This window comes from Apteryx rowi, unplaced genomic scaffold, assembly GCF_003343035.1.
Source record: "Apteryx rowi isolate R43461 unplaced genomic scaffold, aptRow1 scaffold_34, whole genome shotgun sequence".
NCBI lineage: Eukaryota > Metazoa > Chordata > Aves > Apterygiformes > Apterygidae > Apteryx > Apteryx rowi.
Genome location: NW_020449863.1, coordinates 1194047 through 1338225, shown reverse-complemented (window position 1 = coordinate 1338225; position 144179 = coordinate 1194047). Strand labels below are relative to the sequence as shown.

Sequence of the window (144179 nt, the reverse complement as noted above, 5' to 3'; positions counted from 1 at the left end):
GGGCTTTATTCAGGAAGATAAGTACTGCCAAGTTCCACTGATGTCAGGAGAGTACAATCTATCCTGCAAAGTGGGATTCGTTGTGCCTTTTATTAGTGTTTGTCTGTGCCACAGTAATTACATAACATCTCAAAAAGGGTATGGAATTACTTCCATAATGTGATATGGCAAGCCAATACAACTTGGAAAATTTGCTACAGCCTGACTGGAGCTGTTTGAAAGTTCCTAATGGAACAGGGCTTTTTTTCTATTAGCAGATTTTTTTGTCAAATATGAAATGTTTCATAAGCCTCAACCTGATCAGGCTTTGCTGTCTTATAGTTCAAGCCAAAGAGGCTGGATTCTGTAGAAACTGATGGTACTCTGTACTTTAGAGACAGTCCCAGTGCCTGGCAGCGTTAGAGCTCTTAATTCTGCATCTGTGGCAAATCTAGTCTTCTGTCCATGATGCAGAGTTTGTCAAGTTGAGCTAATGACTCTAATGTGCACTGAAATTGATGGAARTTAGGAGAACTGAGATAGGATTGCTTGTTTAACATGCACATTTTGTAGAAATTTKCAGGACAAAATATGCTTTGTTTGTCTTTCCTACTACAGGTACACAATAAAAGGCATTAGGAACCTCATTTTCTATGAGTTACCAACCTATTCCCACTTCTACAGTGAGATTTGCAATATGATGAAGGCCACAGCCAGTGGAATGGATGCCACTTGGACCTGTACTGTCCTCTACTCCAAGTATGATGCTCAGAAATTGGCTGCTGTTGTTGGCATAGATCGCACAGCTCAAATGCTACAGTCCAAGAAAAATGTGCACCTCTTCATTACAGGAGAAAATGAATAAGCAATATTGCAAATTAGGGCATTGGATGAACCTGGATTTTGCTCCTTTGCTCCTGGATATTGCACTTTTTGATGTTGCTTTTTAACTAAGTGTTAAACTTTTTACTCCTTTTACTAAATACCTTGTCGGAATGATTTTTCTATAGTATTAAATTTTATACTTCGGTTCTCCTTTCAGTCCAACAAGGAAAGGGAAGATGCCATTCAAAAAAGCAGGAGGTGGCTGGTTTCTTCTGTGTATAAACAAAATCAATCCAAAATTACTCTTCACTGGCTAGCACTAGCCCTGACTCTTCACTCTTCATTGTACGTTGAAAAAACTCACTGTTCGGTAAAGATCTGTGGTGTTAAAATACCTTTTGATTTGATTGTTCCACTTCATTTTCAGGTATAGCAAACTCATCTCCTTTCATCAAAGGCAACTTTTTCTTTTAATCTAGAGAAAAATATGCCCACTTACATAATAACAACTGCCTCAGTAAGGGAGGTGTAGGTAAAGCCTCAGCAACCCACACCTATTGTTGAATGAGCGGTTTAATTTGCCTCAACTTGACTGATGAATGTGCTGGGGTGCGAACTGTGGTTTTGCATTTTCCCGGAGTGGCTTAAATATATCTGCCTGCTATTTACAATACTCATTTCAGTCCCACTGACTGGTCAGTTTTAGTGGTGATAGCTTCTCCCCCCCGCCCCCCCCAAGGGGCTGGAAAATGAGTTAAGCTCGACAGGCAGAAGAGCCTAGGCTTACCTAGCCTCAAGATTATCAAAGCAGTGCTGTGCAGTGCAAAACTGTGATGTAGTTGCAAATACCTGTTATCTCCCCAGATACCTGCGTGGTTTGTGTGGGGATTTTTTTGTTGTTGTTTTCCTCTGCTGCCCTTAATAGTTGCTTGTGGAAAGCATAAAAGTGTCATTGTGCTGCCTCTTCTTTCTTTTTTATCCTCCTAAGAAGCTAAGTATCATTTAAAAGGAGCTAGAAGTAGTTTCTGTAAGCATGTGCTAGAACTGCTGGAAGACGGTTCTGCAGAGGGGGCTGGTGAGGCCTGTGAGAGCCCAAAGGCAAGAAGGAAATATCCATGCTGGGATAAGCTTTCAGGAAACTCTCATCTGGGAGGGGGCTTGAGAAAATATACCAAAGGGAAGTAAACTCCTCAAGTAAATGCACAAGCACATAACTTTAGCCAGTTTTTTAAATCCTATTCATGATTCCTGTATTTCTCAGAGGACGTGAACTCATATGGTAATTGCATGCCTCAAATCATTTAGTAGATGTGCAAATTCTTGTAGTTCCTTGCTTTCTCTTTTAATTAAATGATGATGTCTGTTCGTTTTAAGCACCTCTGTTATACACACAAGATTTAAAAGCCAGCCAAGGCAAAGTTCTCTTTTTGAACATCTGACATACAGCAGAGGCAGCAGGAGCAGCAAACAAGGATTTTCATGTATGCAAAGGCTTGATGTGGGAGAACTGTGGATGTGCATATAAAAGCAGGCACACAAAATAGGATTAAGATTTGTCTTCCCACACCGGATGCACTTATCACAGATGAATAGTGGCTGACCTCTGAAAAAGCTAAAGTGGGATAGCTACTTAGGGAGATAAAATGATGCAGTGCAGCTACTGTTTAAAGAGGTAGCAAGAGCATTGTGCCAGAATCTTAASTGTGCAAGCTGTTGGCCCACTTGATAGTGGGACTGGGCTATAAACTGGGTGTAGGATTTGGTCTTGTTTAAAATTTCTTTGTCCCCTTTTAATTTCTTTTTTTCTTTTTAAATCCCCGCTGGAGTTCACAGTGAGACCCTGCAAAGATGCATGTTGTCAGTAAGGACTGCAACGTTGGTGTGGGAATGGGTGGCCGAGGACACGGGGATGGGGTGGGAGGTCTGTAGGTTGGTATTGCTAACACTGCTCTGCATCTTTAAACTACAGCCTACACCAACATGGCTCTCTGGCAGCTTGTATCATCCACAAAGAAGAGTGAGCTCCACTGTAGGAAACCAATTGGCTATATTGCCTCACGTCAGGACTGCTTGAGGGGAGAGATACGGTCTGGTCTCTGCTCTGCAGTTACTCTGATTTCAACACTATCAAAGCAATGATCTATGAACTGAGTTGGCAGCAATTTATTTAGCAGTAGATCCAAAGACAGTGAGTTACCATTGGATGGCTAGAGCTGAGATCAGAAATTGGCCCATCTTGGATGCTGGTTTGCTGATGCCAATGCTTCATGTGCTCGGGGAACTGCTCACTCTAAATGAGTTACTTAAGGGCCCATATTATGAAGTGTTTTCCTGGCAGTAATGCAGCTTTCAGAGAGGTGGCTTCTGAAAGCCAGTAGAACTGGTGTTAGTGAGCCAACCCATCTGCACTCCATTCCTTCTTGTGTAAACTTGTAACCAGTGTTAAATTGGAATACGTACATCTAGGTTATCTTTTTTTTTAATTGTTCAACACTTTTTGAAAATGATTTCAAAGTTCTGATGYAAATGGAGTAAGAAAACAAGATAGTGAGTACAATATTTTACTTTCCTTTGCTTGTAATCTTAGCATGGCAAGTTTTTTACAGGTTGGGTAAATGCACTGATGTTGAGTAGTTACTCTTGTCTTGAGGAGTCAAAAACTTAAAGCAAAATCCTGTTCACTTTGACTTCACTACCATCCTTTTAAGGAGATGATGATGTTTTTTAAGATCCATTTTTATCTCAGTACTTCAAGAGGCTCTCTGATTATTAAAAATAGAATTCTGTATTCTTTTTATTTGTGAAAAGCATTATATCACAGTGTGAGAGAGTTAACTTTCTGGCATCAGGCAAAAGGATTTCCTGACACCAGCTGCTAATGCAGCAGTGCTGAAGATTTGCATTAGTAGCTAGCTTTTGGAAATCCCGACTCAAGGGTAAAACTAAACTGGGATTAAGATGTGAAACAAGAATTCCTTCTCAGCATCTCCTGTCTCTCAGGAAACTATAATATTGATGACCAAAATAAAGACATGTTTAAATACCTGTCTCTATAGGAATATTGTTCATTCAGTTGAAGAGTTATGTTGTAATAGATTCTTTTTTCACTAGTAAAACCTAATCAGGGCAATACGTTTGTTATGCTTTATTGATCCTTTCAAGGATGTCAAAAAGACAGCATATTTTCTTGTGCAAATGTTGTAGGATAGGAACCAGCCTTCCTCTGACTGAATTAATAGGGAGGAGGGAGCGAAAGGTGACTTCGGGATGGGCTGTCCACAGAGCTGGGAAAATGCCTCCTGTGAGGAGGAAGATTATTAGAGTTTTGTAGCAGTCATTTGGAGACAGAGGACAAATCATGTGAGATAAAATGGGAGCGTTCTTGTTAACAGCAGTGGAATTAACAATTGTTTTACAGTCTCTCTCACACCTACTGCCAGAATTTTCAAGCTTTGCATTAGTCATGCTCTTGTGGCCTCAAACCCAGGAGTTCATTCCTAGGGTTTTTCTTATTTGGACTCGGTAGCCAACCATGTCTGATGGAGTGGTTTGCTTTCAGCAGGATTTTCAGAAAGCCCATCCACAAAAGCCTGTGTGGTGGATGTAAGAGGAGGCTGGGCAAAGAGGGAGACGTCTGACAGGAAGCACAGGAYGGCAGCTGCTCTCTTGGCAGAGTGGCGGGGTGGCAGTTGAACTGTGTAAGTGGGGCAGCCCCTCGCCGCTGCCCCAGCATCTTGGTGCTGGCCTGAAGACTTGCAACAGGCCTGCAGAGGGGGCTTGGCCACCAAGAGAAGGACGACTCYTTCATGGTTTGTTCAAATTGCTCCCTGAAGTATGCAGTAAGAGGAAGCAGACACCCTGGGAAAGGTAACTGGGGGAGGTTTCATCTCTTCCACCCCCCTGGAGATCCCAGGCAGCAGTTTTTCCCATAGAGAAGGTGAGATGCTGGTACGCTGGCAGACCTGTGCCGTACAACAGCCTAGGGATTAACGGGACTAGGAGGGCACAAAGCTGGAAGAAACTTCTGCCAGATGCTACATACTGTCCCTCAATTTTTTGTATTATTGTGGCCTAATACTCATCCTGGTCAACAAGATACTTTTGCCCCCATTAGGTCCAAGAATATTCAGTCCCTGTGGCTTTAAACCTTTGCCCTCTGTGCTGAGCTTGACAATAAAAGGTCATTGGCACAGGGYGGTTACCCATGAGCTTCGTTTGTGGGGTGATGGTGTTTATTGTGGCTGTGCTCTGGGACTTGGGCTGAAACCACCAACTCTTAAAAGGATAAACACCTAACAGATTTGAGCAGCTACTGTGAACCAGCTACCTGAAATGGAGAGATTAAAATGGTCATAGCACTGAGTGGTAGTCAAGAAATAAATATTTAATTATGTAAAAGAGATTCAGAAATCTTCRATAAAGGACATGACAAGAGATCAAGGTAAGATACAGGGAAATAACAACAAAATAAGTGACCTTGGAGTTAACAGCATAATTACATCACTGCAACTGAAAGCAGAAATTTGGTGTTAGTCTACCAGATAAAACAGCAAAACCACACAGAAGTCTTACATTCTCCACATGCCATTACAGTTCCTGGGTCAAACCCTTGCCGTTGATACTGGCATGAATCTAGAGAGATGTTGCTGAAATTGCTAAAACTGAATATTATCAAAATGTTGTAAGGTTTATTATTAGTGCCTCTGCACTCTTATAAAAGGAGAATTTGGTAGCAGGGGCCCTAATTGGAAACTGTTGCCAGTACCTTATTATTACTAGGTATTAAGCAGTAATCTCCATGTTATTTCCTTGTCTTGGGTGTCAGGTTTCAAGACTTCCTTGCCATTTAATTAATAGGTTAGAARAGAATGAATATTTAGCTCTAATTGTGCATTTTTTTTTTAATCAAAGCAGGAAAAGCTGAATCAGTTTTGTATCAAGTCATGAGCACAGGCTTAAAATGGATAAAGAAGAACCAGTTAATACAACTTATTTGCACTGTTACAAGGCCTTTGAGCAGCTCCTTCTTCAAAGACTTCTGAAGAAACTAAGCATTGGGTGAGGCTGGAAGTATCATAGCAAAGCATCACAGCAAAGGGCTAAGAGTAGGTTATTTCAGTGCTAACTCCTCTACTGACCATCTCTGTATCATGAACTGTAATTTAAATTTCCCTCTCCAATATTACTCTAGTCCTGGGCACTCCCCTTATTCATTAGCACTGTTACAGCCTGGGAAGGAATTCGAAGGGAGCAGAGCACACCTGAATGAAGGCCCTGCCACTGACTGGGGCTCTGGTCAACAGGTAGATGTATCTCTGGAAAGATCATTTGGAGTCTCAAGAAATGAGTGGCAAAAGGGCCAGGAGGAAGAAGAGATGTATTCTACACTGGGCTTTTAAAAGAGGTCTTGTGCCCCCCTCTGGAGCAGCCAGTGTTGACAGAAAATTTGAGTAAATGGGGAGTAATCTGGATTTTCTGGCAGTTCCATTTGTGTTTCTCAGACATCAGTGAACACAGCGCTATGACTTAAAAGTTAAAATCATGTGCTCCTAAACATGGTCTCACTCCTTCCTTGTAATAACTAGCATGTCTAGTTTTATGAAAAAGTAGTAAGACATTTAAAGTACATAATTAAATTAACTGAAATACAATGGTTGAGGTTGCAGGTATGTAGCTTAATTTATTGCTGCTCTGCTGTTTTTGTCCTCCCCTAGAGTAGGGGAACATTCAATGCTACTGAACATAATCTGTTGTTTCATTTCTTTCAGCTTGCCTTGTAGTTTAGTTCTGGCTTCTCGTCTCCAGTGTTGGTATTGTGAGCAGAGCAGAGTGGTGAAATACAGCTAAAAAAGGAAGCAGCCCCAAAGGAATAAATTAGTGTCTGAATTAATTCCTCTTACAAGCTGAAAGCTTTCCAATAACTTCAGAGGCTGTTTGCTGGAACGCAAAGGAAGGAGGGATCATTCAAAGCTGTTCGTTGTGGTGCAGTAGCAGTTGGAGCACTTGCAAGCTGGGGAAGGCGCTTGCTGCTATGTGCGCATTTGGTGGGATTTGCCCATGGGAAATGGGGAACTTGTTAGGCCTGAGCTAGGCCACATTGTCTGTTGTCATGTTCAAGAGGAGCTGAGGCAGATGTCAGAGCACATCAAGAGCTTGTTTCCAAAGAGGTATGTCTGAATGATAGAGCTCAAAATCTGAGTGCCTAAATGCACCGCACAAATTACTTCCAAGTGGGAAAATATACTAGGGAAAGTCTCTATTATAGTTACTGAAAGAGGTCTATGAGTAATGGTAGTGCTGCATGCACCAGGGAATGTGGTGTTTCTAACAGTGCAGAAACAGTCATTAGTGTAGGTATAAAGTGAGCGAGACAGTTTGACCTAAGCTGCAAGGTACAAATTGCCAACGTCAGTTTTCCCAATGTGAAAAAACTTGACCCTTGGAATTTTGCTGTACCTTCTTTTAGAGGTACAGAATAGGTAGAGAATGGAGTGAAGTTAGATCCCCCCCCCTTCCCCCCCCCCCGCCCCAAAGCTTTGCATGAGGCAAAGTGAGCAATTCCCTTTTTTCAGTCAGATGCAGCTGGGCATGCTTTCCTTCAGTTGAAATGTGCTTAAGAGAGGAAAATGGTGAAGGCTCTCTCTCCTCTGGAAAGGTGTAGGATCAGAGCTTGGCACTGAAGGAGCTATTGAAGGAAGGTGCAGACAGAGCCTCCGCCAAGCTGGGGTGGAGTCAAAAACCCACCCCTCAGCAGTTACCCAGTCACAACCATCACTTCCACTGCCAGTCTGTGATTTGGAGAGGGAATCAGCACAGCTGATGGGTCTGTTTTGCATAGGTATTGCTTTTCTTTTAATTTCCCCCTAGTCTTTCCACTCGTCTTCCTGCAGGAGGGGGGTCAAGCAGAATTTTGCAGTGTGCAAAGAGATGTGGTACAGAAATTTTGCCCCAAATGGCAAACCCACAATGATTTTGCTTACTGTATGGTGGCAGAGAGGAAAGAGCAGCAAGACTTGCTCATAAATTTTGCAACAGGAATCTCAACAGCCTGTTCTTACAGACTAAGGTTAGTATTTTCACAGTCTAATATTTTACTGAAGTTCTTAAAATAAAGAAARTATATCCAATAGGTTACAAAGAAGCATCAGTGATCAAGCTAAGTAGAAAGCTGTCTCCTTAAACTTCTGGTCTTACGTGGTAATTTGCCAACTCTTTCTCCTTAGTCAAAAGAAACATTATAATTGAGACCAAATGTACTCAGTGGGCAGAATGCTAGCACCTTCAATGTGCAAGTGATGGGCAAAGCRTCAGGACTTCTCAACAAGATATGGAGCATCTAGTAACTCATTTTATTAGGCAAGGTTTAGAGCRCTCGGACCCAAAGGAGAGCTCTTAGCCTGGACTCACCTTCTATGTGAACATTGCAGGTTCTCACACGCACCTGTACTAGTAAATTAATCATATAAAAAGACTCCCAATGTGTAGAAACCAAAAAAAGTTAGATACTTGAGATAACTGGGTATTGCAAACTGTTTGGCTGCATCAGTTTTTTTCAGTTCCTGTAGAAGAAGAGTCAAAGAGGCAGGCAGCAATGCCTTGCCGGAGCAAGCCTCCCTAATTGTGGCTCTTTGGATGCAGAGGCTTGTTGAAGGCTGGTGCTGGTGGTCTGTAGTCACATTTTCCCTCCCCAGGTGCTCTGCCTGGGAGGCGCTGAGGCAGCCACCCTCCCTTGGGTGGCCTGTGGGCAGCTCAAATGGGGGTGTCTCTGGGGGTGGCCTCTGCCACAGGAAGGTGCCAAGCAAGGTGCAGGCTACAGATATGCTACAAAGTGCCTCCAGTGCACTTAAGATGTTTCTGATCTCATTGCGGACACAGACAAGAAGGGCAATAATCATGTCTTGTTGCTCCTACCCCTGTAATTCGTCAGTAGGTATATTACTGCATGCATTTTTGTGTTAAGAAATTCTAGTTCAGAAAGTGGTACTGTGCTTAGGAAACCATTTTAATGGTTAAAAAGTTGAAGGTCAAATCGGCTCTTTGGGATCTTTTGTTACCGGCAGAGTGCTCTGTTCAGTTTTCTTGTGATGTGCTCCCTCTGCTCCCACTCCTCCCAGTATGCAGATAAGTTCCCGACTGACCTGTCAAATTAGAATAATGATAAGAAGTCGCAGTGATTCACAGCTAGGACGTGCAGAGTGTTCAGTTCTTTGCTCACACTGTGAGGCAATTAATGCAATTTGTGCTGTTTGGCTGAGTGAACAGTTTGAAATGAACCATTGAGCCATCTGTTCCTCCAGCTGACATCAGGCATGTCAAGAGCAGCAGTTAGCTTTTGCTGGGGAAGAAAAGAAACATCTCACTGTCATTAAGGAAAGTTCAAGGAAGGTTTTTTTCTTCTCCTTTCTATCTTTAGAACAAACTCTTTCGTATTTGCTTCTGGCTCAGGCTACATGCCCTGGAGACTTTTCCAGCCTCTCTTGGTGACTTGGGAGAACTGAAATGGAAACTATGGCTACACTGAACACTTTCTTCTCTCATTTCTTGCATGATTTTGGTGGGAGAGGGAGGTATTCATTAAGGTCTGTTTTTTTTTTTTTTTTTTTTACACAATTATTTTGATCTTTCATTGCTCTAATCTTGTCTGCATGCTTATTTCCCAAAGCCCTCAGCTCAAGAAAAAGTCTCCCTTGAAACCAGCTCTTGTGAGGGTTTTCAAAAGGCCTCTTGGAGGTCATATTTTACCCCCTGCAATTAGTAAAAGATACCTGCTACAACAAAAAGGCATCATCTCATTAATAACAGGAAGACCAGGGAAAAGGTTTGACCCACTTCTCAGTGGAGAGGAAGAGCTATCTACAGATGATGCTGAGGAGCTGGAGATCTGGAGCTGGATATTGGATGTCTGATGCCTATTTTGCGTCTGTCTTTACTACAGAAAAAGTTACTGGAAACAGATGGCTAGTGCAACTAATATTACTGGCAAAGGGAACCTAAAATAAGGAAAGAATAACTTAGAGAAGACTTAACCAGGCCTGATGAACTGCCTCCCTAAATAGAGAATTGTCTAAAGAAACCTCAGAAGCTTTGGTCAGAATTTCTGAAAACTTGTGGTGGACAGGTAAGATACCAGCAAAATGGGAAAAGGTTAAGACAGTGCCTGTCATTAAAATGCCCATGTGTAGGGGGGAGAGCAAAGTTAGGGAATTATAATGCAGTTTGCATCAGCTCAAAACTTTTAGGACAAGTGCCCAAAACAATTTGAAAGCACCAAGAATAAAAGAACAATGAGAAGTGACTGATGAAAAAAGAAACTACATCACATCAAGCTAATTTCCTTCTAGCAAACACCAGCTAGAGAAGAAGCCATGGATGCCCTCTATCTTGATTTGCAAAGATATTACAGTGTGGTACAACATTCCCAATAAGAAAGCTAGGAAAACACAGAGTCAAAGGCATGATTAGGTTTGACGCCAAGCTTGGGTGGGTAGCATACCTAGAGGGCAGTTGTCATAACACATATTATATCAGAAGTTTTCCCTTAAAGTCTTTTCTGGGCCAAGTCTTTTTCAATGGGTTTGTGAATAACCAGAGTGTTAGACAGAAGAGCATGCTTATTACATTAGCAAATGATCAGAAAGCTTGAAGGACTTCAGAGGACAGGATTTGAATTCAAGATGTTCTCAACAAATAGGAAAAATGGCCTGAAAAGAAAAAAAAAAAAAAAAAAGAAAGAAAAAAGAAATTCAACTGGGACAAGGTCAAGATAATGTTCTTAGGCTGGAATAATCAAATGCACAAATACAGGCTACCAAAATACACTGTTTAACAAAAATTCTGCAAAAATGCATTGAGGTGGTATTGTAGACTGCAGAGTAAACATGAGTCTGCAATATGATGATCCTGAGAAAAAGGTAAGCATCACTCTGAGATGTATATACAGGAGTATCACCTTTAGGACCTTTGAAGTAATCCWGACCCTCTACTTAGGAATATCAGATCGGACTCATCTGGCCTGGAGTATCTATTTAATTTGGGGTGCTGCATTCAGAGCAGGCATGGACCAATTAGTCCAGGGGCAAAGTCTGGAAAGCGTAAGAGGAGACTGAATGGAGGGAAGCTTATGTCTTCAAATGCATAAAATTCTATTACAGGGAACAAGAGCGTCTAGTCTTTATGGTGGATAGGGTAGAGAAAAGGAAGAATTAGGGTTGAGAAACAGGGAAAACATTTTAATAGAGCTGACTCTAAGGCCTGGGAACTGATGGCTCAGGGAGGGCTTCTTTTGGCAAGAGGTGGCATTTGTGTGAGCATCTCCTTCTTTGCACAAATGGAAGCAGAAACGCTGCTGGCCCCGGGGCTGCGAGGAGCCCCGAGGGGAGGGATGGAGCTGGAACCGAGGTCCCAGAGTCCTCTGGGACAGTTTAGCCTCTCAGAGAGGTGGGTTCATCCTGTTGCTCATAAAAAGGCTCCTGAAGACCTGGGGTTTTGCCTTTGAGCAAAGGCAAATGGATGAAGTGTTTTAAAACATCCCAGGGAAGGCTACTCTTTGAAGCGCTCATTTATCCCCGTCACTTGGGAATTTCCTCAGCAACATTTCCAGAGAGAACAGCATGTTACATTATCACAGTTCTCAGTGTATTCTTCTAGGGAAGAATAGACATTTCTAACAAAAAAGCTATTTGTTTACCCAATGAACCAGGTTTCTTCCTTGACTTTGGAAAGCATTTATGCTAAATGGACAATAAATTAACAAACTTTATGGTCCATTATCCCATACAGCAAAAGGAAGAGAACTATCATCTCAAGCAAATAGATGCTATACAATGAAATAATTTATATGTAATGCAGTATTTATGTTCCCCAAGCCCTGTGGTTTTTCTTGTACTGTTATATTGTTCAGATACCAAGAACTGCAGCCAGCCAAGTTAAGCGGCTCATCTCTGTTTTGTGATCATTTCATTTGTTCATAATTAATATATCCTACATCCTGTAAACCCAAGCAATAGCATCTGAGAGGTTTTTTCCTTTCTCAGTAGTCAGTAAACAGGCAYCTGGCTGAGCTATGCTTGGCATTGTTTAACCAATAGACAGTTGTGTTTTATGGGCTTGTGGCACACTGGGCCAAATTCCAGTCCCCCTGGAAATCCCTGGTCCCACTCCAAGGAAGTCAGTATAAGGACAACAGCGATATCTGGGCCCAGTGTCTTTATTCTGGTAGGTGGATCCAGCCGTGCCTTGCTAATGGCTCTTTACTGGTATACAGAATATTGCTCTAAAGCTGTTGCCTGTTCCGTTAGATAAGACATGGATTTATTTATGTGCTCTACGCCAGACAGCGTGACAGAGAGTGTGAGGGAGTGACCAGGAAAATCTCCTAACTAATCTGTTAACTAAAGATGCTATTTCAACAGATTGTTTTTAAATAGCACTTGAAGACATTTTGACTGCCTCTGCGCTTGGTATTTGTTATGGGACAAGCAACACTTGTACCTGCTTATTTGGAGAGCTGGGCAGGATTCCTTAGCAGGCAGGGTGTTGGGAAGGTGAGGAGGAGTCACCTGGGCTGCATTTTCAACTCAGGCAAATTAGGACCAAGTTTCAAAACTGTTTGTCTGTTTTAGTTTAAAAAAATTAAAATGTAAATAATTAATTTTAATACTATCCCCCCCCCTTTGGCATGTGTTTTCTGTTATTCCTTGTGCTTAGCAAGATTTTCTATCATGCTTTGTATCATGTTCTATCATGTTTTATTTAATCAAGGTGAACATCCCCTTACAATCTACTTACTAAACAACCTTTCCCCAATCCTTTCTTTGGAGTATTTTACCACTATTTTACCAGTCGTGCAGCGAGTTGTTCTCCTCTTTGAAAAAAGGATTCTCCCTTTACCTTATAAACCACCCACAAAGGCAGGACTTTATGCCCAGTAGCGGATGGGCCTGCCGTAAGAGGCGGTGCGTTTCGCCGAAGTATCCGTGCTGGTGACGAGGGGGACRGCACTAAACGGCACCCGGAGGCCGGCTGGGACTGGGGGAGCCGCCGGGATGCAGCCGGGGCGACGAGGGGCAGCCGCGGCCTCGCTCCGCCGCGCCGCCGCTCTCCCGCGCTCCTCCGAGCCACAGCCGTTTTCACTACCAGGCTCCAAAGCTGCGCTTTGCGCTTGCATTCAAAGACATTAACGAAGCTATTTTGTTATTTGAAACTCAGCTTTAAAAAAAAGGTTCCTTCTCCAGAGGAAGGAGGCCGAGAGAGAGGCGGTGGTGCTCCTCAGGCTTTCCCAGGTCCGTGCCTGGTGATGGTTACTTGCCAGCTAAATATTCTGTACGTTGTAGGAACATTCCTCTGTGAGGGCAGATGGTGTTCAATTGATAGATAGAATAATACATGAACAGCAGAAAAGATGTGGGTTGATTAAATAATTAGCATACTGTGACATTCTGCTGCTTAAGTGCAGTTTCGAGTTAGGTCAAAACGTTGGTCTATATTGCACCTCCCACCCCCCTTCGTTTTCTGGCTGCTATTGTGTTCGCTCCAAAGGAAAGTTTTAACACCGGGAGTGAAACCCCTCCTTGGTTGCAAAATGTAGGCATTTGCTACTCGGCACTGCATGCTATGGAATAGAAATAATCTTATAAAAGAAATTACATTTTGCTAAATGAATTTAAGTTGCCAGGCAACCAATCATACACCGTTCGAGTGTTATTACAAATAAAAAGCTGAATATGTAGAACAGATCAGTGTTTAGGCCAAAATGGATGATCTCTGGAAGCCAGGTCTGTGAGGACTAGAGGGAGGGTTTGAGGCTAGTTTTCAGTCATCATCTGCATCTGAAGAGCGACTGCCTCCAGAATTTGTTTGCATGTCCACCAGAAGTGTAATCAGTTAATCTTATCAACTCTACCCCTCCCCGTCCCCCTGCTCTGCAATTGTACAACAATAATAATTACAGGCAGTTTTCTGTCAACTGAGGAATAAACATAGAAAACATGCTTCTCTCAACAAGGATATCATTATTCACTAACTAAACACAACCCACTGAATTACTCATTCTCCTCTCCAAATCCTGTCATCTATTCTTGGTTTCGTGGAGTTTTTCTGGGAATAAAAAGGAAAGAAGTTGTTCCACTAATAAATCACTATCCTGTAAAATGCTAGCGTTGCATAGAAAGACAGCCGTAGCTTTGGCTGTCATGTACTCACTGGCCATGGGGTGTGGGAGAAGCTGCTGTGGTACCTTGCACATTCACCTGTCTGAAATTTTGGATGATAGTCTACCTCTGCTGTGAATAAAAATGAAAGAAGTTGTCCCACTAATAAATCACTATCTTGTAAAGTGTTAGCGCAGTCTCCAGAGCAGTCTTCTGGATGTCCCCAGCACTGCAGCTCTAGTGTCTTGTAATGTCCAGGAAGAGTCCCACACAGCAGGCAAATCTCATTTTCTTGTTTCGGTATGAAATTAATGTCTTCCTTACTGATGTCAGTGCTGGAGATAATGTTTTAAATTTCATGTTTGGCAATAATCACTGGTAACCTTGACCAGAGGAGGTAGCTCAGGACCTCTGCTACGGTGAGTTGGCACTAAGAAGGAAAAGGGTAACAGTGCTCCTGGAGACATCTGCAAGGAGAAAAGCTCTCGCTCCAATATGTGTCTGAGGGAAAAAGCTTAACATTTCTGTGTCAAAGTGGTGTAAACCAGCCATAACTGACAGAAAAAAACAAAATATATGAGAAATGCTTAAGTCATTGGGACCACCTCTGGAAATCAAATTTATTGAGGTTCTTTGTGCTACTTTAGAGAACAAATGTTCAAAAATGATATTAAAATAATCCAGTCAAGTTCTCTGAAAGATACTTGAAAACAAAGTCTATCGTTACGTGTATTCATTTCTAGGAATAAGCATGAAGGGGGCTCCTGGGAGGCTGGTTGGGGCCCTGTGGGCCCTGACAGAGTAATGTAAAAGGAAATTGTGTGCTTTGAGATGGGTATTGCAAAAGAGGAAATGTTTTTGTTTAATGGAAAAGGATTGACAAAATATTCTGCTGCACAACTGGCAGCTCAGTCCTGGGCTGATTTGCCTCCTGCTAGAGTCTGCAGGGAGTTGTGCTGCTCAGGTGAGGGTGTAGAGGCCAGGGTCTGCTCCTGAAGGTGCAGGCTGCCTTTCTGAGTTCTGGGTGCGCCGCTATGCGGAAATTTCAGTCTTCACTTCCTGCCCTAACCTGTTAGTATAATTCTTGCCTTTTGAGCTAAACAGTTGCTTTACTCTTCTCTGTAAGCGATTAAATTCCATTGCTGGGATAAATTTTTCCAACATACTCTTGTTTTTCTTACAAAGCATTATATAGCTTAGTAAATGAATAATTTTAGCAACTTCAGTCAACTATTGATATTATTATTTAAAATAACTTATTAATAGCACTTTTGGCTGGGAAATTAGAATCGTTGCCAATTTATGCCATCCTGTGACTTGACCTAAAGGAATGACACTGTGAAGAAATTCTTTCCTATTTGAGTACAGAGACCCACAGCTGCATTTCAAAATGTAAGTTAGATTGACTTAGATGACACATCTTAGATTAATTTAATCGTTTAATTTATAAAATGCACCTTGAAAAAACATTCTTGCTTAATGTAAAAGGAGGTTCAATGACAAATAAAGACGATTGGACTGGAAGAGAACAAGCAATTCAAAACTGGCGTCCCTTTAGCTCAGTCACGAGCTGCACATTAACAGCATTCCTGAAGTTCATGTCCACCAGCTGAGTTATAGTATTAATTTTCTCCCTCACTTAATGGAAGGAAGAAATCCGGTTACATTTGGGATCCTCAGCAGGAACAGGTATAACTTTTCAGCTAGTTATTAACATTTACAACTGTCCTCAGAAGGACGGTCTGAAAATGCAGCAAATCCTTCTTCCTTCTTGACCTCTGGAGGACTAGGATAAAGCTTTCTCTAGCAATAAAGCATGAACAGAAATGGTTAGTTTTATAACAGGGGGTTTTGATGCAGACAGTGAAGAAGACAAGCTATGAGTGTAAAGCAGATGATTCTGAGTAAGAAGAAACTTGGAAAAGTATGTTTATGGCTTTCAGCTCTGATTCCGAGGGACTGCAAGAGATTTGGATCCTCAAATCCAGTTGAAAGTCTGTGGGAGTGATGCATGATTAGCAAGCACACTATAACTCAGTCGGTGACACTCATCTCATAATTTTGTCAAAAAAGCCCCCAAACAAACAAAGTGAGCATACAAAATTACCTCATACAGAATTCTTATAAAGCTCCTGGTGTGACTGACTGTGGCCTCACTCTCATAATTTTGCTTTGTCACCTAAAATATGTCCTTGTAGTGCGTGTGAGAGGACCTCATATTAGTGGGGTGTGGAGCAACTCAGGACTGACTATCATGGCTTGGTCTGAGGGACCCCTGAGACATGCAGTGATGTGGTCTAGTCCACAGAGGTCAGATGGCAGGCAACAGGCCTTAAAAACCACAAAAGCTTGCTGGCTGATTGCTAGAGAGGTAAAGGACCTCAATCATACACCATCTGAAATTCAGTCATTTTAGCCATAAAAAGTGTTTGCTAGATGGTTGTTATAGAAGTAAAGGGGCTTGATCATGTACCATACAGAATTTAGTAAACTTTGTCAGTTGTTCTCCTTCAATCTGAAAAAGTATGTATTTTCAAAGGATGAGTAACAAGCTCACAAGGATATCAATTACAGTGCACATCCATTACCAGTCCTGGCCAGCCTCCATTTTCTTCCAGCTTCTCAACAAACATGTTTTAAGTAAATCTATTTTATTGGATACCTGATCTTGAGATTATTTCCTGGGGGGGAAAAAAAGCAAAAAAAACCTCCTCAAAAACCTCCCATTGTCCTTTAAACAAAAGCATAACTTTGTAGCTCCTGTGGGACTGGGACCCTCTCTTGCATACTGCATACAAATTATAGTTAAAAAGAGTTTGTTCCACTGTATTGTAATTGCATATATATATTTTTTGTCATTAGTTTAGAATATTATTGTTTAGTTACTGCAAGTGTTCTATACTCGGTAATCTCTTTCTTATTTCCACTTAATCATTTGTCTGAATCATAAAGCGAACTCACCCTCTCCTACTACAAAATGTGCTTGACCAGCGGTATCAATAAACGTTGCATGCAGGATTTTAGCATCCGTCTGATTTACTGTGAAGGCAAAAGATGTATATGAAGCATATGGATGATATACTGTTTTGAAAGATGCTGTGACTAGAAGTGCTGAATCACAAGATGCTGACTCAAAGGTGAATTTATATGTACAATTATATATTTTAGGGTTAGTTCCAAATAATGGTGGAATTAATTTAAATAGCTGCTCCTTCTAGATAAAAGAATAAAAACATTCAAAAATGTCTTCAACCTATTGCCTTTCTTTGGCATTGGCAARTACTAATTTTTTTCCAGTTAGAAGGAGAAAACTTCCCAGGTCTTTAATTTATGCAATAAAAAGCTATTTCTGAAGCTCTCGTTACACAGAAAAGAATCCCACTTCCTCTCGGAATCTGCCACCGGCTTCGACTCGAAGAGGAGCTTGATGGTCCCGACGATGCATGGTGCAGCCACCAAAAGCCTGCACAGGTAAACTTCATGCTCCCAGTCATTTATCAGCTGTGTGCAGGTCTAGAGTCCCTGAATAATTTAGAGATGTTTTAAGTTACTCTCATTGCAAATGGCCTTGACGAGCAAAAGAGCTGTGTCCCTGGATGCATCCACATTCATTCCTCCTCTGCTAGCAGGAGGAAGGATAGCCCAGGACTTCCTTTGCCAGTTTATGCTCAGTTTTGGGTGCGGTAGCAGTAGCAGAGACTTATCATGGTATATTAGAATAGATACACTGATGTCCAGAGGAAGGATACACTTCTTTGAGGCTGTAGTGCATTTATTGTAGTTACCCTATTTTCTTTGGGGAAACTTGCTTGAATAAAGATGGTAGATCAGGCCCCCACATCATGGGTTGCTTTGTGTTTCCCTGCTCTGTAATATTTTAGCCTTTCCATTTTCCGTTCTATGCATTTAATTATTCATGTCATATTAATCCATTTTGTGACATCTAAGTTGAATTAAAAATGTTAAAACCTAGACATTACAGTTTTTGTGGTTATGGGGAATAAAGTGAGAGGTATTTAATCATGATAAATAATACCAAAATTGATACACTACATTTACTTTTCCAAGCTGTACTTATGTTTTTATTACCAATATCATAAATGCAGTCTTAATCAATAGTATAAATTTAGCATCTGCAAATACAAAACCATTTCCATAAAGGATTTTAGAGATTTTATTTTAGATCTGTGCATGTGAGCTTGAGTCAAGTGCTGTGCTGGAGCCAAACTGATGTTTGAACTTGTAGAGTGTCATTGAAGGAGATAGATAAAAGCTTGAGGGATTGGCATTATTGAAAATGAAATTTTAATTCAGTCATATATTGCGCTTATAACATTTCATGTTAGTAGCCTCAAAATTCAGTATATAGCAATAAAATCCATTAATAAATCAGTCAAAAAAGTTGGCTATGGTTTATTTCTCATCATGATAAGGAGTTTTTTAAATGATTAACGGCCTAAATTGTTGATTTTCAAAAAGCCAGGACTGCAAACACAAGAATTGCATGAATGAATTACCTAGACAGTACCTGCAAATTTCTGTGCTCCGAATGTTTGAAAAATAGGCTTTCAATGCCAAGGTTAATTGATTTCCAAAACACGGATTTCAACATCAGTTAGTATCTAAATGTGACTCAATAAAACTGCACATATATAGGGACTGGAGCAATAGAAGGCTCTGGAAATTAATATACATTTGCAGGATGCTTGAGATATCGAAAACTGATAAAATTTTGAGAGCTCAGTCCCCCCAAAAATCTCTACTTAAAGAATATTTTAAGATGTGTTTATTTCTTCCTTTCCATAAAGTGTTTACCAGAGACCTTTTTAGCTTGGGACAGCTCTCCCGTTGATGTTACCATCACTGATATACTGGCACGCAGTACTGAAACTAGCAGGGTGAAAGGCAGAACAGCACAGCCAGCTCTTAATGAACCCACGTAAATCAGTAACCCTRTGAAATGCCTGGGTGTATTTATTACCAAGGGGAGGGAAGCTCAGGCGCAAGTGCCGGTGTAAAGAAAGAGGAGCTGAACAACCTGACTTTCTTACAAATTCTTTCATAGGGTAAAGCAACGGGTCCCTGGAGACAGCATCTCCTGAACATCTTACCTGCACTGCTTCGCTAACGGATTAGTTGCCTCTGTGTTATAATGACGTAACTTAGATCAGAAACTACAGGATTAGGTTGAAAGGAAAAAAGTTACCAGGAAAGAGAGAAATTCACTTCAGAGTGGCATAGTGAAAATCTTTTGTTTGTGAAACCTTGTCTAACGCATAAATATGATACGATGTAGTTCTGCAGGAACACGTTCTGTTTTTCTGTTCTTTGTTTTAGACTTCATGAACTGTATTGTGTTTGTAGACAATACATAATTCATAGGATGTAATAAAGACTTGATACATTTCTGGCACACTGTGCATACAGTTGGTAACTGAGATAAATTGTTTAACGAAGAGCTGGAAGGTGACAAGAGAATTGGTGCCTGCACCAGTTGTCTGAAGCCCCACAGAAGACGGGAATTGCATTTTCAAGTATCATTGCTACTTGTCTGGGGAAGATTCACTCAGAGCAGCATACGAAAGGGAGTGCATTCAGAAGAGACCCACATCTGAATACATAAACCAATACCATCTGCTCAAGTGAAAGTTTGATTTCTAATCCAATACAAAGCTTTTATCTTAAATAAATATTTTAATTGCAATCATCCCAGTACCCGCGAATGGTAAGAAGCCTGTAGGGATCATATTGAGCAATGTTGCCTGTATTACAAAATGGCTTAAATCTGGGACAGTGTTTGCAACAAGTAATTTAAAAGAAAGCTTTTTATAACAAAGTAAGTGAAAGGAAGGTCAGATTCAGGTATGAATAACTATATTATCCTAGGGGAACTGTAATGATTCTTTCAATTATTTGGTGCCATTTAATTACAAGAAGGGCTATACAGAATAACATAACAGAGCACAACTATTTTTTTTTTTTAAGAGTGAACTTAGGAGGATTTCTGTAGGCACCATGTGAGTATGCTCTTCACAATAGACTTATACTCAGGCTGGGAAGGCAGTGTGTCTCCTGGGACACAGAAGAAAGCACTGGTATTTTTGGAGATTCTCATTTTATATGCAAAAACAGTTGTGGTCTTGTGGCGATTTAGCAGCGACATCACATTAAAAACACTATTACCTCTTGCTGTAGAGTTGTTTATCAGAAGCTCGTTATGCAAGTCATTTTACAAATGCTACATGTCTTCTTAGGGCTGTAGCCCTTGAGCAGTCTAGTGTTCTATGGAAAGTTTTCCACTAGGAAAATATTTACAATCTTAATTCTAATATAATCAAGTGCTTTGCCTGGGAATTTTCGTGGTCACTAATTAGGTTAATACTGATCATTAGAACACAAACATAATTAATGTCCCATAGTATTAAAATTAATCACACATTTAAAGCTAAATTGGATTAGTCGACAGTGAGAATGAACAATGCCTACATTTCTGATTACGCTGTGTCAGAGTTTCCCAAAGAAAAGCTTCACCTAAATAATACAGATGGATTGTGCATGTGTTTCGATAACTATCAATTAGTAAAGGACCAATTAGAGGGTAAAGAAGATCCAGGGCTGACGTTCTGCAAGATGTTAGGAAATCACTTCATCTATTTTGAGGTGCAGAGGGAATTTGTTTTCACTTGTATGCTTTTGTTTCTTCTTTGCTGAACTGAAAGAAATAAGGGGATCTGAAGAGCGAGTCCCCCTTCGTTCTGCTCAGCAGAAGAGGTCTTCTGTGTCTGTTGGTGTCCTTCAGGAGTGGGGAGACAACGCTTCTAGARAGCGTCTCACGCACCTGGGGTGTGCTGCTGCCTGGGCAGCCCTGCCTGCAGGGTCACACTGGAGTTTCCATAAAAAGACAATGGTGAGAAACAAAATTGGTGTCCTCTCCTGCAGGCTCACAACGTGCCCTGCACCCAGACTTTGCTGCAGAGTTTGGGTCCTGGGTTATTTTTACTGGTGGTGTCAGATGGATATGTCCAGTCGTGCAGCTGGGCAAAGAGGACCAGCAAACCCAATATTGTTGAACCGCCCTGATCTTTCTGATCCCTTAGCTTCATAGGACTGGGACAAGAGGCAAGAACTCAAAATCCACAGCTTCCTCAGGACTGCCCCAGTAGGATCTGGTATGAGAAAAGCTTTAGAGGACCTTCTTTGCACGTAAGCCTCATCATGTTGTTCTTTTCATTGGAGGTGGTGAATTCGCTCTGTGCACTTAATGGGAAGTGTAATTAGGATGAACCTGAACTCAAATAATCTTTAAACTATTAAATAGCTATTAGCATGTGCCATCTTTTCCTATTGGAGAAATGCAAATATATATCGTCACATCAATTCATGAGAACACATATTGGAAGCTGATCATTGTTACTTCAATTCTCTGCTTAAAAAAATCTCATAAAAACTCTTTCTATTGATTTCCATGACAGGAGCCCCAGAGCCCCAGGAGGTGTTTTTTTTTTCCTTACATTATAAACCACAGCCTTTGTGATAACCTCTGTTAACAACAGTAGACTCAAGTGAGTGTTGGCAGAAATATAAAGACATATTCATCCTACATTTGCAAAATAGATTTACCTTCAATGATGTAAAATAGAATATATCCAGAATTAAAACTATATACATTTTTTCATATGATAATGATCCCATCATGCTCCCTTTCATGATTCAAAATTATAAGGAGCTTTGGATGAACAAGATATTTTGGCCTAGATTCTAAAAGTGCCCCACTGTCTGAAAAATGCACAATATTGGAAGTAACTGAAGTGAAATGTAGCATTATGTAATCCTTTTGCAAATGGACTCCCCTTTCTAAGTGCTTGGAAGTTGTATGTTTGTTAACTTTGTCTTCTCAAGCCATAAAAGGGTCCCATAATAGCAGTTTCTTTCTGCTTGCCAGGCCTTGAAATTTACTCTATAAAGCTACATCACAGATGATTCAAAGGAAAGCAGTATGTAAAGACATTATAGTGTTTCGTGTATATACATTAATTACCTCTAAACAGGTAAATATAACCCATAATCTTTTTTCTTTTGGAGTTAAAAACACACCAGTTTAGAAATTCTATAAAATATTGATGCAAGGATAAAATCCAGGAGATGATAGGTCTAATCCATTACAATTTTGACACGAAGCAGTCCTTGATTTTGAGAGCACTGTCACAATGTATTGAGAGTGTGGTTTGATTTGTCTTTTTAAAAATCACATTTCTTTGGACGTAGATGAAATTTCTTTTCTCAGTATTTATTCTTGTGCCACCAGTTTCTAAACAGAAACTGCAAGCCTTGTGATAAAAGAATCGAAGTGACATTTAATTTCCCTGAAGCTTCTGCAATTGCATTGTGTCCTTTGTCAAACCGCGATTGTGCAACTCCTCGCAGCCGGACTCCGCACTGAGCAGAAGTGGGTACTTCTGTGCCCACTATGGCAACGGTACCGAAAAGGGCAGCAGAAAAGCTCTGACATCTCAAAGCTGTCCTGTCACATACACTGGTTATTTCTCTTCGTTCATATCAATCGACTGTGTTCCTGGAGTTCAATCCCGTCCACTGCCCCAAGCAAAGAGGAGTGTGTTTAGCAGAGGAATACTCTGCTGGTGATAAAGGCCCCATGACCTTTCCCAGGCTGCGGAAAATTAGCGTAAGCCCCCCACGGATGCAACGGCAGCCTTTAACGTGCAATAGCTTCTGCAGCAGCTTCGCTTCCCCGAGAGGGGTTTTGCCGGGGGAATGACACCGGCACAGCTTCCTCAGGCAGCTGCCTATGCCTGCCTCCTATGCGCCCTTTTGAGCTCTAGCCACAGCTCAGTGCAGGAGCACAGCGGCATGGGCCAGGGCCGGGGCAGGCGCTGCCGTGGCGGCTTCCCCAGAGCTGCTCTCCGGCTGTCCCCGGGCAGCAGAAGCTGAAGAACGTAAGCCTGCGGGGATCATGCTTTTGAGAGCTTGAAAATCAGATCCTTTGAATTTTTTGCTTTATGATCTTAATTCATGCAAATATGAAAGTGGTTTTTTCCCCCCTTTTTCTCCTTGTCTCTTTCCTATGCAAAGCATCCAAGAAGTCAATCTTGCCCTATAATTTTTTAGAATTGTTTTTGAAAAACTGTTCCAACAAACTGTTTTGAAACAAGCAGTGAGCTTTATTTTTTCTTTCCCCTGTCAGATGTATATCTGTCTAAAGAAAGTTGATTCGTCTAGCATAACCTGAGTAGTGTGTGGTAGAGCTGACAATAAAACACTAAGTCCAGTTCTTTAACAAGAAAGACATTTCTTCTCTCCCTACAGCACCTTGTTTCTTACGCAGTACATCTAACAGTTTCTAAAATAAAGGATATGAGTTTTACAGTGAAAAGTTAATAAAATAACACTGATTCTGCTTACAGAGCTCTGTCCAGTCTGTGCTCTGAATCAGGGAAGGTTCCAGTGAAAGCAAATATACCCCAGGGAAACAAGGATTCATTTCCCGTGTGTTTTGGTGTCTTTGGTGCTTCAGGGTAATCTGGGCACACGTGATGAAATGTGCTGACACTTCAGGAGCAAACTTCAAGATTCTGCAGCATCTGTGCAAATGGTAATTTTCTGTGGCTTCCACAGGGGACAGCGAAAGATGTGTTTGATTTAGTTTTGTCCTTTGACTTGTTACAAATCCCTGTACTGATCCAGGAAAGTGGTAGAGCCTCGCATCAGGGGAAAGAAAAGCGTTAATAGGTTAACGTTATCGAAACAATCTTTTCCCCTAAGCACACTCTCACAGATAGCAAAAAAAGTTTGTCTAAACTTTCCAAAATGTTAGTCTTAAAGCTGAGAGGAGAGGTGGAAAATGTTGGGCAGACATTTTAAACTTGGCAACTCTACAAGCCATTGAAAACAAGACATAACGGGAAAAGTTGGGCAGCTATAGTAATAAGTGCTAAAAGGATCACCCCATTAGAGTCATTACAAAAAAAGATATATAGTCATCCTCAGACAGTGATGAAAAATATTTACTTATTTCCTTTCCAGAAGCAGAAACTTTTAAAAAAGTTTGGTGTTTAACTTGGATGTTATGGCTCTGTGCATTTTTTATGCATTGATACATTTATCACTGGAGTCACTCAAGACTATTCTCTGCCTACTGAATGTCAGCACGATTTCATTTACTTTCTGTTCAATCACATATTGCTGGCTCATTTAGGACACAGTATACTATATTATCTTTAAAAGCAAATGTCTGATCATTAGCTCTGAAGATAAATGACATTCACTTAGCTGATCGGACTGGACTGATATGGCTATAATATGCTGGCATGAAGCAAAGATAGACTTTTAGAACAGTATATTTTGGGGCAAAACTTTTGAGTGAGACTTGTACAGTGTGGATCTTATTTTGCATAAGTATGGATTATCTCTACCTCCTTTGACCTTAATTATATCATGCAGACACATAATTCTGCTAAAATTCCCCAGCATATATAATACCTGCAAACAAGGTACAGGAGTAGCATAATAAATACTACTTCACTTCAAGAGGTTCAACTGTTGTAATTGTAAATCTCTCCCTCTCAAAATAAATGAAAATATTTTTCTGGATAAACAGGACACTTTATCCATAGATCACACTTGAAGCATAGGTCTCTAAGCTGTGTCCAAAGGTAGCTAATTATCAATTCAAAATAACTGAATCAGAGGGGTCCAATGATTTGCTCACAGACATACAGCAAGTTAGCAGCAGCAGTGGGAATACCAAGACTCCAATCTTGTGCTCAGATCACAATTGTCTTGTTTATATGGCTGCATTTTCTGAAAGATTTTTTTTTTTTAATCTGATGCTTGTAAATTAAGTTGCTGGATGTAATCACAAATGTATTTCTCTCTGACTCTGGCTCACAACCAAGCACATTTTTATTTTTGCAACAGGACAGCCTGTTCCTCTCATTCCAAGGAGAAGTTAATTGTGAGTGGCAGGAGGGTATGTCGTGATTTCGTTATACCAGGTTGTCCTCTATTGTATTAGTATCACAAAAGGCAATTAGTTATAGTAATCCTTGTTTTGGTGCAACTCCATTGACTTTGGTGTGCTGTAATTTTAGTATGCTGGTAAAACTAAGCAGGCTAATTCTACAAAGCTGGTCACCAGTGGGAATAGATAATCCCAGTGGGCATGGTTTAAACTGAAGAAGGATAAAGGGGGAAAAAAAACACTGTTTATGCTTCAATAGAGATGTGGGATTTGGGAAAACAGTGCATTTGTTATGTTTAGTTTCTTTGTCAAAAAACTCTTTGTGGTCTGTCGTTGTTAAGGTTTTAATCATTGCATTAACTGGATACTACAGAAAGTGTATAAACCAAGAAATACATTGCCTGTTTCCTGAGTACCTTACCAGTAACTGCAGCTGAATCTATTTAGGCAGAATATTAAACAGGCGATAGATTCTGATCACTAATCTAGCCGTAGATCAGTGATTAAGACAGGAAAAGTATACACTGGTTAACAGCATGCTCTTTATTGATTGAAAGCATGTGTAAATGAGTGGTCTGTGAATCATCTGAAGTGTTTTTATCATGCAGCCTAGCTACAAACTACTTTTTTATCAAATGACAGTATTTTGTAGTCAATCATCCATCATGTTGTCAGAATGTAAGCTCGAGACTGTTTGTTGTGCTCTAATGGTAACAAAAAGGTTCCACTTTAATGCTGCCTGTCTAGACTTAGGCAGATTTGCCTTAACGGCAAGAATTATATTCTGTCTATACCAAGGAAAAGAGCTAGCAGTAGTACTTGTTTGGGTGGACATAACGAATGCACTGGTCTGCCAAGTGCAATATGCTGGGTTTCTGTTTGTTTCTGATAGCAGTGCTAACATACAGCTGAGTGACAGAGTGTTTCCTTGCAACATCAAGCCCCACATGTTATCTGCTCTTAGAGTTTGTCTATTAATTTGTTTAACATAAGTTCATGAATTCATGTAAAAGTTCATTAATTCAGCTTGCATATTAATTCACAGTTCATGAATCGTGACTCTTTTCAACTGATTTTTAATAGCTATATGAATAGGTACCTGTTTCCATTTCAAATCATTTTTAGGGTAAAGATGTGTAATGGTAATACCAATGCACTTTTCATAAAAAAACATTAACCCAGTGGAACTCAGCCCCCAGAGAAACCCTGCCTAAGATGAGATCTATTTGAAAATAAATTCCCCAGTCAAAGCGACATTTCCATAGAGAGAATGGACAAAGCCAAATTGTTTTATGACAATGTCTTCTTCCAGGTCACGAATTGCCTGGTATCAGTGTCATTGTGTTAACCACATCCTGGGTGACACAGACAAATCTGTCCTGGGTCCCTGTACCCCACATAGTTCTGCAACGCCTTCCCGGCAGGCTTGTCCCCCTTAACTACCTCGCTGTACCCAAAGGCAAGCAGGTTTGTTGCCCAATGGCAAACAACACATACCAATAAATGCCATGAATATACACTCTGAAAGACTGTGCATAGCTCTTACATTACTTCAGACATTTTGAATTGAGAAGAAATCATGTATACAAGAAAAATCATATTTTAGGGCCATAAAGGCACTGCAAGAAGCCAAAAAGAAACACGGGGCCATGTACTATGCAGTGTGGAGACATCCAGGCTGTGCCAGCTGACCTCAGAGCCACAGGATGGTCCCTGATCTTGTTTTATTCAGCAGTGTAGTTATAGCTTATATGTCACTGTTATTTATCTGTAAAATAAAATAAGTTATATTTCTCTACCTTGCAATAGTATTGTGAGGATAGATACACTGAAGATAGTAAACTATAGCATACTGCAGATGTAATGTAAAATTAGTGCAAATTATGCTACATTTCCTCATGGAACTACTACCGATGTCTAAGGTTCGATGTATATCTGAGATATACCCATTCACATATTTTCCCATCTGATTTAATCTCTTAATGACATTTTTAATCTGGACAACATGATTCAACATTTCTCAAATAATTTGCCACATAATTCTTTCCTAGTGGGTTTTTTATTTATTTAACAAAGTTAAGCCTTCCCAGACACAAAACCCCAGATAGTCAAAGGGTTTTTTTTAGGATGGCTATCATTTCTACTTCTTTTTTTAACTAATGAAAAATGTAAGGAAATGCTGATGAAAATAACTCCTCCTGCTTATAGTTTAGGATATACACAATGGAATTTATGTAGATGGGCTAATCATTTATCATTTTAATGACAGTAAATGCTGATATGAGATTAAAAAAAACAATTATACAGTACTAAGAAATTATTTAAACTTAACAGTAATCAAAAAGCTTCATAGTATGTCTGCAGTTATTGTAAGTTGAAGCAGCTCTTAATGAAATTTCAACCAAAGGAACATGATTTCTCTTGGACTAAAATATTCTATTATGCTACAAATGATTAATCAGGTAAGTATCTCATTAAATAATTTAAAGAGGAAGGGCCAGATCCTACCCTAAATTATAGTGATACAGTTTCAGTGGAGTACTTTTCTCTTTTGGAGAGTCAGACAATCTGCAGTTGGAAGACTATCAAAGCTGAGGCTTGGGAAAGGGTTCAAATGAAATGCAAAGCCAAAGAATGACCTTCCAAGGACAGCAAACGCAGGCAGAGCAGAGGGAGTGAAACACAAAGATGATAACCAGGACCAAGGACCAATGACTTTGGGAGGGCTGGCAAAGGAAATGGCGGTGGGGAACAAAACTTTCACCTGGACCACCTCTCGGACTGAAAACAATTTTGGGAGCCAACAAGGGCTGCCAAGGCAGAGCACTCGTGCAGATTGAGATCAGTAGCGGAGAGATTCCAGTGAGGGGTAACACATGGCTGGGAAGAACGAAAAAGATTTTTAATGCTGGCAAGGGACAAAGAAGGTGGAAAGTTAGAAAGCACCATTCTAGACAGCTCTTGCCTCATAGTTTTATCAAATATTGTAACAAAATATCAGCACAGTAACTAGTTTTTAGGATTGTTTTTTAGGTTTTGTGGTGGAGCTTTGAATATTTTTCCCATTTCCCTTGAATTTTCCATTACATTTTTCCCAAAAGCACTTATTTGCCTCTCTTAGAAAAGATGTGAACACTTAATAAATCTGAAAATTAAACATCTTTTTCTTTCAGTACGTCTATTTTAGGCTTTTTAAAAAGCAGAGAAGTTAAAATGCAGCTTTTTGTGAAAGCCATTTAGATTGCTAATGTAAATTTAGGCCAGACTCAAACTCATATCAAGCAGAAATACAGATTTTAAAGCTATAAAGCTAATGAGTGACAGAAGTCCTTGTCAAATGTTTCCATGCACTACAACACACCTCATCCATTCTCCTCCCAAATCAATCCCACTTTAGTACCATCACTGTACAGCCCTGGAAGTTCTGCTTCATGCTGGCATCCCTGGAGGGGGATCATGTTTACTTGTCTGCTGTTCTAAGATTGGAGTTATTTCCCTATAGGCATCCTCTCCAGTCAAACATACATTTGCAATATTAGACTTCTCTGTTATTATAATGGGGTATCAGTAGGATCACAGGATAATTCAGTCTGGAAGGGACCTCAGGAGGTCTCTAGTTAAACCATTTGCGCAAACCGGGCTCAGCTGTGAGGCCAGACCAGGTTGTTCAGGGTTTTATCCAGGCGGGTCTTGAAAACCTCCAAGGATGGAGACTGTGCAGCTGCTCTGGGCAACCTGCTCCACTGCATGACTGCCCTCCTGGGGAAAAAGTCTTCCCTTATATCCAGTTGCAAGCCATAGCCCAATAGCACTGTGGTCCTAAGCATCGATATCCTGAGACTAGAATATATAGTGCTTTGTTTCTTCTAATGGAAAAAGCCGGGAAAGGTGGAGAGAACAGGTTGGCTGATTGGCTTTTTCACAGCAGGTTTTACATACCTCACTTGCAAACTAGCCTGAAGATCAGTTTGTTACTGAGTTTTTTTAAAAAACACAACTATCATTATTGTCTCTGTGAAGTTCCCTACTGATGAGTGTTCACATTTCAGAAAGCAGTATTGCAGTTTCTGCCAAATAGAAAAACTGGTAGTTGTGGCAATTTTCAAAATCATGTGTTTAAACTAGTAAATATAAAATGATTTTAATGAGCTATTTCAGTAACTTTTTATTAATTACCTTAAAAGATGTAGGTAAGGCCTGAGTACTTCATACAAATAATATTTAAATTTCATGATCTACAGCCCTTCTGCATAATTCTTAATTTTACTGTAATTCCATAAAGAAATAATATTTAAAAATACTTCCAGTTTGCTCATTATTTCATGGAAGGAACTCTTTTAATCAGCTGTGAAAATGTTAATCGAAATGTACTTAAATTGGATCCCATATTTAACAGTGATTTTTAACAACTCTGCAGGTTGCATACATTTTTAGCAAAAAATGTTTCTTTAAATTCAATAATGTCATTAATGCATCAATAGAGTATTTGTGGTGCCATCAGAATGAATGACATATTCTGGTAGCTATTTTAAAAGTTAGAACAGAGCATATGTTCAGAAAYAGTATTAAGAACAGCTTTGCTAAGTCCAGAAATCAAAGTAGATCTTATTTTGCTGCATGCCTTTGAAATAGTCTAAACAATTCAAAGGCAAACTAAAGCTTTTGTCAATAAAAGAATCCAATTTAGATGGATGTAGCTTTTTGACCTCCTATTATTTTTGAAATAATTTTTGCAATACTGCTCCTAAGGGCTAAGTCCAACGGAAGTGAAAAGTGCCAACTACTCCACAGGTTTGAGCTCCTAGCTGTGCAGAAGCGTACACAAAACAAGCCATTGCAACGCGAAAGTAATTAAAGGTAGGTGAGGTGCTCTGCGCAAGCATCCCTACAGGAATGGTTAAGACTACTGGTACATTCGAGAGGGACCGTAAGAGGGCTGGCTGCTGCTATGGCATTTATCTGGTTGCTAAGGGGACGGTGTGTGTTAAGCACTTTCTTGTGCTAATAGATAGATAGATATTGTCAGGCTTGTCTGCAGGGACCAGCTTCTCCTCCTCTGCATGCAGAGCAGCTGCGCAGAAGTAGTCGGTGCGACGCAGAGCAGGCGGCTTGGAGCCGCGCGGGTTACAGGTGGGAGGGGGGAAAGGCAAGGCAGCAGTGGAGAAGGCCGAAAGGCAGCCAGGGAGCCACGAGAGGCGAGTGCGAAGGGAGCTGAGTCATGGCAATGGCAGCGACGGAGCCAAGGTTGGCCAAGAGCAGTAACTGTGGGCAGGTCTGTCCAAGACTTGTCACTAACGCAGGGCTTGCACACTTGCTGTAAATAACTAACCCTAAAAGTGCTTTGAGAGTGTGTTAGCATTTCCCCGTCCTTGGGAGGACAGTTAACTCTGCACTGCCACGACAGGCTTCTAACAGACCGCTTGTGCAAGCCACCTGGGCCATTGGGGGGGAAATCTCCGCCACTCGCATATTCCCACCACCATTTGGTTAGCTGTCACCTTCAGGAGCACCCTCATAGAAACACCTTTGTACCATTGAAAGCACTTTGAGATGAGAAATTTTTAACTCTGTCTCTGCGCGTGCTATAGTTTTAGGCTTTGATACAGCTCAGCCTCCATTCAAACCATCTGTAGCCTTTCCTTTCATCTCAGGTCATAAGAACAAGGTTATTTTGTGCTGGCGTGAACTAGAGTGGTAGGCTCTGAGAATATCCAAAGTCTTGTTCTGTCTAAAAATAGCCATCCATGAGAGCTGGATTATATCTTCACATCCCCTTTTAATGTTGTAAATATGAATAATGGAAATTGAATTTGTATTTGTTCCATGGTGTTACCTTTGATGGCTTTTTGATTAAGAAAATTTATTCTATAAAAGAATAGATAAGATGTCGTGAATGGTTGAGTGTTCATACTGTCTATCTGTCTATCATTACTGTATGCTACAGTTTGTCTAACTGGAAGTCCATAGAATTATCCTGTTATGTAGGAAAGTACTGTGATTTCAATCCACTTGCATGGTGAGAGATTCATATGTGATACCTGTCTTTGAAAAAGCAAGAATTTTTATTTGTTTTTCATGCAACATTTTTATTAATTTGTATGTATTATTTTGAAAGTATGCCTGAATGTCTCATTTTTCGCATTTTATTGGCATTGTGTAGGTTGTTTGTTGGTCTTTGAGATTTTTAGCCTGATTTCCCAAGCAAATGAGGCTTATGTGAACATGCTCTATTTGTCAAATGCTTCCCCCCTCCCCTCAGCTTCCAAGCGGTTGATCATCATCAAGATCCCAGAGATACCTAGGCTCCTGCTAGTTTCATGGACACTGACTGCTGTGTAGAGAAGAGAGAATGAAATTAGTGTCCCCATTTAAGAAAAGGCTGGGAGAATTCACTAACTATGAAAATTCATCGTTTATACTTTTTGCTGGGCAGCATCTGACTGGCCAATCCTCACGCATATTTTGACTGTCCAAGCAGCATATCAATAGCTCTGGAATAATTGCAACATGTGCTATTAGCTGTGGGGATATAACAGGGGGCGTGATGGGGGCAAGCTATGGTTAGCTATGGTTACCCCAGTGAGGAAGGTGGGAGATAGGTGGTGAAGAACTGCGTCTGCACGAAACCTACTGCCTTAGCTCTGCTCCTCATGGAACAACTGGTGTGGCCACATGGATTTTGGATTAATTTGGCACTGAACTTGCTGGCACAGTTTTAGTTTATAATTTCCAAAGTTTGTAGGAGAGCATGTGTTCACTGATAGGGACTTTTTCTTTGGAATTGCATTTAACAATCCCAACTATAACTTAATGATGATTTTGTTTTGGAACACTGCAAGGTAACACAGTGGAATAATGTTTACTTTGGTAACCTGAGCAGGYTGAGTTTTATGAGTGTACCAGTAAGTGTCATTATCTAATTCATCCAGCACTGAAGTTTGCGTATGACTCGTGACTAATTGAACATCAGCTAAAATATTAGGCACCAAAAATTCATGTTTTTATTTATGTTTTTAGTTCATATTTCTGTAGCAGATGAAATACGCATAGATTAACCAATGTGAAACTGAACACAAATCTTTGCTCTCTGCCTTAGCTCATCGGAAATTGTTAACCATGCCCTAGTTGGAAATCTGACCTTGTGGAGTACAGAACTTGGCAGAAGGAAGGTGCTGCTGGAGATATTCTTTTCCACTTTCTCAATCATTATTCATGAATGTGATGTTATACACTGAGTGGTATTCGGCCAAATCGTTTGCTTCAAGAGTCAGGTTAAGATTCCTATCCAGCAATTGCAGGATAGAAGGTATCTGGTAGTTCCCTCTCACCAGATGCAGCTATGCAGTTTGTGTCAGAGGGCCCAGGCTGTCTCTCCTAGCTTTCAAAAGCTATGAGAAACAAAGACTAAGAGTCATAGATTATTCACTTAGTGCCAACAACCTAATAATTTAAACCTGAATATTAGGAGGTCAGGTATCTAATGTCCTAATAAAAAACACTTTGTGTGAGAAACTAATCTGAATGGACATAAGTTTCAAATCTGATTGGCAGCATTCACAAAACTGCTGCCAAAAATTCTTAGGGAAAGATGTAAACTGATATCCCAAATCAGTTAGGGCATGGCACTATATTATAATTCTTAGCCATCTCTTCGTCTGCTGAAGCAATAAGATTTTTGGCAGATATCTTTTGAAGATATCTCAGAGGTCATGTTTTAATTTCACATTCTGGGTTAGAGCTTTTCTGTTTGTTTGTTTGTTTCGATACTGCTCCACCAGATTTTTCTATTACCTTCCTATAAATAAACTGCAAGGGTAGAATACCCTAGAACTGCACATCATGCTACTTCTTACTGGGACTTTTGTAAAGGGAAAGTGTCTGGTAGAAACCAGAATTTCAGTTTTGTGGGAGTTCTAATATGTTCTTTCAAAATCTGTTTTCATTCCAGATTGGAACACAATTGGACAAAATGAACACATACACACACACGCGCGCGCGCACATGCACACACACACACACACACACACAAACACACACACACACACACACACACACACACACTTGGAATATCCCACTGAATGAAATTTCAATAAAACATTGAGTTTTCCAAAGGAAACATTTTATTTTTATAAAATTAAGATGGTTCATTAAATTTCAACGTTATATTTAAATATATAATATGAAGTAAAAAAGGCTAGAAATGAAAAGTTTTTCTGAAATGAAAGACCTAGCATATGTTCCTAATTTTTTTTCCCCCCAAATGGTATTTCAATGAAACCGTTATGTTTCTGCAGAATACCTACATCTGAATGGAATGGCAACATTCCACTGGAAAATCTGCATCCAGCTGTTTGAAGCTTTCTTCTACTGCTTATTTAATTGTGAATCCGTTTTGTTCACATCCTGACAATTATAGATAGCATGTCTGCCTGGCATCTTGTTTAGCAGATTATTAATCTAGGGGTTCTGGTTACTGGTAGCCTGTATTTTGTAACCCTTCACTTATTCTTTCCATTCATATACACTATGGTTTTCATACAGTCTATGTTTTCATTAAGCATAGACTCTTGCAGTCTTTATTTAATCATATCTGCTTCATACGAAGATGATTATGACTAAAGTGGAAGAGAAAATGAAAATAGGTTTGGTGTGGATCATGCCTTAAATGTGCAAAGTATCAGTTTATAACAAGGATCAGATAATTTAGAGAGAATTATAGATAAACTCCCCCAAAAGTATTTGCTGGTTTTGAGAAAAATCAGTGCAGAGTTCTACTCAGAAAAAGCAAATACTTATATGTAACACACACATGCACACAATAAATGTATATAAACAATGGCATTAAGATATGTTAAACAAAGATTTGGTCTTAAGATGTAATTGTGACATATTTACTGTACTTATATAATATCTTATTTCTATACTTGTTTTCCCAGTAACTGAGACCTTCATGACTTTTAATGTATTTATTCTCCTATGGGCCTCATGCCAAAATTTCCAGTAGCTTTCAATTTTAATTACCAAAGTGGCTTCACATCAATGCAGTGGGAGAAGTTTCTCCAGAGAAGGCACTTTGCTGAAAACTGTAGGGCTTACAGGTTAAAATATATTCTTTATGTGTCAGCTAGTTGTATTACTGAGGTAAACTAGCTATCAGTAAATTTGTTGTCACAACAGGTGATAATTCTTCTCTTTAGTAGAAAACTATTGATAACCTGTGAATCATTTGTACGCTGTGCTCATTTGTCACAGTTATTTAAGGTTTCGTGTTGAGTTGTCTTTATATTTGAGTACAGCTGCCCATTTGTACAAAAGGCAGACTAGTAGCATCACATGTAAATGCTTTCAAAAAAGTGAATTGCCCTTGGATTTAATAGAAGGCATCTGATGCATTCAGAGATGATCAGCTGTGTTCCTTATATGAAGGAAATGGATGAAGCTATAGCTTATACTGTCACAACTATTATATAGGAACAGAAACAAAATAGCTGAATTTTGGAAGTTTGTTCAAGGTTTGTCCCTCATGGTAATGTTGTTGAAAAATTAGACTATTATGGTGATGTGCATAGGTACCTGATATTTAAATAAAGCTTAAAATTTTTAAACATATACTTATGAAAATAAAGCACACATAAAACTGATTTGATTCAGGATAGTTCTGAAAAGTGGCATTTTAATGGTTCCTCACATGTACTTGTCATATCATCTCTTTGTTGATGTGAAACTATGTTTGTTATTCTTGTCCTGAAACTGCTTTTCCAAACAGAGCAAATTTCTAATATTTAGCAATTGTGTGTTGTTTTTGTGTTTTGAAAACTGAAAGCCTGGACTAAGAGTTCCAATCTTAATTTTACTCATTTATAAACATATTAATTCCTCACCTTCAAAAGGAGTTTGTCCAATGATACAAACTTCTACAAAATATCAGTTGCATACATGAATCGCACAAATGTGATCACGTGAGAATCTCCAAGAATTTTAGATGACTCCCCTGATTTTGCATGGGTGGATGTCTGTGCCCTGGAAAGTTTTGCTGACATCAGTGACTGGTAGTTCCTTAATACTGGGATGTTGCCAAGAGAAAAAGAAAATAAAATTAAGAGGAAAGAAGAATAACACCTCTAACAACGCATACATACTTGATCCCACAGGAGTCTTCATTCCTGTGTTCAGGACCAGCAGTACAATACAGTAATACGGTCAGAAAGATGGTGATCAAGACAAATTGCGCAGAAAACTCTAGGGCTAGAAGGAATGTCTAGGAATGTCTAGGAATGAATGGAAAATCATACGGGTATCTCAGGTAAATGTCACTGCTGGCACAGAGAAAGATGGTTACGAGTAAGCTTTCCTGACACTTTCTCTGTTAAGATCCTTTTTACAGTTGCTTCTCACCAGAACATCTCCTGCCTATCATTTGGGACTTCGATTTCCCAAGAAGGCCATTTTGTTCAGGCTGACTTTTCTTTTAAATTTCTAACTTTTAAGTTGCTTTTTCTAACTAGTTATATATATACTCCCATATACTAACATGTTGTGTTCCTTTACAGCTCCAAATATTAGTGAGATTGTACAATGGCTTTCCTACATAGCAGTGGAGTTTTACGTGCATATTGCGGTCTTTAGTAATAAAATACCCATAACCCAACCAATCTGCTCCTCTGTTTTCTCTGTTAATCATGGGAGCCATTCATGGCCTGGCTCGGACTTCCTTCTGGCTTCAGGAATCCTTATGTTGCGGACTACAGCAAGTGGGGCCAAGGAGACTGTACTTCCTCTGTGCACAGTGTTCCTTCTTTTATACGGTGTTTTGGGGGTGTTTATATGGTGGGTTTTTTGGGGTAGGGGTGAGGATCAGAGAGCAGAAGTAAAATATCCTGTGTGGGACAACACCTGCAGCCCCTCGGAGGACTGGAGGCTGACAGAAGTGTGGGAAGTGCCAAAGTTTAGAAGCAGGAATGAGGAAGCCAAAGAATAAAGTGGAGGAACCAGTGGAAGGAGCTGTGCAAGGTGGGACAGAGGAAGGAGCAACCAACTGGGGCAGGATCCAAGGTGTGGAAAGGAGAGAAGAGAGGGTAGGAGCTACAGGAAAGTACTTGAAACAACCAAGTTGCAACTAGAAAACAACAGTCCCCCCAAAAAAACCTGTATGTAAATTACTGCAGTTTCTTTAATGCCTTCTAATCCCTTCTAACCTTACTTTTGCCTCAAGCATGTGTAGAAGATTGTTATAAATGTGAAGATTTCAAGTCCTTCCTAAGGTACATAGTGTGCCTGTGAATATGGCTCCACGTAACAGAATGTTATTTCAGTTTTATACCCGTAAAAGCTATAGAAAATCGGACACTGCAGTTACAGAATGTTAAGGTTAGAAACTGAAGCTACCATGAATGAGAATATGCTGGAATTACGGTAACTTTATTCACTACCGAATCTTGATTCATTCTCAGATACCATCTGTCTTGTGTACCAAGTCAGTCAAGAGGTACCATGGGAGGAAAAAGTCCGTAATCATGTAGTGGCGCTGCATCGTGAGGCATTACGTGCATAATGGAGCAAGTTAAGACTGCATTGGTAATTTTCATTTTGACATTTCCTATTTTTCCAACTGCTTTACTTAGCCAAAGCAACATGTTTTCAGCACCCTTACTGATATGTGTAGGCTTTCTGTGTATTCATATATATTTGTGCATACGGAAGCTCTGCACACTTGACTGCAGTTGCTGTGCATGAAGTTATGCAGATGTTTATGGAATCAGTCTGATTGGTACAAAAAGCTAATAGTTTTGTCTTCTGTTTCCAATAGCTTTCAAAAAAACAAAGAATAAAAAAGAAATTGGAAAGTGGTCAGATTTTCCATTTATCACTTTTTTCTCATAAAACTTGGAACATGTGCAAAACTTCCAGGATGATCAGCTGTTGATGGCGGGGGAACAACACTTCAAAATCCTGCCTATCCTGAATGTGAAAAAAGCCACCTTAGGAGGGAAAGAGAGTCAAGCTTTTCCTCCTAACTACCTTACTAATTTTTAAGGAAGGAGGGAATCTATGTTTATACCCCTTGTCCCACCGAAATTCATGGAAAATCCCCAACGAGCCCCGGCGGGTCCGCCCCCAATCTTTGTCCGGCCACCTTCGCGGGGCGACCCGCGCGGAGGCCTCGAGGGACAACGCGGTACCGGGTCGGGCCGGGAGCGGCGGGGCGCGACGCGCCCGCCCCGGCCGGAGGTGAGGGCGGGGCCGCCGGGCTCCAGCCCCTGCGAGCGGGCGAGCGGGCGGGCGGGCGCGCGCGCGCGCGCGCGAGGTGGCGGCGTCGGGGGGAGGAGTCACGCGCCCCGGCACGCTCCGTCCTCCCGCCCCCCCGCCACCGCCTCCGCCTCCGCCGCCGCCGCCCGTCCCCGCGCGGCGCTGCTGTCTCGCAGCCTCGGCGCCCGCCAGCGCCTCTCCTGCGTGCGCTCCACTTGGTACGGCCCACCCCGGGGATCATGGCGATTGATGGTAAGTAGGCCAATAACGGGCTCCTCTCGCCCCGAACGACTCCCCTCCCCCAGCCCCCTCCTCTCCCTCCCCCGAGCACGGGGAGGGGGGTGACAGCGAGGGGCTCCCCCCGCCCCGGCTCGGGGTGGGGGCGCAGCCAGGCGGGCCGGGCTGAGGAGGGCGTGCGGGGGTCGCCTCCGCCTCGGCGGCCCGCCGGTGGCTGCAGCGGGACTTGCTGCCCCCCGCCCGGGCGCGGAGGGGTTGCTGTGCGAGCAGCGGGGAGGTGGTGGTGTCCCCCCCTCTCGGGTGTGTGTGCACGCCTGGGAGGCTCCGAGGAGGTAAATAATCYCTGGCACGGCGGCTGGCATCCTTCCCTTCCTCCCTCCTCCCCCTCGCCGCCTGCTCCGGGGATGCCAGGCGTGTGCCTTTAGGTGCTGCAGAGGAGACGGGGGTTCAGCAGCGGCGGAACCTTTCCTTGCTGTGCTGTGAACCGCCCTTACTCCGCCTGGCAGGCGCAGGTGGATGGCCCAGGAGCCCGGCGCCTCCCTCAGCGGGCTCTGGCCGCTGGGGCCGCAGCGAGGCGGCTGCCCCTGAGGCCGGGGCTGGGGTTGGGGCTGTGCAAACAGGCAGGCGAGCAGGCGGGTGCTTCTGCCTGCTGGATCCGCTGGGGAGGCCGGCGCGGCACGGCCTGCCTTGAGATGAGTTTCTAGGGACTGTTGTTGTTTTCCAGACCTTCTGCGTGAGAGGATGCCTCAAAGCAATCCGGAGTGCGTCTGTAAATGTTAGGTCCTGAAACATGCATAGCATAATCCTTCCTCCCTGGGGAGACTTTGTCCACTGTTTTAAAACTAATCATCCCTTCTGGCCCTGAAGTCTATGAAAACTAATTCCTTAGTCGAGGGATGTTCCCTGCTCTCTCCTGGTTCTCCTGGTTGCCCTGCTACTGAGAGCTAGCAGACTGTATATAAGCTTGTGTCCTCAGTTCTTTCTGCTCATCTTTTTAAAAAAAAAGGAAAAAAAAAAAAAAAGGAACGAGGTATAGTAGACACTTGTTGGGCCTCTTTGGAGAGGATCATCTTAAAAGTCAGGGCTTCTAAGCTTTGTTTGAAACCATCCTTCTAGATTCAGAGAGTAATTTTACACCTTGTTTAAAAATTCCTAAAAAAATAAAAATAAAAAACCCCCCAAACTTAAATTTCCAGCAAAAGAAGGTTTAAAGGTTTCCTCAAATTGAATATTTCTTTCTGAAAACATCTGTTTTTATAACCAAAAGAATCCAGGAAAACAGTGAAGAGACAGACTGTTCTTGTTTATTTTGCATGTGGGATGTTTCTGTGCTGTCAGTTTCCGTGGATTAGTAAGTCAGGCCTCCATAAGAAGTTGCACTGCGCAAGCAAAGCTGCATGTAGACCCTGTCTTGGAAGCTATGCACACCAGGAGTCTAAGTTGGACAACTTTAAATTGGCTAGGTTCTTTTCTGCTGAAAAGCCATCTTAATATTATAAAGAAGGGAGCAAAACATTCTGCTGGGTCTGCACTTTTTATGTAACTCAAGCTCAGAAAGACAGTTGTCATTCTTTGAAATCTGTCAGTATTCTCAGTTTAGGATGCATTTTCACAGAAACCTGTGAGAATTTGTTATAGATCTGAAAATATTTATAAAGATTTAAATTTTTGTTTTTAATATTTGTAGAGGATTTAGGGTATTACTTCTTAAAGATTAAAACATGTACTCCTGAATGAATTAAGTAATCTAACCTTTCAAAAGAATGTGACACTGCTCGTTAGGGCCAGGGCAGACTTTCAAAATAGCCAAGTTCTCCTGTAGGCACATAATGAAATTGCCAGAATGGGAGTTCAGCTCTCCTGAGGATTTGGTCCATAGATTACAGTTAAAGGTGAGGTGGGATATGAAAATCCAGTCATGAAACTGATCTGCTAGATTTTGATTTAGTTCTCTTCCTTAAGACAGAAAATGAAATGAATGTTTCTGCTGTAGCAGGAATGTAGCATCATCATCTTCTTTTTTTTTTTTTCTTCTTCCTTCAACTGAGTATCTGATTACTATAGATAGGTTAATAGGTATTATAATCTTTATACTTCATCTTAGTCTTCTCCTGTTCATGTAATAGTATCTTCCTTGACTGTACTGTTTAGCAGTAGTGCTTCCTGGCCAGCAATGTTTTAAGATGCGAATATGATTTGGGTGACTACTGACTGCCTGAAGTCAGGATCAAACTGCAGGACTTCTAGTCTAAAGTGTCATAATACAGAATTTACACTGTGTCCAAGTAAATGTTTGTATGTTTTAATAAAGTATTCAGAGAAAATACTTTGCTCCATTTTAAAGACTGTGCAATAATACAAGTTTTTGGATATTTTTTGTTTGGATTTTTTTGGTAAAGCCATAGGAAATAAGCAAGATTGAAAACTTCTAACTGAAGAATAAAGTAGTTCAAAACTCCTTGTAGTGGAATATATATATATTGTATTTGAAGATTGCACAAAATTAAAACAGCTCACATTAAAATAGGATATGCTAGCTGCAAAGAATTAAGTACTTCTGGCTGTTTGTTAAAAATGTCAGCATACCTGTTTACATCAGTTTTAACTTTGACTTTTTTTTTTTTTAAGTGAAGTCTTTTGTAACGAGAGTTATAAAGAACCAAGACAATGAAGTTAGTTTTGGTCAATGACAATACTTAGTTACTTTTGCATTATGATTACTGACAGACCTTTAAAAAAAAAAAAAGTATTCTTCATTTGACCAAGTTCAAAGCCACAATTTAGTGATTGCAGGAGTAGTTTGTCCGTCCGCCCCCCCCCCCCGAAAGTTAGTATGGTGTTAAAACTTCATTTATTTATTTATTTATTTAAAGATATCTGGTATATAGTTTGCATAGTTCAGGCAATCTCAAATTTGATAGGAAACAGTGAGGGCAACCCAAATGAAAAAGGATTGAAGAATTATATTTAAAACTCTTATATCTGGTATATCTCTCTTTTCCTAAACAAACTTAGTGTTTGTATTAAGTAAAGGTATATTTTAAGATACAAAATGTTTTTTAATATTTCCACCTTTTACAGAAGCAGGTTAAATTCATCTAATATGGGGAGTGTTAGAATGGGAAGGAAGACACTCTGCTCCATGGTAGAATGTAAAGCAAAACTGAAAACAGCAGTGAGGTTGGAATAGTAGGCAGTTTCTGTTAGAAAACTGAATCTTCTCACCTACAGCTGCCTAAGATTGGAGTCTTGAGGCAATTTGCTGGGATTGGGAAGAGAGACAGTCATGGAGTTGTTTCTGAGAATCCTTCAAAATCACTCTGTTGCCCTGTTGCCATGGCAGGATGAATTTGATTTCTTTATGCTGCTTTTCCCTTTTTGAGCAATAGCAAAACTTGGGCACCTGCCTTAAGAACTTTGTTGAATTGAAGTCCAGGTGAGGAGCTAGTTATGGAAATCATGTTGCATGGAGGAGGGAAAAGAAATATAAAGGTCCCACTATGCTTTATAATGTATGAGGATATCCAGTTCTGTCTTCTTAAATCTACTTTTGCCAGGTTTTTGGGTGGCACTTGAACACAATGTGGTATAGACTATACAAAACTGTACATCCCTAAAGGAGGGGAATGTGTTTAGCAACTAACCTTTTCAGACTAAGTTAATTCTTCTTGAATTTAAACTCTTTCAGGTTTCCATTGTGAGGAATTCAGTGTTAAAAATCGTGAAGTAGCATTAAAGAGAATAATAAGTAGTACAAGTTTTGTGACTTGAAAACCAACCAAGTTTTTTATTTGGTAGAGCAGTAGATACTAAATCTAGTAGGTGAAAAGAAAGAATTGCAGTGTAATGCTGTCTTTTAATAAGTTATTCCTTGAGTAATGGGACTAAAGAACGTGATTTCCCACCTTTTCCACCTGTGATCCCATTACTGTAGTTCTTTACCTTCTTCCATTTTTTTATGGTTCCTGCTGCAGTATGCTGAGGTCTTCCTCATGCATCTAGGCCTTTGAATACCTTTCATTTCATTCCTGTGTCTCCTGAGTCTCTCTGAAGTGTCCTCAGCTGTCTGATGTTTCTGACAAGATTGTCATCCTCTCCTCTTCTGCCAGCTGTTTGGTTGGGAGCAGATGCTGAAGCTGTTTGTACTATGCATGGATTTATGGGCTGGTTGCTTGCCCTTGTATCTGGTGAGAGCAGTGATCAGTGGCTCTGTTGTATTTGGCTGCTGGCTTTCATGAAACTTGGAAATCTTGAAAGTATTAAGTTCCTACATCTTCCTGCCACTTCTGGTTTGAACTAGCCAATGAATTCAAAAGCAATGGAAGGATGGGGCAGGAAACAGACTATTTAATTATATGACCCTCATTCCTTGTGAAACAAAGACAAAAATTACTAAATGAAGCTACTTTTTATTATTATTTATAGATATAAAAGGAAAAGGAATTAAAACACTGCTTCATATAGGTTACATAAAAGCTACGTCTAGTAGCACACTTCATACTCTAGAAAAAGAAATGAAAGTAAGAGCGATAACCTGGGTACTGTGCTTAGCTAGGAGTATCATATGTGGCGTATAGGTTGAAGCTGGCCCATGGAACAGTTTTATCTTGCCTTCCAAGTTACCAGGGATATTCAGGTGTCGCTGCAGTGTGCACTAGAAGGATGTAAGATGATACAGAGATCCTCAAGTTAGCCCTGACCTTAATTGGCTGTAGTGCTTTTGAATCCCAGCTGGTGCAGCCGGGGCAGGTATTGGGAGCAACAGTAGTATTACATAAAGCCTAAGTGTAAGAACTAGTGTTCTGTACCAATGCCCACTTTAAAAAAATTTAAGTGTGAGGGAGATCAAATGTCRGGATATCAGATTTGAGCAGCCACACAGACTGTTTAATACTCAGTGTCTTATCCTCATTCATTGTCTGTAGTGGGGACTGTTTCGGGAGTATTACCTGATGTTAATCTTCTATTGTTGTCATTGTAAGTATGATTCCCTGCATTATTTACCGATAACAGTTAAACCTGTGCCATATACAAATCCAACAAGAAAGTTTGTAGTTTTGTATCATCACTGTAATGTCCTGGGCCTATTGAAATGAAAAGCCATTAGATCTCTATCTCATTTTAGGTAATATAGTGGGGTATGTTTTTAAAAAAATCTGACCTCTAATGCTCTACAGGCTTCTTTTGACAAGGTCCCAGTGGTCTCAGATGAAACTATCATACTTCTTATATAAACAGTTGATCTGTTCAAAGTGGAATTCTTCCTAAACTCAGTTTAAGGTTTGAATGCTTATCACTTTAGCAAATTGAACTCTTGGCATTCAAGATAGGCATATAGGAAAACAAATACACAGTAGCTACCAGATAAAAATGTTGGCTTGTATTACTTGCCCATCAAAATACAGGCAATTATAACAAAGAGAGAAAGAGTCTTGTGGTCTTTAAGGAAACTTTCAACTGCTTTAGCTGTGAGGTCATATTTTCTTTTCACCTTAATCCCAGAGTGGCTCACTATGTTTTCTCCAGCTTTTGCAATAAATGATGCAAGTGACCCACAGATGATAGTCGTCCTGAATATTGTCTGTTCTTTAGTCCAAATAAGGTAGAGGTCCTATATTGTAGATCAAAATAGATGTGCATGTGGGAACTGAAGTAAGGATTTCTAGTCAGCATTTAATCCTTGCACTTTCTAATTTTTAAGTATTTGACTCTTGGAAGTGGGAGAAATTTTCTGCTTTCTACATAAATCTGTCTCCAGAGTGGGACAGAGAAAGTTTGCCATGGTTTTCAAAGCTACTTTTAGACAGCAAATGAATATTGAGACTGTGGACTAATAGGTCAGATTCTGCAGAGGAACACATCCTTCAATGTGAAAAGTGGTAGGTTCAGTATGATTGACACACATCTTACAGGCATTTTTGTTTTGTAATCCAAAATAAGCATTTTTCCTAATAACTGGGCTATTTTGAAATAAAAATTCTTGGTAGTAAACTTTGATACAAAGAAAAATTATTATTTTATCTGAAATATGAGAAATCCAGGTAAGATTATTTCTATGAATATATTTTCTCATATTTTCTTTATTTGGTTTAATTAAAATTATTAGATACATACTTTAAAAATAAATGATATGCAAGTTCATAGATCATTTACCATGAAAAATGAAATGCTTCTCAGCTCACTTCCTTTTCTGAAGCTTTGCTCTGGACTTACGATTGGATGGTATTTACTAGCTAAACACTGTATGAATTAGTTGAACATCACACTAATTGTTAGGTTATTTTTTTTATCCCTTGGTTAATGTCATCTTTTGTTGTTGACGCCTTCCATTTAATTTCCAAAGCATTTTCTATCAGTATACATTGCTTGGTTATGTATATTTTAACCTGTTTTCATTTGCAGTGAACTAACAATTCTTCTTGTAGCTGCTGGTTCTCTTTCTACTTTTTTTTTTTTTTTTAAGGCTGCACAGGTTTTATGTCAGGTCAGATCTGAATACTTTTTACTGTATGTTTCTGCTGCTAGTTATATTTTCTGTATCTCTTCATTTCCACTGCTAATACCATTAAGTATTTATTTGAGACCAAGGTAAAATCATTTCTAAACATTTCTTTTAAGTGTAAATTTTATTTTTGAGTTGGCAGAAGACTGGAGAAGGATGAATCTTGTGATTCTGGGTAGAAAGGAAGCTGAGATAATACTATTTTCATGATGTGGGGAGAAGGTCCCTGAGAAGATCTCTATTTAGTGACATAGTCTCATAGTCCTTCTTTCCTTTTCCCTTTTCCCTTTTCCCTTCCCCCCCTTCCCCCCTTTCTTCTGTTAAAAATCAGCTAGTCTTTTACCTTTTTTGATATGCAACTTTTCATCTTTTTGATGCAATGAATTGTGATAGTCATCTTTGCAAATAGAGACTTGGTACAGAAGTCTCTATTTTAAATTGAGAAAATGAAATTTTATCAGGTGTTTCAGCTGCTTCTTTCTCTAGGTAAAACCTATGGCCATTGTATTTGCACTGTATATTTGAATGATTTAGATTTTAGGTACACTAGGTGGTCCTGCTCTCTTGAGAAAATTCAGATATAGTGTTGAAAGTGTCATTCTGTGATGACTAAAAGACTAAAAGACTTTGTCTTTTAAAGTTTCTAATTTTATTTTCATTATGCATAAATCCATGTTCCCAGTTTTCAAATTGCATTCTTCAGCAATTTGGAAAAAGTATTACATAGTTTTATATGCAAAATGATTTAAAACTTTAAAGCATTAAATAAGAGATGATGTTTATAGTCAGGATAAATAGAATCAATAACATTTTTTATCTAAGTCAGACTTAAATTTTAATTAAGTATGAAAGCATGGTGACCTACCACTATATTAAAGTCAATTACATTAAATTAAAGTAACATTTTTACCCTGTAAAATTTAAGAGGGTCATACCACTGAACCTGTGGGAGTTGTTGGCTAGCCATATCGCAGCCAGACTTGTCAACTGCTGATTTAACATTTTAGCAGTCTGAAGTTCTGCTGTCTTGCAAAAATGTTTTCACATTTTCAGTTTAGTTCTTTCAATGGGTTATTCAAAGCTGAAACTTCTCAGGAGTTGAAAAGATAGGAAAGCTTGTCTTCTCTTGCTAATCTGTGAGTAAAAACAAGGTGTCAAAGATGTGTTAGTTCTACAGTTTTGAGGAGCACTGGGGAAAAGAAAAATCAGTCCAAGTCACTTGAGGATAAAATTTCATTTGTTTAATAAATTGGTTAATTTAAAATATAAAAGATGTTTTCTTCAACTTTGTTTTCTAAAACGTGTGGCTCACTTAATGTATTTTTATTTAATAGTTGATTGGTTTACAATTTCCGTCTAAAAGCAGTTTGAAAAAAAGAGTAAATGACTGTTAAATAAGAAATATCGTTTAGGATTTTCTGACCTAATAAAAAGCAAAAAATAAAATCCTGAATGAATTCATGTTAAACTGTATAAATTTATATATTATATAGCCTGTGGTAGTAAAAAGTAGTACCAGTCTTAATGTATAGGCTTTATTTAGTTGGAAGATCATAATGTCTTAGCATATAAATGATTGAGAAGAAAACTTAATTTAGAAAACAAAAGCTACCAGTGCAAAAACTAAAACTGAAATTGGTATTTTAAGCTGAGATTTCTTGCTTGTTGATTTCAGTGATGATTGCAATATACAGTTAAGATCAATTGCTGCTCGCTGTCCTTTTCACAATGATTTCTAGGGGACTTTTTATTTTTAACCTAACTTATCTAGCACCTGCGCAATGACAAATTCTTTTATTTTCTTTTAGTAATTTTTCTTCTGTCTTTACTTCTGAATTTGTTTATTGGGTGGAGAAGGGAGGGAGAAAATTCAGGGAGAATTATTGCAGTTGCATGTTAAATTTCTCCTTTGTACTCTCAAGATGATCATAATGACTTTGAAAAAGATAGTAATCTTCCCCCGAAGTTTAATTTTTCTATGCCTTTTTGCCATAAAAACAGAATCTTCTTACTTATTTTTTACTGGTTTTGCCTTCCAGAATGTGCTCTGAATGAAAATGTTATTGATCAGTTTCTAGAGGATTCTGGGGTCATCAAGCTCGTTGATATTTGGCTTACTATTCAAAAGTATCTTTGAGGCTTGTGTTTCAGATTTCTGAATATTAAAAAAGTACATTCTTCATTTAAGATGAGGATGGATTCCTTCTAAGTTGATACATCACAGGTAGTTAATTTTTAGTGTAGAAAAAATTTTATTCCGTTTATTTGATCCCTTTTATCCTTTTTTCTCTAATATATGCATTTCCTACATTTATTTCCTTAGAAAGTAAATTTAATTACAGATACATGTATTTTCTTGAACTTTTTATAACAGCAACTGTAAATGTATCAGTTGTGATTTTAAAATATTAATTGATATTATAGAATAATTATGATCCTTTGTTATGGACTGAGGGAGAATAATAAACACTAGTGTATTTCCATATTTCTTGAACTGGAAAGAATTTTGTTATCTAAAGTTTGTTTTAGCATGTTGTGAAGTGTTTGGAGTCCTGTATGATTAATATATATGAAGTAGATGTTTTATAGACTCTTTGAACTAACTGTTTCATATTTATTTGAGGTTGCAGAGAACATTATTTGATAACCTAGATAGTTCTGTATTCATATGTTGCTAAAAAGCAGTCTTTTGCTGTCAGTGGAAGAAGGCTTAGAGGCCATTAGGGTATTTTGAAGATATAGGCCATACCTTGGTAGCCTGTTCTTCGTTCTACAAGGCTCAGCAATAGCACATACATTCCCCAGTATCGGACCTTTCTTTTTCAACGTAATTGACTGAACGTGTTCTTCTTCCTTTTTAGGCTCCTTTATTGTCCTTATTGGGCATATTATGTGTTCATGTTTTCTTCACTAACTGTAATTATAACATACTAAATTTTTTTTTTGTTTAAGTTTTAAACTAAAGCTTAGCATTTCTAGCAATAATTCTGTTATTCCCATGTAAATGTCTCAAATCCTTTTTAAAAAAAATACTTTTAAAGAAGAAATCTCAGGTAAATTCTGTTTTTCCTTATAAGCTTTTTTTTTTTTTTTKCTTTTTTTCCCCCCCTCTCCCATGCAAGATATACATAATACTATTTTGAAATTTTAGTGTGTTATAAGTCTTTCGGTGTTTTGAGAACTCTTCTGTGGATGACAGTGCTCTCAGAACAGGAAATCATGTTTTATGCTTGGGAAATAGTTTTAGTGTGATTTCAGTTATTTAGTTGCATGTATAGTTTTATCTGTATAAGTTTATATAAAGTACTTAAAGCTGCACCATTGTTAGTAATGTTAAGCCAAAGTACATTTATTCATTTAGCAGATTTTCAATTTGTATGTGATACCTGTTGGAGGAAAAAACCTTCTTTTTGCATTTTTAATATAAAAACTTGGTTTTACAGCTTTTTCTTTTACACTGTTTATAAGACTTAATAAGAAACCAAATACATTTTATCCATTAATATTTTCTAATAATTTATTTCCATATAGGTGGAGAACGAACTTGTGGTGTACATGAGCTAATCTGCATTAGAAAAGGTAAGCAATGGTTCGTGAAAAGTAACGTTTTAGCTTGTGAAGAGTACAAGTGAGAAATCTGCTACCCAGTGTTAATATCTTACATTTTCTAGATCGTTATGTCAGACCTTTGTTACAGAATCGTTGATGGTGACAATGTCAATGAAAAGATGAAAAAATCATGCAATAAACGGAAAATTTGAAATTCCAAAATAAAATTGAATTTTTCACAAGAAAAAAGAAAAATAAGTGTTCCTCCCAGTGCTCACTGAATTACATGGAAATTCTGAATGTTGTCCAGCTGTGGTTGAATTTTTGTAGGATGATTTGATTTTAGTAGTGATTGAGAGTTGTGGTGATACTTTAAATAAATGATGTAATAGACTGGCAATCTCGGGCTATTTTGTCAATTCAGATCCTAATGGCACAAACTGCTTTGAAAACAACTGTATCAGTAATAAAACCAGTCATTGGTAAGAGCATAAAACAGAATCATACTCGAGAGGGCTTTTATAATTTTAAATTTGAGTTACAATGACTGAAGTTGCAGTTTGATGGTACAACTCAATTGATCTACTAGTCAGTGGCTAGATACAGTACTGTTTTCTAACCTCTCCTCTTGCAAGCAATATGCTCCTTTCTGCTTCCCTTGCAGTGGCATTGCTGTTGAACTTCTGTGCATCTGATCTGAAAACTAATTTTCAAAAGAAGAATTATTTCCTCAGAGTCAATAATTTCCTTGAATTGACTCACCATTAGGTCAGAAGTCATAAGGCTTTTAAAAGGAAAGGAATGAGAAAGTGGCAGGAGAGGAGGGCTGCAGGATTCTCTCTTTTGGAGCAGCTAACTGCTAGATTACCTAAACAGCATTGTCAAACTGCATCATATTTGTTAGGAAGAAATTTTGTTTGGCCTTTGAATAGAACTTAGTTTCAAACTGTTCACATAYTAAAACTTGTAAGTGAATTCAGTGTAAAAATAGTTTTTTGGAAATATTTACTTATTATCTGCTGGCCTCAGAAATAACTCTACCAGGCAAGGTGAAAAATGGCTTTATTGTCACAAGTTTTCTTTTACACATTTACACATTTCACTGAAGGAATTGTATGTGGTTTGGCAGTATTGTAATTAAAATCAATTTTCTTTCTTTTTTTAAAGCTCTGATCCATTCCATTCTTGCTTTTTATAAACTTTTTCTCATTTGGGGGGTTTGCTTCTTCCTTCCACACCCCCCCCCCCTTTGTTGCTGTCTCTGTCATTCCACTGACCATCAGTGCACGCAGCGTTCTGTATTCTTGCCTTAATAGCCTCTGTTTTTCTTTCTAAATTGTGAAACTCATTGCAGCAGGATGTTCAGGAAGCCTTCTGATGAAGTTTCAAAATCTATTAATCATGCTAATCCCTGTTTATTTTGGGGCACTGTACTGATTTTAAGAAAAACAATCTTTCTGTGTTCTTAGAGACAATGCTTTTTATTTGATTTTATTGTTACTACTGGAAAACTAAATTGAAAAAATATGCATCTTTTTTAAGGTTCTGTGTTATGTCTGGACATTAGAATATAAGCTCCTTTTGTAACTTGTGTGATGTTATAAACAATTTTTAATAATGGTTGCATGGAACCTGTGTTTTAGTTCTGGTGATTATAAATTAGCCCGGGGATAATCTTGGTGATTATAAATTAGCCCAGGGAAGTAACTTCCTACTACCATTTATATCTGTAGTATGTCGAGTTCTTTCTTGAAATGAGTTCTCATGTGTATTCCGACCTGGGGTGCCCAGTCACGTCACTGGCAAGTTTCTCCTTGGAGTGTGTGGAGAGGGTCTATTCCCGTGTGTCCCTTCTCCCTACTTGCCTGCCATAATTTTCGTTGTTGTCAATTGTCCTGTTGAGAAGAGTGCTCTGTAACTACAAATCTTTTCCAGCTGTTTAGCATTTTGATCCTTGCTTTTACTATATTGATTACTTTACGTAAGACTTCCCATCACCTGATACACATTCACAATGTTTTTATTGTCTAACCAGTGGTCAAGCTCCTAAGAAATATCTCATTTGCTAGTTGTCTGGGCCTGTTCGTTTGCCAGGATCTGAATGCATGCTCAAGATCTATATTTACCTTGTCAGTATATGAAGGCCTTTCTGATCTGAGAATTAATGGCTGCCAGGAATCTGGAGCTCATCAGATCAGAACTTCCAGCTCTGTCCTTGATGCCACCAGATGCTCATTTTAAGCTTATGCAGGAATGAGTTGAAAAGATTTGTGGCACAGAGGTCTTCCCCTTCATGGTCTCTTGGCTGTGCCATAAAAGCCAAGGCTTCTTTGGCCCGTGAGATCACTGTGGAAGTCTGATAGACAAGTGAAGCGTTCACTAAGCTGGTATCGGTTAGTGTGCATTCGTTTAACCTCAGTCAGTCTTAGTAACTCTCGCAAAATTTAATTTCCTCACTCAGCCTATACATTAGCCTGTCCCTGACTGAGTTTGAGAGGCATTAGCTCCCACTGCTCAGAACTAACCAAAAGATACTTCACACCACTATATAGTCCATCAACCCTCTTTTCTGATCTATGTCATCCTAGAGATCTTCAAGGAAATGGTCACCACTGAAAAAGGGAAAAGCAAGCAAGCAAGCATATGTCTTCTATGAATAACGCTAGGAAAACTTCCCAGTGTCAAGTGATAGAGTGTAATTAGCGTGTATACATGGATTATACAACTTGAAGAACATCTGTTCCTGGAGATTAGTTTTTCTTTCTGGTTAGCAAGCTAACCCGATCCCAAATTGTCATCTTCTTGCCTGTCCACTCATTTGTGTTGGGGGAAGTAGAAACCTTGGGGTCTCAGATGATGAAATGTGAAAAGGGATCAGAAAGGTCTGCGAGGCTGTGTGTGATCACACCATATAGCTCAAAGTTATTTAAGGAAATCTTTTGCAGTAGCATAATATATATGAAGAAAGGAGGAAGAGATGGCTACCCTATATTAATTAAATGATAACATTTTTCTTTCCTCTAGCTGTATATATGAAGGTATAATTGTAAAAACAAAGAATGAAGCTTATGGAGGAAATGTTCATTCTAAGAATATTCCTGAAGGTAGTTTCTTTTTTCTTTTTTTTTTTTTTTTTTAAATGTTCATTATTTTCACTTTTTAGGTACTCAGGGCTGTGGTATTGGTATTGTAAACAGTGCAGAAGAGTTCATTTTTTTAAAAAACATCGATTTCATTGACATTAACAGTACTTCCACTGAAATGAATAACATTAATTTGGGTTGTAGATTTATTTTTAGCTCTCAGACTCAAAGATTTGTAAGACGAACGCATTTCGAATATCTGCGATTAGATAAAGACTAATATAAATATAATAATCAATACTGTAACAATACAGAGCTCAGACTTGCTAAGCAAAAGGTGTTGCAACTGTCTTGCATAGGATGCGCTCCCATGTCACATGGTGCTGTCATGGCTTCATAACTGCCCAAGCTACATTGTGATGGGTCCTCTTCTATTCTGCAAAACATGGTTTACATTTCTCTTGTGGTGTTTTATCTGTTCGGGTTCCTTTTAACACATTCCTGTGTGTTTGTGAATAACTTGTAGGAAGTTGATCAGGAGTAAGAAGATTGATAGGCCTTTCCGGAAGATCCTGAAAACTGATTCGTATGTACTCTTAACTAGAGGCTTTTCTAAAAGCATAAATATAGTGGGTATGTCCTGAAAAATTTGCATCTTTTGTTGCAATTATATAACAGCTAATGACTGCAGAATATGAAACAAGTCATTTTCCGGCTAAAGAAAAGAAAATGCATTAAAGGTATCATTTATTGTAGAAGTTTGGTAATACAGCACTTATCTGTGACTTCTGTATGCAACGCAGCTAAGTGGCTGAACTGTGCGTGTATTGCATTGTGTTTTGGAACTTAAAAAAAAAAAAAAAAGAAGAACGAGAGATTTTTGCTTCTATTATAAGTGAACTTCTTTACTTCCATCATTCATTTAGTGCAAGCTTATATGTACTTTTTTTTTTTTTAAGAATTCTTATTTGTTGTTCAACAAAACAAATTGAAGATTTGGCCAAGGAAAGAAGAACACTGCTTAGTTTAGTTAGCAGTGACATTCAGTCACTTAGGGTTCTTGGCATAGCAGCAGCAGAAGCTGACTTTTTTTTTTTTTTTTCAAAGTTTATATTTATGCTGTTTATCCTACTCAGTTAAAGGTCTATATTTTTGCAGCCTATGTTCCTAACACCCAAATGCACCCAAATGTTTTTGAGATATACATGAGAATTATAGAAGATCTTGCTTTGATTATTTGCTATGGACATAAAAGAATTTAGGGAGCTTGAGGTCAGACTTCCAAAAAATGTGTATTTTTTGGCTATGTAGCACACTGTAGCGAGGCTAGTAGTCTGACTTGCAGTTGACTGTTGTTAGATGTGCTGATACTTTAAGGCTTTTTTTCATGTTCTGTTTGTACAGGTGAGACATACTTATGATGAGTGTTTACGATATTGAGCTGTAACTGGAAAAAAACCCTATAATGTGTTTTCATATTCATTGTACCACACAGAAGCAATGTTAAAGCAAAAAAAAATGTATAACCACATTATTTTTAGGTCTCTCTCACCTTTTGTTGTTTATATATTTTTGAAGTAATTAAAAGCAATCCTTTAAACTTGGCAACGTATTTCATATTTAAACCACAGAAATGTAGTTTGAATATCCTTCTAGGGTCTGAGTTGTAGAGATTTTTTTTTAACATTATTTTTATAAGCCCCTTTTTATTTTATAAAGTCTTCTTTTCTTTCTATTGTTGTGGCCACCTTGCAAACAAAGGAAGTTGTTCAGCACACTGCCTTTCACTAATAATGGAACAGAATTGCTCTTTAATATGCAAAATAAAGAAGTTGCAAAAAGGCAGTTTCCTTGGATGATAATGGAAAATGTCACTTTTAATAATAATTTTGAAAAGATAAGAAAGTGTGACTTTTTTGTCATAACCATATATTAAGTATAACTATGTCCTTTTTAATGTTCAGGTCAACTAACAGTATCCATTCGCATGTATCTTAGTGTTAAGCTGCCAGCTGCATTTAATTCAAATAGGAAGAAAATCATATTTATTCATGAATTTCATTTTACAACTAGGAACATATTTGTATTCAATCAACTGCATTTGATATTCAAGTTATATTTTAATTTTTTTGATAGTTATGCTAAAGGAGTGTCATTGAGCAAAGAAAAATTGTGTCTTTTTCTCATCCAGTTGACAGAACTTTATGGACCAATAGTTATTGTTCAAGAAAAAGATGACACCACAGATTGTAGCAAATTTCTTTAATTTAAGTAACATCACAAATACATGTTGTTACTATTCATTTTGGAGTTCATATATGGAGAGGACAGAGTTCACTGGGCTTTCTCTTATTACCAAGATATGAATAAAAACTCTCTAGTAAATGTAGCTTTAATTGTGTTTGGGTTTTTTTGTGATATACTCTGAAAACAATAATTAATCTGTTCATAACTGCACACTACTTAATTTTATATAGACAAGTATTTATATCTTTTCAGGCTAGAAATACATGAAGTTCTATATCTTTTATTCTGAGAGTACTAAATTTAAAACAGATCTGGTGGTATGTGTAAGTATGCCTACGTATTCAAAAATTGGAAGTAATAATGTTAGAATTAATAACATTAGAATAAGTACTGAATCTTACACTCTGTTGGAAAGCTAATCTGTATACCTTTTGGACTAGAGAAAGTTTTATATGAAATAGATACTTTTCTTTGAGATGATTGCCCATGCAGGAAGCAAAGTATGTTTCTGCTTGTTCTTCTGGGCTTTGGGGTCTTCTGCCAAGCAGCGCTTTCTGGGGTCACTTACTTCCAGCTGTCTCGGTTCAGTGTCTTCTGTAGAAAGTTTTATTGCAGGAACGTTGCTATATCAAAACTCTTATTTCTTGGCATTTCTTCACTTGGGATGTTTATATAATCATTATTACCGCACAATACTTTGCTACATATGCTAGTTAGTATTTGTGCTGTTTAGCAGAACTGGATCCTGGATTGTCTCACACTTTGTTAGTTGTAGTGGCCGATTGGATTGCCAAAAAAGTGGTTTTAAATATATATATAATTAAAAAAAAATTTTTTTTTTATCATGCATTTTTTCCACGCTAGTCAAGGGCTACTTTGTCGTAACTATGAATTTTTCCACCGCAAGCCTCTAGACCTCTGCATGTCTTTAGCACTTTTGCACTGGGAGGTTTATTTGAGAGTTCCATTGAAAGTCTTCACGCTAATTGTTGCTGTTCCTTTACCCTCCACTTGGAGAACGTAGTCTTGTAATATGCTGTGTAATTGCGACAGATTATTGGGATTTGGAAGCAATCCAGATGATTCCATGATGTATTGCAATTCCAAGTAGCAATCCAACCTTTCTTTCCCTGTTTCTTTTCAGAGGTTTCTGTTGTGAGATGCTACTTTAAAAAAAGTTGAAATCCATATTAGAGAGAAAACACATTGATGAACTGGCAAATCAGTGGGTGACAGGAAGGTCATGAGCATTTAGGAATTAAAAGAATTCTGTTGAAAGTTCAAATCTCCATTCCAGACTATGGCTTCTATTATTTCTAAATTCTTTATTAGATTGGTGATGTTTTGGAGCCCAAGGACCTCTTCTTCCTATAATTAAATTAATCTCTGGAAGATGGTTTTGGCATGATGTTTTGAAAGGAAAGAAAAGAAATCCTGTAAATGACAACTTGCAGATGCAGCATGCTTAAGGAATATAAGCTGCTGCAAATAACTTTGCAGTTATGCATCTGATTAGTTGCCTTGCTGAACCAATAGCTTTTTAACACAAACTCTAATTTATGAAGTATATTGAACTCTTTGATATATACATTTAGTCAAGTAATTCAGTTATCCACATTAAATAAATATTTTTATTAAAACATATTCTGGACTTTCTTTCTGAGCAAAGACCTGGAATTTAGATTCTAGAACATAGTTTTTTCTTATTAGCCATTACAATTAGGTGTCAAGAAAATGAGGGGGGAAAAAAGTCCTGATTTATTTCTGTAGCAGTGCAGATTATCCTTTAGCCAGTGTGAAGTGAAATAAACCAAACAGGGGAAAAAGTTACCATTATTCCCAATGACTTTCCACTGGAATAAAAGTGACATTGAAATTACACCGATGTAGCTGTACTGATGTAGTAATTCCAGTAATTTTTTTTTAATGTAAACAAGCACATTTATTTTTGCCATTTTTTTAATGCATGATTTTTTCTAAATTATCCTTTAAATGCCGTCACATATCACTTCATATGATAAAGCAAGTTTTCTGTTTTCCCCTGTGTTATTTTGAAAGTGATTAAAAATTTTAAAGGGTATTATTCTCCAAAATAGAAAGTTAAATAAGCACTTTCATCCTGATATGATTCTGTCAGTCTTTCAAAACTTCTGAAAGGTTCATGTTGCTAACGATTGTTACAATAATGGTCTTGTTTAGGAAGTGCTCTTTTCAGTACTGCATTGAAATTAAATTGTCATTTCACGTTTATGTTCATTTAGAATTGCATGTCACTCTGTCACTGGATAGAGATATTTACAGTGTTGAAGTAGAGGTAGCTTGTGTTGCATGTGCTTGTAATTTGAGCCCGTGAGAGTGTATAAACTTGCTGGATAACAACATGCAAGATGCAGGAGAAAAAACACACGGAAAGGAACATCATCAAGACTAGCAGTGTATAATATGCATTTAACATAATAAGCTGACAGGGGTGGCCATTAGCAGCTGGCTGAATTAAGAAGACTGTGTTGCAGAAGAAAGGAGAAATACAAGTTTGAATTGAAAGGGTCAACATCTTTATACAGAAAAGTTTTGGTTTTAAATTGTTACCTGAATGTAACTAAACAAAAATATGTAAATAAAAGCATTATTTTACAGATGAGATTTGTGTGTTTTGTTTCACATTGAGCTAAAATATTTCTTCTGATGCTTGCTTTGGCAAAACAAAAAGAATTTGGCAAATTCATAGAAGGTGACGAGTGAATTACACAATTCCCACTTTATAAAATAGAGGAAGAAGAATGAACAGTGGAATAGAAAGCATAGAAAATATGCTGGGATTTTTTGTCTTTTGACAAGTATAATAAAAAGGTTAGAGGGAATTCTCAGTTCATTGTCTCTCACTGATTTTAGTGGAAACATCAACTAATCAATATTGACAGTAAAGTTGCTGCTTTTTTTAAATGGCAGAGTAGATGACAGCTGACTATTATTAAAATAACTTATCTTGCCTGTAAACCTGCAGGTAGTCAAGAATCTCATTTTTAAAGTCTTCTAGCACAGCACTGTATAAAAGATTGCCCCCTTTAGTTACAGCATTTTATCTAGGTAAACTAAATTCTGTTTTAGTTACTGTGATTGCTACAGCTGCTGCACCAAACAAGAAAACAGTAATTCTTCTGAATTATTGTGAAGCTTTGTGTGTTGAGTTCACCTTTTCAAACAAAAGTTGTTTAGAAAGAGGACAAAATCTTAGGTAACTTTCAGGTTTAGTTCCTTATCATTAGAAAGGACACCATAGTATGTAATTAGTTGTGAAAGAAATTAACATTCAGACTGACACATATGAAAATGCAGTTCTTATCCTGTTGATTAATTGGCCTCACCAAAGTATTTCACTTCAGAGCTGATTCTGAGGCAGGTGGGTTTGTGTTTGTTTGGTTTCTTTCCTTTGTGACATGAATCTTTTTTGAGAAAGAAATGTGTGCTTTTGGGTGATAAATAATTTAAGCATGGAGAAAAGGCAATCCAGGTATGAATCTTATTTTGTAGTTCAGTAATCTGCTCAGGTTTCTTAAGACATGTTATTTTTTTTGCAGATCTGAAAGTTGGTATGAAATGATGACAAGCAGCAGTGAGTAGTGTTGGAATTAAAATATTTTTGAGCTGGACCATACAGCTTATTTTCATGTAATGTGAAGTTACAGTGGTGTAAAAACTAATGCAATGAGTAGTTCTTCTGTAGAATGAAGCATAAAACAGCAGTACTATCTTGTTTAACTAAAGGAATTTAAAAGGGCTAAAAAATCTTAGATCAAGTTGTAAAAAAAAAAAAAAAAAATCAATAAGAAAAACAAATGCTTGATTTTTCATTTATTTTAAATGTTTTTGGGCTAGGGTCTTAGAGATAATGCGGGTTCTTTGGATCATGCCCGTATTTACTTAATTTGTGCACAGAAGAGATAGGGTTGCATTATAAATGAATAATTAAAACATCACTGAGATAACTATGTGGCTTTGTACATTATTAGCTAAGTGAGCAGTACAAGCTGGAGAGTAAGTACTACAAAAATCAGACTGTATAATGTAGATATTCAATATAGTGGTGTGTATGTAGATATATATTAAAAATATTAAGTGTTTTTTAATATGTTTGAAGATTTGTTTTTTAGTTTGATACTTATTTAGAGATGCCTTTATAGTTCCTAAAGAGTTTGAACTCTCTTTTGGAAAACAAAAATTGTTTAATAATAAGGAAATTAGATTTGAGAAGAAGACACTAATTTTATATTTAGAACAAAGAGACGGTAAGTTTCTGTATTCTAATGATTTTGATTCTAGTAATAATAAAAGTGTATTAAGTGTGATGTTACTGTAATACTTCTGTATTATGAGTATAATTTTCCATGATGTTTCCACAGCCAGCAATTCAGTTAGTCCTAACTTTGTAGTAAGACTTTTAAAAAATATTTCTAAAACTCTCTTATATTAATTATTATAAATTGCAAACATTCATTGTTGTTTATCATTAGAAGGACACTTGAAGTTGATATATGACTATTGAAAAGTACTGCCTTTCTACTGGTTTCTGATAAAAGTGATCGTAAAACAAACTACTGTGAATGTGTAAGGGTTTTTACAATGCTTTTCATGGTACAATTAGTGCCCAAGCAAGTTAGAATTTAAGATGATATATGTTTTGAATGAAAATAATTCTGGTGCTGAATGTGACAAAGATGCATTTTATATGCATAATTTGCTTTCCTTTTTTTCTGTTTACAAAGTGCAACTGGTTGGCACTTCAGCTACAAGAAGCTAATTGAAGGATTAATGCAATGTACAAAAGCTTTGTTTATAGACAGGAGTCTGTACACTTTTGCATGTGGAAAATTGAAGTACAATTTTATTTGTTTTTCTGGCTTTATAATGGTATTAAATTAAAGGATTTCAGCCTGGTAATATACTTAATCTGTGAACAAGCATTTTAAAATTCTTTACATGGATGCAAATTGGTATGAAAATATAATTTTCAAGTCCTATGTTCATACTGAATGCCATAAATAATTAATTAGTCTTACTACAGCTAAAGTTTCAGCCTTTTTATAAGGCATCAGCCAATGTTCTTTTCACTCCAGAAAAATGTCATCAGATACTGTGTTCCCATAGAGAACTATATAGTTCGCATACAGTGCTTTTTTAATTTAGTATCCAGGAGGAAAAAATTAAAATCATTGTGTTTTTGAGCTACCCTAGATTCTGGGTAACTTCCATACAGCACACAGTTTGATAGGTCAAAATAGCTTTGATTGTTGAGCAATATAAATATGTGTAGAAAAATTTAAACCTACCTTTTTAAAAGATTAGATTGCAAAATACTTGAAATCATGCTTTCGTCTAAGATGTTGTGCAATTAATCTGTTGTAGTTTAAAAAGAAAAAAGAAAAAAGAAAAAAACCCAAAATATTCACTGCCCTTTGCTGTGAATCATAGAATAATTACACTGTAGTCCAATCCCCTGCTCAAAGCAGGATCGGCACTGAATTTGGGCAAAGTTGCTTAGGGCAACCTGCTCCAGTAATTACTCAGTTCTCCTCATAATGAAATTTTCTTTCCTTATGCAAGTCAGAAACCCACATGTTTGAGTTGATGACCGTTGTTTCTTGTTCCCCTGCTATGCAAATCAGTAAAATACATGCTTCCATCTTGGTAAACTCCTCTTAGGCACAGGGAGGCTGTTGCTAGGTGCCCCCGAAGTCACCTCTGCTCCAGGCTGAACAAACCCCCTCCCCTCAGCCTCCACTCACAGGGCAAGTGCTCCAGCCCCCTGTGATCTTTCATCAGCAGTGGGGAAGATCAGAACCTGGCTCTGCAGGAGAGACAGAGCTAGTCTTGGTCAGCAAGAATGCAGTTTCCTTCTGCTACTTGCCTGCACATCTTAATCAAGTATCCAGATGCTGGAAGGCACAGGAAAGGTTAGCCTTTTGAGTGTGCATCACAAGTACACGTCACAGTGCTAAGTCAGGTCAGCCTGAAATGCAGGTAGGGTGCGAGTCTTGCTGTGAGTTGCAGGACAATCAGTCATAGTTTTGAAAATCTCTATTTGGTGTGGTAGGCTGCTGAAATACTAAAATGTTTTTTACACGAGGTATATTTTTTAAATCCATCTAGAAGATGCAGTTCATGAAAGATTCAGTAGTCTGCTTGTTGAAATTTTTTGTCACCTTGTGGTCATACTGAGTACTTTGAGTATCACATTTTGCGATTGTTCACGTTTGACATTAAGCATGTAAGACAGATGGTCTGACTCTGGGCATCCCTGCATTTCTCTACTGACTGTAGAGCATTTAGGTTAAATTTATGATATTGCATCCTAATTAGTTACCCAAAGTAGTCAAACAAAAGACTGCAGAAACTTTTCTTAGGTTCTGTGTTGATATTGTTAGTTTTAAGATGTAAGCTTAAATAGACCTAAACCTACAAACTTCATAGGTTCTGTCTCTTCCTTAGAGGTTAGTTTTTGTAGGCTCCTAAACTGTGGTTTTACTGGTTTTAAAGTAGTAAGTGCACTTTTCTTGCTCTCCTTGAAATCAGTCTTGCTGATCTCTTTGGGGCTTATATTTTTTTCCTTGCCCTATGGAGAGTTTGAATGTTCTAAATGGTTATCAAGAATGGTATGGGTTATGTTTCTGTTATATTTCTTTGTACAAAGATGACCTTTTTCCTGGATAAATAACTGTACTTTTGAAGATCTAAATTTTTAAGAATCTGATAAAAATGTTTGTGGCTTAGTATGGCCATTCTTTTAGGCATTTGTTACGAGACTGAATTATACGAGGAGTTATAAAAACAAACAAACAAAAATTGCAAAGGTAAGCATTTAGGAGTAAGAAAATACCAGAACTGCTTATTTGAGTAACCATAATTTGACATTCTGTAATTTTGATGGGATCTTCAAATTATGTGGTCACCTACCATATTTTAAAATCTTCCTTTCCTCTTTTGAAACAGCATAGAGCAAATGAGCAGTGATTCCATATTTCTTATTTTTCCTTTATCCTTATGCAGTGTCTGGTTCTTGTCCCTACTTTCAACATACTTTTAAATCATGCTCTGATGTTACCAGATTTCTTCTTCAGATTATTTTTTTAACAATGCTAAAGTTTTAGATGTTTTACACATACAAAGTAATGTCATATTTAATCAGTATGACATTTTTTGTGTTTGGTAAATTCTCTGAGAAACAATGTGATTATAACTTCCTTATTTTCCAGGTGCAAACCCAAAAGCTCTGCTAATTTTAAATACCTAAGTATCTGATTTGGGAAGGCTAGGACCTTGCTTTTCAGAACAGTTAATATATGTTGAGACATAATATTAATTGAAGAATACTGACTACTTATAACTATATCCAAAAATCAAGTAAGAATAGTGGCCTAAATCTGACATCGAAGCTGAAGCGTGTGGCTAGTGGACAGTTAGGAAAAATGGGATCTTATGAGTTTGGACTTAATATTTTAAAGAAAGTTGTGATAGAGAGAACAGAACTCATTTTTCTAGAACCCGAATGAACTGCTTTATTTGTAAAAGTCAACTTGTTCTTCCTACATTTTTCTCTTTCCACTTACTGTGCACTTTCCAACTCTGCAATGAGAGGTTGGGATTTTATAGCCAATGGCCTCCTTCACTATTTCCATTGTAGGTCCATCCTCTCTTGGATGAGGCAAAGATGGTACGGAAGAGTTTGCCTGTGAGTTATGTAATCAAACATAATCAGTGGTGGGAATACAAAATGATACAAACCTTTTCATTCATGGTACCATTTCTTTCAGTCTCTAGCTCCTTGTGGTCCAGTTCTCTGTATCTGTCCAGTCTTAATCTCTGTTGTCTTCTTCTATCTTCTTTTCACATTCCGACTTTTCCTGTGCACTCCATCTCAGTGTTGTACCTTCATCTTTACTTCTGTTCCCTCACTGGACCTCATTAACTTGTTCCTAATCTTCACCTTCCACTTCACTCTCACTTTGGTTGGTCCCTATATCCTGGTGAATCAGTCCATTCTTCTGCCCTTGCTGCTGCTGCTGCCTCTGTGTTTGACAGATGTTAGAACTGGGAAGCTATTGAAGAATGAAGACTTTCTGCTCTTGGCCCAGTCTCTGGTCTCATTTGGGTCAGGCTAAGCAGCTTCAAAGAAAATTGGACGTTGTTCTGATAGCCCTAGATAGCAGCATTTTAAGTTATTCATGTGCAGTCTTGAAAGGGGAAGGAGCATGCTTACTGCCTTAGGAGATTTTTGTCTGTTAAGCTTTGAGGTCAATAATGAATATACATAAACTGAGGCTTTTTTCATAACTCACAGATTTCCTGTATTTAGGAAGATTTCATGAAAATGCGAAATGGATGCATGACTGAAAAGCTTCCTTTATATAATGCTGTTTTTCTTTTTTTCTCACCTCATTTTTAGTTATGGCTTGACTATTTTGTAGTCAACAAAAAAACATTTCAGCAGGAGGTTGAGTGCTGACATAAGATTCAGCTGTAACAAATGATTTCAATAACATTATAAGTGACTGTAGGCAGACTTGTAAAGGGAATATCAAGTAATCTTAGTGGGATGTTCARCCAACATCTTTCCTGGTAAACACAGTTCTCTCTTTATTTGTTCATGATAATGAAAAGATGAAGAAAATTTACCTTCTTTTCCTCTATGGTCAGTGATAGAATTCCACTTTTTTCACCTTGTTGCTCTGCTTCGCATAGCGGGATCTAGAATCCTGTAGGTCTGGTCTAGGGAACTCTAACTGTGTGGGTCTTGGTATTTCAGTAAGGCTGTCTGAAATTTGAAAAAGACACACCTCCTATATCCTCTGACTGTTTTTATGACTTATTCACCATTTCTTCCATTTCTGGACCTTCTTTCTTGCCACCTTTCTGTACCGCTTTCTCTGCCCAGTGTCTTTTCAAATAAACAACCTGGCCCTAATTACTTTTTTCCCCTTGGTCCCATTTGCTACATCCGTTCCCAAATTTTGTATTTCTAAAACCATTTTCTAGACAATCTTGGTCTTGTATAGTATTACTGATATGGTTGCCTAGGTACTGGTGACCTTGCAAGATTCTACGTGGTCAAAAGATTCCCCAAAGTCCCCATCAGTTATCTGGTTGATAGCAATTACGTACTGTTTATTTTACATGCTTTTGAAGACATGTCAGTCCACTTCAGCCTTGGTTCCTCTACCTGGTTTCAATTAAGTATGCTTAATTCCACTTAGCTCTTTCTTGTTTTATACACAAGCTATCCACATACCAGGATCATACTACAAGATGCTTTTGCTCACTTTTTTTTCTTTCTTTCTTTCTTTCTTTCTTTTTTTTTTTTTTCCCCTCTTCCTCATACAGCCTCCTACGTGTCAGGAAGCAGTAAGAACTAGCCTGTCCTCAGCTGCACTATCTCTAAGTTGCGCCTGAGCCCAGGGAGCCAAACCTCCTGAAGGGGGGATGCTCTCAGGCCGTTATATTCTCTCCCTTAGACTTTTTCATCAGAAATCATCAGCCTTGACATGTTCTGACAGTCTCCTCGTTTCCTGAAGGGGCCCTGTCTTGTTATGGCATCCGGTACTCTTGCTCACAATGTCAGTCTTCATTAGATTAGGACCAGGTATTTTATTTTCTTTGAAAAGATGATTGGAGGAGGAAAAACTGATGAAATTTAACAATATTAAATGTTTATTCAAAAGAAAATAGTAGCGTTTCAGCTATATTTTACATGTATATGTGGAACTTTAGTAGTATTTATTAATGACCAATTCTGATAAAATATTGTAACTTTGTAAAAGTTGAATTTTTTTTAACCTGTTTCTTTCTGTTTCTTTCAGTGTCTCCTGAAGCAATTGGATTCCTGTCTGCTGTTGGTGTGTTCATTATCCTCATGTTGCTCCTTTTCCTATATATTAATAAGAAGATGTGTTTTGAAAATGTTGGTGGTTTCCCAGATCTTGATTCAGGATATGCTGCAAGAAAGAATTCACAAGATAAACTTTGTAAGTGTCTGAAATACAGTTTATTAAACTTGAAGTTATAAGACTTATTATACATTTTTACAAGGAAATACAGAAATACACAAATAATCACATGACTCAAGTGATGAAAAGATATGCATTATTGACTTTTCCTATGATTTTTTGCTATGTTTAAGGGAAGAAACCTTTACAGCCGCAAGCCACAGAAATTCAACATCTGTATAATCAAAGAGTTGGCATTTGCTTATGTACTTCTCTTGCAATAGAGTACTCTTGAATGTGTTTTAAACATGCCATAATTGTCTATAAATAAATCTTCTCAAATTAGTTTGAGAATGGGATTGCTGGATTTTTCACTCAGCCTACTAAATCCTTGTTTGACCTTGTGGAGGTGGTGTTGCATTTACTCACCTGGAAAATAATTTTAAAGAATTCAAACACTGGAAACTAAATAGATCTGTTCTCTGGCTAATGAGTTATTTCTAGATTTTTTATTTTCAACAGAACAAGGTCTTTAAGGGTAATATTTAGACACAAGGAAAATTAGACTTTATAAAAGTAAGAGCTTGAGGGCTGGTAAAATGAACTCTTCTGTGTATTTGGGCTGCAGGGACAGAATGGGCTTTGTTAATTCACTTGAGAAGAAGATACAGGCACCAGAGAACAGATAGGACATCTCGGAGGTGTTCTTCACAGAATCACAGAATGGTTGAGGTTGGAAGGGACCTCAGGAGATCATCTAGCCCAACCCTCCCACTCAAGCAGGGTCACCTAGAGCACGTTGCACAGGATCGCGTCCAGGCGGCTTTTGAATATCTCCAGAGAAGGAGACTCCACAACCTCTCTGGGCAACCTGTTCCAGTGCTCTGTCACCCTCACAGTGAAAAAGTTTTTCCTCATGTTCAGATGGAACTGTCTGTGTTTCAGTTTGTGCCCGTTGCCTCGCATCCTGTCACTGGGCACCACTGAAAAGAGTCTGGCCCTATCCTCTTGACACCCTCCCTTAAGATATTTGTAGACATTAATAAGATCCTCTCTGTCTTCTCCAGGCTAAACAGGCCCAGCTCTCTCAGTCTTTCCTCATAACAGAGATGCTCCAGTCCCCTAATCATCTTTGTAGCCCTTCGCTGGACTTGCTCCAGCAGTGCCACATCCCTCTTGTACTGGGGAGCCCAGAACTGGACGCAGTACTCCAGATGTGGCTTCACCAGGTCTGAGTAGAGGGGGAGGATTCCCTTCTACCTCTTTAAAAGGTGGAGCTAAACTTTTTTTTTTTTTTTTTTTTTGCGCTATAGAAGAACATTTTTACCCTGGAAATTACGTTTTTCTTCTTAACTTCCTTTGTTACAGAGCAAGTCAAAAATATCTTCCATTATGTAAAAGACAACAAATATTTTGGGGGTGAGGAAGTTTCCCTGATGTGCGCTGTTGTGCAGCTATTATGTTAAAAAGTTGCTTTAGTGTGATTTTAATAAAAAGACATAATTTAAATGTCTTAAAACTTCTTCTTTGCAGGTTAGAATAAAAATACCTATTTCCTCCTCACACAGTTGTCTTATTTTTGAAAATAATGAATTTTATTATGGTTAGTTGATGCTGCTATTGATGAAAGACTGTCACTTTGCTAGTTGATTTTTTGGCTTCATTTGAAGATACTTACGTTGCTTGCTTATTATTATTGTCACTGCATATTGAATGGAAAGAACAAAGCTGCAACCTCACCTGGTAAATATATTAAGTTAGAGATAACAAAAGCAAATAGCTATGAAATTGAACTTGGAGAAATGGAGTTGATCTGTTTGTGAAGCAGAAGACCTTTCTATAGAAAAAGTTGTTGTTGATCAGTAAATTGGACAAATGGCGTTTTTCAGGAACTTGCACCAAAATCTGAACCTTCCCTCTGTGTCTTCTCTGGTTGATACACTTAGCAATGCTGTAGATGATCTGACCAATGTTGTTGGAGAAGTCGGCTACAGTGTAGCTGATTCAGTAACAGAACAAGTAACAAGCATGATAAATGGCCTTCGTGCAGAGGGTGAAAGCACCAAAATACAGAATGAAAAACCTATGGAAGGTAGAGAGGATACACTGTTATTAACTCATTCCAAGGAAATTAATATGAAAGAGGAAAGAAGTACTGCAGAACATAAAGGGACTCATCCTAATTCATCAGATTTTGTAAAAAAAGATCTAAGTCAAGGTGGAATATTTGACCATGGCATGGGCAAAAAACAATGCCAATTAAAAGGCAGAGACAGTAACAATCACTTTAGTGAGACAGAAGTACCTCAGGATTTGAAGAATGTAGGAAGAACTGTTAAAAGGGAAGCAGTAGGAGGAAATGAGTATTTGGTAAATAAGTTCTCAGATAATAGTAGCCTGAAAAGTACTAAATTTACTGTGGATGGGTCAATCAAGGAACAAGATAATTGCCTACGTGCAGTATCAGACAATTCTAAGAATCACTTGCGAGGAAAAATCAAACCACGATCATCTGCAATTGATTTTAAGGATTCTGAAGAAGTGCACAGGATGAATGTTTCCCAGGATTTAGAAACAAAAGTGAATAAAGTACAAAAACAAAAATTATCAGATTCTGGCTTGAAAAAGACACACAGTGATCATTCCTTAAAAGAAAAATCTGAGGCATTTTTTGACAGAAAAGGAAAATCTGTAACAAAGGATGGAGACAATACATCAGCTACAACTATGAAAGCAGGTAAAAAGAAAAATTCTAAGAAATCAGAAAAAAGTTCAAGAGAACTAAGTAATAAGAAGACAGCAGAAAAAGGTGAGGAGTCCTTGAGTAAGCTTCATTCTTCAACCTTTCCTGAAACTTATGGTACTTTCTACTTTTTTCACCTAATTTGCAGATTTCACTTTAATAATACCGTTTTCTGTGGATGGAAGTAGTTTTGTTTTCTAGGTGCTTCATTCTCTAATTATGATATTTCTTTGAAGTTAATTACTTTTTTAAAATATAGTTAATGGAACTGATTACTAGGTGTCTCATATATTCTAACTTTTTTCCATATAAAATCTTTCTCACCTTTTCTGAAGTGCTTTGTGTGGTTTCTATTGAAAACTGGGAATTAATTAATACTGGGAATTAATGCTTGTTCTTTGAAAGTGGCCTTCTTTTTTGTGTGCTTTAAAACTGTTTTACAGATTGTACAGATCTCTGGTCTTTTCAAGTTTGCATGGAGTGTGATGAGATAAAGAAAAAAATGCACTTCTGTTACTTTTGCATTATAGTAGATCTTCAGAATGTATTTCCAGGATATGTAACATCATAATTTTAAGATAGAAAAGTCACTGACAAGTGGCAATTAAGTATAATTTAAGTTTAAAGAGAACTGAACAAGACTTTTCTTAAAGTTGTAGTCTTACAGAGAAAACCTATGTATTGTTGGTGTGCATGCTGTGTGCGCTGCCTTCAACATCCAGTCTTATAGCAATATAACAATGAGGTTGCAATGATAGTTTGTGAGCAAGATGTAAAACCTGGTATTCTTACACAGCTGTTTTGCAGGATGTGCAATGAATTTTTAGAAAACAGCACAGGCTTTCCTGGAGATGCTGTTTCTGTAGAGAGATGAATAATCTGATAATAGAACAAAAATTTTTTTTTTCAGTGTGTGTGTGTGTGTGTGTGTTGTTTGCTCATATGATGCAACATTTGGAAAGTATATTCTCTATCAAAATGTTATTGTAGGTACTGTAATAAGCAAATCAATAGGTTTTAATAGGCTAATAATAATATTAGGCAAAAAAAAAAAAAAGTCCTTTAGTAAGAACTAAGGACTATGAATTCTCCTAGGCAAGTTTCTGTCTAAAACATAAAAATCAAGAGAAGTGGCAGGGAGAGGCATAAAAAAGCACAACCTTTTTGGATTTAGTTGAGGATTTTTTTAAATGTTGCAAGAAGCTATTTTCCCCCAAGAAACTGAAATAGATTTGTATTATTCATTTTTTAAAAAATAATTCCTTTGATATCTAGTGTTCTAACCTTAATTAGATTCTTAAGTCCTCTGAAGAGGACTCATCCTGTTTCATGACTTGAAATAATATACATTCTGTCTTGTTCTTTTGTACTAGGAGTTAGAGAATAAATATCTGGCATCACTGGGAACTTCTGGATGCTTACAAACTTGAATGTATTATTAGAGGCATAACTTTCAAAACTTTTTTCAAAAATCTTCTAGTGTTTCTACCAAGTTCTGTTCTGTCCCATTTCTGATACTTTATGCAGATTGATTAATGAACCCAATTTCATATTGCAAATTCATTTTTTATAAAGATAAACATCAGCTTAAAATATGTGTATTTAGTGTTGATGTCAGGCATTGTATTTCAGTTCTGGCATGCCCCACTTTATTTATAGCTGTGGAGACATTCTGTAGTTGTTTCCCAGCCAACATTTTTCAGGCTGTTGAGGATCGTAAGAGACACAAACTTCTGCTCTGTGTAACAGAAAAGGAGGCTTCTTTTTCCAGACAACTTTTAGCTTCTTGCAGTGAATCTCCTATCTAGTATATATTCTACTTAGTTTGATATTCATCAATATGTAATCAGTGGAAATGAACTTGCTTTATAGCCATCCATATAATGGGGAGCACCATACAATCTCCTGAATTAAAATTTATGGCCTAGAGTTGAAAGATCTAGTTGCTTATTAGCAGTCTTTAAGGCACCAGTTTTCCTGTAAATACTAAATTAAGCTCATGTACACATTACATTTAGAGCTGGTAGCACCATCTGCAGTTAAAGTTTCCTGACATTTTCCATTTCAAGACCTTATTTTCAGTTGCTTATAACTGTGTGCCAAATTTGAAGCATTTGGGATGAAATCTGGCATGGTTTCTGTCTGAAATCTATCTTTTAAGCTGTAGTTTAAAATCTTTAGCTGTTTCCAGGAATAGAGTATGGCAAAAACATGCTGGTTATCTGTGCAGAAAATAAATAAATTTCTCATCTGCTTCATTAAGAATCTTTGGCACTTTTGTACATTGGATTATGTACTCGAAATGTGGGAGAGCACTTTTCCCATGTCAGAAATGTGCCTGTTATTTTTTTGAGAAAAAACATCTAAATTTGACAAAGTTCTAAATCTTTGAAACTTTACGTTTTGAAAATGCTCAGTAAAAACTTCTTACAGTCTTTGTTTAAATTCTTTGACCATCCCATTTGCATTTATGTACTTCATTGTCAGGGTTGAAGAACAGGGCAGGACTTATCCTGCTTTTGATACTTTTGGATATTGAAGGACACAGGAAGTTTGAAGAGAAGAACGGAGAATAAACATGACTTAGGAGAGAAACCTTCTGAATGAGTGCAAGATGGCACAAGTTGTAGACTGGGATTTGAAGTAGGATAAATGACAGCTATGGAGGGAACTGATAACATATGAAGGTATAAAGAGACTAAGGTTGAAAAATCAGCGTTATGTGACTACATGGTTAGGTGCAAGTAAAGAGAATTTGGGATTGAATATGCAAGGAGAACCGAGAGAAGCCTCATGAGAAGCCAAAAGAGTGTGCTTGGAGCAGGAGCCTGGAGTGTGGAGCAGGGAGACGGAGACTTAAGATAAGATTCATCTAATTTAAATGTAACTATTATAAAAGTTGTTTTACCTAAACTTGTATCCTAAGCTTTCTGTATGAGCATTGGGAGAAATAGACCTCTCTGGGAAGTGATTTTACTATGTATCCTAGAGGCTTACCTGAAAGTGGGAAGCAATGACCTCTGTAGTAGGAAGAGGCAAGGACTCTGACTGTAAAAGAAGCCTAGATGGCTAGCTTAGGTGGAGTTACCACAATTTTAAATGGCCGAATTTTGAGTAAGCTGAATCCTTGCTTTGGTCAGAAGGCCCAGGCAGAGGCTGCCTGGACATGAAGACTGGGACTGAGTGGGACCTGGAATGAAAAACTAGAGAGCACGGCCTGGCTTGAGAGGAGGAAAGGAAAGGCAGAAGGTAAAAGAGATTGAGTGTGCTTGGATAGTGTATTAGTCAATGTTGCCCTGCAGAATCAGGAACTGAACACATTACGGCATCTGACTTGTCCTGCTTTCAATAATTAATAAAAGTCCACTGACAAATTATATGTGGTGGACTTGTTCACATAGAGCAGTGGTAATGCTAACCTTTATTAAGTTTGCATGAACCTTTTTTATGCCTATCAGAATTTGATATCTACAAAAACCTCTGCAAAAAGTGTTAAATTTGGGCAGAAACCAGTTGAAGTTTGGAAAATGGAGAGAGCAGATTTCCTTTTACAGTACTAAAAATCTAGCTGCATCTTAGTTTGAGTTGCAAGGGGAAGTCATACTCAAGAGAAGTAGTTGGAAAAAGTTGGCCACAGGAGGGGGTATTGTAGAGGAAGTGGAATAAAAAAATATAACTAGAATAGTTTCTTCTGTGCAACTTTAGCTGTTGTCAGGCATCTGTAATGAGAATCTGTGTTTATTTCAGTTGTTGAACAAAGGGATTGTAAATTAAATAAGATTGTACATGTAAACATCTATCAGTAGCATTTTCCGATTTGTTGTCTTGATTTTAAGCACTACTAACAAATATTTTAAAACAATTTTATGATAGGCTTTTCTTTGTAAATTAGAATTTTATTTCTACCTTATACTACATGCTCACAGCAAAAATCCCTTGGAAATGGAGGGTCAGGAGTTGCCTTTTTGATACAAGTTGGGTATCCAAATGTGATATTGAAGCAGTAATGAATTTACTTTACATAAATTATTTTGAGCATTTTCATCTTAAATGAAGGGTTTAAAGTTGTTGAATGTGTCCTACCTTGCAAAAAATGATCTGTTTTCTGTTTTTTCTGTTAAAGAAGTTTTATGTTTTTTGGACTTAATAGTCTTTCAGTATTTGTAGAAAAGAAAAATACCTGTTGCCTATTACAAAACCATATAATACAAGATGATATTTTTAAAATATTGCAGAAGTTTTATTTGAAATAGGTTATCATCAAAGATATTTTAAGCTTTTATGCTCTTAAGCTCTATTTTTTTGCATTCTGTATTAAGCTGTAGTTGACTTGCTTTATTTTGTTCAAACAGACAACTCATATATGAATAAAGACCAGCATGGTTCATCATCTGAGAGCGAAGATGAAGCGCTGGGTAAATACCATGAGGCCTTGTCTAGAACCCAGAGTTCCAGGCTGCCAGTGGTGGATGGCAGGCAACAAAAGAACTATGTATGGGAAACCAGACAAAAATACAGTCCTCTGTCTGCAGAATATGATGGATACAGTAGTGAAGCCTCAATAGATGAAGGTAAGATTGTTTTACAAGTGTTCCTTTTATTTCTAATTTTACAGTTATGTTGTGAGTAAAGCAGTTGTAGGCAAGGGCAGCTTGACTTGCAAATAATCAATATCTGCAGGAAATATCCAAATATCTTATATACTTGTGCATGCTCCAAAAAAATTGATATGGACTTGTTTGTGTGTTCTTCCAGAAATACTGAAAATGATATAATTTCTTCTTACATTACGTGATGTACAATTTTATTAATAGTAATTTTATTCTTTGGGGAATCTTCTTTAAATTATTTTGATTTAGGAAAGAAACATATTAACCGTTCACAAATTCTAGGGTATTATAAATGCAAACAAGACCCAGCTACAGGATCTGTTATGCTTTTATTGATAAATTGTTGTAACAGCAAAGTAAGTGGAACTGATTATTGCTTATGATGCATATGGTCATTGCCATATGCATTACTGGAATATCTTGCATCTTTTCTTGAAATCACAGGAAGAAATAATTACAAAGATTAGATTAATATAAATCTTCCAAGGAGTTAAAAGTTGGATGTAAACAATAGGATGTTTTCTTTGTGTTATATATTTGTTAATTTTCAGTAAAGGTCATAGCTAACTGACTGGGTAGTCAGCTATCAATATTTTGTCTACTTTTGTGCTTGAAAATAGTTGCATGTGAAAACTGTATCTCCAGTCATTTTCTAGCATCAAAAAAGGGAGCTTTGGTTGAAGTTAGTTAAAAGTCAGGCTCTAATATAGCTGCTTTATTATAGTAAAACATTTCTTGGCCTCCCTTTAATATATTAAAACACAGGTTTTTTTAAAGATTAATTAATATTTTCTAACAAAAAATAGATACATATAATTGAAAGGAAGTCTATACCTAAATATATACAATCCAAAAGTGCTTGAAAAAAAATGAGTTTTTCTACTGTGTGATGTAATTGTATTATTCAGAAGTCCATTTGTCACTAAAACTTGAAATTAGTGCATGCTCTTTACTGATTCTGAAGTTAAGGCACAAAGGACRTGAAAGCCATCATTGAAGCTGCAGAGTAAGAGAATTCTTTTCTCTTCTGATCATCAGAATTTTCAGATCTTTCCTTTGCTTTTAAACTCTAGAAAGACTGGTGAGTCTGAGTTCCAGGAAGTTGCTAGGGAGGTAAGTGCAGAGTTGAGGTGGGACAGTAAGGACTGATCCTTGGACACTTTTATGGAGAAGGACAGCAATGAGAAGGGATAGTAAAAGTATCCTGTTTTGTTTTTTATATCTACTGACATCTATCAGCAGTATTGTTGGGGGAATATGAAAGGTGAGATACTAATTTTTTGGGGATACATGTACCTGATGGCCCTGTCAGAAAGGAGGGTGAGATATATTAACAGGAGAGGGAAAAACAAAGTGTAGTTACTAGCAAATACTACCAGATATTACTACTACTACAAGGAAACTACTCTCAGATACTCAGAATGATGTATTTGTTTTATTTCAAACCAATGGGGCCCCTTGTTAAAATAAAGTCGTAGAATAATTCAGGTTGGAGAGGACATCTAATGTTCCTCTTTCTATTTCACAGTTGTTCAGATTTTGATCCTACTTCATCTTCTCAAATACTTTTCCAGCTCAGCTTTCCACTTTGGCCCTATAAGACGTAAGCTTCAGTAGCATTGTGCTGTCCTCAATCCAGGATTTTTTTTTTTCTGTTTTATTAATTGTGTTCCTTATGATCCTCTCAGATCATCAAAATTCACACTCACTGACTTCTGTTCTCTTCTGAGGAATAAGAACTTCAGTCTGGAAACTTGTATCATGGTTAGAAACTAGGACAAGAGAACCCTGTTGGCAAGTCCAAGCATTGCAGCAAGAAACCAGACAACTGTTTTCCCCCTCCTGCTTTTTTGTTTTTTCTTCTCTTGCTAAAGATATCATCCATCACCAGCTGCTATCCCTTCCCAACACTATGTTCATTCAGGAAGTTGGCTGGATGTAAAACCCAGGGTGTGTGGGKTTTTTTTGTTGTTTTTTGTTGTTGTTGTTTTAATTTAAAGAATACAAGCTCTAAACTGGTACTAAAATAAATTTGTAAATTTCATTTATTTTAGTGAAAACATATTACTACCAGGGGTTTAGGGAAAAAAAATTAAAGCAAAAATATAAAAACATTTTAACTTACCAAATTGTGAAGTCTTTAACTACATATTTCTACTTACAAAAAAGCTTGAATACTGGCAGTATTTTGATTTTTCTACTGCATATAAGAGAGCATTCTCTTCAAACATTTTATAAGGAGTGGAGAATCAGCAGTGTTATTTGTCTGATAGCCTGCAATTATTCTACAGTTTTCTATAAAATGCTTGCAAATTAGAGTGGTGATCTTGCTTCATCTTTGCAACCCGTTAATGTCAACAAAACTGTTCAAAAAGGTTCTGTGGTATTTGACATGGCAACAAAACCACAACGTAGCATTTTTCCTCTTTTTAGTGACCTGAAGGTGGCACGCTAGAGTAATTAATTAGCGTGTTAGAACTTTTTTATTCTTCCTAAATTATTTCGAACAAAGAATCTTTGCACAATGATAAAAATGTGTTTGAAAAGAGGAAAAGATAGAAAGAGTATGTCTTGTTATGTTACATTCATCACAGAAGGAAAGCTGCTCAATCTAGAAGTTTGAAAAGAGAAGATGGGAACCTTGTGAAGAAAACCTGCMGTCAAAAATAAATAAATCCAAGGCTGGCTGTCACTACCAAACAGTTCATATGTGTTCAAAGAAACAGTTCACTGAACAGATGAGGTTAAAATCTCAGATTTCCAAGTAGGGAGCATCAAGAAACATTCTAGATGTTTCAGTGTAGTTTTAAAAAAATTTCAAATCTTCACAGTTTTTAAACTTAAGACATAAATCTTTAGGAGATTTGAGATGCCATAGAGACCGTGAGATTTTTTTTCATTAAGTAGTTGGCTTTTATACTTGTTGAATTAGTTTTTTAAGTGTAAAGAAAAGTGATTTCCTCATTCTTTGCGATGGGGGGAACAAGCAATATGTTCCTATGTCCTTTAATATGAGAAAAAATTGTTAGTGTATTTGTTTGCTATGTTCTTCTGTATCCTCATATATACTTTGTCATTTCTACTTCTAAGATTGAAATATTTTAGCTGTACTTCTAGCCTAAGACACCCTTCAGTGCATTTGTTGACCAGGGCTGGATACTGTTGCAATGATGAGAGGAGAGAATTCATTTTTGTCTCATCTCTGTTCTCTCTCAACTCATCCCTGGTAAACTTGCCTCTGATGGTATCATTAAAAGTCGCATCAGAGAGAAGGAGTACTATGAGCTGACGAAGATGCATGATATTTCATTTTCAGAAACTTCTGTGTTATTTTCTCTTTAGCAGTTACTTTGTCATATATTGTATCTTGCAATAGTGTCCTGTGTGTTTTCAAAGGAGCCAGTAAATGGTTTTATTAATAACTGGTGGTTCTTCACTTTAATCTTCACTTTTTAAATATCTGCTCGTTTAGACAGGTCTGCACTTAATGGTGCGCTCACAAAATATCGCAATGGAAGAGACAAAAAAAATAAAATCTTGTTTTTATTAATACACCTTACAAGCTTTGTCTGCATTGCTAAAAATTGTTAAATATATAATATTAATATGAAGTAATGCTTGCATTACTGAAACTATGAATAAGACTGATCATATTATCCTAAAATTTGCTTATTATCAATTAATTAGTTTATTACATATATTTTCTGGCTGCATATCTTCTAGAAATGTGTTATTCTGAAGCCTGAAAATGTGTGGTGTATTTTCACATCACTCTTTTCTCCTCTAGATGGCCATATTAATCTTTCTTTTCAGCATATTTATAGAGAACTGACATAGCATTTTATATAATGTGTTTAATCCTTAAATGAAGAAAACAATATCTTGTGATTTTTATTTATTTTTCTATATTTCAATGATGGAATGTTTTAGTAGCACATTAATTTGTTTTATGAAATTTAGGTTTTTAAATTTTGATTCACGTATATGTGCTCATGACCAGTACCTGATCCACTTTGTGTATTTCTATAGTGCATTTGATGCATTTAGATTCCAGTGAATTTTAATAAGTATTTTAAATGGAAAATTCTAATTGATATTGGGCTTAAATGCAAGCATTTCTGCAGACTCTGAGCTGTTAGCAAATAGATAAATGTATCTTTTTGTAGTATCTCTATATAAAATCAAGTTAATTGGAAAATGAAGATGAAGACAAATCATGGCAAAGTAAAATGGTACAGAAGATATATTTACACTTGAAATCCCCAACTCTTGCACAAATGATTCAGAGCTATTAATCACTGAAAAGAGAGAAACCAGCATATCTCGAGTATTTCTTGATATCTGTATGTGGACTTAACCCAGTCTCTGTGCTTAGGGCCCGGGGATTTAGGGGTAGCTCAAAGTTTCAGTTATTTTTACAGTCATCTTTGTTCTTTATCATGTTATCCAAGAAAGTATGTGTACTTACTGAAGTAACCTTTGCTCCTTTTCCCATCCTGATATAACTTTCCTTTTATTTTTAATAATGTGCATCCTATTTTTTGTAGTAAGCCCTGCCATTTCATATGCTCTTATGATCCTATTGAATATATAGTAATTGGTTCCAATTTTTTTGTAATATTCTGGAAGAGGAAATTAATATAGGCTGTGATGTTACACATCCATTACAGAAGGTAAAGAATGAAAAAAGCAAAAAACACCAAAAGAATTTAAAAAAGCAAAAATAACAATGTAAGCTATTTCTGCTAACAAGGAGGTTATTATGAATTTAAATGGAAATCTAAATAAGGAAGTGTTTTATTTTCAAACTTTAAATTGGCCTTATTCTTATGTACTTTGGTAACTGAAAACATTTGTTAGTATCTTTATTGGTCATAATCTTAAATGGACTATGCTTTCTTAATAACTTCAATTTCCAAGATATGTACAAAATGGTATTAAACTAGCCTCTTTATTGTGTCCAACAGTGGCTACTTCCTGAACTTGTGTCTTTGTTATCTCTATAAACTTCATAGGCAAGTAGAACATATTTTCCTTAAGGAAACAGTCCCTTGAAGCTCCTGAAAATAGGAGTTTTTAAACTTAAGAATTTTAAGACGTGTGTATTGAAGTTACAGTTTTGTAGGCAGATGTCAAAAGCTGTAGGTTCTTTTTTGCTTTTGTAAGCAAGATTCTCTGAATTTCTCCTCTGAAAGGAATACGGGCGGGGGTGAAGAGGGGGGAATTCTACTTCTTATTGGTAATTTGCTATGTTCTTAAAGCATGTCTTGCCCAGATCTCTTCTTTAACAGCTGTGCAAAATTCCAGTTGTTACCAAGCAAATCAAGAACGTTGGTCCCAGTTCTGATGTAGAGTAAGTGACAATCATGATGAAAAAGGTAGAAAACTTTAAGCAAACTTAGATTTACTTTATTTAGCTGTAGATTATCAGTGCAGTACAACCACAGGTTCTGCAACCTATTTTAAAGTCTGTTTCTAACAACTCAATTGGTAGAGCCCTGCGGCTGAAGACATGTATGTTCAGAGACTCTATTTCTGAGACTGGCCCAAGTGCCTTACATTTCACAAGGTTTTTTGGAAACATATGGAAGCACTAAAAGACTGCAGTGAGAAAACATAAGTTCTCTTAAATGAGAATCTGCTGCTCTAGCAGGCATATGCTACTGGATTTTATCCATCTTTTCCATATTGTGAAGGTAGAGTATGTTATTTTTGTAGTTTATCTTCTCCACTTTTATTCTTCTTTAGGCTTTCAGCACTTTATGTTGATATGTCTGTTGGACATATGTTTGTCTTGCTTCTCAGTGTCAATCTTTGCACGTGAAGGCAACTTTTCTTCTGGAATCTCTTGGATCTGATTCTTTATGCAGCTTTTTGCATTTTCTCTCTTGTTAGCTTTCATCTCTTAGATAAAGCGTCTTCGCTGAACCACTTGGAGGATATATAGAGATTCCCTTTCCGTATATTCCCTACATAAACAAGAAGAGCTTTTCATAAGCACCTCAAACTGTCATACTGATGAATCTCCCAATTTGTTAAACCAATTTTCTTTTCAGGAGGAGGGGGAAATGTGTGTATCATGTTGAGCAAACTGAGGCCACAAAGTTCTCTCAAAGTTGATTTATCTATCTGTACATTTCAGGTACTAAGAATTACAGGCAAAGAATATAGTGTAAGTAGTAGAATAAGAGCTATAAACTAGTATTCAGACTGGAAGAGTGAATGCTCAGTTGAATACTGTATCATGTTTGTGATATAAACTTAGTTATATTTCTCTTCTTTTTCCTCTAATGTGCTTTAAAGGAAGAAATTTGAAATATAATGGAAATAGTATCAAGTAAGAAAGTAGCCGCACATTTTTCTCTGACCTGTCTTTATTAGATTACCTGTGAGATTTCTATAGTATAATATCTGTTGAAAGAAAATATTCTGTGGCCTGAGGCTTGGGTAGAGATAGTGCTTGTAGTAGGTAGGATGTTCATCCAAATAATTTCGAAAGGGTCTTAAGTAAAGACACTTAAGAGAAGCCTGAAGTAATCTTTAGAGCAGTTATTTCCCAAATGTTTCAAAGTGTATTTTGAAGGCTGAGTCAAGTTACAGCTATGAGATATTCCAGGTATTCATACTTGTGTACACCACCATCAGCTGATATCATTCTTGATACACTTTTTAGGTTTTTTTTTTTTGAGAGAAAATGGAGATGCTTTAATTATAGTATTCTTTTTTTATTTTTATTTGATCCATCAGATTTGATCTTTTATCCATGTGGCTATTTATACCAGCTCCCATATGCTTCTGTTTTCTATTATGTGGACATCCATCCTTGAAATTTCATGTTTTAAGAGTAATTTAAAAATCGTTATGTAGTATGGGAGAACGGACAACAACATGATGCTAATGATACAAAAATTCTGATTCTTGATTATGTGCGTATGTCTCTTATTTATTGGTAAATTGAAGGGAGTAAGTTGGGTGGATAAATTAGCTCCAAGCCCTTAAAAATTGGAGAAAGAAAAGTTTTTGTGATTTTTTTTGAAGCCCCTGTGTGTGTGGCAGTTCAATCCATGTCCATATCAAAGGAATGTTGTAGGAATAGTTTTATATCTACTGGGGTACAAAAAAGACAACTTTGTAATTCAAAGATCTGCAGGTTGTTGTCCAGAGCTATGGACAACACATGACATGCCTTTTTTTTTTTTTTTTTCCCCTCCCACTTCCAGGATGGCTTCCTAGTGCATTATTTTGTGTTAGTGAAAGATAATCCTCAGTTATTCCACTGTAGAATAATAGTGAAAGATAGTAAATTCTGTTAAGTATTTGAAATTGTGGTGCATGTCTCTGAAAAATAGTCAACTGAGCATTGCAGAGTGATTTAGAGATTAGCTTTTCATCTGTCTGACATTCTTCAGTTTTACAGAATTCTGATCTCCTTTATGTCCTAAGAAAGTGTTACTCTTTCTCTTTTGAAAAGTTCCTAGTATTAAAGGAATATTATTCAAGCATTAAGATATGGTCATATTGTGGTTATGGTTCTTTACCCATGTGCATGGCAGACAAGCATGCTGTGCACAAGTAGTCTGGCGATCTGGAATGCGTAGGATCCCCAGGTAAGAGTAGAAAGCAAATGTAATTCAATAGTATTCTTGTAATGTTCTTGGGGAATGTTCCCAGAAATTGAAATAAGTAGACATGGGAGTTTAAAGACAAAGGCGATTCATGGCTGAGTTTAGATCAGTTTTGAAGAGAATGGAGTTATACTGAGAACTTTTGAGTTGAAAAGCTAGACAGATGATATGAAGTAGTGCATGACAACTCTCTTGTTGATGAAAGGTAACATATGAAAGTGCTTGATAGAGTAAAGTTGAATGATTCTGAAACCTTGGATTTACCCAGCAATTAACAGCAGAGTTGCTGGAAGAAGATGTTAAAGCATGCATATCATCTACAGCTGACAGGAAAAAACTAGTAACAAAGCTCAAAGTCAGTGATGATGATAAGATTTTCAACAAGAAAATTCCCTTTCCAGCTAGGTCAGCTCCAAAGTGGAGAAAATCAACCCTCCAGTGGGAAAGGGTTTTTCCTGATGTGTGCAAGCGCGCAGAGCAAACTCTCAAATCAGGCGGCCCCTGCCGGCATTTTGAAATCTTTGAAGAAATATGCTCTGCAGTGATGTGAAGACTTTGAAGAAAGTCACCCTTAGCAATGTGGTGTCTGAAGTGATGTAAATCATGCATTAATAATTACAGGAAATTTTTCATTTTATTTTAAACTTAGTTGAATACATCTCTCGTCTATTTGAATCTGGGATTTATGAAAGGATCAGGATTTCTTTTGTTTGTCATTACCTGGGAAATGTTTGCATGTGTATTTATGGCTAAAGTATTTCCTTGTGGCATTGTACTCTGTATAGACATTCCACATTAATAAAATGTAAAACGGATTGGTAATATAAGCACAAGAGGTAGTAGTAGATCAGTGAAAAAGATCACTTCCCTGATGAATCTCCTTGAGTCAGCTTTTGCTAATTCTGACTGAAAACTGATTATTTCTTTCACTAATATAATCTAAAAGATATATAAACAGGAAAGCTTGAAAAACCTGGTATTAAAAAAATTTAGATACATTAGAAATAACCAATAAGTATTTTTAACATTAAGTGTCTGTCAGTTTTGGCATTTAGTTTCTAAGTGAGTTCACTAACTTTTCTTTTTTTTTTTTTAATATTACTTACTCCATCATATTAAAAGAGAGGGAGAGAAATAATGATAGAGATAAAATTAGTCTGGACCTAGCAGTGTTGAGAACACTGGAATAGCACACAGCAGGTATACACCTTCCGGTTGTCTTTCAACAGTATTTTAGTTTTATAGAATTTTTTTTCACTGCAGTTTCTCAACTTCTTCACATAAAAGTCACAGCAAAGTCCACAGATGCACTTTTATGGAGGATGCTTTCCCCTTTATCATCAGAGCTTTGCTTGAATTAAGACTTTTAGAGAGGACAAGGTTAGCAGCTAAGTTAATATCTTCTGTTTTCCTCTTAGTCTTTTCATCTTGACCCATATTTATGCTCAGGCAACTTTTATTTCCTTTTCCTAATTTTTCTTCCGTTGACAAGAACAACAGATTATTTTTATAACTCTTCCTGAACTCTTTTTGTTTTGTTAMCTACTCAGTGTAGATTACTTTCCTTATGCCTTTGTATTCATTGCATAGATATATGCTTTAACTATATTGTACTTAAGATATTTTTCTTGTCAAAATAAGCTTTCATATACTATTTACAACACATTTGTGTTGTACTTTCAGGAATTATCGGGATATTTTCCTTGAGAGGAAGTGTGAGATGTATGATATAACTTGAAATCCCTATTTTTTTGCAATTACCTTTCCTCCACTTCATTTGCAAGTAATCTGGAAATAGATCCTTAGGTAATGTGATTTCCAAACTTCCGGTTGTTTCAGTGTGGTTGAGGATTATTCGCTGTGATGGAATTGTGATCTCATAGAAGCACACAGGAAAACCCAAAGGGAAATTATTTTATTACCAGAAATTTGATTCTGGACCTTAGAGAGAAGCTAACAGTCATGCTAAACTGGGTATAGGATTTTCTTTGTGGAGTCACCTGTGCCCAATCCAACTGAAAGCTTGATCTTTAAATTTATAAATAGGAAATCCTGCTACATTCACTTTCTGCACCATTTAATATTGTGCCAGCATGTGTTTTCATGGATATATTTGTACTACTTTTTGTTTAAAGAAGTTGCTGTTTATTCGTAACCTTTGCACTGAGTCTTGTTGAACCACTTTAAATTTTGTCCTTAAAAATGCTTTTTAAAAGGTATTCAGTTATCCTGATTTTTTTCATTTCCTGTAACTTTTAAAGGAGATTTATGACATTCCTTTGCAAGATGTATCAATTTGTCAGATAAAGGTTTAAAATTAGATACATTTTATTCATGTTAAAGTCACACCCAGCTTATTTAAAGGCAGCTTTGACTTAGAGTTGCAAGCCTGAGGATATTGATTTGAATTATGCATGACTGTCTGGTATGCAGTTCCATTAGCCTGCTGGATGGATAATGTAAACATGTTCAGAATTTTAAGTATCCTGTATGAGCGGCAGGTTAAAAACAGAGCTGATAAGAGTGTGTGTATTTGGAAAATCCAAATCTTGGAGAATAAAACTATAAAAGGTTGATCTCTTCAAGAGGCTGTCTTCAGGTGTGTTCGTTTTCTTTTCTCCCCCCCCCNAACATTCAGCCCAAATACCACTTCTGAATGCTGCTTGAACAGGTGAAATGGTTGCTGCTGTTTACTACAATGAGTTGACATCTGTGCCAGAAAACATAACAGAAAGATCAGGCCAACTCTGCATCTTCTTACAGAAAAAGAAATAGCCTCTGTTGTTCAAACTGGTCAAGACTAATGCTAGTGATTAGTCTGATTTCTTCATATCTTCAAGGAACCTTGTTTAGAAACGTTATTAGATGTTGCTCAAACTTTTGGTGGCTTACAGTATTTCATAGTTCCCATTTTTGTTATATGTGATCTACTTCTTTTTCCCTAGTAACACCTATACTTTAGCAATCTGTAGTTTGGTATGTGCAATGGCTTCTGAAACTTTGTTTTGAAACCCTTAGCACTGAAAACACTATTTTTAATAACATTTAAAACAGCTAGTATCTTTGTAGAATTTTGTCCAACTTCCTGTAAATTTTTAAAATAGAAAAATATGACAATTCTAAAATGAAAAATACAATGCCATCTCTGGTATATTTTGTTAAGGCTTAATGTACTTTTAAGTGTTTGTCATATATGTAGCATCCATGGAGATCTAATGAGTCGAATGAAAATCAAAAAAATCTAGAAAGCTATTGAACTTATTTTCAAAATCTAATGAATACAGAACAGAAATCTAGTCCAATTTTGTATCAATTTGCAACTACATTCTCAAAATTATTTTCGTTGAAGTGTTTCATATTTCGTTATGGTAAGCTCTGCACTTAATGCCAGAATTGAACCATTTTTAGAGAATAATGGGAAAGAATAATGATGTGTTTTGCCCAAACTTTACAGTATTTACTTGCTTACTCCTTAGTATAAAAATAATTGCATGAAAATTTATACATAAACGTATGACTTGGAAGCTCTTCTTGAAGACGGAGTTCCCTGCTCTGTGCAGTGCTCTGATTTTTTTTATTTTTATTTTTTTCTTTTCCTACCAAATCTTGGATCATGCATTGTTGGTCCACACAAAATTTGGCCAATAGATAATTCTTGAGTACCTCTGGTGAAATTTGAAAATATATTTTGAGTTGATGGTTATTTTTCCTTGTAACTGAAGAATAATTCATCTATTAATAGAAACTAATGTCTAATACTCTCCTTCAGAGAAAGTCATCATCCTGTTGCATAATGGCTGTTACCTTTGACGGTTTTCAGAGCAAAATTCCTTTCCCTAGTAACGAGAACCACTGCTCTGAATTGCTCGCTTTTCCTGGTGCCGTTTCCTTCCTGTTAGCAAAGAGTCTTTAAAAAGCAGAGCTTTGGGAATAAAAACACTGTAGTCATCTGTGTAAAAGGCAATCGGTGGCCTCGGAGATCCAGAGAACAGTAGTGGCCATTTCCAGGCATCTTTGAGATTCTGTGAAGAAAGAATTAAGAACTCTTATTGTGAAGGGTGGTAACAAAGGTAATTATTCTTATTACTGCTTAAAAAGTACTAGTTTGCTATTTACAAATGGGGGAGCTCATATAAATTTTGGTGCACAGTGCGGGTTATCAAGGAGAATATTGTACAGAGAAAAAATAATAGCATGTGTGAAGGTGATGGTGGGATTACTGAGCTGTTGTGTAAATGTCTCTCCTGTTCTGGATACTCAATTTTTTGTGAGTGGCTCCAACATTAAACTGAGGAACTGTAAATATTGTGATAATACAGCTTGCTTACCATAAATACAATAAAGTAGTGCTCATTTTGTGTTATTTTTCATTGCTCAGTAACTTTTAATTAGTTCTCAAGGAAATTTTCAGACAAAAAATTTGAGATTTAATTATAGTTGTACCTTACTACTAAGTTCACAGTAAGAGCATTGCATTGATGTTTTTCATCCCCAAAAGAAAATATCATAACCTGAGAAAATTCAAAGTTAAATTTAAAATTTTAAAGAAATGCATCTTATGAAATCCATGCAAGCATAAGCCTAACCTGCAGTGATGCGGTGAGAAAAAATGAAAACATGTAATTTGTCTTAAGTTTTCCACAAACATTTATGTACTAATCACAATGGTAAAGCTACTGCTCAATGTTGCTACAAACAAGAGAGAAAAGTCTGTGGGTCTTACGCTTCAGTATCTCTGGCTCAGGTGTGGATTCGAAAGCAAGACTGAGCTTGTGGATATGAACAAGTCAAGTAGTTTTCTGTGGTGTRTTTTGCTGTAATAGAGAAGTTTAGCAAATTGAGGAGAAGGGAGAAGAAAGGTATTGCCTCGCTGTTCTTCTCTCGGTGTATAACAGTTAGTTGCCTTTGCTGCGCTCATGCAGCTGATGTCTTTCCGTAAACTGAATGGAGTCAAAGTTAAGAGGTCTGAATGAGTCTGTATCGAGTCCATATTACTATAATTTATTTTCTCTTTTGGTTATTCCCCCTTACTTCTCATACATTAATTCAGATTATGCTAGTGTCAGCACTTGGGTTTTGTGTCCTGTGTAAATTTGGCTAGCTAAGTGGGAGAGAGTCTTTTGTCTGTAAGAAGAGGTCAGAATATGGGAACATAGTAGGAAAATCAGTTTACTGACTGCCCTCTACTTCAGGACAGTCTACTGCCTTCTGTGTCACTGATTAGTACGTGTTATTCCCAGCTTGTTGGAATTCAGTTTGCCTTTGAAAATTCCCATGATAAACTGGTGTAAGGAGGCCTAACAATTTCTATTTAAGGAAGTTCTATTTACTGTAGCTTATGTGTAATCTCTGAATTTAGTACAATGTTTCTGCAATTCCTTTCTGAAATGCTTGCTGAAATTTGCTTCATGTTGTACATCTTCAGTAGAGATATTCATCAATACTTTAGAAACACTTAAACTCTGTTAACTCAAAATAAACAGCAAACTCGGAATAATTCTAAGTTCTCCTGTTTCCATTTTAGCACTCTTTCAGAACTGATCAGATTAAACTGTTTTACGTCTGCATCTATTTCATTGTGGTTTTCTTGAAAACCAGTGCTTGATATAAGATAGAAAAGAACCTGCTTGCTTGTTTCATTACAAATGTAATATATGGCATACCGCTATCTTTTCTGGGGAGGGAAGAAACACTTCCAAGAGATTAGATATTCCTCCTGTATAGATGGCTCAGATTCCTACGTTGTCAGTTTTTTGGTGTTTGATAAGGCACACAAAGCAGTGGTGGGAGAAAGCATATCACTTGTATCCATGGTAACTTGAAAGATACTTTGGAACTCAAAGGGTAGAATAAGCCAGAGTAATAGGTCTCATTATAAGGGCAAAATACATAAAAGGTTCAGGCATATGCTTTTAATTAGTTGCCAAAAATAGCTAGAATCAGAGACGACGCAATGAAACAATAATTCTTAGTGTTAAAAATGGGCAACATTTAAAATCTAAAGATGTGCTCAACTGAAAGGCTCTTATCATACCATCTTATGGGTATTCAGTCCATGAATACTAATAGATTTGCTACGGTTTCTTAATCATGCTTAGGACATGAGAGAGCACATTGATAAAAACCAGTAGAAGTCTCATATGACTGCAAGTTTTAAAAGTTGCATAATGATGTTAATTCTCATAGCTGTGATGCAGCATCTTATGAATAGCATGTGCAAAACATTCTGGTATGTTTTACAAGTGCACCACTGGAAAAATAAATTTAATGAGTGCATCTATATAGGAATAATAAAAAAAAAATTGAAAATGCAAATTAGTTTGAGGTTGAAAATACAGTATTTTTCACAATAAGTCACCTTGCTTACCTCGCTATTTTAAAATTAATTAATGGGAGAGTGTGAAATGCAGTATGAAACTTGAATAGATGCACTAGAATTGAATCTAGGAGAACCAAAACAGAACAATATACAAGGGACAAGGTATAGGGTATTTGAATAACCATTTTAATGGAAATATTTTAATACAGTGAATAATTTTAAAGTTTTCTGTTTGAACAGCACTGTATTTGTAAGGAATCCATCTTGTATTGCAGTGCAATTCTCCACATTATTTCCTCTGTTGCTATAGAAACTAATTCTAGTGCAGCTGTGATCGCTTATCAAAATTCTAATGTTTCAATACCCTTTTCTTATTTTGAGTTATTTAAATAGCCTTGTCTTACTTTGAATCAAACTGCACATTTCATCACTGCTGAATTGTTGACTGGTCAAAATGTTAATGTAAAGTGATAGAAAATGTTGGGTTTTTTTCCTCTTTCTGCCATCTAAGCTATCATACTTATTGTTAAAGTTTGAATAACAAGAAAATTAAGGCTTTTTTACTTGCTAAATTATAAAGGTCAATATTTGCTGTCTAACATCAGCATTCTGTAATGGATATTACTTCATCAGTGTAATCTTAATTATATTTAATATTTCATAAACCTTGAATTGTATATGTTACTGATACATGGCCCTGTGTGATTTGTGCATGTGTGTCTTTATATGTGTGTGCGTGTGTGTATAATTAAACTACAATTAATTTTGTTACATGAAACCTGTATGTTGCCATGTTCATTTTATCAAAATAAAATTTTCAGTGATACTACATTGTCTGAAATTAGTCAGCAGTAAGGTATGCTGCAGTACAATGTAACCAATTAAAGTATTCTGAATCTCCTCTGGTTCTTGTTTTATTTGTTTGTTTGTTTTTAACAATGAAAGTACTATGCTGGTAGATATAGGTATATAATAGATCAGAAATCAGCAGTGTTATTAGCATATACAGAGGGCTATACTTGCCTGTGACTTGTTAAACTGCTGTATTATAGAAAATCCTTTGTAGATATTTGAGATGATCCCTGTCCTTGATTATATAATGCAAATTCATTTCTACAAGTATTGTAGAATCGGTGAATCATAGGTTGAAAGGGACCTGTGGAGATCATCTAGTCTGATCTCCTGATACAAGTAGGACTAACTTGAAAGTCAGATCAGGTAGCTCAGGGTCTTGGCCAGTTGAGCTTTTAAGACTTTCAAGGCTGGAGATTACAGAACCCCTCTGGGCAATGCGTTCCAGTGTGTGACTGCTCTTGTTGTTTCAATTTTTTTTCCTTATATCTAATCAGGATTTCTGTTGTTGCAACTTGTATATGTATCAATTTTACATATATTGCTGATTTTATATATTGTTAAGTAAGGTATTTTAAGCTTTTATCACTGGAATTTGAAAAAAATAGCATTCTGATTATGAACTATGTTTAACATCATTCTGCTGAGTGTGGTTTCAACTATAATGTCAAGATCTAGAAACTTTGGTAACACCAAATTATAAAAATTGGTGGGATAGGAGTAGTCCTGGCTAAATATTGTAAACTTTCTAGTCTTGCAGCAAAGCTACTGAAATATTCTGGCAGTATTTTTCAAGATAATCACTGACTTTCTGAATGAGTGTACACTAATTTCATGTAGAGTGCAATAAATCATTTTCAAATTTGAAATTATCATACAAACATTTTGCAGCTGTAGCTGTCAGGCTTTGATTACTAATTAGCTGCTATGTACCACCTTTACATCTCTTATTCAACAGGCATCAAACAGTAATTTCAGATTAGGTACATAACATTTTGCTAATATAACAAAAGTCCATGAGAACCAAATTTTTGATGAACGTGCATGTTTTTACTTTTTCACAAAGCCTAATGAGTTTAATATTGTAAATACACCACCATCTTCATGATGCCACAATTTACCAGTTAATGTTTTGGGAGATTAAATGGGTTGAGCATGATATGCTGCACTCTGCTTCTTGATTGTTTAGTATTACTGTTTTATTGGGTGGATGTCAGGGAAAAATGATTCATCTCCTACTGTTCGATGAGGGCTGAAGCATCATTGCGTAACCATTATAAGCCCTTGTATGTAATGTGCAGCTTTGCCCCTGTTTTCTGATTCTAATAAGCTCATGAGTAACCTTGTGCTCTTGTCACTGGTGCTACAGCTCAATGAAAATGTCTTCACTGGGCAGACTCAGTTTCATCTAGTCCTGTAGAAATTCTGGTAACCACCTGTTTTCTGAATTTTATGGCAACTGTGGAAGTATATTAATAACTGCACTGTACATTACTTAGGAGTCTAGTGAAACAGCTTGTCTGTGACAGTGGGAAGTCTCAAAGGTGCCACATCGAAGTGCAAGAAATTTAGTTATGAAAAATCCTGTCTCTTTCTGCCCAGAGAAACTTGTTTGAGGCCTTGCTGGAGCAAGTGGAGCAGACTGACACGCTCCATGCTCCTTAATCAGTGCCTTTTCTGTGAATTCTTTGCGGTCTTATTGGTTGTGTGAAGGAAAGATACTTTGTTTTCAAAGCATTTCCATTTTCTGTCATTTAAGTGTCTAATTCTCTCTCTCTCTCCTTTTTTTTTTTTTTTTTGACAATTGGCTCAAATTTGCTGCCTGTGTCATTATTCCAAACCGTGCTTTCTACAAGCCCTAATATTTAAAAAAAAAATTAAAAATTCTTGAGCATATGTAGACAATTTTCTCCTATCCTATTAGAGACTTCTGTGAACTGTGGTGGTCCTTGTTTTTTTTTCTGGGACATAGGTTCTAGCTGTTTTTATTTGGTGAAGTTATAAGATTTGTTTCAAAAGCAAACAATTCTGAGTTTTCTAGAATCCTTTTTGCAGGAATACTCTGATGTACTGCAGGAAATAGTTCATTTTACCAAAGGAAGTTACTGAGTCATTGTGCCAAGGAAAGAAGGGAAAGTACCTGAACAGATGAGAGATGAAGGTCCTTTGGAATCTCAGGATCTGAATAAATAATTACCACCCTCTTCCCAATCATAAATAATAATAATAATAATAAAAAAAAAAAACTTATCCTGGAAACATCCTTCCTGCCTCTCCTGGAAAGTAGCTGACTGTTCTCTAGGCTGTGTAGATTTTCATCTACAAAAATAGATATTCCCACCCATCAGAAGTCTGATTTCTCTCTTATCTTTTTGCTGCTGTTGACATTGCTTTTTTCTCAGATCTGAACCACTTTCTTGCATGTCACATGGTGTTTTATTTTCCCCATTCCTTCACCTTTCTTTCTCTGTCATTTTTGCTTTATTTTAGGTGTTTGTAATTTTTCATCTTTGTTTGTATCTTTTTTCTTTTTTTCCTGCCAGTTTGCTTTTTCTCCTTTTCTGTAAATATCTAAACTTCCCTCTCTTTATTTCTCTTCCTTGTGATGTTCATCTCCCAACAAGTTCTCATCACTTTATTCTGAATCATTGTGCCTCCTTTCTCTTTCAGCCTTTCTTTTTTTTTCTTCTCTTTACTTTTTTCCTACCCTAATGTTGTATTTTTTGTGTTTTCTTTTCATCTTCCTCCTCCAATGGAGAGTTGATGATAAATGGAAAATTTTGTAGGAGTAGATCTCTTAAGAAGCTAGAGACTTGTTGGTTCCCATGTTGGTGGTGGTACACATTCAGGTGAATTCTTAGCTTAACAATAATTTAGAAGGCATAAAAAAACCACAAAATCCCAATGAAATATGGTCCAACAGCTAGAGTACTAGACTTAAAAGATTTGATTTCAATTCCAAACTTCACTGAAAGCTTTTGATCATGAGTGCATGATTTAGGGCTAGATTCACAACAATCTTTACTGCCTCTTACCTAAATCGGTACTTGAGTCTCCGTCTGTAAAATGTCAAAACATTAACTTCTACTATTTCACCATGATATTTGTATGTATCAAGAATTGTGATCAAATTGGGTCACAACCAAAACTGGGATCCCAACCCAAACTGAGATCGTGTAAGTATCTTAAGTATATGACAGAAAATTTAACTCATGTGCTGCTGAAATGGCCCATGCAGAATCATCATAGTACTGCTCTGTGTTTATATTGTTACTGAGCCTCTCCAGGGGAGTATCCCTTGCACCCAAATTGCTGTGAAATAAGGCAAAGAAATTAAAACAAGTGCTGTGTTTCTATTCTAGAAACAGTTCTGGAAGGAAAATGTCTTTCCTGGTTCATTTTCACCAGTCAGGCTATTAATAAATAGAAAACTAGAGATACTTGGAAATACTTACGGAATTTTTGGAAAAGAATTGCAAAACTCAGCTACAAAGGCGAAGCTGGGTTTTTTTTTTTTAATAAACTGTGAGAAATTATTTTAAGCTGCAGAAACAGTTCYCTCTAAAGGTATTACTTACATCCTATTAAAATAGAAGTACAAAAACACCCCAGAAGAATGATGGAATTATGGTAATTAAGGAATGCATTTAAGTGCAGTATATACTGCTGAATGCATTTTCCTTACATGATCAAATGAATAATTACTGAGAGCTAAGGGTTTTTTTCTGCATCATTTGGAAAACTTTGCATTCCTTTTTTTGTCAAATTAGAAATTAATGTGACTCAAATAAGCTGCAAATGTTAAAATGTTCAAGATAAAGATATATATAATACATTAATCTTGCTTTTTAATCATACTTTTTTTTCTTCTTTTGAGACCAAATACAATGAGAGGCAGAACATTAAAGAAATATTTGCTCTGTGTTACAATACTTCACAGGGAAATTATTTTAGACCTAGGTGGAATCTTTTTCATCTTTTCAGCACTTTATCCTGCTACATGACTCCTATCTTTGACTATACTGCATGTGTAGTATTAAACTGGACTGGCATTTGAACAAGAATTTGAAATGAAAAATGTACTTGATTGAAGCACACACCCCCACACCCCCACACACACCCCAGAAAGCGGGATTCTCAGAGGCATGAGACAGTTTACAGTGGATGGGATCTTCAGAGCTTTTAGCTGTTAAGCTCTAAACAATTGCTGTTAAGCAACCATAAATGCTGGTAACTTAGCCGAATTTGGGTGAATTTTCGCAGAGATGATGAAAGACATTTCCTTGTCACAAAGACACTCTAAGATTTCAAAGCCAGTTGTCAATCAACTTCAGCAAACAGGACTTAGAATGTATTTAAAAAGAAAAGATTCTATGAATCTATTTAATTTGTTGATCTTTTTAAAGGTGGCATTTTTCTAACTATTCTGCTAATGGTTTTGCTAACTTGGAAAAAATTAATAGGGAATAGAGGTGCAAATGAATATATGTTCATTGAAGTTAGCCCACATAGATATCTGAAAAATAGTCTAAAGGAATAGTAAAGCTAACTGCTTATAAAAAGAACAAAAGTGAAACCAGCATCCAAACTGAATTAACAAAAAATGAGAAGTTCTGCTATCTAAGAAGTCCAGTGAATATACGTGGTATAATACTTTACCTAAGGAAATATAATAATGGAAAGGAAGGCAAACAATTGTACGATTTCTATTCTTAAGAATCTCTGCTTCAAAAAAACTTTAGAGAGTTGGATGTAGTCTCACTGGAAAAGGTTTTGCAGCCTCCTTTTAAAAGTGAGAAAAAGCTACTAGAAGCTTTGAAAAGATTTATTGATGTTTACATCAAAAAGAGATTCAGATTCTGAACCAATAGGTTTAAGCAGTATTTAGATGTATTTTGGACAATGCAAAGCCTGATAAGTGTAGAGAAAGAACAAAGTAGAGCTATTTTATGTTCAGATTAATAAAAATACAGTATAAGGCATCAGGGAGTGATCCTTAAATTGAATATAAATGAGGTCAAGAGATGTTAATATATGATTTTCTTTGAAAGAGGACCAAAATATTTGGGAATACAACAAATGACTGTGTTTGACACTTAGTTCACTATAATGTTTTAATAATGTGTTTATAGCTTAAATTTAGGCTAATTTTGGAATAGAAAAGCTTGTTTTTTTTCACTAGTATAGCACTTTTCTTTATCGTTCTGTAGAACAGAACAATAATTTCATCTTGTCTACTGGACCATTTTACAAATCAGAAGTGCTCTAATAAGTGCAATAAGGTACAAAATTCTTTTGTAAGCAAACAAAACCAAGCTGTAGTTTTACAGGCTTTAACCTTCCCCTTTCTCCCCCCCCCCCCCGCATTGGTAATAGCATGAACACTGCTGATTTCTGTGAGTTCTGGATCAAGCCTGTAGTGCATATAGACGTTCTTAATATTAGGAAACACAGGAGAAATAGATTTATCCAAAAAAATCATATATGATTACTTTTCTTGTTTACAGTGGGAAATGCTGAATGTAAAATTTAGTTGTGCTGTGAACAATAGCCTAAAATGTTGCAAAAGGAAGAAGAAAGTTGATAAGAGAAAAAATTTTTTTTTTCTGTTGGCAATAATTGCTCCATACCAGTCTTAAATCTCCCTTTTTTTCATTAAGCAAGACTCATGCCCATAATTTTTTTGGAAAAGAAATACAATAATGCAAAGATAATCTGTTTTATTGTGAAATAATAGGGTTTTTGCTCCCACAACGATGTATGTAAGCATTTCATTTTAAAGGAAGGGGAGCCTCAAGTCTTCATTCAATATTTAATGTTTATATTTTATACTTCTCATAATGTGGAGTAATTCAGTCAATGTAGTGTTTTGGATGTGAGCGAAGTTCAAACATGAAAATTCCATTTGGACTGTGTGTGCTGCATATCAGAAACCTCTAAGGATATTTAATCATTCAGAATAAGAAAGGTTTCTTTAATTTTTAAACAAGTATTTCATTTTATGTTTTATTTAAATTGTCTTAACATTTACATTGAAGCCCTTGAAAGCTTGAAAACTTGAAATTTATGTTAGATTAAAAAATAAATAATTATGAAGTATAGCATATGTGGAGAAACAGAGGAAGAAAAGATACTGTTTGAGTATGGTATTCATGGTAATTACAAAATATGACTTGCAGAAATTATTAATTTATATAGAGATTATGTGTTTAAAAGAAACTGGAAACCAGATTCCCAGTGAAGTTCTGTGATGATGCTGTTCTCCCACAATAGTGTGAATATTTAAAGAAGTAATATGCATGAGAAACTCAAAGTTAACTTGCAAAAATGTAGTTAACTGCTGCTTATGAGACAGGGGAATTGCAACCACAAGGGTAAATTTTGTTCCTCTGTGTTAATGAGATGGACGTTCTTGGAACTACTCAGAACATACAGACTGAAGAAAGCTAGGATTGTGCTGCTGACAACCTTTGGGAAAAATAATCAAGATAGCAAAGTCTAAGCATTGTAAACGTGGAAAGGAACTTCACCAGCTTCATGGCAAAATGTACAGCCTCGCATGGTCCACAAGGGACCCAGACAGAGAGGAGAAGTGAGGAACATTGGGAGTAGGAAGTTTGAATAATAACCAAAAAGCCTAAAAGAAAAACATTGCATTTAGTAAGCTCTTGTAGCTTTAAACTGCAATTCCACTTGGAAAAATGACTGTGAAAATATTTGTGAATCTTTGCATAATTATAAATTGCATGTTCTACTAATACTCATTTGTCCTAGGTTGCTGTGTTGGATTTTATTGACACTCCCTTGACTTTGATGGCAGGATATGTATCACCTCTCCTTGGCTTTGAATAAGACCTGTATAAAAGGACTTACAAAAACAGATTAACCTTCATCGTTTGACCAACAGTACTAAAAATTTATTTACTTGCAACTTAAATGTGCTTATAACAGTTTACATGCTATAATTTCTGATGGTAGCAGCAAAATGCTAATCTGCTTGTGTGTGGTGGATATTTTTGCTTATAGTTCCTGGCTTGTTCAGCAGTTGAACAAGGGCTTAACTATTACTATTATATGAGCCATTTCCTGTTTTACTATAGAAAGAAAATTTTGATTGAAGCAGTTAACCTTTAAAAGGTTGTTTATTAACAGCAATGCACTGTATTCTCAATTTAAAATTTAGTAAACATTTGTTACTAAACAACTTAGTTTCACTCATTTTATGACAGTAGAAAGTTATTTCACATATTTTTGGTGGAAAACTGGAGGTGGGATCCTTGTGCTATTAACTCTCTTCTTTTCTTTCCTCTATAGTGGCACTTCCTGGCTGGTACGGATTTCAGGCCAACCCCATGTGGTTTCTCTGATTATTCCCTTCTTCCACATTTGGGAATTTGTTGACTCCCCCTCCCCCCCCCCACTGGCTAGTCCAAAATGGTATTGTAATTTGATACGTTTATGTTCAGTGGGGGAGTCTGCAGAATTTATTTTTTGATTTGATAGCAGAAAGTTTCTTAGAAAACTTGCATAGAAAAGATGCTCCAATTAATTCTAGCTTTTTTACCTTAACCATATGCTTGTTAAGAATAACTCTTTAACAAATATTATTAGCCACATTCAGTGGTCTTTGGAAAGCACTTTTTGGCTTTGCTACAGTGTAAAAATATACAGAGGTGTAACAGTGTTTAAGTTCGCACCTAAAATGAAAGGTATAAGGTATGTTTATATACAGTGATTCTATATGTAAATATGTAAGCACTTCAGGCTTTCTTTTGGCTCCGAACTTTTTTCTCCAATACCGTCTGAAATAGGCCGGTGTGCATTCGTAGTGGCTTTTTATTTTTAAATTTGATACATGTGCAAAATGTTGATTGATTGTTTGGTATGACTTTTATGTAATTTTCAAGGAAAATGCCCAACATCTTATGTCAGTCTGTGATGTCATTTGTCTTTGATATCATAAGTCATTAGAATGTCTTCACATAATTCAAATTTGCAGTACTATCAGAGAGCCTTAACATGAAAAGCATCATTTAGTAATGGGAGGGGGAAATTAATTTATAATGAGACATTTTCACTCAAAAAAAAAGTTTATTTAAAAGCTTTGGTATCTTTTTATTTAGAGAAATCTTTGATTCAAAAACAGTTTATGCATGTTTAGACCAAGGTGTCCTTAGTTGTTTTTTTGTTTTTTTGTTTTTAACCAATATTGGATTTTTTTTTTAACAATTTACATGTTAGTTCTGTTTGGTAAGTAAACTTTCAAAAATAAATAGTTAAAACCTGCCTCGGTGTTTCTGCTTTTCTGACACTTATGAATCATGGTTAGCTGGTTAGTAAGAATTTTCTCTTCTTCACTTCCTCCCCGCCTACATTAAAAGTACCTTTTCTGTCACGCAGCCTGTGCAGTTTTCCCATAGGGACATATAATGGAGTTCATCAAAGTGAAAAAAGTGAGTCACACCATCATTTATTTACTCATGTAAGACAATAATGGTTTTGATAGTTACCCAGACATACTTCCATTTCTTTAGATTATGGAAAAGCTGAGGGTAAAAAAAAGTCTTTATAGACTAGACTGCAACTAAAAAAGAAATTGAGTCATAGCTATACAGTAGTTATTGTCTCATTTACTGCTTTTTGTTGCCTTTTGGCCACAATGAGCAGAAATGTTGTTGCTCTGAATTTGAAATAATTTTTAATACTTTAAGTTATGAAAAGGAAGTCCTGTTTTCACAGTATAGAGAGTCAAATTATATTTATTATCATTTTATTTTGTTTTCATCATTCTGTTTTGATAAACATTTTAGATTCTCAATTGATGTCTGTCTCCTTCCATGGGCACAAGATATTTAAATCTAATATCCAAAAATGTGCTTTCCTAGATCTCTCCATATTTTACATATAAAACTTTCTCGCTGTTCCTGCATGCTGATTTCAATATTCTGACTGTTCTACTTAAGAACTCAGTTTCATATGTAAGATTTTATTTGTGTCTGCTAGACTGACAACTTCAGTTGAGTATAGGATTCCCTGCCTGCTCTTTTATCTTTTCCACCCCTGTGGGACTGGAGTTTCAGGAGTTAGCATCACTGYGCAAACTAATGACAGAGGACCTCTTACCTGAGTGTTGTAACACTAATATGGAATCACTCTGAATGGTAGGCTGGCTCTGATCAGGAAAGTGAGGATTCCTGACAACAGTATTGTCTGGTAGGAGCACTGTATGTTGTTTTAATTATCCATTTTCCTTAGGTAAAGCTAAGAGGGGCTCAGTGAAATAGAGAAGAGCCCTGCAGTCATCAACACGGGTGATCTGTGAGGCCTATAGTTACCTGTGCAGTAGGTATGCTCCATAGTAAGCCTTCCTGTCCTTGTTCTTCAGTTGCCCAGCTTTGGGGGTCTACAATGCACTTTGGCTCCACAGAATCACAGATTGGTTGAGGTTGAAAGGTGTCAATGAAGGTCATCTAGTCCAACCCCCCTGCTCAAGCAGGGTCACCTAGATCACCTTGCCCAGAATTCTGTCCAGGTGGCTTTTGAGTATTCCAAGCATGGAGATCCCACGACCTCTCTGGGTGACCTGTTCCAATGCACAGTCACCCTCACAAAAAACAGTTTTTCCTTATGTTCAAATGGACCTTCCTGTGTTTCAGTTTGTGCCTGTTGTCTTTTGTCCTGTCACTGGGCATCACCAAAAAGAGTCTGGCCCCATCCTTCAGATATTTGTATGCATTGAGATCCCCCTCAGTCTTCTCTTCTGCAGGCTGAACAGTCCCAGTTCTCTCAGCCTTTCCTCATGAGAGATGCTCCTGTCCCTTAATCATCTTAGTGGCCCTTTGTTGGACTTGCGCCAGCGCATCCATGTCTCTCTTATACTGGGGAGCCTTGCACTGGACCCAGCACTCCAAATGTGGCCTCACCAGGGCTGAGYAGAGGGGAAGGACACCTCCCTTGACCTGCTGGCAATACTCTGCCTAATGCAGCCCAGGATACCATTGGCCTTCTTGGCCACAAGGGTGCATTGCTGGCTCATGGTCAACTTGTTGCCCACCAGGACTCCAAGTCCTTCTCTGCAGAACTGTTTTCCAGCAGTTTGGCCCCCAGCCTGTCCTGGTACCTGGGGTTATTCCTCCCCAGGTGCAGGACTCCACACTTCCCTTTATTGAAGTTCACAAAGCTTCCCTCTGCCCATCTCCGCAGCCTGAATGGCAGCACAGCCCTCTGGTATATCAGCCACTCCTCCCAGTTTTGTATCATCTGCAAACTTGCTGAGGGTGCACTCTATCCCTTTATCCAGGTCATTGATGAATAAGTTGAAGAGGGTTGGACCCACTATTGACCAGTGGGATATACAGCTGGCTGCAGGCCTCCAACTAGACTTTGTGCCACTGATCGCAACCCTCTGAGCTTTGCTGTTCAGCCAGTTTTCAGTCCACCTCACTATCTGCTCATCTAGCCTGTACCTCATCAGCTTGCCTATGAGGATGTAAGGGTAGAAAGCCTTCAAAGCCTTACTGAAATGAAGGTAGACAACATCCATTGCTTTCCCCTCATCTACCCAGCCAGTCATTCTTCCTCCCTTCTAGCCAAAGTGCCTGGCTTTACTTCTGATGGACCACATGCATCAAAACTATGGTGGCCTGAGCGTATGTCTAGTTCCAGAAGCTATGAAACATTCCCGTGTACCACAGTATGGATATGTCGAAGACTTCCAAAGGAAAGCAGAACAAAAAAGGGGAAGGGGGGAGGGGGGTGTTCACTAAGACTTTGTTTCATGAGAGCCCCATTACTGTGTTTCCAACCTCATTCCATAAAGGATAACTGTTTGTTTGTGATATGCGCAGCAGCTGTTAATTACCCCTTAGCAACAGATTGAAAGCTAGAAGGTTGATATACTTGGTGAAAATTTAGGACACAGGCAGGGCTTGCACAATTTCAGGGCCTGCACGTTTAGATCAAAATGTTCTTACTGCCAAGAGTGGTATCCAATATTAAGACTGCATCTGGAGTGTCCTTTTAAAGGCATAAAACCAGAACTGGTGCCTAAATTTTATCTCCAACCCTGAAACCTACTACATGGAATTCAGCATTTAGAATCCCCTTCTTGTCTGTGTGGTTGGCGTCCAGCGGAGGCAGTGCAACTAGATTTTTAACAGTTCTTTCCCTACCACATGAAACAAGTGGTAGGAAAAAAAAAAGGAAAAAAAAAATTTATATGATATAACCTAAAGGCTTATAAGGACTGGTGAACAAAGACAGAAAGCATACAAAGACTGATGGCATCTTATTCAATAAGTGCTGTGTGCAAAATTTTGATGGTGAATCTAAAATGTACAACCTTTGTCATGTAGGAAAGAAAATCAGTTTCTTTCTTAGCTGAATCTTAAATGAAATATTGTATATTGTTCTAATGTTCATACTTTCATTAACTTGTTCAGTAGATTTCTTACATGAATGAAAATGTTGTTGCTTTGAAATTTTTGTTCCTAAATTATTCCTACAGGTGAGACAAATCAAGATTTTCATCAAAACCTCTATAGCAGATGCAAGGAAAATGCGATCCAAGCTTTACCTATCCTTTGTGTATTCTGTTCATTTCAGCTACTGCACACCTTGCTCTTTTTTCCCAACTCCACTGAACTGTGTAATGCTGTGTAGTAAAACATGAGATCAAAGACTGAAATGTAATTGTTTGGAATTAACTTTGTGTATCCATAATCGTACACCCTAGGTTTATTTTCTGAGGAGTTGTATAACCACAGTTCCATCTATCTAGCTAGTGTTAGTGAGAAGCAGAGATGTTCAGCATCAAGTATTCATCCCAAGCACAAGCTTGCTCATGGTGCTTTTGCCACTGACTTCAGTGACTGACCTAGCGTCTAACTTCTAGACACTGGGTATGTACCCTTTAACCATCCTTAACAGGTAATAAAGAACCTATATTGGAGATGCTGTTCCATGCGTCAAATTCACTGGTTCACTTCTGTGCAAAGGCTTGTGTCAGCCTTTATTGCTACCTTTTTTGTCTTTGGCATTGAATAGCTCCTTGGGTGAACAACTGTGTGGGAGGTATTCAAAAGCTTGATGATATGGCTTTAGGGAGTGCATTTTGAAAGGAAAACAATTAAGGAAAGTTGGTCTACATTCCACTTGCACAGAATCTGACTCAAAGTATCCAAAGGTTGTTATGAGGCAAGTACTCCTGAAATTCAGACCTGGAATTTTTGTCATGTCATGTACGTGCTATGTTTATTCATGTATAGCTTACACAGTCCGTTATGACTATAATACTTTGCTTTTTCTCACATCTTTTCATCAGTATAAAGTTAAATCAGTGTAAAGTTAAAATAGATTTTAAATGCTTTGTTCAGATACTTGAACTTATCATTTCCCATGAAACTGTTGTGATGGTAAATAATCAGAAAGTAAGTATAGAATTTTCATTTATTCTCAGCGAACTGCATTCAGAGGATGAGAAGAACACCTCCACTAGATGAACTGCAGCCGCCTCCATACCAGGATGATAGTGGTTCTCCTCATCTTTCATGTACACCCTCTGAAGTTGGAGATGGTAAATGTGAATTTTCCCAGTGTAGCAACAGTCCAAGATGTTCATATAAGTGCCCGAGTGAGGGAAGCACGGGACATGAAATAGAAAGCTTCCATAACAAAGGATATGAAGAGGATGTACCAAGTGATAGCACAGCTGTCCTTAGTCCGGAGGTAAGTGAGAACAGTTGAATGTTCTGAAATGTCATGCAGTGCAACCTTTTGGAAGCTTTTTTCTAAAGATCAGTGTGCAGAGATACAAGCACTAATATTGCAGGTCATTCATAAAAAATATAGCTTCTCAGATAATATTGCAATAAGATTTCAGATTTTTCTTTATAGTTGCATTTATGACAATTTAACTTTCAAACAAATTCCCAAGAAGAGTGAATTATTTTTTTAAACCAGTCAGAAAACTTTGTCAATTTTATTAAGGACTAAAATCAAAACTCTTTTTTCTTCTGTATAAATTTTCATTTAACATCAAGCAATGCAAATAAAAGCATTATTCTGTTAGCACCTTTCAAAATGAACACCCCATAAAAGAAAAGGTATTTAATGGAGAAAAAAAATTATTACAATTTTTTTTTAAACTTCAACATTTAAACGTTTTTTAAAATGTTACAATAGAGATTTGGTCCATTTACTTTTCTTTTTTTCCATCATAACCCATAAGGATATCTATTTATTTTTACCACCAGAGAATCCCGCTTTCTCTAACAGCATTTATTTTACAACCTGGTCCTACAGAGTGCTTAGCATCTTCTCTGGCACGTATTTCTTTGACATGTATTTAACAACCAGGTACTGCACTGACATCTACGGGTAAGTCTACATGAGTGATGTAGTGTGCAGAAGAGGCTCTTACTGGTGCAAATTTGATTTGTGTCTCTACTTGAAGTTTTGGGTGCACAGTGGGAGCAGTCCTGATGTGCCAACTGGAGTTTCCCTCTTGGTAGACCCTAAGTTGATGTTGCACTTTGGGGTGTTGGTGCAACATCTGGAGGGCTCGCCTGCTAGGATGGTGCAAGGTCATCCAATAGTTAGCTGTGTGTCTGTGCCCGATGATCACAATTTGTATGAACTTCATTGCTGGTAAAGACACAGTGTATATATGATCCTAGAACCTAACAGATCTCAGCAAATTAAAGCCTAGTCCTTTTTTTGTGTCACAGTGGGCAATAATCTAGATGTACCCAGTGAGAATGGCGGATACTGCCTGGTTTTTTTATAGGCACTCGACAGCTTGTAAAATGAAGCTTACAGAGGAATGAATTCCCATAGGTATATAGCATCAGGTTTAAAATAAGAACAAAATATTTGCATATATTGTAGCATTTATTCATTCATATGAGCAAGCATATCTTTGATAATATGAAATAAGTTTGTTTTACATATTTGGAATAACTTCCAGTTATTTATTAACTTCTTGTATTCATTATATTAACCTGTATTTGTAAAAAATTCCTATTTCAGTATCATTATCAAACTAGCTGTTGTAAAAACACAACAGATCACTATTTTGTTCAAAATTTAAAGTGACAATAAGCAGTTTTAAAATTAAGGTTTAGTTTTAGGATTGACATTGTTTATGGAAAATTCAGAAAGCGTGTTCAAAATAGACACGCCTTACACAGTTCTAGTGGGATTACATTAATAAAGCCATGTTATTTTTTGGTACATACACAGAGCCCTTGTTGACTGCAGCGAGAGCTGCAAGTGCGAGTAAGTGTTGTACTTTCTGTTTTCTTTGCTTACATCACACCGTGCTCTCAGTCACCATCCAGGTCTTAAAATTCTAAAATATGTTAACTCAAAAATGTGTATATGCTCACACGGAAATCAGGTAGTTATATCTCGTAACAAACGTGTGTGTATTTTAATGTGGGGAACAGAAGAAGAGCTCTTAAGTACAGCTTAATTTAATCCTAGCTCTGTCTGATTGGCATCTGGCTTTTGGCAGTATTGGCCAGGTAAAATCTTTTGATTTTTCTTCACTGCCAGTCAGCCATTCACACTTTCAGTTTTTAATTACCTTGATTATGCAATGAACAAAGATCACAGTCACTTCATGCTGCTTAGAGAAATCCATGTATTTCCATGCTAGATTTAATAATAGAATACAATAAATAAATAAATAAATGCATTTTTTTTTTCTTCAGGATCTGTCAGCTCGAGGATCATCTTCGCAGCTTCCTAAACCTTTTGATCCTGAGCCAGTAGCTAAATATGGCACACTGGATGTGACTTTTGACTATGACTCACAGGAACAGAAGCTTCTGGTGACAGTGACAGCTGTCACAGACGTTCCGACATACAGCAGGACAGGTGGAAGCTCGTGGCAAGTACACCTAGTTCTTCTCCCTATAAAGAAACAGAGAGCAAAAACCAGCATCCAGCGGGGACCATGCCCTGTCTTCACAGAGACATTCAAATTTAATCATGTTGAGTCTGAGATGATTGGGAATTATGCAGTTCGCTTTAGACTGTACAGTGTACGTCGCATGAAAAAAGAGAGGATTGTGGGAGAAAAGATTTTTTACTTAACAAAATTGAATCTTCAAGGGAAGATGTCAGTGCCAGTGATATTGGAACCTTCTTACAGCCTGTCTGTGAGTATTAAATGAAGCAGAATAAGAATGTAGTGATGTACAGTGTCCTGAATTTTGTAAGAATAGTGTATGTATTTATAGAGTCATCACATCCACTGAATTTTTTTCAACAGTCATAGCACAGTAATTGCACAAAGATAGTTTCTTGATAGCTTCTGTAAGTACATTCTTTTTTTGTCTGCAGAAGCTGCCCATGTTTTTGCTTTTAATTGCTTAGAGATTTCCAGGCTCTAATTACTTAGAGATTTCCAGTCTATAAGTATAGTTATAGTGGTGAATGCATACATCTACATACTATACATATATGCACATATATGTGTACAGTAGTAATATATTTACCCTTCAATTAAGAAAAAAATAATATATAATAGTAGTGCCTTCTGTCTGCTGCAATTAAATCTTGTTTGCAATAGCTATTTTCCTTTCAAGAAAGAAAGACAAGAAAGAGGAATTTTGAGCATGCAAAGCCATTTTTAATAACTTCAGATTAGAACCGTGTAAATAATTAATTTCTGGTTTGTTCTGAAATGGAAAATACTATGAAAAGTAATTCAAATTTAAAAGGATTTTTTGCTTGCTGAAAAAAAACCCCTAACAAATTCTGATGAATAAAATGTTTTGTCCCCCAAAATAAATTACTTTAAATATTTTTAATAAAGCAAATCGATAGTACTAAATGGCAAACTTAGGTATCACTATCAAAAGAGACAGAATTTGGGTCTGTGTTTACTTTACCCCATTGTCCAGTTGTGAGGGCAGCTGCCAATGATGTAGTATGGAATTCACTGCAACGTTTGTTTTCTTCAAGAAATCCCTGTGGGCCTGTTCTTTACTTGTTCTTCATTCTTTTCACCCAAACAAGTATTCCAGACAGTCAACAACAGCCTTCAATCATGATATTATAAAAGACATATAAGCAGTTTATTGAGAGAAATCTGGAAAAGAGCCAAAAAAATCACCCATATTCCACTTCACCACCCTTAAGTTGCTTTTTGGTCTAGAATAACAATGAACAATTATGTTTTATATTTTCTGATTGATTTTGGAAGTACAATTTGGAAAATCAAAACATATCTTTCCCTGCTAAGCAAATCTAGTAATTTCTGATCTTGTATTGTCAATAAGAGAATGTTTGCTGTAAAGAGTTAAATTTAATTTTCTTTCTTTCTACAACATTCTCCATTTCTAACATACTGAACTTTCAGGTGTGATCCCTATAGCAAAGAACGGGTGATGTAGACAGTCATATGTGCTTAAAGGATTTTTTTTTTTAATACATCTTTCCTATAAATATCTGGAGTGCCGGACAAATACTTAATTACAATTTCCTAAGTGAACTAAAGCATTTATGCATGTAATGTATAAAAATGCTCACTCACTCTCTCTGTAGGCTTTAAGGACGATGGTTAATCATCTGGTATGCATTTGTTTATGCATTGTGCTTAAGGCCTTTGTTCCATGTTACCCTTTATGTACGGCGTATCTTCAATATTCTTTCTAATGGACTTGTTAAGGCTTCTCTTTTCTTCAGTTTATAAACTTCTCAGAAGAAAAGCTTTTCGAAATGGCATTTCTTTCAGGGAATTCTTTATTCATTATAGAGCAGAGCTGTCAGATTTTGTGCGAATGCTAATATTTTATATCTCTGGTGATTTTACTATTGTGCTTGTATGGTACAGTCCGTTCAGCATTGTATTTCAAAGGCTAAATATTAAAATTCATATCTTTACTCAACAGTAATGTATCTTTACTCAGCAGTGACTACCAGTATGATACCTTAAAACAACTAAGGAAAAAAAAAAGTCTTTTCTGACAGACTCAAATGAACAATTTTGTTCCTAATTTTATATAACTGAAATTATACCTAAAATTAAATTTATCTAAGGATCAGTTCCTATGTGATGGTGCATAAGTGCTTTAGTTTTGCTTATAAAAATTATGTCCACCAAAGTAAGGGGCAATTATCATTAAACACTGAAAACATTCTTATCTTGGGAATAACTTGCTGAATTCAGTTGAGTTACAGTGGTGTAAGACAGAAACGATCAGAAGTAGTCCTCTGACCCATTAGGAAAAATGACTCGAGATTTCTCTGAAGAAAATTATTAAATGATTGGAAAGAGGTGATCATGTTGCTGAGGCTGCAAGAGAACTTGGCAGTATTTGGCAAATGAAGCGGTATCCCTGCATTTGGCTGGTTGTGCAGCTCTGGAAAGCATTATCTGCTACGTCAGAGCCAGGCAAGCAGCAGCCCCTGTCTCCCTGGTGTATTCGCTGCCCCAACTTGTTGTATGGCTGTTCAGTGCTGTACCCCTGCACATTGCTCCTGTCAGCTGAGAGGATAAGCCTTAACCCCTGGCTCCCTCTGCTCATGTCTTCATCGGGATGAGGCGGGGCAGGGGGGAGAGGGGGAACAAAACAAAAAACCCTGTGGCTATCATGCTCTAGAGCCAGTTATCCATCTGTACTGGTATTATAGGCGCAAGTTTCAAGAACTCCAGTAGAATCTGACCAGATTGTAAGGACCTATCACTAGATGAGTTTAATGGCCTCAGTTAAAAAATTACTTGGCTTTCCAAATCAGTATTGTTTGCTTGTCCTGATTTTTCTTCAAATATGTCTCATCATTCATGCCAAATTGTGGCATGTAATTAGTTTGTTCATCCAAGAAGCACTTCATTAGGCATTGACACTGTCAGACTGTTTCAGTCCCATACAGAATAACCTTGATACTTTCAGAGAATAGTTTTAGATACTTGTCAAGATTTTTTTACAATCAGGACTTTTCTCAGGTGACTGCAGCCATTCTGTCATGTCAGGAGCAAAATGGCTGGCCAATTTCTGCATATGCTGCTTGTTTTTGATAACCCATTACTGCCATGGAAGGTGAGGAAGTTATTTCTGTGAAAGACTGAAAAGCATCTCAAGAGTGAGCTGGCCAGAACACTACAGTGTTTCCTCAGCCTGTACACAGAAATTCATATCTGGACATTTGAATGAATCCAGAGAAAGAGGCCTTGCAAGYTGTGTTAAACTCTGTAACTAAATTCAATGCTTCAGCCTTTTCAGGGAGAAACTTATTCATATCTCCAATGTGATTGAGAGAAGCATCTTTGTCATCAGAATGCTCTGCCTTATACCATCACAGGCCTGGGCAATCTTGCTGCTATTTGTCCATTGAAAACAATCCAAGAACAGTTCAGGAAGCTTTCCGCGAAGAAAGTTCAGCCTGCCCACATACTCCAATTTGAATTCAACACTTTCAGGTTTGACATTTTGCCATCCTTATGCTAAGGGTTGTGATTTTTGTTCTGTCAGTAGTTTAACATGTATAAAACATTTCCAAACAACGATGAAAAAATGCTAATTCACTGGAACCCAACTCCTGATTGCTTGTGAGAGCCTGTAGTTGAGTCTTGTACATCCACCACGTATCTCAGTTACCCTGCATTTCTCACATTTTTTTCTGGACTTTTGTGTAAGATACAAGAAGTATAATTCAATTCCTGTTATTGCTGACAGCCATGAATAATAGAGCTATCAAAGTGGTATTTATGTACCATGATATGCTGACCAATGTTGATTTGAAAATCAGAGCATTCTGAATGTACATAATTGAACCTACTGCCATTGCAGAGCTAACAAAGTCCGCCAGGTCTTTCAGTTTTTAGAGGTTTAAAAAAAATCTAGTCTAATAATATTAATTGTATTCCAACACTAGGATTTACTTCACTTGAGCCAAAATAGAACTATAACATTAACCTTCAACTGCCTCACTGATCTCCCAACGGGAGGCAAGGTAACTAGATCCATTACAGTGACCCTGAAAATGTAAGATACTTGGAGAACTCTTTGAAGGTAGCAGTGTAAAGAATTTCATCCATTTGTCAAAATCTTCAGTGTGTGATTTATCAAGAAAGATGGTTTCTTGTCTCTCTGTCTTAGTATCAGTGCACTGAATAAAATAATAACTAAAAACTGGTATCTTTCACATTTAATTGATGAGTTCCTTGAGAAAAGGGGCCACACAAATTATTTATTCAGTTTAACCATGACGATCTTTGATATTTGTGTCAGCAAATAATGGAAAACTACATTTCAGACACAGTATAACTATTTTGAGCGTACGATGATGCTTTTCAGTCTCACAAATGCTCCAGCCAAATGTCAGCAGTCTGTCAATGACTGTTCTAGACCAAACCAAAGTAACCCACTTGGGCAATACTCTTTATTTCTTGAGAAAGCCAGTCAGTCAATGATAAACATGTTTTTCTTACATCATGTCTAGTTTTGATCATCTTAAAAATAATAAAAACTGTGACCAATACGTAAAGCTAGAAAAACATGAATTTGATCTGGTATCTGTGAGATTCTCAGGCTATCATTCTCCTCAGTAGTAATAGTATTAATTCCCAACACAGATTGCCGTCTCAAAGAGCAGTAGGTAAAATAATCATTCTGTAAAAACATATTGTAAATTTGCCAGAAGTAGCTTCATAGAAGGAGTTACAGTTAAAGATTATCAAGGTCATCGCTATCATGAAATTTCCACTTTTGAAGACTACGAACTGCTTCTTAAGTCTTCCTCAAGCAACTCTTCCAGTGATGGTAGATTCTTTAATTTTTGATTCTAAGATAAATTTCCCAGTTCTCTTAGAGATACTGACCTTCCTACTGTTTTATTTTCTCATCTCTTGATTTTTCTCTTGTTGTTTGATACTTTCCTGTAGAGGAGGGGATGTTACAAAGCTAGTGTATAAGATACATGCGTTTGTATGTATGTGTATATACAAAAGTCTTCTCACTCTTTTTACTGTCTTGCAAGGAAAAAGAAAAGAAAACAGAAGCTGTTATTGTTCACAGCTTTGAGGACCCTTCAGCAAAAGTGTGTGCACCGTCTTCCTCCAATTTCATTTCCGTTGGGGGGAACCAAGGTCAGAGGCATTGCACAAGCAGATGAAGTCATCTAGTCTGCAAATTTGTAACTTTTGTGTTTGTAGAACTTTTGATTTTAGTTTTCAGTTTACTTACTTATTTCTCGGTGATTCTTCTTTTCCTGGATTTTGCATTGTAATGCAAGTGTTCTACATTAATGTTCATTTCAGACTTGAGATCTCCAGTTAATCACTCCTTTTGTATATTCATGCTGCCTGCATTTGGTGGCAGATAAACATTTCTGTTTGTAGGATATCTTTTGCAAGGGATCCTTGTGGTCGTAGTGGGTTAGCCTCTTGTCAGGTTTGGCTCTCAGATTGTCTGACCTTGAGTTGCATCTTTCACTTTGCAGTTCCTGCCTTCCCTTTGTGCTTAATCAGCTGCCTGCTGGGCCCAGGAGAATCCAGCTTATCTCTACTCCTTGCCCTTCTTTGTAGTTTATATGATAGCCCTGAGAACTGAAACAGATCACTTTCTGCCTGCAAATGTCTGGTGATCCTCAGATCATGAGACTTAACATGACCTGAACAAATCAAAAAGGGCACCACTAGTGGACCTAATTAGAGCTGGGTGAACTGTTAATAGCAAACAGTTTAATTGACAAATGTGTTATGAACATACGTTTAATGTTATAGATTTGTTAATTGTGAACAATGATTCAACGAATGTTCATGCGCTCTGATACTAGTCTAGCTAGTAGGTTGACTACTCATAAATTGGTCTTACTATTTGATCACTGAATCTTTTTTTCTGCTCCCTGTTTGAATGAGTGTGATCATTGCAAAGAGAAAAGGGAAGAGTCAAATTGTTGGCTGTTTCATCTCTCAGATGAGTGTAGAGACCGTCTATCGAATATTTTACAAGATTAGCGTAGCTGGAGGACTTTTTGCATTCTTTCTTTCTGAATAACAGGCAGTAAGGTGCAGATCTGAGAGCTGGGTAGAGGATGGGTGTTCTGAAACTGGCTTAGGAACTGTGAAAGCAGCTCCATCCTGAAAGAGCATTGCCATTTATAAGCATTGCCATCTAGAAGCTTGGAAGCGGTAACACCTCCTCCATGATCGTATATGTTTGAGAAGAAGTAAAGAGATGTATGTGTGAGTATGGGTAGAAGTTGTTAGTGTAGCTTCATCAGGACTGCAAGTAAAATGTTTGTATTTTGTGTCAGATGTTCTTAACTAGATTGTTAGCACAAATGTCTAACAGCTTTTAGTGCTTTAATACTTCTTTATGTTGTGTGTCTTATCTTAGCAAACAGAATTCAATAATAAAAGGTCTCTGGTGTCTTTTCCTCCCCCTACCCCTTTCCCCCTCACTGTATAAAAATCTGGCAGACTTTTGCAATTTTGAAAACAGAACACTTTGGAAACAGGTATCGTCAATGCTGTAAATTCCATCATACATACATTATTTCCAGTTGCTTCCCCGGCTTCTCAGGTTTGCCACGCGAATTTCAGGCCCATTAAGTCTGTGGAGCAAGTAGGTGCTCTTTCATTATATGGCGAGGAAGCCAAAGGTATAATTTAAATACAGACAAATAAAAGTTATAGAAAACTTAAAATATTTCCTTTTCCATAGATAATTAATGTTTTGTTCTACAGGGTTGAATATTGAAGCTCTTTTTAAGAGACTTGCAAAACTTTTATACATAAAGCATTAATAGCACAGTCTCATAAAATATGAAAAGCGACACAGAAATCTCCCTGTGAACTTGCTCAAAATCTTTCTGGAAGATGGAATACTGTTTTGCCATTATTAACAATATATAAATTTTATTATGTCATTTCATTTTATAACTAAATTATTCAGTGTCCTAAAGTTTGAAAACAAACCTTGATTTTGAATAATACTGTATGTTTTATTATTAGAAAATATACACAGATGAAAGTAATGTAATATCATCATGGTTTTAAGGAAGTTTTATAGTTTCAGTGGTAAATTAAAGCTGGTATATAGAGGTTGTTAGGGTTTTTGTCCCTTGACTGTAGTTATTGAAAGGCTAATATTTTTAATTTGATCTCCATTTTCTAGTGTTCTGCCTATGGCAAAACAACTTGTTTTTTAAAAATATTGCATACAGAAGCTTTTTCTCTTGAGAGTAAAAAAGAAGGCAGAGCAGAAGCTTTTGTGAGAAATGATCATTTTATCAGTTGTTTAGATAATCTGATTTTAAGCTACATTAATAATAATTTAATAACCAAAACCATCCATACCTGATGTGAATAATACCATTAATGTTGAATGTATTTAATCTCAGAAGTCTTTTAATTTGGAATTTCTGAACACGAAATTCTAGCAACTTTTAAAGCATGGCATTTTACACAAACTAAGTATGGTTTGTTTCCTAAACTGAAGTTACATAATGGGAATATTATTAGAATGTTTAGTTTCATGACTGTGATTTAAGTTGACTTAAGTATTAATATTGTAAAGTGTAAGTACATGAGTAAAAATGAACAGCATTTGGGACCTGCATCAAGGAAACTGTCACACACAATTACCTCCCTTAAATAAGGATGCTTTCCTGAGCTTGAATCTTTGTGAGGTGCATAAAATTATATATATTTGAACATTTACAAGTTCAGGTTATTAGCTTAAAGCAAAATACTGATACTATGCATTCTCTTAATTATACTGTACAGGAATGTCAAGTACAAAAGGATTGGAATGGCCTTCCTAATCTCTTGTGAAGATTTGCCCAGTTCCAAGAGTATTGACTTTCTTTAACAAAACATCATCTTTTAACAAGAACATCTGGACTGACAACCAATTAAAATCAGTTATTTTAAAAAATTGTAAAAGCTTCAAAACGATAATGAAATATAGTACACAAAGAAACCTTTAAAAAATTGACCTTGTTTCATGTTTGTTTCTTCATTTAATTGCTATTTAGCAACATCTTTGCTAAACTAGTGAATATTATCTCAAACATTTTTAACATTGTTACAAGCATCATGTAACACTTTTCTTCTGCTAAATGTATTTCGCTTAGGTGGAAAGGGATGTTAATACTGTTGCCGCTAAGTAGAAATCAGTGCGATACATACTAAAGTTGAATTTTGTTTTTTGAGAGCTGTCCCTATGTAACTAATATTCATTAATTAAGGTGTATTGTCTTCCTTAAGTTATCATGTACCCTGAAAGTTGCTTTCTTAAAACCTAAATCCTTCTCCTGAAGGACATGAAGAAGTACATTTCTAAGTGTGTAGTTTTTGATATTGATAGACACAGTTATTATTTTTGGTATCCATATTCTTACTAGAATTGCTGGTATATTGTGCAAAATTGTGAAAAGCCTTGTATTTCTTTAAAGAGTTCTGCCTTTAAAAACAACTACTTGATATTTCCTGCAAGTATTAATATATAGAAACGGTATCAGTTGTTTAATTTAGAGATTGTTTTATTATATGACTATTGTATATTTGAAGACTTCTCGTTTTTAAGTAGATCAATCCTCAAAGTAGGTGGAGGAAATAGAATCACCATTGCACATGTGATGAACTGAGGCAAAAACACATGGTCACAAAAATATCAGAGCACCCAGTATAGTATATGAGTGGGATCTAGGTGCCAGAATCCAAGGTTATAAAATTTCGTTCTTTGACATTCCTAATTATTTTACATACCTCTGTTTTCAGCGCTAAGTTGTTCGGGTGTTTTAAATTCTGTTTCGCAGGAAGGGTCTCAGTTACTTTCTCACACAAAGCCTGTGAAGCGTCTAGGTTCAGTTCCCTCCTCTCCTCCCTGGGTCTTGGCTGGCAGCCAGCCCAGAGCCTCCACTGTGCTGGGGGCGCCTTCCTCGCCTCTCCTCCAGGCTTTGCCCCAACGAGGAACAGCAGCTTCAGTGTTCAGTATCAGCTCGGTGATGGAGAGAGATGAGTACTTTTGTCTAAAATGTTGGAGACCTGGATTCAATTCCCTCTTTCACCAATTAGGGTTCAAATTTGCTTCCCTAACCTCTCAGCTGTATTGACAAAGAAGTAAAAGGAAATAATGTGCAAAAAGTTCAGTAAGAGATTAGTGGTATAACATTAACATTTAAAATTCTAGAGAGACATTTTGACAAGTAACGTGCTGTGAATCAATTTTTTGTTGCTGAAGGATTGTCAGCAAGGTTTCATCTTTCCTATGTATATTTTGAAAAGCCAAAAGAATCGGATGTTCTTGTTTCATAAGCCTGTGGAGGCATGATTTTAACCTGTGCAATGAGGAAAAGGAACTTTTAACTGCCCTCAGAGTATGCCCATTTTATTCCCTACAATTAACTCCAGTGGACTTAAGATCAGAATTTGTAACTAGAACTTCAGGGTATATAAAAATAACAGTAGGAGATGAATATGTAAGTAACAAATATCCTGTTTCCATGGAATTTTGGTGAAGGAAGACAAATAAATACATTTTACATATATTATCATTGTTGCAAATAAGAGTCCTCTGTTTTCAGTGAGCAGAAACAAAAGATTATCAGAAAATATTTCTTAAGCACTCAGCTCTGAAATCATTGCACTGTATGTGCTCCCTTCTATGGGCTGTCAGGAAAAAGAAGGTTCTTTTTTGTTTGCTGACTTTTATACAATAGGAACATGTCAAATACAAGTATTGTTTAATGGTAATATTTTTATGCGTATTTATTAAAAAGCAAGTTTGTTCCCTGGATAATACCTGCAAAGAAGTCGTCATGGACAATATTTTGGAGAATTAGAAGTCAATTTTGTGTAGAATGTAATACATATTACTCTTATAATCCAGTGAAATGTACTGATTCTTGTAAGTGTTGATCCAGTAAAATCAGGCTAACTTTGTAGTAAAGTATTGACCTGTGGTGTATTTAGGAAAGGTTTAGGTCAGCAGGGCAAGCTCTGTGTTATAAAACTGAAAAGCTAAAAATCGGTAATTCGCAGCAGTAACACCAGACCTTTTAACCAGATATTGGGAAGAGATTTTACCTAATGTTTTTACATGTGTTTGCTGTTAAGGATATTTTTTGTCATTGTTAAATTGAGAAAAGTAGATTAGAGTTCTAGATTTATGTATCCTGGAGAGCACCTAAAGACCTCATCCAGTTCAGCTCTTTGCAGTGTGGCAAGATCATTGATACCCTGACAGTTGATCTCAGTTCTTCTTAAAAATCTGCAGTTAAGACTTTACAAAATTTCGCACTAGGCTATTCCAGTACTTCACTGAACTTAAAAGGTTTTTGCTGGTATGAAGCCTTAGTCTTTTTTTCTGCATATTAAAATACATGTAGTGTTTATAGAAGAAGAGAAGAGTTATGAAAAATAAACTTATATAGGCAGATTATTTCAAGCAAATAGGTAACTTTCAGTATGAATAATACCTTACCCACAGTGAAAGTACAGTATCAAAGTGGCCTAGGTATAGATTTACAGGTAGGCTGAGTGCAGATTTGTATGGAGATGAAAAGTACTCTGGAAACACTGCAATATTGTCATGAGATTAAAGCTATCTAAGTTTATATTCATCTTGTACCAGTTAGCAATTTCCATTTTTTTCAGTCGTTTTTACAATTTGACACATGATCATGAAGCTTACATTTTGGGCAGGTAACAATGTAACTTCTTCTCTTGCTCTTTTCTTGAAAAGTTTGTTAGCCCCCTTCTTGAATGTTGACTATGTAAACAGAAAAAAACTCCTAAACTGAGACCTGGAAATGTTTCTGTTATAAATTCTAATGCAGCTTCTGGGCTTAACACAAAGTCAGGTTACTTACCAACAGCTGAGGTTACCACAGAATACCTATTTAAAACAGTGAATGGCATTCCACAGTCTGAACAATGCAGTCTGTGCTGGAAAAAATATTTTTGAGAAGATATCTAATAATACATAGTATCTCTGATTTTAACTTTTGGTCCTGCAAAGTCTTTCTTCTATTGTGGTATTTCTAGAGGAACTTCTGATAACTGTGGTAGATAATTGTATTTGCTGTGTTTGAAAGTCACTTGACTTGCTCTTTACAAGCAGCGGTCTTTCGGATACAAGGATTCTCCAATACCTATATTCTTGAGTTCCCTTTCTCTGTGCCAATCTCTGGTTTAACCCAAACATCTGGTCCCTCAGCTCCTGTTCTCATACAACAGAAAGCCTCTGTCAGACATCCCCGACAATGCTGGATTCCTCCATTAATTCTCTCTTCCCTTGGTTTTCCCTTGGTGTCTTCCAAATTAGGCAGTCTTACTTCTCCTGTGTAGTTCAGTCCTAGCGCTGTTGATCTCAGCTGCCTCTCTACCATCCCTGATTCCTTTTTCTTCTTCTCTTTCTTCTCATGGGATCTTTCTGTTTTCTTTCAAAAGACAGCTGATAAAATACAACCTCATCTTCCTCCCCCCATTGTCTCACATATATTGCCCATTTGTCCCAAATTCTGTTTTCTCTTTTATCATAGGAACAAATTATACTTTGGCTTGTCTCATTTAACCCTTTTCTTCACCCAGTAACATCAATCTGTCTTCTAATCTGCTGCACACCTTGCAGCTTCATTTTTCTTCTTAACCTCTCACTTTCTTCCTCATTAGGATTTTCCAGTTTGTAACTGAGAAATAGAATGTTTTTTAAAAATAAGTTTGGGTCAGTACGAAACAAAATGTGTTGACATCTTTTCGTGTATGTGTGTGTTTGAAATGGAAAACAAATATTGCTTAGATTGTTTCTTCACTGAATCTGTCCAGTTGCTTTTATTAACCTCTTTAAACTTTTAGCACCCATCTTTCTGTAGGAAGGAGAGTCAAAAGTTTATTATACACTGTGGAAAGAACAATGTGATTTTATTTGTTTTAAACCTGCCTCCTGTCTCAAAACAAAAGGCAAAATATTTCRTTTTAGAAAATATTGAAATAAAACATTTAAGTTAGGGCTTCTCTCTAGACTTTCATTCAGGCTTCCTCTGCCATTTCTTTGTGTGCAGCAGTTTTAAGTAACAGCCTCTTTGTTCCTTTCCCATCCAATTACACATCTGAAGCATCACCTGGGTTCTTCTTACCTCACTATTCAGTCAGTGAGATGCTTTTCTGTGATCCTGACAAATGCAGTCTTGTCCTACTCGCATCCAGTCAGGATTCTTCTGTAAAGGAATGATATTTCTAGCCCATTCTAGTGTAATTTTATAATATCATACTTGTTTCATTTTTCAGTTGTTTCCCCCTTTTATATTGCATCACACAGAAGCTACTTGTTTTCCCTTTTAAGGTACTTCAGAACCGATTCCCACTCAATCGTCCCTCATTTACTGTTTACTATTACTAACTTTCTAAATGTTATTCTAATACCCATAATAACCAGCTTAACTCCATCATTTAGACTGAGTCCTTTTTAGGGAAATAAATTTAGAACACTAATAAACTGTACCAATAAGTCACGTTTTGAAGTGGTACCATCATTGCCTTCTCTCAGTACACATGTCAGAGCCCTTTGGAGCTTTGGGTGGGACAGCTGCCCAGCTATGTTAGGTCTGTTTGTGAACTTACAGCATGATTAGAATCAAATTAGCAGACTTAAGCTTAGAACAGCATCAGGTTGACTGTGCTTAAATTCCTGCCCAAAAAAGTAAGACAGAAAAGCACCATAAGGAGAATTTGTTATAATTTTAAAATACAGGAAAACTTTAGTAGTACCTGGAGCTGTGACAGACTTAGGCTTTCAAGTGTACAGTGTATACAGTGACTGCTGAACCAAGTCATCTTTCTCTTCAGCTTTCCACTTTGTACCCTACTGCTGAAGTTAGGAATCCAGGGTTTCCTATTTTGTTGAGCGCCAAGAACCAGAGAAAAAATGTGATCCATTTTCAGCAATTTGTAATTTAGAAGTCATTTGTAATTCATTCCTGGCATTGAATAAAGAACTTCTGGAGAAATAAGCAAAGGTTTAAAATTCAGAATATGCAAGTTGGGGGGTGGAAGTCTGAGAATTTTGTTGAGGTCCTTCTTTAGTAGTAAGAATACATTTGCTAGCACCAGTAAATGTTTATTAATGAGGAACTGGTTTCTTAAACTTTCCCTACTTGAAGCCTCTTTCAGACTTTTTGGAAATGTTCTTCTATTGAGAAGAACTAGTTAAAAGTTCAATTTGAAGGATATTATTGTAGATTATTCTATCATTTCTTCAATAATTTGAGATTCTGTAATGCATTTGACCTTTATACAAAGTTATTTGCTTTGTTTAGGTTTTAGAAGTGATCTCACTCCCATATCAGCTGCTGCTAGAGAGACATTTGGAATCTGGAAGAATCAGCTTCACAAAATCATCACTGCTCCTTGGAAGAATGCTGCCAGGCTCCAAAATGAGTCAACCCATATTTGATAAAACTGTGGACACAATTTACATTTTTTTGAGATAATATTGTAAAGAGTTGTATTCATAATTCCAAATTCTCTCCTCAGCTTCTAAGGGAATTGCCATGCCACAGGCAAAATTCCATTCGGTCTCTTGTTTTCAGTGCCATAACTCTCTGTGCCAGTGCATGAAAGCAGGAAATCCAAGTAAGAGTACCTGTGCTTTGATTAGCATAGCAGTAAATTTTCTTTTTTTCAAGGCTAGGAATGAGAGGATTAAAATGATAAAAATGAATATTAGAAGCTCCAATCAAAGATGTGGTATAGTGAGACTGCATGGGACATCTGAATTTTCTGGAAGCTCGTATGGTGGAAATTAAAGCATCATTTGCTCACTACTAGGATATAACATTCTTCCTTTCCTGCCCAAGGCAAAGGGTCTATTACAATTCTGTATCCCTGGATCAATTAAATTCCTTGTAAGCTAATTTATTCTAGACAGAGTATGTTTTTTCTATTTGCATGTGTTCTATCATTTTGCTGCTCATAAGTTCTAAGTCTAGAGAATAACCTTTACAAAGGATGAATAAGAATTTCCTGCATTTTATTATCCTCAGAGTTCCAGTTTGGGAAAGTAAAGGATCCAAAGTTTAATGTTCTCTGGTACGCTAACAGATTATGTTACAGGTCTTATCTTACCAACTGAAACAAATAGGGATCATAATGGCTGCTTTTCATTTCCTTCTATTATCCTGAATAATGAACCAATGGAAACACAGAATTAAAAATTATTTTAATTCCAAACTGCATTAATCTTTGTTACCTCTAAGGTGTGTGAGCTAAGTATATATTAAGGAAGTACATTTCGTATCGGGTGATTGAATGGAACTCCTGTTATTGTCAGTGAGTTATTTTCCTGATTTCCTATGTGTTATACTAAAAATTGACACCCAGTAACTTTGCTGTATAAAACACATAGAACTTTTTCTCTGTTTATAGGGTTGTGACTCCCAAATGAGCATGTCAGAAGTGTCCTGCAGTGAAAGTACCTCCTCTTGTCAGTCTCTGGTACATGGCTCAGCTCCAGAAATCCTCATTGGCCTCCTTTATAATGCCACAACTGGAAGATTATCAGCAGAAGTGATAAAAGGCAGCCACTTCAAAAACTTGGCAGCAAACAGACCACCCAGTGAGTGAAAATCTTTTTTCATCCTAATGTGTCTGAACTGGTGGGACTCTCAATAGCAAGGACGTCAAGCCTATCATTTAGTCTTACCCAATCAAAATGAAATAGAGCAATCATCAACTAATCTGTTTCATGTTTTATATTTCTAGTCAGTTGGGAAATAGCAAAAATCTAAAATTCAAAATATTAATTGTAAGTTGACAAGACTATTTTAATTTTTCTTGATAACTGACTAATAAATTGCCTTTATCATAATGATTAATTGCTAAATTACTAATGCCTCACATCACAGGCCAAGAATAAAAAGTTACAGTGTTTAAAGAGAAAGTATATGCCAGCTAATATTAATATAAACACGGTGAACAGTTATTGCTGTTCCTAGGGGAGTTGATACTGCAATCTTTGCAGTATCAAATCAAATGCATGTGTGCCTGTGCATATGTGAAGGTAATATATGTAATTTGGGAATGTCAAGGAAGACAACATAGAACCAAATTGTGACTTTTGGCATATATACTGTACAGAAGGAAAGTTCATCATCAGAAAGGACTCGAACTGAGTGTTCAAACATTCATTCAAAAATACATTTGTCTAAAATATCTCTGAACTTTATATTCTTTTAAATTTAAGCCAGATGGAATATGTCACATGCACAGAATATTTTTACTCTGTCTCTAATTCCTTGTTATAGCTTGAGAAAGTCCAGTAATGAGGGAAAGCAGGAAGTGGGTGTTTTTGTCTTTTAAGATCATCAGTCAGATTTACATAAATTGTAGCCAGACCTATTCCTCTTGGTTCTGTCTGGAGACTCAGGTTTTGGCCCCTCTTCCTGTTTTTTAATCCCCAGATTTCTGTAGCATCACTAGGTTATCCAGCAGGCTGCCAACACTGTAAAAGTGATTTGTGCATCTCACCTCGTCTTCAGACTTCAGCAGTGAGCCCCACAATATGAGACTGCTCCTCTTTCTTTCTTGACCCATGTTTTGTTTCATTCATTAATTACATTTGGCTCAGCCTTACTCTGTTTTGCTTTCTGTATCCTTTTCACACTGACAGAGCCAGAATTTGTTAACATGGCTAGAGAAGGAAGGCCAAAGAAGAATCTGAGATACTTCTGTATGATTAGGTAGCTGCCCCAGAGTGACCTATTTGAAGACAAAGCATGAAAAGAGATGGAGAAAGCTAAGAAGGTTCAAGGACACCAGGGTGGGGGGAGGAACGAAAGGAAAAGAAGATCTGGAGAGAGGGGGCTGCAGAGATGAGTGCATTGTGAGCATATACCAGCTTCTCTTTGTGCCATCATTTCCACAGAAAGGAAGCTCAGGCATGTAGGGTTGATGATGAAATGCTCTGACCAAATCTGTAGTTTGGACCATCTGCGGTCCAGAACCCTGAGAAGTGCTGCACATGCACAGGTCAGTTTTCGTTTTGCTCTTGAGAAACTACAATGGAAAGGGAAGTGATTATTTTTTTTCCACAAGTGGCCTTTTCTGTATCCCAGAGGTTGTGAACCTATGCAATTATTGTGAAATGTTTTTGAAGTAAATATGGATCAAGTCCTACCTTTCTACTTTTTGATAGCGTATACTCCTCTGCTGCTTATTTATACAGTATGTAGTAACTTATCTAGGAGGTGAGTGCAAGCAAATTAGCCAACTGCTGCAAGCAATCAAAGCTGATGTTAGAATGTGTCTTGGTTCCTCTGTGTGACAGTTACTATTATGTCTGAGAAAAGAAGAATGCTCCTAAGTATCATTTAAAATTTTGTTGAAAAGGCACATGAGCTTTTGCACATTAAATGTGTGCATTGTGTATGCGTGTATACATACACGCACACACATCCCAAGTCCATAAATATATGGTTTTAAATAGTGAGCTCTTTACATTTTAAATAGAAAGACCCGTAGTTGAATTTCAGATGTAGGCATCTCAGTTTTTTGTAGATTTTAGATCAGATTTATTCTCACGCCCAAGTCCATCACTATTCGAGAAGTAAAGTATTACAATCATGTAGTGTAAATGATAAAAGCGAAGGCCAAAAGCATTATGTATTTGTAGGATTAGTTTTCAATTCAGTGACTTTTCATTTTGTTGTTTTTAGTATATGAAGCATAACTACTGTGTGCGGTTTTTCTTAATATGCTGGAGTTTGCATGAAAAAGTATGAGGTTCGATAAAATGGATACAGTAATTTTTATCCAGTCTTTTATAACCTAATCATTTGCATGATTCTTTCTATGTTCAGTGTGCTTTAAAACCTGGTAGCTATTAGTGCTAAGATATCTCACTATGTAAGCAGTGTAATTTTTGTTAAAGATTACACAAAAACTGCACAAAATTTTCATTTCTTTAAATTTTACCCAACAATCCTTTTGTTCAATCCTTTTTCTGATCTATACTGCTAAGGTTTTGTGTTCTTCCACTCCAGTGAATAGTGTTTCCTCTTAAACTTTAACCTTTGATCCTCTCTCACCCAACTATTGACATCTGGTCATTATTTCTTTTACTGCTTTCCACCCCCTGTTGTCAGATGGACTGTTCTGTTGTCTAAAACACTTGATAGGTGGACAGGTTTATATAATCCGAGGTGAGTTCCTGTAGAAACTAATTGGATGTTGTCTTTTTCATGCAAAAGAAAACTTGCCAGCAGTAAAGCTATCCATGGCTGCCTACCATATTGGTTTACTAAAGTATATGTTTATTATCTGTGGCACTCTTTAATGCAGAAGCTGCATTTATCTCTGATTATGGATGATGGGATTTCAGTGTACCTGCACAGTGAAAATATGCAATTAGACTTCAGTCTTTTAATAACATTATTCATTAAACATGACAAGAATAAAAAAAAATGTTTTATACAGTTATATATTTCTTAAAATCAGTTACACCTTTGTGAAATGCACATCCTTCTGTAGTAGCATGGCTTGATGCTTCCGGTCAAATGAAAATACAGCTTTAAAAATAAGGGTTTATACCCAAATACTAAAATTCAGTGTGTGCTGACCACATTTACTTACATCAGCTTCTTAAGTGTACTTCCAAAGAGGACTGTACAAGCAATGTTTTAAACAATGATATTAAATTATGCAAAAACTCTTTAAAGACATATTGAATGTAATCATTCATGAATTTAGGAATTAAGAGATTTGTTGTATTGTGTAAACCTCCACCTTTAAATGCACTTGGCTACCTTTTGCTCTTTAAATATGAATAAAATCAAAAAACCCAAAGCGAGAAACCACATCCATGCAGAGATTATTTTTAAGCATTCCATTCTGGCTGTGTTGATATTATCACTGCACATCAACATTTTTTTTCTCTTGATTAGTTGTCTTCATTTTACTTTGTTTGTTCTTATTCTCTGAAAATTCAGTGGTATGCTTTACAGTGTTGTGGCTAGTTGGAGCTTGCTAAGTGTTAATGCAATTTGAGTTTGTTTAGAACAAGTAAGGGGGGTTGATGGGAAGAAGGATTATGGGGTATACCTTTAACCCACTTACCTAGTACTGAAGCTAGTTAAGTCGTTATTGTGCTTGTAATATTTTGCTTTTGTCATCTTTTTCATGTGTCTAAACTAACCTATGTTCAATCAACCTGGTATACACCATAGCCTTATATAATATGTTGTGTACATCTCATTATCCAAAACTTTTGATCTAAGACATCTGACATTCCAAAATATGCTTTATTTTGTAGATACATATGTTAAATTAACACTACTGAACTCCATGGGGCAAGAAATGTCCAAATGCAAAACTTCAATCCGCCGAGGGCAACCAAATCCAGTATACAAAGAAACCTTCATTTTTCAAGTGGCACTGTTTCAGCTTTCAGATGTGACACTCATATTGTCTGTGTATAATAAACGCAGCATGAAACGAAAAGAGATGATAGGGTGGATTTCCTTAGGTCTCAACAGCTCAGGAGAAGATGAACTCAATCACTGGACTGAAATGAAGGAATCTAAAGGACAACAAGTATGTAGATGGCATACTTTACTAGAATCTTAGTGGATGGTACAAAGTACAGTCATGGTTTAAGGGAGTTTTGTCTTTCGAGAAGATTGTCCCTTGGTCACAGTCAAGAGATTTGTTGTGGAAGTGAAAAATTGAAAATTGAAGTCAACATTCCATCTTAAAGAATGCACAACATGCAAAACGGAGTGGTTTACTGTACCATCTTCACTTAGGATCAGACACACTTCATTGGTGTCAGAGAAACCTTACTTTACACAAATATGCTAGCAGTCCCTCCCCCATCTGCCTGATGATGTATTGGTTTGGGTTTGTTTTGTGTTTTTCAATTCAGAAATATTTTATGTAAGACTCTCTAAATTAATGTACTTTTTTTTAGTTCTCTAATACTGTAGCTTCTGACCTGCCTGCATTCAGATTAAGGGTCAATAATTTGCACTATGAGAAAAAGTTATTGATCTGTATAGCAAAAAAAACCACCAATGGAGAAGAACATTTAGTAATATAGCATATATGAATATACTGTTGTTTTACACTGAGTTTCTTTCCAGGAGCTCAGTACAATTTTTTCATTTTTAATATGCATTTGGTTTGAAAAATGCTGTCATTGGGGCATCAGGTGAACTTTGACATAAAATAAATGTTTCTTCATCTGTGACAGGAACGAGCTCTGTATATGGCATAAATTGGGTTTTTCCCTCTTGCCTGTACTTCTGCCTAGTCCAAAGAGACCAGATCATTAGTTTGGTCCCTTCCAAATCTCCTTAGACAGGTTGTACTGTAAAACTGTGTAACTTTCTGTTGAAAGCACTTCCTGTATTCATGTATTCCAATGTAGGAAGCTCATAGGGCACAACTTTACTAAAATGTCTTTTCATTAAACAAATTGGTATGGATTTCTCTAAAATGTCAGTAGATAGGTCCAAAGACTGTGAAGGAAGTGGCAGCAGTTGAACTACTCAGAACAAACAGGAGAAGTCCTGTGACTTTTGTTGCAGTAGACATCCGTTTGAGCCTCTCATGAGCTGTTTTAGGGATTGCTGTGGGGTGTTTAGTGGAAGCAGAGAGCAGACCAGGAGTTTTTACCTTTCTTCTTGGAGAAGAGAACATCAGCGAGTTATTTTTTTTTCAGTGACTTGCCAGCAATTGAATGAGTGTTCACACCCAAAAGAGAAATTTGCTTTGTTTATGTTGAAGTTGGGAACTGCAGCTTTGTAATGCTGACACAGCTGCAAAGCCATGTTATCACAAGAAAGTTTGCCTTCAAATAAACGCTCACAGCTTCCACTGAAATGAGCAAAGAATCTGTGTTTCTAAGATCCCTGTTTGGCCTTAACGCTTTAGCTACTGGCACACTAATTTACTGACCGCCAGATCCAATTCAGATTACTGAAACTGTGGATTATCGGGTAAATGTTTTTTTAAAAAGCTTCTGAATTCATTTTGCCTGTGATTATGAGTTTCATTTACTTTTAATTGTTGCTGTGTGGAAAGCAAGCAAATTTGTATTTCTTATAAATGATGATGTCTTAGTAATATGAGAACTCAGTGGCTGTTGCAGCACTTGGTGGGTAGAAGAATGAAGTTTTGGATTTTTTTGGTGAGAGTTAGTGGTAGCCTGGATCATTCTCATTAGGACAAATATTTTTCTCTTGAATTTCTTTATAATACCTTTCAACAATCCTGGCTTTAGGGTATACAGTCAAGTACAGTGAGACTGAAGACAGTGAGTGTATTATAATAAAGATATTTCATGTGGTTCTCATTCTCACACTACTTAACAATTTCACAAGGTCCTTTTTAAAGGATATTGTAATTCCACTTCTTAGTTTATTTGGTGCCTTTTGAAGGGTTTATTTGCAGAACCAGGTTTTCAGTTTTTATTGATTTAAAGATTTAAAACACCTTATTACATGACTTTTGTTTTCTGATATTGCACTGTTGCTTCATTTGTAGAAGCCTTATCTACTAAATACATATAATCCCAACTTTCTTTAAGCAGAAGGTGTCTTACACTAATATAAATTGTGTCCTTCAGTCCTTTTTGTTGCTCAGTTTGTGAAATGTAATGTTAAGTGTAGAATTTAACAAAAATCAATATTAATTTTATAAGCATAAGTCAAATGCTCAAATTTTCCCAATCCTTTTAGCTTTCCTTATAATAGAAGTGCTGACTTAAGAGCCCGTACTGATGAAAAGCAGTTTTCAATGGATATAAAAGAATTTTTTACTCATTTTCTTTGTGGGTTTTGGGATGCTCTTTCCTAAAACAGAAAGTTGTCTGTTAATAGTAGTCTCTTATATAGGTTTTTCTTTATAAAATAGTGTACAGTACTTAACAGCAAGTCCTGAACGAATTAGTTCAAGTGGAGGGTTAATATCACCATTAAACAAATTAAGTCAGTTTGGAAGGTGCAGCAAGTAACCTACAGAATCCAAGCTAAACTTAACAATGTCATGGCTTGGGTTTCAGTTTGTAAGGTGCACTGCTTCAGTTTTGCATGCTAGTCAGTCAGATTTATAAGACATTGAAATCTTAATTAGAAGTAGCAGAGATTTATAACAGCCTATGTTGGGTGTATTTGGGATGACTCTTCTTTGTAGATCATGTGATTTTTCCCGAGGTATCTAGGTCCAATTCATGCTTCACCAAAAAATGGTTTGGCTTATTTGGATTTATACTGTACAAAAGGTGGAAATGAATGTATAAAGGATGGAAAGGAATATAATTTTAGGCAGTAGAATATGGGTTTTCCATGCAAAACCAGTCACACCAATAACTGGAATTTGCTATAGGCTTTATGAATTAGTTATAGTATCAGTAGCTGTCATGTTGCTTTTTGTTCCTAGATCCCATTCTTATGTTTGTCATTTTGTTTTACTTATTGCTTTATGCAAATCTATACTTTTTTTATTTGAAATCTGCCTTTAGATAAAGTTTTGTTAAACCCTGAGCAGCGGCTCATAAGTAAAGTGTGGGGGGGGGCGGGGCGGGGGAAGAGTTGTGCATTCGATTAAGTCTTAAGCATGGAACAGAATTCATAAAGAACAAAGTAATGGAAACAGTTGGAGGCATTTGTGTTTTCCTCAGAATGGCCAGTGCTGCTTTTTTGTAGCTTTTTGTTATTTACCTTCATTCAAAAGTACAATTAGTACTTGGAAGAGTTTATCAAATTATTTGACTACTTTTCTGTGTGCCAATGTACCATRTAAAGATTATAATTCTTGAATTGAATTTGTTTCCTGATAATGTAGCCTTAAATAATTGTAGAACAATGAAGTTCTTACAGATTCTATACTTGAAAATATTTCATCCTTTCTGCATGTAATCTATTTGGATTAAAGTTTAGAACATTTCCCATAGGTCTTCTCAAAGGTACACTCTTAAAGAATTATAAATAAGAGAAAAGGTGGTTGGTTCCATTTATGCTCTGTGGTAAGGGCAAGGCTATGATCCAACAGGCCAGTGCAGGCAAGTGTGAAACCACTGTGCAGGAGGACAAGAGGGATGTACAGCCACTGTAGGATGTAGCTGTCTCTTATCTACATGGAGGCAGGGACTAAGCAGAGCCACACTTCTGCTGCCCATTGAGCCGGACAGCACAGCGGAACGAGCGTGCAGACGTAGGCTGGTAGCGGTGAGGTTCAAAGCTCAGTCCCTGCCGTGCCGCCTCGTGCTCAGGACTGAAGAGACAGACGACAGCCGTGTTGTAACCACACGGTGAGATCCAACTGCAAAGGCAGCAGTTAGGCAAGGTATAAATTCTGCTATTTGAGAAATAGGACATAATTTCTTAATCTAATGAAAATCCTCTAACCTCATTAATAGTTAGATTTCAAAATATGGCGAGCCCTTGGAATTCATGTGTGTGCTATGACTGGAGCTGAAGATTCTGTTTATCCACGTAGTGAACGCTCAAGCTGAAATATTTTGTCCTGTAAACTCTTGTAACCATTCCTAATGGATAATGTAATGCCAGCATTAGTACCTTCCCATTTTCCATATCTTTGGACTAAATATGTCTTTGTTGTTGACCTAAAATCTGTATTTGTGTTGCTGATTTTCTCTCTTTTCTCCCTAATGACTTGCTCCTGTGAGCTCCCCAGCACCCTGAGACTTGTGGCAGTCACTTGACCTTGGAAATCAGGGGCACTCTGCACCTCTTATAATAAGGTACTGGTGCAATCTGGTGCAAAATTATATGACCTGTTCAACTCCTGAAGGTTTCTTAAATGCAAGGCACTGGAGTTTTAACATGATGAGGCAGAGGAAGGAAAAACTTTTTTTTTTTTTTGAGGCTATACGACATTTTAATGTATGAATTGAATAAAGATCACACAACACAAAAATTCTAACAGAAAGTTTATGACAAAATCAGACAATTATGTTTTAGGCAAAGCTTTTGGCCTTAGCTGTTCCAACTTGAAACTAACAGCAGAATGCCCTTTGGTTTAACTGAGAGCTGTATTGAGCCCTGTACCCCATTCATCACACTTTCCGGAGGACTGCTGTCTCATCTAAAGCAGTCTCTAATATTATGGCTTGTCAACTATAAGGCAGACTGACTTCCTCCTTGAGCTGAATTTTTAGTAACAGCTAAACATTCATTTAATTCTCTCTCTGATAGGCATTCATACCTCTCATTAATGTTAATGAGAGGAACTCAGGGGCCATCAACAGGAGAATAGACCTGACCCTGAAAGTGTAATAGGATCAGCATATTAGAGCGTTGATACAGCATAGCACCTGCAACATAAGCAAATGTAATTTCAGTTATGAATGGAGGTAAAAAGCAAATATCAGGAGACTGTTATAAATTTAAGTACTTAATTATTATCACTTCTTTTTGTTTCTTTTTACTGTTCACTGTTAGAACAAGCCATCCAAGAGTGTTCTTTATTTTTGGCCTTTTTAACTCAACTGCCAGGTTTTGTAGTACACCAAAGCTGGATTTTGGTCTATTTTGTTGGTAGCTTTTAAGGGAGAAGTCACAGGAGCATTTGCTTGTCAGTGAATCAACACCTGACGAAGTGATGTCACCTGAGAGTGAGAGCTTTAAAATAAGCGATGGCTTGATACCATGTTATCTACAATGACTCAGATTCCGCCCTTGGAGCCTTGTGGTCCTTGGAGGACCCTGCCCAGAGAAACAGTTGTGGAAGCTGCACAGATTTGTGTGAGCACTTTATGGCTTCTAACCTAATACATTTTACAGATACAAGAAGGGTGAATAGTGTTCAGGATGGTTACACGCTGGCCTACAATGATATAGGTTAGTATAGCCTTAAGAATTTATTACTGCCCCTCTGTAAATTCAAGTAGGATTTCTTCCTTTCCTCACACTGCAGAAAGCTTGTGCACCAAACTTATCTGCTTATACCTACCTAAATATGGCACAGTTATATTGATGTTAGCAAGCTTAGTCCAGATGTAACATAGTGCAACTAAATTGGTCTGACATATGCTGGATCAGGTTTTGATGCACAGGCTTCTGCTGGTACTATGTAGAATAAGGTCCTTATGAGCTGAACATGCCAGGAGTAGGAAAGTGGATAGTACTGCTTCTTTAGGAATCAAAACCAGGAACCAGGCAAGACTAGCCTAATAGCAAGAAGGATGAGCCAGCTGCATTATATGCTGATTTGGTTCACTTTCTTGGAAGCATCTGCTGGCAGAGCTGGTCTAAAGCCCCCAAGACTTGGCTATCTCTGAGAATCCCACTTGGGATAGCAGAAGCAGTAATATAATACTATGAAGGAATACCTCATGGACATTCAGGGATGTAATTAATGTCATCCTTTTTTTCTCTTATGTCTGAGGACAGGAGTCTTGCCCAGTGTATCAAATTAATTCTTCTGCTGTGCTTTCCAAAGCCTGTGGACATTCACTGCATGCCTRTGGTTTAAAATGGATTGATTTATAACTTTTGTTTGATTTCCAAAGCATAAGTTCAAGTGAATCTACAGAATTAACTAGAAGAATTACCATAGCTTCTGAGATGTAAGGTAATTTCTATGCCATAGTGCAAGCAAGGAGCTGGGCTTTGAACAAGTTTTGATAGCAAATTTTGTAAATGGCTTGTTACAACGTTTTAAGAAAATTTCTAAGCAGTTGAATGTATTAGGGAATATTAACAAAACAGAAGATAGAGCAATGATCTTTTTTTACTATACAGCTGGTTTGCTGTCCTTTCCAGTAAACCACAAGGTTCATTACTGCTTGGTACTGTTTCATTTATGATAACTGTTTTTAATGTGATTTTCATGACAAAGTGTAATTAGTGAAAACTTTTATTCAATTTTTCCCTTTCTTTGCTTTTTTTAAGGAGAAATTTCTCCTTATATAGTATATATACTTTCTTACAGAGCTTTCTTACCTATTTTTATACAAGATGATTTAACAATGTAAAATTAAATGCTCTATGAGCAAAGCTATATCACTGTTAAACAATCTAAGTGCTAAAATAATGACTAAGGGCCTGAACCCTACTGCCTTTCACTCAGGTCCTGGTTTAACCACACTTCTTTCATGCTGTGTAGTACCTTTGCCCATAAGCAGTTCCATCTGTGTCTTTGAAATGACTCACAGAAAGGTACTATTAACATAAATAACAGTGGTAAAACTGAGCCTCTTCTCCATTCTTAGCGGGACATCTGTCATGAGTAAAGACTGCTGGCTCTGTCCCAAAATTATAGTTATAGATTATAGTTCCCTTGGTCTTCAGTAATTTTGAACTTGTTTTCTGGTGACTATAAGCTAATAACTGATATACAAATATTGAATTGTGCTGTTATCAGCAAGATTATTAAAATGTGTTTCACATTTTAATTCATTCTTTCATAGAGATATAAAAAATTGGATTTGTGAAGCATTATATTGCGTAGAGATAGCACACATTCACCGCATTTTTAATGAGTGTATTAAATATACGGTATGTAGCATTTTCTTGCATACTTTTATACAGTCTGTACACCACCGATGCACTCGGTGCCTTGTTTCTTTTTGTACAAAACTAATACTTAGAGAAACTGATGTTATCGTGTGTAAACAATGTCACTGAAATTCAAGAGATGTCTTAACCTGATTATTCCTCGTATAGGAGGTTTTAAATGGCGGTTCAGTTCAACATAATGCATTTCTTTGATTTTTAAGCAATCCCTTTTCCTTCCTCGTCCCCCTTTCCAAGAAACCTCCTCATACAACTGTTTATTCTTAATTGATTCCTGTGTCTGATGTAAGTCACATGGTGTTAACCAAAGAACCAAGTCTGTTTCTAATTCTTTGGGCAAATAATGTTTGGACTTGCTGTTACTTCAGACAGAAATGATATAATGGATCTCTTTGAACAAATAATAAAATAGGCTTCTGTAAATGTGATTCACAGCTGAGAATTCAAGATACCTCTTTTCTTACTGGTTGTGCACTATTGTGTCAGTAGCAAAGTGTTTGATTTGTATTTCTTTGTGTGTTTTAATCAAACTCACAAAACAAATATAAATAAACAGTGCTGTCAAATTAGCCTATTTTACCCATTTTATACATATGTCAGAAGTTTACAACTTTGAGAACACAGGTGGGTTCAAGCTTTTCTGTGTCTAAAGTCCTGATATTATATAATACTATCTAGTGTATACTGGTCTTACAGAAACAGACTCATGCTGCATTGTATGTACATTTCCTACTAGTATCCTCTTTATTGTATAATTTATGTAATATAACACTATTTTCAACTACTGTCTCAACTTGAAATTCCTTAAAATACAGTGCATGTATAGCCTTAAACATTCAAGACACCGAGAAGTTTTAAAGGGAATAGAACTTATTTGCAAGTCCTTTTTGGCACAGAAATCCGAAAATTATTTTTATATATCAGCCTGTTAAAAATTGCAGAAAAAATGAGTATATTGCAGTCATGGTACCAAACATGCTCAACTCCTAAATATATGCATTTGCAAAAAGCATTTCTACTGACTTCTTTGGAGGTGAAACATCAATGTTCATTTTATTTTCTTTCTTGAGTTTGCTTATTTTGTTTTTAGAGCCTCTTCAGCTTTATACTTTGATTTCTGTACTGAAACCTGGAGCCCCTAACTAATGTGTGTGACTGAATTTGCCGTTCTCAGAATTCCTTTTCTCCTTTGCTATATTTTAAGTAAATAAAATTCTCTGTAAATTGGTTTTACATTTTGACAGTAACAAAATTGGAGTGAATGATTTTTTTTAAGCTGTTTACATGACTTATTAAGTTCTTAGGACTTTTTTTGAAACTGTCATTATAATCCAGATGAAGACATACTTTTCCTGGCATTTCAGTCCACTGTCGGTGAAAATGGAGTTCTGGCAATGAATATGCAGATCTGGACATTGGGTGTCAAACTGTAAATCCCCGGAGGGTTTTATAATTCCGTGTCACATTGTATCTACAGTATCTCCAGTTGTGTATTGTCAGATACTTGTTGTTTTGTTTTCTTTATTATTAACTAGCAAAAAACTACTTTTAACATTTTATGCTCGTGTGTGTTGATCTTGAGGGTTTCCAGTGTGTAAAATTAGTTAATCTTGTCAGTTCTCTTTCTATAAAAAGCTGGTCTTTCAGCGTATGTATTTCATTACAATTCTGATTTTGGGGAGAGGCAAAATGCCACCAGCTATTTGTGGTTATATTTACCTATACAGCACAGGAAACTTTAATTCCATGTTAATTTGATGAAAACATGCTGTAGTATATTTTCAAACCTTGGATCTGTCACAACATTAAAATAGTCATTTTACGTACTTGAAGCTTGGCAACTGTGCATGTTTTGTTTGCTCTCTCTATTTGTGCTGATCCTTCTGTGAAAGATGTTTCTGTTAATTTCAGGATTGAATGGGTGGCTCTGGGTTAATTCAAAAGCTCTTTCCTATACATGGAATCTAGCTCTTTGCATTTGAACTTAATTGCTGGAAAGTATATGAAAAAAGGAAAAATCACTTTTTAAATGGGTGGTTGTTGCTTTCCTTTGGAATTCACTAGACGTTAAACAAATATAATAGATGTCACTGTTTAAAAGATGGTAATGCTTGATTTTGAACTGCAGTCTGTAGTTCAGAGTACATTACTCTGTAATGAGAAGAAAAAACTTTTTAGTTTTGAGAAGCCAATCCTGACCCTAACACACTTCCTTTTGCTCTAAGTTTCCTAAGTTTCCCTAATTCTTTTCTATTTCTTACAGTCTTTGCTGATGTCATGAATCTTCTATTTAGAAAATTTTAATTTAACCAGTATGATAACACTCTGACAAATATGATATGTATGCTGGCAAATAAAGACTCACTCAGGTGTTAATTCTGTTTGACTTTGGAAACTGTTTACAGTTTTTTCCTGGGTTCACATAGGATTCTCTGTGCTTCTTTCTTCAGCATGTATTTCTCAGAAGAGATTTCATCTGGCATTTTTATGCTTAGCTTTAACTTTCTAAGGAATAAGTAAGCTGAAATAATTGAAGTTTGATTTAAACATGAAAGAACACTTTCCATAAGTAACATAATTTTACGGTGACACAGCATAGATCTGTACTATCCTCTAATGATTTTTGTAGTGCATTTTAGAAAAAAGCTTTCTGAACTTTCATTGCAGCTCTGCTTTAGGATGTGCCAGAGTATATATACATTTTAATACACATTAGCATACCTGAAAAAAACAATTATTACAACAATTAAAGCGGTATTTTTCTATCCTAAGGGTAGGAACACTTAGTAGAAAGAGCTGCTCTCGTTTCTTCCCATTTCTGCAGATGAAAGGAGCATAGCCCAGTGCCTTTCACCAGAGGAAAGCAAGGAGCGATGGGTGTGTTTGCTGTATCATCCTGCGAGCCTGGACCCGTCCTAGTCATTTCTGCAAAACCCAGGGCTTCCACAAACAAGCTAATGTGGTACTTGCTGGCATTTCGGCTGGAATTTGCAAAAGGCTATACACTTAAAAACACCTTGTCATTACACATGGAGACTGGCATATATTTGGCGATTAAGAAATTTCTAGAGGAGCATTTATGTTGTGTCCATATTCTTTAGAAAATGCCATAAGACGTTTGGTATCCTTGTCTTAAAACAAACAAACAAACAAAAACAAAAAAACTTTTATCCCCAGGTGATAAGAAATCTATTAACTATGAAACCTATTAAATCATATGAACTATCAGATATTTGTTAGCCAAGGTTGAAGGAAGTGAGGATTTACGAAGCTGTGGAAAGATGACAATTGAAGAGTCTTCATGACAGAATAAATCAAACAAACATTTTATATGGTATTAATTTTTCACAGAAGTTGTTTAAACAACTACAGCCATTTTGTATGCAAAGATCACAGGAAAAAGTGTGAATACACCCTGTGAGTTAAATTCAGCTTTCAGTTGCATATGTGGTACCTTTCTGCCACTTGTGGATGTTTCTCTGTTCACTCTGTTTCACGGAGGTAGCTGAGCAGAAGTACACGTAATGCTCATAGTTGTTAAATACATTGCTGTGCAACAGTCATTGCTCCAGACAGGTAGGGCCAAGTTAAGTCATTTGTATGCAGATACACCTTTACTTGGCAAAGGTTTTCTCCGAATAGTTGTGTTCATGTGGCAGATTCCACATTAGATAGTATATAAAATCTCTTTGAAGTAACTAGTTACTTGTTACCAGAAACTCCTGTGGGTAAGGGCTATTTAGCATTTTTTCCTGTTGAAATTTGTAACATGCTTTTTTTGCTCTCTAGTGTTTTGTTTTAACAGACCAGCAGCGCAGTTCTAATTTAGTGTTTGATTCATATTAGACATTTCATTTTACTTGTAAATTACCCCACTTTCCCAAAATTAACGAGAGCAATACTAAGGCTTTTTGTTACCTGCTAATCATTTTGATAACTACATTTCAACCCAGGGATTCTCAAAAAAAAAAATTTTTGCTTTATATCAGCATTAAGAATAGTAGGATAGAAAGAAGTAAATGAGCCTAAAAGAATGCACAAATGAAATAAATTCTCATCAGCTAAGATCATGCAACAAATCAGTTGGGCTTTAGATAAATGATTTATTATTAAATTTAAAACCTAATAGGTTTGTGTGTTCTGAGTGTAGTTTACAGTGGTTTGTTTTCCACTTAATTAGAAGCCTTACATTTCATCCTATTAATAATGAAAATCTGCTTGTCAGATTGTGTAAGATCATGTTGAACTAATATGTATATTTTAGAGGCAGAATAAAATCTCCCCTCATAGCCTTCCATATTATCTCATTTCATTATGCAACAGCAACATTCCGCTTTTAGTTTTGCTGGTGTGAAATAAGAATAGTTCAAACTATCTTTCAGTTCCTGTTTGAGAAAGTCCTAGTTTCAAGAGCTGTGATGAAGATAGTTCAATCTCTGTTACCCACCCACTGTTTACGATTAAAGATTAACTGTAAATAGAAATACAGAATAACTTGCCCACTCAGCTCAACAAATGGATTGGGTAAGAGTATAAAAGACTACAATCCATCAGCAGGCAAAGCTTAAATTACTGTGTCCTGTCATAGCAGTTCTGTTGCAGTGCTGCAACAATTCAAAAAGGGAGCAGGCTCAAAGATGCCAAATTAGACAAAATTTGTACCTCATTTGTTAATTATAGTTGAGTAGACATTTTCCATGATATTACATCATTCTCATCTGCCTGTGCTGAGACCTAAAGGATGAATACACTAAAATATCAGTCACACAAGCCTTTGCTAATTAATGCTTTTACTGGAAAACGTCAGGCATTCTTATGAAATCAGGGAGATACAGAACACAGAGATCATTCATATTTATAAAAAGAAAGCATTTAATCAGCCATTTAATGAAGCTCCAAAGCAGTCAGCTAAGCTAAAGGTCATGCAAATATAGCTTAGGTCTGAGCCTGAGCAGCAAATCATCACACAAGTTTTTAACAACTTCCTGAGACAACATAAGGGACTCTTGAGAGCACACAAGCCAAGCCGATGGGCTAAGCAATAGCACTGACTGGTCCCTCGGCACCATCTGTTATACGTGCAGCCACGTGGACAGTTGGCATTAATCTTGGAAGTGGCTCTGTTTATTTATCTCCTTATTTTCAAGCACATGGGTTTTTGACTGGACTGCACGGAAGGCTTGCCAGCAAATACGAACTGTTGCCATCAACAGAGGTAGTATATATTGCAGTAAATATTGTAAAGTAGTGGCACGGATTGGGAAACAGCAATCAGGCTGCTTCAGAATCTTGCACAAACCTTGTAATAAAACCGCACGGGAGTGTGGCAGTACCTGTTTGTCCAAGCACGGGCCTGGGCATGGGAATACGCTTTGATTCCACACTGCGCTGGCTGGCTTTGTAGCCTTGGCTAATTTACCTGGCCTTTGTTCTCATTGCCAGAATTCCCATTTTCTTCAATGTCATTGATATATCTCAGCACTAAATGTCCTGTTCTAGTATAAAAATAATCTGTAAAACTGATAAACTTCTTCTGTTGGAAGATAGTATGAAATACTGTCTCTACAGAAATTGCTGCATGTGGTATTATATTCAGAAAGATGCTTATTTATTTATGCTTAAAGATGTTAAATAAGTTTGCTGAATACCTTAGTTATGCAGTCCTTCTGTGATTGTCATTATCGACAGGAGTCACTGAAGGATCAGGATAAAACCTAACCAGATTTAAAAAAAAAAAAGGTTTCAGTAGGGTCAGTTCCCCAGTGTGACTGAATTTAAGGCTAAACAAATGCTAGTACCAGCATAAGGAAGTGAGTGGGAATTACAGTTTGAGTGGGGCTACCTTTTCTGTGGCAATCCACACTTAGGTCAGCTAAATATTATCCTGAAGCCACAACCTGAAAAAGCTTTTATTAATACAGACGCATTTCACATTGATAACTATTGCCTATGAGGAATCTATCCAACCATTTCTCATCTTATTTTGAAAAAGTCTTGTAAAAATCAGGGGTGAAACCCATCGGAGCAGACAGGAATGAGTCTAAACATCTTTGAAACATCTGTATGTACAGGAAGATCAACATGCAAAAGATTTGCATTTGATGTTATGTTGGGGTTTCTCCTAAGCCTCCAACAACGCTCCCTCTTTTTTTCTTCCCCCAGAACACTTGTCCCACAGTGAGGCCCCCTGTGAGGACCTGGCTTGCCCGGAGGAGATACCTCACGCAGGAGTCACTGCAGGAGGAGTGCCTCAGGTGGTGCTGGGACCCGAGGGAGAGCCCTCCAAGAGGCAGGGTGGTGGTGTGGGAATGGTGTGGCAGCATCCACACTGCTAGGAAGCTAAAGGAGATAGTGACTGCTGCAGGTATTTGGAAAGCAGATGTTTCCAGGCAACCTGTTCAGATCCGAGGATGCTGGGACCCAAGCCACTGCACACCTCTCACACAGATCTGCTTCTCCACTTCTCAGCTTTTCTATAGAAAGGGGCGATCCACCTTTAGGCAAGCACTTCACTGCCAGAAATATTTTAAGGAATTGTTCTTCTCTTAGTGCTTATCCCACCCTGTCTAATTATGCATAATGTTTCACTGAAAGCTTTCTTGAAAGGTAGACATACTGCATAAGATTTATTACATCAAGAGCCTGAAGTACAGAATACACTTAAACTGTTCATTGTCATTCTGGGCAACCCAAATTAAACATCCCCAGTAAATGCTGCAATCAAAAGAACAAAAGCTGTAACATGATTCAATGAATTTACAGTCCATATAACCAGTAGATGACAAACATTTCTTGCTTGTATGAAAAGTAGAAATGTTGTGGTTTGTGTAGAGGGGTTTAAAAAAAAAATGTTAAAATGTCATGAAGGTCTGTACTGAGATCTTCAGCCTTCACTTATAACCACTTACACTACTTGTCAGTGGATTTCTCAGCAAATTATGCAACATAATCTTACCTGGTTTCTTTTCTGGATACAATGTGTCCTACTATGAAATTATGCATCTCACGTCAATAATTCTTTTGTAAGTGGATATTGAAGCATTCTATAAATACTCATTGCAGCATATAATCCTACGTCAGTTAAGTGTATTGATATTCTTAACCTAGCCCTGAATGAGCGAATTCTAAGATAAAACCTAGGAAGTTCTTGGCTGTTCAGGCCACTGCTACACACCAGTTTAAGGGAGGAGATAGATCGATTCAATTTAATGAGAGAATTTTCAGGTAGACAGTAACTGAGTTGGAATTTGGCCAAAGCCTTGAAGTTAAAGAACCTACCTGTATAAAATGTATTATAGGATCTTTAATGAATACAAACAGTTGAGATCACAGTTTAACATCTTTTGCAATGGGCAGCAGAATGGTAATGCTCTTTTCCCTCTGGCAATACTGTGCTGCCTATAATATTGCTGGGGCATTGAAAAAGTTTTGCTACCTTCTGAAATACCAAGATTGCTTTCTGAATATCCAGAATAGCAGTAGGCTGACCTGTAGGAGGAGTAGCTGGCTCATGTATTTTAATAATAACCCATATATCAATACTAGAGAACTAGAAATAGCCACTAAGCAACTCAAGAAAACGTTAACTAAATTAACATTGAATTTGTTTCCCTTTTTGTCTCAGAAACCCTGCTGATTTGCAGAATAATTTCAGACAAGTTTGCTGAGCTCCTCAGATAGACTAGACACATGGAAGGTATCTCTAGACTTGCTGCTTCCCATGGGTAGTTATTTCCATACCCATCAGTTCTTTTGGATTCTTTTTTATATCTTTCTTTCCAAATATTGCTAATGGTCGGAAAAAAGTAGTATGAATGGAAAAGTTCTTCTCAGCATAAAAGTGAAAGACGGTTGATGTTACAATGTTAGTATTAGAATTGTACAGAGGGTGTTGCATTTTATTTTAAATCTCCTTTAGTGTGTGGTATTTTAGTCATTGAAATAGAAGTCGCCTTAAAAGCAACAGCCTCTAAGATGTGTGTTAACTTATTTGCTTCAGAGATTAAATAATAGTACTCATAAGTCCAACTTTGTATGAGTGCTTAAATCTTTCATGATGGAATTCGAAACACTGATGTGCTCATTATATGCTGCTTTGCACCAGGAAGGCCACAGAGCAGAAACCAGAGCTAACTGACTTCACTGCCTTCATTGGCTAAAACGAGTAAAGAGGAGAAAGCAAATCTCTTCCATTTAGATTTTGTAAAACTGTTAAAGCTTAATACTTGGTAAACCAGTGGGGATAAGGGGTTGTTTGGTTTGTCTTGTTTTTAACTACACATTTACTTTTATTTTTAACCTGGTAGTGGATGTGTAATTCCTAGCACGCAGACATAAAAAACCCAATGTAACAAGTGTCATAAGTACCTAGGAATTATAAAAAGCCTTAATGCTTACACCTATGTTAAGAACTGCTAAAGCACTATCAGGTAAATTAGACTTGTGCTAATCCATACTCTACTGTACAGTGGCTCTGAGAATGAATACCAATTCCCAAATCTGCATTCAAATTTATAAATTTAACTTTGGGCTTTTATTAAAGTAATTATTTTCATTGTACAAGTACACTTTGAAAATTAATATATGTTTCATGATACCAGGATCAGATTTGGGGAGTGAAAATCGACTGTATTTGAAAACATATACAGCACAGAGTGAATACGAAACTTCAGTTCAGTGCCCTGGCTTCCTGCATTCCCCTAATGCTTTCCTTTCTAGTCTGCGTACGTAGGAACAAATAGAGAGCAGAACCTGGGCAAGCAGTTAATTCCTTCAAGATGACATGAATTTGGGATCCAACTAAAAAATATTCTTGTTTTTATATTTGATTTTTGATTTGGATTATTAAGGGATATTTATCCTTCTCTCTTGGAATAATTTTGCTTTTGGAATAATTTCAGGCAACAAATGGAGTCTACAGCTTAACTTATTGTGACCCACTCTGGCTCCCAGATTAATTTCTCCTACTAATTTACTTCTCAATTGCTGGCTGTGCTCTACTGTTTTTAACTCCTTCTGTGCCCCTCAGATTAGAAATTGCTAGTTAGCTATTTTTCTTGAGGACCTTTTTATCTCTTATTTACTGTGCTTCTATAAGTAAAGAAATTGCTCTCTTATTGGTGTAGAGTTGTAAAAAGCTGCTAATGCTTTTTGAGAGCAGAACCACACACAAGAGGCTTATATAATTTACTTTGTAATTTAATGGTATATTTCACAGCATCCAGATTTTTAGCTGTTGGGATTTCTTTTTTAAGATGATATATCCTTTGGAGGTTGAGAAGTACTCATATTAAATACAACCGGGGTTTATTTCCCTAGCTCATAGTAATGAATTGCTTGAGCAGATTAGCTGTAGCAAATCACCCTTCCTGTTCCATGTAATCTTCCAGTAACCTTGCACAAACTTCTCCCAGGCCTGTAATAGAAACTTGGCACCCTCTTTTTGGCTGTGTTCGAGCTGGGCTGGCGCCCCGTGGAAGGGTGCATTTCTGTGAGTTTGTGGGAGCTGGCTGGCACCAGCTGGGGCTGGGAAGCGGGGAGAGGGAAGTATTTTCCTCCCTTTGTGAAAAGCAGAGAACATGTGTAACAGAGAGGAATGGACGGAGGACAGGAATGGGCTGAGCAGACATAGGAAGGAAATAAATCTTTAATTCATGATCATGGGACAGCAGGTAAGCTATGGCTAAAAACTGCACGTCAGAGATTTAACATGAAATCCAAACTTTAATATTTTAGAGTTCATACTGCAATTTCTTTGCAATGACAGAAATGAATCAATGGAACAATTGAATTGAAGCTGATCATTATTCAGTTTTTCTTGATGGTTTGATGGATGAACTGATAGCGAAGTTTAAAAATTCCTCCTTTTAGCAATAGAGTCACTCTTCAGCTTCAGAGTGGAAGCCTGAGGAGGACAAGATTTGCAGTGCCTTTTGGTATTGCTACTGGAGCTGGAGCTGGAGCTGGAGGCGGGTATGGGCACTGGAGTATCAATACTATTGTAGACAAAGTGAAGATGAAAAGAAATACATAAAGGCTTCCCCATATCTTTCTACTCCTCTTTTTTGAAATTCAGGGAATTGTGTACTCCATTGCAGTCATCAGCACCACTGCATAGTTTTGTTTAAACTAGGGTGCTGGCATGTCCCCAGCCGTTACTCGTTCCAGGTAGAAAACTGCCACCCTGGGGTTTGTAGGACTTAGCTCGGGCGCCTCTTCAGTGCCAGGAGCTTAGATGTATTCTGAGACCTTGCGGATGGACGAAAGGGAGTTAGCACAGCTGTGCGGCGGCTGCACGGGTGCTTTGGGGCAGGCAGGCAGGCATTACCAGGTGGCTTCGGGAAGCAGCCGCTGCACCAGAACCTGCACTTAAAATGCTGTCTCTCCCCCCACACCAGCGCGGCACGGAGCAGGCGGCTCCCTCTGCAGATGCTCAGCAYGGCCCAGGTGTGCAACAGAGAGAAGTAAATCCTCTTCCTCAGTGCTGGGCCCGGCRTTTGGTTATCTGCTTGCTTTCTGCCTCAAGCTGCCTCTGTGCAGAGGCAGGGAAATTTCCTGCAGAGAGCTGGGCTGCTCTAGCTTGAACACACCTGTCAGCGACCCCCTCCTCCAGACCTCGATCTCCGTCCTTCTGTCAGCAGTGCGCACAGCAAACTGCCCCGGGGCTTGTGGTCCTTCTTGGTCCCCAGGACTGTTAGCTATGCTGGATTGCACTATTCTTACAAATAGTCCCTACTCACAGTAATGAAAGTAGTACTGAAAAATGAAGTACTAATAAAGACCAATTCTTAATTCCAGAGGAAGAACCACTTCTGTGGATCACAGCGCTATGAGTCCTAGTCCCAGTGAGGACATATGCCTCAGCAACTGTTCTCTAAATGAAAATTAATTCTCAGAATAACTTTAAGTTTTCACACTATTGTTCAAGTAAGAAGAAGAAGAAACGCTTTCTGTAACACCGTCTAAATAATTGAGTGTAGATGTTAGCAGAATATTGTCAGTCCAAGGACAGTCAAAATCAACTTCTCTGCTTTTGCAATGAAAAATTGTCCAGAGGAGTGCTTTTCTTATAAATGCATGTTTGTGATCTGCTTATTTTAACTCTCTCACTACCACAGCTGTTACTGATACTATCACCTCATTTTTGTCTCTTCAAGATTTTTTCTCACTTTCCTTCATAGCGTAATTATTTTACACTGTATGAGTATTTTATTATTTCTCCCTGGTTCTAAGAGATGCCATTTTCCTTAACCTTTACATCAATATGTTGGAGTCACTGAACTTAGCATTTTATTTCTTAAGAACTTAGTTTTTTGGGCCTGCACTGTAAATTGCAAAAAAAATAAAATAAAATAAAGCCTTTTAAAATTTGATAAAATTGATCTGTTTTGTTTGTTTGCTTTTAGAGATTATAAAATGTCAAAGTCTGAAGACAGGGGCATGGACTAGGAGACTGGGAAATGAATGGACAAAGTCATGTTAGTAAGAGTCAATCTGAATGTTATAAGTCTCAGAAAAACAAGTTTATAGACCAAGTTCTGCATCACAATATGATGTTGCATATTAACACCGTAATTCATGATGCCACCCAAGAAAGCCTGTTGAGATGTTCCCAAGAGCACTAACTAGTCCATTCCTGCCAAAAATGTCTTTTACTAATTACAGGTATATTGTGCTGCCTGGTGGCGTCCTGGCCATTAAACTATGTAATGTGTAAAAAAAAAAGGATGCTCAACAGCACTGTTACCATAATCTCTTCATTAGTTAGACATTTCTCTTTTTCTAATGTATTTTGTGTGCATCGCAAATATTTATTAGCAAAGAAAACCTCTAAATATGTTTTAAAATCAAATTCGTGTATGCTATAGACTGGTGGACCCTCTCCTTTCCCTTCCCTTCCCTTCCCTTCCCTTCCCTTCCCTTCCCTTCCCTTCCCTTCCCTTCCCTTCCCTTCCCTTCCCAGCTGCTCACAGCAGATGTGTCACCCTGATGCAGCTGGGAGCTCTGCACAGCCTTCATCCTGTAACTGAGCTTGTGGTTACCAATCTTTGCAGAATACATGAGGGGTGACAGTATCACTATTAGAAGGATGCTTCCTGCAAGCACCTCCACAGATGGTGGGTCATTCCCTTTGTGAAGTTTTTACAGAACAGCAAGGTGGAGAAATCAGACTCCTAATGTAGGATCAGATCTTTGCTGATCTGGTACAACCCACATGCATGCAGCTTCTCTGGCAAGTTCTGGGTGGCTTCTAAAAGACAGAAAAAGACGAGCACCACAAGAGGCTGATAAACAGTGCAGACTAGTTGATTACAGTGATTTTGGAACTGTGGATCCCTAAACGTTTTCCATTATGTGCCTGCCTAATGAATTTACTCCTAACAATAGGTCATTTCTTCTTCTTGTTGAAGTCTCTGGATTGCAGGTTGAAAAAGTTGTTGAATAACAAGACTCGCCTTCCTTCTTTACACTCTTGTTTCTGTTTCTCTCCCACTTCGGCTTGGTGTTCCTTATGCATCTCCTTCCCTGCAGCAACTGCCAGTTCCCAGCCAATGCCTTGTTCTTGCCAATAAAATGACCAGTCATACAATCATTAATATTAAAATTCTTCCACTAACTCTGCCATGATGTGGGGTCCAAGGAGCTTTTGCCTCCCAGCTTGCTTTGCCAAGCTGCCAGCAGATTCAGGAAGACACCACCACACTTGTTTATCCTGGTTCTCTTCCCAGCCCTGGCAGTCAGCTATAACTGGTTGAGCGATGGCTGAAGTTCAGCACAATTCAGATGTCTCAGACAGTCTATATAAACATCATTCCTACTTAGTGGTTCTATTGGAAGAAGTGTCTGCTGGGCACTTAGTGAATTATAGGCTTTAAAAACTACCTGGCAGTATTGGAGACCTTGAATCAGGCACAAAACTCTCACTAATGCAGCCTTTAATGTCTTAAGTAGGTATTTGGCTGCCACTCGGTTTTAGGCATGCTGTAAAGGGACATTTAAAAAAAAGTCTGACTCTGGACCAGCATCCCTGTTTGTTTCGTCTYGCTTTGGAGTGGTGAAATAGGAATTTGCAAAGGAAATGAACACGAGGACCAGTTTCTTTAATTTAAAATGCTTGTCTAAGTAGAACCGAGCTACAAAGGAACTCACTTCAGGGTTTGCAATTTCTGCTGTTCTTGTCTAAACAGATTTACGTTGTCAAAAACAAAACAAACAAACAAACCCCCCAAAATAACACGAGAGAGCACTAGCGCTTTAGAACGCGTGCATTACAGTGATACAGAAAATGCATTTATGAGTCAAAATTTTAAACAGCTGAGAAATAAATATGCAAAGTAGATTGCTCTGTTTGCAGATGGTAATCCTGCCATGCTGATTTTGCTCAGCTGCCTGACTTTTCAGTGCCTGCGTTGCTGGGGTTCCTGCTTAAGAAATGAAACAGGAGTCCCGGCGCACGGCTACCTGCCGCACCGCTGCGAGGGTAACTCGGCAAGCGGGAACCACCTGCTGGAGGCCGCTGCCGCCCGCTGAACCCAGCGCGATGTCAGGGGCCGGGAGAGAAGCGCTGCCCCACGCGCTGCTCCAGCTGCCGCCCGCCTCGGGCACCGCGGGTCTCGCTCGCGGCGAGCGGCGGCAGCGCTTGCGCGCACGCTCACACGCTCGCTCTCCGCGGCCCCCGGCAGAGCCCGGCGCGGCCCCCGTCCTCCCTCTCCCAAGGATGACTCAGGCGGTTATTAAAAATTTCCAACTTGCAGCTAAAAATGGCATCAGAAGCGGTGCCCCGAAGGGAAGAGGGGGAGACGTGAGAAACGGGTTCTGTTCCTGTCTCCGTTTCCTCACACACACACAGGGCTGATGTACAGCTCGTATGGGAAAAGTTTATTTTGCAATAAGAGGGGTTAGTATTCTGCTAAAGGCCTTTGCAAAGACTGGATCCAATTTTCGGAGCCTGTTGCCAATATTTGTGAGTCATTTCCTTGGAATCCTACCTTTGGTGTTTATTTCCCTTAGAAGGAAACTTGTAAAAGAATAATAATAGCTCTTATTCTTCATGGAAAGTAGCACACAGTAAAGTGGGAGACAACTTGCTCTTTGTTCCGCAACACGTTTTTGTTTGTTTTGTTTACTCTCTTCAGCGGACAAAAGTGAAGAAGGCAATATAATTAACCCCAGAAAGCATCTAATTTATGGTGCCGGTGACATGCATGCACTGCTGCACTGGAGCGAAAAGTTAACAGGGTAAGCAGTTTTAATTGGTGCCTCTTTTAAAGAATAAATGATGTGAACTGCCTGTGATTTTGGCACTCCCCTTATATAACAGAAGCACTTGGCTTTGCTGGCCCAGCCTGACTGGTGAGACCCTTTTCCTCTCTGATTTCAGTCATAATAATAACATCCAGCACCTATTCAGTGTCAAAACCCATTACATAGGTTAACTAATCAAAAATACTATCAGTTATAGTTTACGGTAATAGGAGCACCTTTTACCATCAGGATACCGAGGTTTTTGCAAACTAACCTCCCATTGAGCTAAGTGGAACCTGGATGGAGTTTTATATGTACAGCAGAACYGTTCAGCCACCAGTGGGGTGGAGGTAGAGAACATGAGACATTTTGGCTAAGAACACTGGAAAAAAACATGTATGCTTACCGAAATAAATATCATGGGGTTTTATTGTTCTCCTAGAGCAGGCAGGATAAGCACTCTTTGGGAGGTGGCTACAGTAAACTTGATGTTACCTTTTTTCGTATCTGCCAGAGCTCTGTAGCAAAAAGAGATTCATATGTTTGCATAAATTCTGGTGCAAACTATAGCCATTGTAACCATTGCCTAAGAGGTCATTGCATATAGGCTATCAAAAATGCTGATACCTCTAAAGGATCAAACAAAAAAGGAGACCTCTCTTCTGTCAATATTATTTTTTCCCTCATAGAAACAAGAAGCAGAAAAAGGAGCAACTGGTAGCATTAATTATTTCTCAATTAATTCCAAAATATCAAAAAGTAATAGAGTCAAAGCACATAATCCATTTCTGTTCTGACAGTCTAGAGAAGATGGTAATGAGACTTTAAAATTTTGTACTGGAAAGTTAAGAATTCACAAGTACATTTTMTTTTTTCCTTTTTCCCTGAAAAAAATGCTAGTTAAGAAAATCAGGGAACCCTAACTAACTGGAACTAAGTAACCCCCAACAATTTTCATGGGAAGACTTCAATTGAATGAAAAGAAGAAAAAATTAATATGTGGGAATTCAGAAAGTTAGAGAAATATCTGCTTAAAATTCCGTCTGGAGGCAGAGACACTGGATCATCTGTATTTGTATCATTTAAATTAGGAAAGAAGTTAAGAAAGTGAAGATACCATTGAAACACTCTTGTGGAAGGGCTCTTTCTTGACACACAAATCAATTTCCGATCTCAAGTGAATTCCCTTTCCACTGAACAGTGAGTCCAACTCTAGAAAAAAAAAACAACAGTGGCTTGCTTGAATTTCCCTGAAGTGAGGGCCAAGAAATACAGGGAAAAACACTAGACTTGGCAGGTCTGTAGTTTATCTACCTCAGAAGGATGAAGAGCTGAATTGACCCTGTTGGCACATAGACCTGTTGTTCTACCAGTCKAGGTATTTCAGCCAGTCTTAACCCTTTCACTTCACTCTTGAACCACGCTTATGTTAAATAGTATTATATACATTTCTGATACAATATGCATTTGAAAGAATGGAAAATCATCACTGCAGGGAGCCCACACTAGCTTGCTGCCACATGTCATCATTTTGCCTTTCCCCTCTGCATCYGCCCTGCGGTTGCTTGACACCTCCCTTCTTTGAGCCTTTGTACCAGGTACCTTCCAGCAGTGCCCTGCTCCTCTTCTTCTGCCCAGCACGTGGCTCCCTCCTGCAGACTGACTCCTCTTGTTGCTGTTGATCAAGAGTCCTCACTCCCTTTTTCACCTCAGCCTCTGGCTAATACCATGCCCTGGGCCTGCCTTCGTTTTCTGCTGTGGCGCTGAACTGGGAATTCGCTGCTCCAGAGGGAGCACTCCTTATCGGTGCTGGAAATACTGGAGCTCATCTCACCCATTTATATTATCGAGACACAGAGGAGATCTCTGTTTCTCCTCTGGCCTGTCTCTGTGTCTGCTCCCAAACCATGGCCTGTCTCTTGAAAGTCCAGCTTTCAGTCTGCGTTCAGTGTGGCCAATTCTAGATGTTTTCCACCTAACCAAATGCTCGCAACCTTGCTCTTCTCCTTCCACCAGAGCCTTGAATTCAAGGATCAGCTTGACTCTTCACATTCATTTACCGTGATTCAGCTGTCCCAGTTTTCCACTGCTTCATTCACAATGTTTCTGTAACTGCATCCTTATCTATCCAGACCATAAGCATTTGAATCAAGGCCCTCATTCCTCCCATCTCTGCTTGTAACTTCCTCACCCTTGAACTTCTGGCATGTCAGCCAGTTTGAGCTACTCAAAAAGAAAGCTCCTGCATCCCCTTCCATGCCCATTGCTGTGGCCAGAGTCAATCACCTCCTGCCTTTCCTCCTTATTTTCCTGCATCGTCAAGTCCTTTATTTTCACGTTTGTCACAGGTCTGCCTTGATTGTCACTGCTCCACCGCTGCCTCCACTGCGTGGCTCCTCTCTCCCTTCACCAGCAAGGCTGGCGTCCCTGCGCACTCGTCCGCTTGCCGCAGGAGAGCCTTTCGGCCCTTTCCCACGCTGCTCTTGCCTACACAGCCTCTGCCGGGTAAATTGGGGATACCCAACGCTCCTGCAGCAGCTGTGAAACTAGACAGTTACCAATGGGGCTTGCCTGGAATTGCTTATGTGTGATACTGTTGTTGTTGCTTTTTTAACATATATACACCACTCTGTGCAGCATCTTTCACCCTTCTTCTCTCTGGATGTCACTTGCTTTCTTTGGACTCTGGGTCTGCACGGCCTGTGTGCAGGGCTTGTACAGGGGGGTTTCTGCAGGGTGAATTTCAAATAACACCAGAAAGGGAACAGCCACCAAAATGATGGCAATTGTATTTCCTCGGCACTATGATCCACTGTGATATAGTACAGTTCAGAAACATTATTCTGCCCTTAAGTTATCTTGTTATGCCATGTAAATACCCCAGAACAGAGTATATGGTAAATGCTGAAACCTCAACAGTACTTAGGTACAAACCCAGGACTTAAGAAAGGAATAGCCCCTTTAAGGGTATTCTCTTGTCCTTATTGATCTTGGTGAGACCTGCAGCATTACTGTAGCAGGCATTTTATATTTAAGTTTGGGTTTTTAGAGGCATTCTGGAACTGTATAAAGAAAGAGCCCTTTTCACTGACATCGCATCAGGCTTGTTATAATGTGAATGGCATCATTACAGTTCTCTCATTAACATCATAATGGCTCTGGAGGAATAGTGAGTGAAAACCCGGCAAATGGAGTGGAGTAGCAATGTATAGTAGTCGTACTGTGCAAAACTCCATATGGAAGAAGTTTGACATTTTAACCTTCAGGCTGCTGTAGATGCCTCAGGGTGTCCTTGCACTGCTTGCATTTGGCTGACAAAGTGGAAAAACTGTGGTAGCCTAAGGACTGAGGGCTGGGTTCAATAAAAAATTGTGCCTGGCTTCCATGCCACTGAAGCCCACACAAGGCTCCCAAATGGATTTTTTAAAATTGAATCCAGCCCTAAGTGTCAACCTTTTGCTGTAATTTTGTATAGCAAATGTATTGTATGCTCAAATGTACATCTTTCATCTTTTACTTCCAGTGGTGTTAATGGAAATGTAACAATGCATGTGTTGTTCTGTAAAGTCTCATTGAAATGAATGGGGTTTTGGATGAAATCCCTACATTGCATACAATAATGTAAAATAAAGGGGTTGGGCTTATGGCTGGAGGATGAGGAGATCTGGGTTCTATTGCTAGTTCTGATGCTGATTTGCTGTGTGACTTTTGGCAAAATATTCAAGAGTAGATTTTGCCACCCTTAACAGGGAGAAACRGTATCTTAATTCTTTAGGAGTAATGCCAGCATTGTGGCAGTGCCAGAGTTAGGCACGGTACAGCTCTGTCCATAAGCACAACCTCTTACTCCAGCCTTGCAGTTGTGAGGTGTTGAGCTTTACATCGAAGGAGGCTGATGTTTCGGATGTGCCGAGTACTGGCAGCTCCCTTCCCACTCATTTGCAGCAGTTGGAAATCAGTGCTTCTGAAAATCAAACAAGAGCAAATAGCATGCCCAGAATTGGAAACCCTTTTCAAAGACTGGCTCTCAGCTTCTGTGCACTGAAGCAATTTCTTTGCTACAAAATAGGGCTTATTTTGTAGCTGAGTGACACCTATACAGCTCTGTAAAGCGTGCTGAGACCTACAAGTTTGAAGGGGGGGGTTGCCTCTTTTTTTTGTCCCCTAGGGAAGCTCTATTATTTATGTTTTATTTTTATTCTGTTTGAAAACATGGAGAATGTGCATGGACAGTAGCTGTTTATAGAAGTTAACTGGCCTGCCTCTATTAATTTTGTGTGTTGTAAATAGCAGAAGTGGTTCATTTACTTTACAGGCTGTCCACAGAACTCAGTTTTTCAAGACAAATCAGCATCGCTGTGCAGAAGGCATCCCAACACTTCCTTCCTTCCTGTGTGTTTCTGCTTAAGCATAGAAAGACCTATTTGTGATGAAATATGGTAGAAAAATACACAGTCAAAATCTCCTATTGCAATTCTGTTCTCATAAAAAATTTCCACAAAGAGATGCTGAATTCATTGC

The 144179-nt window shown here is 37.4% G+C and overlaps 2 protein-coding genes and 1 long non-coding RNA gene across 9 annotated transcripts in view; all 3 read left to right on the top strand.

Moving 5' to 3' along the window:
* The window catches only part of UTP25 (UTP25, small subunit processor component), a 19338-nt gene extending 15491 nt beyond the window's left edge, over positions 1–3847 (top strand). For 4 of the 7 annotated variants that reach the window (XM_026072364.1, XM_026072362.1, XM_026072366.1 and 1 more), the window contains one exon: positions 598–3847. In XM_026072364.1, the coding sequence (XP_025928149.1) occupies positions 598–844 (247 nt within the window). In that variant the 3' untranslated portion in view covers positions 845–3847. The remainder of the gene's footprint in view (positions 1–597) is intronic. The other 3 variants (XM_026072363.1, XM_026072365.1, XM_026072367.1) reach the window with 2 other exon arrangements.
* A 13080-nt stretch (positions 3848–16927) lies between these two features.
* LOC112969253 lies at positions 16928–19257 on the top strand. Its single transcript, XR_003254653.1, has 3 exons — positions 16928–17089; positions 17322–17423; positions 19018–19257. It is a non-coding gene; the product is annotated as an uncharacterized LOC112969253 (long non-coding RNA).
* A 28227-nt stretch (positions 19258–47484) lies between these two features.
* SYT14 (synaptotagmin 14) lies at positions 47485–118875 on the top strand. The gene is made up of 7 exons (XM_026072328.1): positions 47485–47494; positions 62646–62810; positions 69867–70085; positions 97378–97646; positions 99635–100084; positions 114304–114493; positions 118187–118875. The coding sequence occupies exons 2-7, from the start codon at positions 62699–62701 to the stop codon at positions 118498–118500; spliced, it is 1554 nt and encodes a 517-aa protein (XP_025928113.1). The 5' UTR covers positions 47485–47494; positions 62646–62698; the 3' UTR covers positions 118501–118875.
* Positions 118876–144179: the final 25304 nt, after the last annotated feature.

What these genes read in the sequence shown, in the direction of transcription:
- SYT14 (XM_026072328.1), top strand. Translation starts at nt 62,699, where the DNA reads ATGTTGCTCCTTTTCCTATATATTAATAAGAAGATGTGTTTTGAAAAT. An exon ending in AACCTTCTTACAGCCTGTCT is followed by an intron (nt 100,085 to 114,303) that starts GTGAGTATTAAA and finishes CTCTGTTTATAG; the next exon opens with GGTTGTGACTCCCAAATGAG. An exon ending in GGCAGCAAACAGACCACCCA is followed by an intron (nt 114,494 to 118,186) that starts GTGAGTGAAAAT and finishes TTTATTTTGTAG; the next exon opens with ATACATATGTTAAATTAACA.